This window comes from Pelmatolapia mariae, linkage group LG16_19 (assembly GCF_036321145.2).
Source record: "Pelmatolapia mariae isolate MD_Pm_ZW linkage group LG16_19, Pm_UMD_F_2, whole genome shotgun sequence".
NCBI lineage: Eukaryota > Metazoa > Chordata > Actinopteri > Cichliformes > Cichlidae > Pelmatolapia > Pelmatolapia mariae.
This window is the reverse complement of record NC_086241.1, coordinates 31,665,651-31,775,693: the sequence shown is the minus strand read 5'-3', so window position 1 is coordinate 31,775,693 and position 110,043 is coordinate 31,665,651. Positions and strand designations below refer to the sequence as shown.

Below are 110,043 nucleotides of genomic sequence, written 5' to 3'. Positions count from 1 at the left end.
ACTAAAATCAGAATATATTGTAAAGAGTTATTTGGGCATAACATATTCCAAAAGACAAAAAAATGTTATTTTCAATAAACAATATTTGTAGCCTTCTTTATTAGCCAAAGCCAGTACCAACAACCACGTGCCAAATTAATAACCTAAAATATTACTAAACAAAACTATGTTTTTTTTAACAACAGAATCTTAGTAATATTGCAAAAAATTATCGGAGCGAACGGAACACTTTTCAACTAAAATGGTATTCCCACGGAAGACTTGAGTGTCGGACCATTTGGTCCTTCTGTTATTTTTTTCCGACTCCTAAAAAATGAGCTGACGCTTGTTGTGAAATGGGAATAAGGCCGCGGGTCAGACCGTTTTAAAAGACAGCCTGCTAATTTTTTTTCATTGTTAGGTTTTGTATAATAACGTAGACATTTTGAACATGCACTCCCAGATTTTATGTGGCGGCACAGCTGCGGCTGTTGCTGCGAGAAGGGTGCGGTATATTTTGGGTTGTGTCCTGGGAAGAGACGGCTGGATGTTCAGAACTCATGAGGTCAAACTTCTGAACACAGCCTCAGGTAACCGGCCTTTAAGTTGTAATGCCATTTCATTTGTTTCATTTCATTGTTTCATTTAAGTTGTAATGTCACGTATACAGCCAGTGAACAGGTGTTTTCAGTTTGTTTTCAGCTGGAAATAGGAACACATGTGTCTGGTGACAGCTAACTGGCTAAATAAATAGCTGTTGTCTAATGGGGCAGGAATCACACTGCGGTGGCTCCTTGGTAGCAAAAATACTGTTGAATATATAGTTTGTTCCATGTAGAGGAAAACGGTGTAAGCTCAGCATCTAAAGTGAGAAGTGACTTGGATCTAGTGAGACAGTCGATGCATTTAACTTGCACTAGGTGAAAGGTTGGAACACGGTACTTAGCCACGTATAACACACGTGTTGCTCTTTAAACTGGAGCATGCTGAAATAACGACAATATTTTTGTCACATTTAGTTCCAAACACCATTTAAAATGTATTGTTTTTTCCGGACACCTTTTAAAACCTGATTTACATCAAAATCTTAGATAACGATGTATGCTAATTAAACCTGAAGCTGAAACTTACATCTTAATATCAACCTTTTGTAATAGTTAATACAAATAACTCAATTTTATATTTACAGTGCTGTGCAAAAGTTTTGGGGCCGCCGTTCATTTCTTTAGAAATGTGATAGGAAAATGGGAAAGGAAATTATACAGACAGTATTTAAGGCAAAACCAAAGTGTGTATGATCACCTTTATTCTTTAGCCATAACTCTCTAGGGCAACTTTCATGTAATTTCTTTAAACAGTCTTCAGGAATAGTTCTCCAGGCTTCACGAAGGATACTTGAAAAATATGGCAAAAAAGAGAGAAAAAATAATTATATGCCTAGTTAATTTTCTGTTAGTTGATATCACTGAAAATAGGATATATGAAAACCAAATAAGATTTTGATTTCTATAATCATGTTTTAATTTATTTATTGATTGATTGACTGGAAGTCCCGACCATTGCTTTATTGATTCTCAGCAGAGCTGAGCAGAAGCAGCTTAATTCCATTCTGGGAGAGTAAATCTTAAGTTTAAGAGCAAACTTTAGGAAAGACAAATAATTATTAGATCATGCAAGAGTGTGAACTGTTGCCTGTCTCTATGTTCACCCTGAGATGCACCACAGATCTGTCCAGGGATTTGCACCAGGTTTTCTGCAACCTTACTACATTATTACCAACATAGGACAGTCTTGCCGGGGGGAGGGGGACAACAGTGCACAACACTGATTCATACCCCTGAGTCAGCTGCCTTTTATACACTTGAAACTTATGCAAGTCAAAAGTTAAGTAAGTGAACAGTTTCCAAAAAGATTGTGACACTGTAAAATTTGAATGAAAACAGAATGCAGTGATTTGCAAATCTAATAAAACCATATTGTTAAACCGAAACTGTTTGAGAAGTGTTTTTCGTTTTATATATTTATTTTTTATTGTACCTTTATCAAAGACTAACACTAATGTGAATATAAAATCAACTCTACTGTTGTGATTATGACTTGACTTGTCTGTCAAAAACTGTCTAATGCATTGGTCATCCTGTTCCTTTACAGGTGACACAGTGAAGATTGGTGAGATCACTTACAAACTCAAGCCACCCCAGAATCCAGAGCTTGTTCCTGTGAAACACAGTAGGTAATCTTCTGTGTGTGTATGTCACAACAAAGCCTATAGGTATGTCAGCATTAAACGTTTCCTTTTTGCTTTTTTGTTTTGGCCAGTTTCAGACTCCCTACCGCAGACGGTGGCTCAACACCTCCGATGGATTATGCAGAAAGACCTTTTGGGTCAGGATGTGTTCCTCATTGGCCCCCCAGGACCCCTGAGAAGATCCATTGCTATGCAGTACCTTGTGAGTCCTCATGTTACACACTGAAACACTCAATATAAGAGGAGTATCTTTTTCTTTTTTTTCTTTAAACCACAGTTTTGATCACGTGATTAGGACTGAACCATGAACAAAAATTAAAAACTCCATTATTCTGATGTTTTTCCTGCTCACTTGTTGCTAAACAATCATTAAACATTACCGTGATATGGAAGATGGAACTGCGGTTCAGTATTGTAGATGCCATAGTTTTGGCTTTGGTTGCAAAGCGGCTTGCAGATGTGGAGTAACTAAGCACTTGTGAATTTAAGTGAAATCAGCTGATTTTCAGGGATTGTGGCTGAGCTTGACCGTGTGGCCTGCCTAAAGTAAATTTACTGACCTTTGTGGAAATGTGTACATGGCTCACAGTAACTCCCACACAGGTCTTATTCTAGTGCAGCATCCTTAGAACGATTATTTATCAAAGTGGCAAAATTCAGAAAGTGCAGAAGTTCATACAGTCAAAGTAGTGAAATGTAAATGCAGTTTTAAAACATTGCATAGCTTTAATAAGATAAATATAAAGTTGTATCATTCTAATAGTGCGATGGAAACTTTTATACAAATTCGGCACCAAAGTAAAGAGTAAATTGTCCTCTACCAGGTTAGTTCTAATAAACGGTGGACTAGGAGTGTCTTTGCAGGATACGCATAGTAATTTGATTTATTTTTACAATTCTATCATATTATTTGGCATCAGATAAGCCAGAGAATATGCTTTTAACTTTTAACAAGCCAAACTTGTTCTCTTGCTCTTGACTAGGAGTTGACTAAACGGGAAGTGGAGTATGTCGCTTTGTCCAGGGACACCACAGAGACCGACCTGAAACAGAGGAGAGAGATTCGATCGGGGACGGCCTTCTACATAGACCAGGTAAGCTTATTTAATGGATCGTACACAGTCTAATATGCAGGCTTCGACATAAATCCACTTTACATCAACATTTGAATTATTTTTGATGAAAGCTGTAAAGTGTAATATTGTGTTTTCTGAAATATTGTTTTATTTTAGTTGTGCATTATGCATCACAAAGCCAAAGCAATTGCCACAACAGCTGGATGTATGCTAGGTCCATGGCCTGTATGCTAAATACAACTGAAAGATTTGGGATTGCTTTTTTTGCATTAATTACAATAATAAAAATGTACAATCATGAGTTTCTGGCTATGTGTTTGTGTAATACGACAGAACCATTAAAACCACAGTTGAAGGCAAACACAGCTTGGAGTGTGAGTAGAACATTAACTGAGTGCGCCTTGTCCTCGCATGAAACATAGTAACACATAATGTTGCTTCAACACAGTTTTGCACTCTTCCACATTTTCATTCTCTTGCCTTCCATGCTCCTTTTTGATCGATCGAGTCTTTCGGCAAACATATGCCTCCATTCTGTGTGGACTCTGTAAGTTGAGTAACCATAGAAACCAGCAGTTCCTCATTATCCAGGCCGGTTTCTCTAAGGAGAACTTTGTGTTTTCCATCCATCTCCATTTATTGTCTCACAGCTACAGAAAAACGAATTATGAAATGGGAAGAAAAGCCAAGTCCAGATAAGGCTGATCATTAAACTGTGGCATTGGGCTTCAAAGAGTCACAACTGATAATAAGCTGTGATAATTAACATTTAGTCAGTCATGTCATTATCCACGACTAATTAGCACATGGCTTCATCTGCGTAAAAAATAAATCAGTCGTGTAACAGTTCAGACATCAGCTCCATGGAAACGGGGAAGTTTTTCATGTTTTATTTTCAGCACATTTATCGCTTAAACTTTACTCAGAAAGCTGCTCTCCTGGAACAGGCAGACTTGCAGCTAATTAGGCTTTCTTATAATTAGACTGCAGCTGGAAGGGAGTCCACTTACTGTAGTGCCACTCCACTGTCTTCACTGCTCTTAGTGCTCTGAGAAAGTGGTTTTATGAATGTGTATATGCATTGAGTTCCTTGTTAATGCATCAGGAGTAAACACATCAAAGAAGCAGCATTTCCTACACATGAGCAGTGTACTGAGCAGTTTTATAGTTTGATAAAGCGAGGCAGCTTGTTTGTGTTCCAGCACAAATCAGCCATTAGTGCCTTCACACTGCTGACGTGGTAGTTTTGTTCACCTCCAGCAGATTTTGTTAAGTTTATCATTTTGATGCTTGTGACTCCTTTTACTAAATTGAATGGCAGGGTTCCATCCATGTGACACAATGCAATTTCATTATAAAATGTTTGCCTGTGGCCCTTTCAGACCACTCCACTCATAGAGGGAAAATGTTTTAAGACATTTGATCAACTTACAAGAAAAAATTAATTAGAGAATGGGGCATCCAGTTAAGGCATAGTTACAGAGCAGAAATTTAAAAAGATCTATCTATCTATCTATCCCTGGACCATGGTTTAGACAATGAAAGTCATATTATAATCAGTGACTTGAAACTGGTGACAGAGACCAAACTTATCAGTAAAGGATTTACTCAGGGTGTAGATTGTGGGGAAAAAAAGAGCTGTTATCCCATAACATGACTTCTATAAAACCAGACTTGTTTTTTATTTTTCATAACCAAAGCAATCCAACATTCATGTGTACAATTAGGGATGGGTATCGTTTAGGTTTTATCCGATATCGGTGCCAAACCGGTACTTTTGAAACCGTGCCGGTGCTTAAACGGTGCTCAAACCGGTGCTTAAAGAATGGAGAACACAAAATTGGTCCAAAAACCTCTCATGTTTAGCTGGGTTTTTTTTGTAAAAAGATAACAATGTAAGCCTTTTCTGCAGCTATAGGGCATATATGGTATCACTCTTGGCTGGAAGCAGTGCTTAAACAATGGAAAAAACACAAACTTTGTCCAAAAACCTCTCATGTTTAACTGTTTCCCACTTTTTCTTTGGTCATTTTAGCCTTTTTAGCCAGGGTGAAGGGAGTATCTGCCATCAAACAAGAAGACAGCCGCATGTAACTACGACAGTGTTTGCTAATTCACCTTACATGCATCAATTTAATAATGTGGTTAGCCTACTCAACGTAAATTACACACGAACAACATTAAGCTACTCACGCAGAGAATTAAGCTACTCACTGCCATCATCATCCATCATCATTTCTGCTACACTGGCAGGGCTAGGGGCCAGGACTCTCCTCTTCGAGTTTTTGGGGGATGTTGCTAACTCCAGGTCCGATAACAGGCACCACACCCGCAGTAGATGTGCTCGGTGTGAGGTCTCGCAGCAAGCTATCAAACACGGTGCATTTCTCGGCTTTAAAAAAAAAACGCTATGCGTCGCCAGGTGTTTCATCAGATTCGAGGTGTTACCTCCTTTGCACAGTATCACCTTAAAGCACTTGTTGCAGGCTGCTGAGTTTGCATATTTTGCTGTGAAGTACAGCCAGACTTTTGACCGCTTCGTCTTGGGCGTTTTTAATCTGTAGCTCTGCTCTAAAAGAACGTACGTACCTGGGCCCGCCTACTATCCTCGGAAACGTAAAATGATTGGCTAGAATTGGCTCAGGAAAAAAAAAAAAAAGCACCGAAATAAAGCACCGAAATGTGCGCTGCTTTTCGGTCTGGTTACTACCGTTTATGTCAGAACCGGTGCTATCATGGCACCGGACACCGGTACCCATCCCTATGTACAATGTAGTCCAGATAAGAGGAGTAGACTATTTTTAGATGTCACACACAACTGTAAGCAAATTTAAGAGGGGAAAAGGTGCTTTGGTGTGCCACACTAAACAAACACTAGAAGCAATATTGACTGTTATCAGTAGCATCTTCTGCATGAACTAAGCTTTTATTTGAGTCTGTCAGTAGAGAGATGACAGGAAATTAAGAGATTAAAACAGGTGTGACCTACAATAAAGATGTTTGGCTGGACTCGACACCGGGCCGTTGTGGGCACCTTAATGTAGAAGGTACCAGGTTGACTATGTTATTATTAGCATGACCCCAGGCTAATACAGCTTAACTGTTTATTGGGCAGTTATAGAAATAGTATGCATCAGTGCACTCCTCCATATTTTACCAGTGCAGCTATGATTCCCCTTCCCCAAGCTTTAGCATTAATAGAATCCAGACGCCTTTGAAAAATAACTCATGAATTCGGAGCTTTGTACTCTCTGATGAGAGTAGAATCAGTTTCAAGAGCCGTTGTAAGTCATACAACCTGGGTTTGTTTACCTTGACAAAATGCCTAAATTACATATAACAACTGGGGCAAATGATTGTATTTGAGATACTAGGTACTTTATTAATATGTTCAATTTAAGTTTATTTTTCGTATTTTATAATTGTCAACATAATGTACTGAAATAGGAAGTAGTCCCAACACACACTCTTCATTAGTTGAAATTAACAGCATTTTGTCATGTTGAGGGAATTTTCTTCCAGCATTGGTCCTTTTATATGACTGGATATGGAAGGGATGCTGAAGTCATGCTGAAATTTTTAACTGTCATCCATATGTCTATCCATCTATTTTCCTAGGTTTGCTGTGAAGTAACTAGTACTCACAGCAAGAGGTTTCCTGGTTCAAACCCAGCGGCTGGCTGAGCTTTTCTGTGTGGAGTTTGCACGTTCTCCCTGTGCCTACTTGGGTTTCCTCTGGGTGCTCTAGCTCTCTCCCACAGTCCAAAGACATGAATGTTAGGTTAACTGGTGATTCTGAATCATAGATGTGCATGTAATCTAGATAAATGGTCAAGTTCATAAAGGAAACTGCTATATTTTAGTGGCTACCAATCCGTAGCACAAAAGGCTGTTGGACAGGTCGCCAGTAGGGATGGGTACCGGTGTGTTCTGACATAAACGGTAGTAACCAGACCGAAAAGCAGCGCACATTTCGGTGCTTTATTTCGGTGCTTTTTTTTTTTCCTGAGCCAATTCTAGCCAATCATTTTACGTTTCCGAGGATAGTAGGCGGGCCCAGGTACGTACGTTCTTTTAGAGCAGAGCTACAGATTAAAAACGCCCAAGACGAAGCGGTCAAAAGTCTGGCTGTACTTCACAGCAAAATATGCAAACTCAGCAGCCTGCAACAAGTGCTTTAAGGTGATACTGTGCAAAGGAGGTAACACCTCGAATCTGATGAAACACCTGGCGACGCATAGCGTTTTTTTTTAAAGCCGAGAAATGCACCGTGTTTGATAGCTTGCTGCGAGACCTCACACCGAGCACATCTACTGCGGGTGTGGTGCCTGTTATCGGACCTGGAGTTAGCAACATCCCCCAAAAACTCGAAGAGGAGAGTCCTGGCCCCTAGCCCTGCCAGTGTAGCAGAAATGATGATGGATGATGATGGCAGTGAGTAGCTTAATTCTCTGCGTGAGTAGCTTAATGTTGTTCGTGTGTAATTTACGTTGAGTAGGCTAACCACATTATTAAATTGATGCATGTAAGGTGAATTAGCAAACACTGTCGTAGTTACATGCGGCTGTCTTCTTGTTTGATGGCAGATACTCCCTTCACCCTGGCTAAAAAGGCTAAAATGACCAAAGAAAAAGTGGGAAACAGTTAAACATGAGAGGTTTTTGGACAAAGTTTGTGTTTTTTCCATTGTTTAAGCACTGCTTCCAGCCAAGAGTGATACCATATATGCCCTATAGCTGCAGAAAAGGCTTACATTGTTATCTTTTTACAAAAAAAACCCAGCTAAACATGAGAGGTTTTTGGACCAATTTTGTGTTCTCCATTCTTTAAGCACCGGTTTGAGCACCGTTTAAGCACCGGCACGGTTTCAAAAGTACCGGTTTGGCACCGATATCGGATAAAACCTAAACGATACCCATCCCTAGTCGCCAGTCCATCAAAGCTCCAACAGAGTTGTTGAAAATGCTGTAACTGTTTTATGAATATCTGCATATTCACTTGTATCACTGGTTCAGTGATAAACCAAACATGGACTCAAACCCTGGATTAGGGCTGCAACACTTCCCCGTAACTTAAGTAAGGTAGCATTGTATAGTCGGACCATCTTCTCTGTTAGAACATTAGGAGAAAAAAAAAAGTTTTCATGGAAAATCATTTAACCATAGACACAAACTGAAACTGGGAATAACCATTTGTGAAAAATATACATGATCAAGTTGTTTGATTAAACAGTCTTCATCCCTTAATGACTTTAATAGTTTTGTTTCTATCAGTGCACATCTTTCCCTGGAACAAGAAAAGCTAGCCAACTCATCCAACTCCCTCTGCCTGAGGCTCATCTTCCTCCCACCTCTTTATCTAAATCAAAACATTGTCCATTGTTTCCATAGAAACAGCATTATTGACGTTAATAAATGGGGTGAAAGATTGCTTATTTCTGGGCTTTCCTACATTCAAACGTCCAGTGGAAAAGTTTTATGTTGTTGGGATGTTGTGGATTATGAGTCCTGTGCCATGTGTCTGGTGCAATAACACTGTGTACATATTATATTTTCCAACATTTGTTTTATGGACTGGAGATGTGTGGGTGCAAATTAGAGAGCTTTTCTCTTTGAGAATAGTTTTGTAGGAGGTGTGCGTTTGTGTGTTAACTAGAACATCCAAGTATTCCTCAGGGGTCTGTGCTGATTTGGAGCCCTATATTCAGGCTTAACGTGTCAGTCCCTGAGCTTAAGCTGTCCCTCCCCTCCCCTCCTTCCACTTCATTTTCTATCTCTGGTTCTTGGTCTTTTTTTTTTTTTCTTCACCCTTCCTCCTTCATTCCAAGCATCACCCGACCCCCAAAGTATGCATGAAGGAGTCACATGGATGTAATCGCATGCTTGTTATATTTTTGACATTTCCCAGTCACCCTTCTTCATTTAGCTGGCTCTTATGTAAGGCAGCTTACCTCAAACCCGGTCTACAAATAAGTCTCTATTACAGTAATAAAAAGCCTTCCACCTCCACTAGAGCTGAATCTGAACCCAAACGTACAGCTGTGCTGAAATCATTTGAGAGGATGCACTTTCTACACTTTCTAGGCAGAGTTACATGTTGGAAAAGTCTTTTTTTTTTTTAAAGTACAAAATTTTTTTCAACACAAAAAATTAAACAAAAACAAAAAAACTTGCAATTAAATATCACATGTAATTATAATTAAATATAAATATAATTCAAAGGTATCCACAAGAAAACAGGATTCTCTTATTTCCACTAGTTAAAGTTAAAGGGCCGGCCCCATGGGGGAAACAAAACTCACTTCCGTGGCTGAATTACCACAGAGTAAATAGAGGTTTGTTGTCAAATTAGAAGCCAAAAATCCGGAAATAATGGAAAACATTTTTGTTCAGGACTCAAGCAGGCTAATTGATTTAATTTGAAATGTTCTGGGACAAGAGCAGAGCCAGAGGACATCAGACTCTAAAAATCTGGTTTGTGGGACATTTAAAATTATTTTATTGGATATTATGTGACATTAAAAATATTATCTAGGGTTGATTTTTAAAACTTTTTTTTATATCATGCTAGGCCATTTATTAAAAAAAATACAGAATCTGTAAATCATTCAAATTTATTTTCAGCTTGAGTTGTGTTAAATTTGTTCTTTTTTAGGTTCTCAACCTACCATTAAAGCTTAAAATGGTTTTGGACCCTTGTTAACTGGAGTCTTGACCCGTTTTGGTTTGTGGACTCTTGTTTTGAAAGTCTCAACTTAAGATTTTGTTTTTGCCATCGCCATTCTGGTTTGTTTTTTTGTTTTTTAAACTGATGTGACATGATGGGCATAGGTAGACCTGTCTGAGAAAATGAGCAGACTGCACACTTGTGTAGTAGCGACTTTTCAGTCACACTCTAGCCAAGCTCTGAAGGATTCCCTTCTTTGTAGTCTTTTCTTATTCAAAATACAGCGTACTATAAAAAATTAACATCATATTGTATTCATTAAGACTGGAAACTACTGACAATAAATCTATTAGGAAAATACTTACTGAGGTCATAAATCACTAGAGAAATTGCCACTAGGAAGTTGCCCTTTACTGGTCATTTCAAAGACTGCAGGTTTAAGGAACTTGGACGTACCTGATGCTGCATCTATCGTTTGTATACAGTCTATGTTGTGACCTGCAAACACTTTGGGGAAAACATGCTTCTGTATGCGCATGAAGTAGGTAAATTAGGAACAGAAGCTTTTTGATTCATACACATAGCATTATGAAAAAAAATGAAACATCACATATAACACAAAGAGATGTTATAGGAAGTGATGACTCTGTAGACTTTTAACTCTTTTTTTAAATAGTTCTAGTTACATTAATTTTACACATTCACTGTTCTGTGACATTTCTAACATTTCTAAGTGGCTAAAAGCATTTGGTGGGATGTTTTTCTTTTTTTCTGCATGGCTGGTGTCAGACATAGCACAAGGCCCCTCTGTGCTTCCCCGTCTCTCTCTTTCTCTCTCTCCTACTCTACATCCTGCGTCATTTACATTTCTAACAATTATCTGATTACAGCGTTGGTGCCGAAAATGGATCAAGAGTTAAATATAGAGCATCTGGTCCTCACTATAGTTTTATGGCTCTGCTTCCCACACAACCTGCCACGCATTTACATGTTAACCTAATTACATAGCCGCTCGCTCTGCGGTCCACCCAGACAGCTAAAGTTTCCTGCCTCTTGACGTCAGACGTGCTTTTTGATTTCTTCAGAAATGTGCGCAGACACATGCATTTGCACACACACTGTATAAACTTGAGATGTTTTATCCCACATTTGGTGGGAGAAAATAGAGCTTCTTAAAACAGCAGAGACTGGTTTGAAAGTTTCTGAGTAGCTTGGAGGACAAACACAGATGAGGACAACCTCAGGAAAAGCTTTATCGGAAGCTTATACTGTCTTATATAGAGTATACACAATGAGGACTGGTGGAAGGTCAGATTCCCTGTCTGTACAAAAGCTTTTAGCCCAGAGATCAGAGGTCATCCTGTACAGATTTGACCTGAGGCAAAACTCATCATGTGTTGGAAGAGTTTACAACATCCTTCCCCTTCCTCTCCTATTATTTCTGAAGTATTGATTGACTTCATTGCTTTGTCTTGACTTTTAATGCTTTTTCCTAGTGTGCTGTAAGGGCCGCAATAAGAGGCCGAGTCCTGGTCCTGGAGGGGCTGGAGAAAGCCGAGAGGAACGTCCTGCCTGTTCTTAACAACCTGCTGGAGAATCGAGAGATGCAGCTGGAGGATGGCCGCTTCCTCATGTCAGCGGAGCGTTATGACAAGCTGCTGCAGGTCAGAGCAGCACACTCGCCTGCACAAGTCAAACACTTCCCACGGCTAATTTCTAAACTAGAACTTACACATGGGACTAATCTTTTTAGGTAACAACAGCTGAGGCATTAACTTTTTTTAACCCCTCAGCTGTAAATGTTTGATGGGCTATTGTCGCCACGCTGGACAAATGCCTGGGCAGTGTGGGCACCCAAGTTTGTGAACATGATAATTCAAGATCAAGGCGACATAAGATTTTCAAATTGACACTTAGGTGCATTCACTAAAAATGTCAGACAAGTTCAAATATTGGTCATCTTAACTTCCAGGTCAAGGTGAAAATGCGATAACTCAAGAAGGATATTACCTAGGATTTTCACATTTCTAGCACAGGTTCATCTACTGGGAGCCTCAGGGGTAGCACTGGGGGCGCTGTTATTATTTTTTATAATGCTGGCTGTTGTTTATGGAGTCATGTCTATATGTAAATTCCCACTTAAGCAGTGAATTTTCACACTACTCCTACAGTGCTCTTGTTGTGTTTTGAGGGAAAAAATGCTGTTGCTATAAATCCTGCTGCTGTGTGACATTCAGAGTCTGTACTTGTCACATGGAGCTTTGGACCTGCAGCCTTTTGGATAAAAATAGCATTTAATATCAAATGTGTGAGATGAAAGGAAGTTATAGGCCATTTTTCTTACCTTGATGCATTTCAGGAGCACACCAAAGAGGAGCTGGACAGCTGGAAGATTGTCCGCGTAAGCGAGGACTTTCGGGTCATCGCGCTTGGTCTTCCTGTACCCAAGTACAAAGGCAATCCGCTGGATCCTCCTCTCCGCTCTCGCTTCCAGGCTAGAGACGTCTATTACCTACCATTCAAGGTCAATCCACAAATTTACAGATTACTTAAAAGAAAGTAATCTGCAAGCTGAAAGCTTCAATAAGATCTGAAAGCTTCAATAAGATAAGAAAGGTGTGGCTGTGGGGGAGAAAGAGACGCAGCGATACAAATTTTCCTTTTATGCACTCTGATAATAAACATAACACACTTTGTACAACATACTGAAATGTTATTATACTGAAGAAAATTTGCGATAATACTAGAAGGATATATTAGTTTTGAATTTGTTCTGGAATTTAAATATTGAGCTTTTGTTTTCTTTCTCTCTGGCCTCTCAGCCAACAGTGTTCTGCAGTAAATTTGTGAGACTTTGAGGATATTTAAGTCTTGTTTTCTTCTGTATATTTTCAGGACCAGTTGGAGTTGCTGTACTCAGCAGGACCAAATGTCGCTGCAGAAAGGTACATTTAGGTAGATGCATACTGAAGTGCGAGTATTCTTTGATGGTCTGTGTCTTCATGCAGTATTGTGTTGTTTCCTGTGTGTCAGAGTTTCCCAGCTGCTCTCACTAGCTACTACGCTATGCTCCCAGGAATCATCCAGCCTAGGCCTTCCTGACTTTCCTGTGGACAACCTGCTTCCTGCCCTTCATGTCCTGGTGAGACAGGAGCGAGATAGAGAAATGAAAGCCAAAAATTTAAAGGAGAAATTCTTTTTAAAGTTACTAGTGCCTGCATGACTTTTCTGTCCTTTTCCAGAACTCTTTCCCAATGCTATCCTGCCAGCAACTGCTCCATAGGCTTTATCCATATAACAGTATGTTGGGCAAGGACGGTCGCACTGCTGTTGAGGGTGTACTCAGTGTAAGTCAAGATGTGATGTTAAAGTGTCTTCTGTATATGGTTTTACCTCAGGTGCATGCTTGATATAGCCTGAACATCATATGGTTGATTGAAGGCATCAGTTTTGCTTTATATGGGTTCTTTCACAGCGATTTGAGCTTCTGGATGGTCATCGTCAGCCAGCACCCACCACCATTTTGAGTGTGTCCACGGCAAAAGATGTAGAAGGCCATGCAGACATCACTTTACATGTAGTGGACAAAGACATCACCTTTCAGGTACCAGCAGACTGGGTGTACACCATAGACTACATATAAAAGACAGACATAGCCAGCATGACATCGCCCACTGCTTTGTGAACTTTTATTTTGAAGCCTTGAATTTAGAGGTGTGGTAGTTGCCTTCTTGTTTATTGGACTGTAGGTTATCAGCTAACCAGCTTGGTTTGCAAGTTGGGATCATTGCAAAGACACAGATACCCAATTAGTATCAAGATGTTACAAATCAGTGAAGGATATAATTTAATTCACTAACTAGACATAAACAAATCAAGTTGTATTTCTTCAAATAAGCATTTCAAAGATGCTCCAGAGGGACGAGCAGAACATATAAAGTCAAGCAACCTCTGTGGACAGCGCAATTATTACCCAACCTTTAGACCCCAAAAGGCTGATTCTGTTCATCTGGACGTAGGGTTTTCAGTGGGAGAAACGCTGCGTCATCATCCAAGTGACTTCTTCAGTCTCAGCTGACTGCAGGTTTCCCCAACCTTATAAACAGCACATTTGCACAAATCTAGCCCACTGAATGAACAGTGGGATGTGAGGTCAGTTCCTTGATCTGCAAATTGTCATGACCACTCATCAAAGCCCATTGATCAGTGATCATTGATTGATGGCAATGAGTACCATTATTCACAGAGAGTTGGGGAATGGCTGCAATCACGGCAAAGTAAGATGGGAAAAGATGTACCCTTAGGCCCCCTCCTCGATTCAGAGTATGGAGGACCACAAGAGCCACGCGCATCGAAATAAAAAATTCTGTGCTTAATTTTAATAAACTGATTTTTAAAATGCTTTTCAAGTCTTCATTTCAAAAAACATTTTCGAATTGCACTTTAATAAACTTCATTTCAAAAACCTTTTTTCAATTGCACTTTAATAAACTGCATTTCAAAATCCATTTCCCTTTCCTGTTCGCTCAGGGATTAACATGTGGATTAGTGTGATCTCCAGTCTTGATATAAGGAATGAGAGAACTGACAGCTGTTATTTTAATCAGCCTGTCTCAGTTGTTTTAACTCTAATTATCACAAAGTAATGTGGTAACATCTGGACTGACGAGTTTACTGTCAGCATTTTAATCGTTAGTTTAAAGGCTGTAGGTAGGTTGCAGCCATTGCTCTAACACTGTATAAATGTAACAGGCCTCAGTGCTGGTTCTAACAGTCTGAGCTGCTTCCAGCTTTATTTGTGAAGAGCACAGCAGCTTACAAAACACGTAGCTAGCTCGTACAGCTGCGACGTAAAATTTTCATAAGCTAAGATGACCTTAAAATAACAAGGCTACGTGCAGTGATGCTAGCGTTAGCCATGTTAGCACGTTACCTTCAACAGGTGGTCAGACTGCGAAAACAGGCACTCAATCAGAGGTTGCGCTCTCCGTTTCGCTGCAGGGCCCCTTCATTCTTCACATATCCGTGTCGAGCCGAGTGTAAATCCCGAGGCTGAACGGCCTTTGTACAAGCACACACGCTTCTTAGCAGGGCGAAGCTATGAGCTAGAAAAATCCAGGCTGGCAGACAGCCTGTGTCTGACCAACCAATCAGAGAGCTCCTTACATCCCACGGTGTGGCTAATTTGAATAGCAGCAGGATTTTTAAAATGAAGTTGTTAATCCAACTGCTAATCCACATGTTAATCCCTGAGCGAACAGGAAAGGGAAATGGATTTTGAAATGCAGTTTATTAAAGTGCAATTCAAAAAAGGTTTTTGAAATGAAGTTTATTAAAGTGCAATTCAAAAAAGGTTTTTGAAATGAAGTTTATTAAAGTGCAATTCGAAAATGTTTTTTGAAATGAAGTTTATTAAAGTGCAATTCGAAAAAGGATTTTGAAATGCAGTTTATTAAAGTGCAATTCGAAAATGTTTTTTGAAATGAAGTTTATTAAAGTGGAATTCGAAAATGTTTTTTGAAATGAAGTTTATTAAAAAGCATTTTAAAAATCAGTTTATTAAATTGGAATTCAAAAATGAATTTACAAATGCAGATTTTATTCTACAATTCATTAATTAAGCACAGAATTTTTTATTTCGATGTGCGTGGCTCTTGTGGTCCTCCATACCCTCCGCGATTCAGAGATGGTCTTTCCCGTTTCATGTAAATGACTCCGCCAAAGATCAGTGGTCAAAGATCAATGGTCAGCTGAGACTGAAGAAGTCACTTGGATGAGTGACGAAATGTTTCTCCCACTGAAAACGCTACGGCCAAATTGAGTATGCATCAAGACCAACCTTTAGACCTTAATACAATGAGTGAAGAAAAAATACCCTAATTTCAAGATAGCAATTTTTTCTTCTTTTTTTTAAATACCATTTTTTTAATACCATGACATAGACATACTGTATTTCTGCTGTAAAGTTGAGCATTTTGATATGTGAGTCAGTGGAGATTAGTGTCTTTGGAGCTGACCTCAAGTGGTCATCAAGGGAACAGCAGTTTTAAATACGTCCTTGTTGGTTTTATTTTTTGGTCACTGTTTGCAGTAAACATTTAAGCTAAAGTCTAGTTTGCACGCTGTGCAGATTTAACTGTCTGGCAAGGTTAGCATACATATTACGCGGTTAGCCAGCTAGCTCTGACTAACACAAATCGTACAACATTGATATGGCTTATAATTTGGCCAAATTCATTACAACTATGTGTCAGTCATAAATAAGCCAGCCTTACGTACTTATTTCACTGTTTTTTTTTCTTAAGATACTGTGTAATTTTTCTGTGCTAGCTGGAGTCGTGAGTTGTTTACAATAGTCACAGTTAGTCATTATTGATATTTATGATTAGCGGGCTCATTTCCTAAGCAACTGTTAACTAGCGTTTCTCACGTTTGACAATGTGAGAGTCACTGAAGCGTTGCATTGGCGTCAGACGGGTTAGATTTTGCAGAAAACCCATCCTGCATTTTTCAGATAATGTCACTCTATTAAATTTCCATTAGTCCATTCGAACATTAACAATAAAAAGCATTTAATGTATAAAAAAAATGCATAAAGCAAATCTATAGTGTAATCAATCCTAATGAGTGCAAGCATTAGGCTTCATTATGAATCAAAAAACATGCAGAGTGATTAAGTCATCCTTTTATAGAGATGCCCATTATCACGTCGCAGACCACACACGGACAGACAGGCAGACACTGTATCAGTAGCTTGACCGTCTTATCTCTCACTGACACTCTGTAGCTGAATGTAAATTTTGTTAAGGCAACATCTTTATCAGTCATTAATTCTTCATGTTAGATAAAAAAGCAGCAGTGTATGTGAATGTGTCTCTGCATAGTGTTTGAAAAAACAGACATCCTTTCAGACTACTAAAAATAGTGGTGTGGATCCTGCAGGCAAACAAATGATATCACTCTGGTTAACTCTTTGAGGCTGCATTTTCTTCATGTGTGGCAGGAACTGTGTTGGCTCCTAATATGTAGTGGTTTTTTTTTGCTTGTTTAACGCAGAGTTCTTAAAAAATAATGAATTTTGTTTCCAGCTGTTTGGCAGTGAATCTGTGAATCACGGGTTTGTTTAGGGCAGTGGTTCTTAATCCGTGGGGCACAGAGCCACTCCAGGTGATGTCTGAATGACCGCGGTGGAATGACCCAAGTCTGGGGGCAGCAAAACCAAAATATCGATATAAACTATCACACACATACCACTCTCACCCACTGAGGGAGTGGTATGTGTGTTTTTTCTACTTTTTGTACTAAGTTAATAAGGGGAAACATCCTTAATATGGTCATCTTAGGCACACAGTGCTGGCTGCAAGCACAAAGCTTTGCACACCAGCTGTGCAAACTTGTTTGTGAGGGGCAGCCAGTCATAAGAAAGTAACCATAAAGGGAGCTAAACATATTTTTTACTTTCTTTTTTACTTTTTTTTTCTTCCCACACAGGGTAAAATGTCAGGCTTCACCAATAAGATGCTGCTGCTGTTGTTTGCCTCCTTCATGCTTGTTTCTCCTGTTTATGAAACTTCAGGTTCCAGCAGGCGTTAAGGAGCCACGTCCACCCAAAAGCAGTCCCACCTACATTCATACACCAAGCCACTCCCAGTTGTTGGCCGAGATGATACAGTCGCACATGGTTAAGGACATATGTCTGATAGGACCTAAGGTGGCTAACACATGATATACATATACACATACAATGCACATAGTGAATCTGGTTTTAATAACGAATACCTTCTTTTATTTCTAGGGTTGCGGCAAGTCGGTGATTGCCAGAGAGTTTGCTGAGATGCTGGGTTACAGCATGGAGCCTGTCATGCTCTACCAGGTAAAAACGTCTGGTCTTTAAAATGTTCAAAAATATGATTTTTTCTGAAGTTTTGAGTTGTCTGCAGAGCATGAGGGGAAGTACGAATGTAACCACCAAACATTTGCGTCACAGACCCCGAATAATTAATGCCACAGTCATATCTTTCACCATCTGTCATCCTTTTGACTTACATTGTAAAAGATTTTGCAATATTTCTTTTTTTAAAGATACTTCTGTTCGTCATGTATATATCTGTCTTAGTTTGCAAATTAAAGCAGTATCACTTAGGCAGTAAATATATGCTAATCTAATAAAGTATTTATAATGTCAGGGAAAAATATTATTATCAATGGCTCAGATAACTCAGATATGTCATGAAGAGGGTGTAGCACTGTTCTGTCTACCTTGGGCTCCCAGCACTACATGCGGACACAGCATTTTGTTAACAACAATTTATACTCTGGCACTGATGTCCAGATGGCCATAGAGAACTCCAACCAGTAGGGTGGAGAGGCAAGCAAATGTTGCTATCAGGGTATTTTATTAAAAGTCTTCTTAGATTTAAGTTTATGCTAATTTCCAGCTTCATATTTAAAATTTTGGACTTTACTAGATTAACTTTGCATGATTGACAGGTAAATATAATGCTTATGTATCTTATATTGGAGCTGTTTTGGCCTTCTGAGATGATGGATGGTGCCCACCCAGATCTGGACCAGGGCATCATCCCGATACCTAACCAATCAGATCAAAATCCCAGAATTTTAATGGACTTGATGCTGTTCTCTGATGAAAAAGTGTTCCTGTAAATTTTTTGAGCAGTATGTATATATGAGAGAAAATAGGGAAAAGCATAAGTTGAAGTGCATGCTCAGTTGGTTAATTTATTTTGATTTTTTTATTGCTTTTAGAATTTTGAATGAGTGTACAGTGCATTTGTGCAATATATGTGTGTGTGTGTGGAGTGTAGTCAGCTCGGTGATAATTGTGCAGGAAGCGGGTGTGCTGCAGCTCTGTATGTATGAATGCATCATGTAGCTGCTATTCTTAGCTAGCTGAGGTCAGGGGTGACCTGTGCTGCGGGAATTGTGGAATCCTTCACCACGCAATTCATCTGGTCAACTCTGAAAACCCCATTTTTGGGAAAGCAAAGTGACATGTCAGGCTAGAGAACAGAATATAAATTGTGTCCTTCAACAAGCTGTGTGTGTGTGTGTGTGTGTGGGGGGGGGTTACATGGGGTTAAGTCCATAATTTGTTGGACAGAGACACCATTTTTGGAGCTTTGCCTCTGTACATCACCAGAGTAGACCACAGACCATAATAAATAGAGAGACTGCTAAAACCTCAATAATCTTAAAATGAATGAATGTACTGGCCAGGTCAGTGATTTGATTCATGACCTTCATCAGGATTGTCATAAAACATTTTGCAGAAAATCTTTTAAAGAGCATATGTATAGAATACCATCCTTCGCATGGGCACTGTTGTGTTTGCCCTGCTGTTGATGTTTGTTTGTTTTTTTTATGACATTTAAAAAGAAAATTAACCTGGTTCAATAGCACCAGTCTCTCTGATTTATTATTATAAGGCTTTCAGGCTTTCACTCCAGCCTGGTGATGGGGAGAGATAGTATTGTTATGTCCCATGTTTATCAGTGTGGCCTTACTTGTTGGAGCTCTCACTGAATGCATCACTGTCTGTTCTGTTAGATGAAAATGTCAAAATAATAGACAGGACTTGAGGGGTTTATGATGCATAGAAATGATAAATGTCACCGGATCTAGGACAAATGACACTTCCTCTGAGTCTTTTAATGTTTGAACTTGATATTGTGACAAAATGATGCTCTCTCATACCAGCTGCTGTTACAGCTGTACCTAATTCTCTTTAATTCAAGAAAGCAATGAGTAGTATGTTGCTGTGAAGCAGTTAGGATTGCAGTAATCACTGCCTAGAACAAATTTTGCAACTGCACTTGTCCTCCCTCGTCTACCCCCTGTCTTTACCATGACATGGCAGCGTGATAGTGAATATGACAGTCTTGCTTAACAGACAGCGTTATCTGTAAAGCAGAGATATTGCATTTAGCAGCTGGGCCAAACCATCTGGGAACAGAGTTAAAGGAGGGAAAAATGGAAAGCTGGTGTATTTGTCATCTTGTCTTCACAATTACTAAACGCAATCGCAGACAGAATCACTTCTGACTATTTTTAGATCTTTTTCGCTCTGCCAACCTGCTGTACACATCTGTCCCTGCTGTTCATTTTCCATCTCCCACTTTCTTGCCTTTATCACACACCTCCCTCCATTGTGTTTGATTCCCAGGACATGACAGTCAGGGACCTTCTCCAACAGAGGTACACGCTCCCAAATGGGGACACAGCATGGAGGCCATCTCCACTGGTCACTGCTGCCATGGAGGGCAAGCTGCTGCTTCTCGACGGCATACACAGAGTCAACCTGGGAACCTTGGCTGTACTATCCAGGTGCTTTGGCTCATTTCCTGGATGTAGCTGCTGTGATATTTTCCAAATGCTCTGTTGATATTGGGTTTTTTGTTATCTGTGCCATCTGTACTCTGTGTTCTCCTTTCAGAACGCTCCACATCAGCTAAGGTTCTGCTTTAATGTATTTCTTATTGTTTCAGTTTCTTAATAAAGGAAGCTGTTGCTGTAAAATAACAAACAAACACACACCACTCAGCTCATTTCTCAGATTTTATTTTCTTGCCCCAGGTTACTCTATGACAGGGAGATAGATCTGTATGATGGGACCAGGCTGCTGAGGTGGGACAGATACCAGACTCTAAAGGAACAACTACATTTAAGTGACCAGGAACTGCAAGAGAGGTACACACATGCATGCACACAGGTTATCACACACATTTGGGTTAATTGTACGAAAGGTGATCACACTTGGAAATGTGACAGTGTTTTGGTTTTTTTTTAAAAGACAGTAATAAATATCACAAGTTTGACCGATGTTTGAATTTTTAAAGACAATAAAGCCATGGCAGTGCTTTCACCTCTTCTCTAACTGCACACTCGTGAAATCCCAAATCTCCACTGTCCCTTGTCTATTTCAGCTTCCAGGCTCACGCTTAAAGTGATGGAGGCAGACAATAAAAATAAATAATATATTCAAGTGTGAAAGTAAAGTTGTAGTTCACCTTCTCTTAAATTTTAGATTCAAAAGCCTTCAGAGGAGCATTGTTTGTGTGGCACCAGTCAACAAGGATGAGAAAGAATAAGCTAAAAAATGTAGCTGTAGTTTCAACAAGAGTACAAGAAGTGAGGGTACTGGCACAGGATACTTACTGAAATAACAAAAACTAGCACCTTAGTGACACAGTAACACAAACTTACTAACCTACTGAGGAAGCAGAAGAAGTACAGCTCTAGTGTTTTTTATAAATCAAAAAATTTAGCCGTGTTTTCTAAGAGTGCAGGAGTTTAAGTTCCTTGTTGGAACAACTGTCTGAAACAAATGAATATCATATAAAAAATAGAATTAATAGAAAATATTAGATTTATTATTTTTGGTGGCTGATACCTGTTTTACTGCCAATCCTGTCCCCATCACTAAATGTCCTTAGCTCCTGTGTCTGCTTGATAACATATCTAATGACATCTACTCTTGGCTGACTGTGCATCCCAACTTTGTGTAACCCAACTAAACTCCCAAGTGAGTAAAAACAGTTTACACAGTTTACAGTTTTATTATAACCCAGGTTGTAAACTGAAGGTCCAGATGCATCTCTCAGGTACTGTGTTAGGGCTTGCTGTATTTTTTCCCCCTCTCATGAGTCATATACTCCTCGTCTACTACAGTTGGATTTTTTTTCATGCCTACCACTTCTTATTTTTTGAGGATGCACTGCACACCATGCTGAAACATGCTTTGTTGGTGCAGGAATACTATTTTATGCCTGCCAACCTGTTTTATCTTTGCCCTCAACCAAAGAAATAGGATACATTACACACATGTATTACATACATTGTATGTTTTTTTTAACAGGTTGCTAGTAACAAAGTGACTAAAGATATAATTTAAAATGGGTTCTGTCTTAGGTTGTCTGTTTTGTGTAGACCCAATAGTGATTTATGTCATAAGTTCAGTGCTTTTTTAAAATGCTTGAATGATTCATAGGTCAGTGTTAAGTGGTTTAGGGAAAAACAATAACAAACAAAGACATTTCTCTGTAAATGGTCAGGCACAAAGACTGAACTGAATATGATAGAAAAGGCAGCCAATGTCTTTCTTTTCAGACCACTTGACTACAGATGACTAAAATCAGGCTCATTGTAGGCAAAATATAAAGAAATCAGGGGGAGCTCAAGACTATTGCACAGTAGTGTATGTGACGTTTTCTTTGTTTTAAACATGTGGGGAACAGAGAGTGAAGACAAAACATTATTCCATAAAAATTAAAAGCGCGAGAAGCTGATTTTTGTTGGTTTCATTGGTTTGATACTGAAACTCACTGTAGGACTTGTAATAGGTGTGTATGTTTGAGTTGTATCTCTCTTTTGGATCTTTTCATCTAACATATTCTGAGGATAATATCACAGAGACTGTCTTACAAGGTGTTAGTGTAACCGGTGTGTTTCTGCGTTGTGTCTGACAAAGAAAGGTAAAAGAAAGAAAGCTCCTCTCTCACAGGGGAATTGTAGAAAAGGGGCTGCATTTATTTTTACATTAAACATAAAGTACGAACTTACATGGAACATATTTGACATAAGATAAAAAAAAAACACCAACACAAAATCCGACATACCTGACAAAGAAAGGTAAAAGAAAGAAAGACCTCCAAGTAAATAACTTGCTCGCTCCAGCTCCTACGACCAAATACAAACAGTGGGGGAGAGGGTTAGCTCAACCCATCACAACTTCCAAGCTAGCCAGAATTATATATCATGCTAGCGTTAACGGCACCTAAAACACATTTGTGACACACACATACTATACATTTATAGCATCTCACAAAAACAGGCACAATGATGGCAATAATTGAACTAAAATCACAGTCAGAAGCATCAGGGTGGATAAATATACATTATATGTGTGTTATACAGTGTCTGGAAAGAAATGACACCCACCTCTCCCACAGGGGAATTGTAGAAAAGGAGAGAGGCCAAAGCGGTACACTGTATTTATAGGGTTGCACCAAAGAAGAAGAAGAACAATGAGGAGGGGCTCCAACTAATAATGAATATAACTACAGGCTTGGAGGTCCTAACAGTCAGGTATAAGGAACACATTTTGTGGTCTAGAACACATTTTGTGTAATTATAACAATATGTAATTTGTGGCTGGATTACATTGGTCCTTAAAATAGCCCAAAGTAAAGAAGAATGCTTGGATCTGCAGCATTTGAGAACATTCTCATAAGATCAGACACTTTTTATACACTACACGTCCATTTTCTTCTTATTTACTGACTGCCCGTTGTGCTTCCTAATTAACAAAACTGGTAACAACAAAAAGACAAACTGCGTTAGAGCAGTGGTACTGGGAGTGGGTTGAGTGTGACAATGTGTGTTGACAGTGACTGCTGGAAGTCAAAGGCATGAGATTAAGTTTAACCTTTGATCCTTCAATTTCCAGTTTTCAGGTATACTTATTTTTCTCCCAGTTTTCCCAACTCCACTAAAACCTCATTGGGGGTGGGGTGAGGGAGTGGGGGCAACAATCTTGCATATTTTACATGTGAACAACTGTTGATGGTTTTGACCCTGCATGTAACTCATGAAGTGCCTCTGTGTGTATGTATGAGCACGCACGTTTTAAAAAACCCCACCGAAGCTGGTAGGAAGGATGTTTGTGGTGGGGTGTCTGGGCTTAAATAAACCCACTTCCACTTCTCCCACTCCTGTGGCTCAGATGAAGTGTATCCAGTAGGAAACATAGATTTGACAAAGTCAGAGAAAGAAGAAAGAACCCTCTAGTTTGTGTGTGTGTGTTAGGGTTGGGCGTTTGGACGAATATATCGAGCCTATCGTCGATAGTTTTTACAAGGGCGATTTATTTATTTGCCCATGAGTAAGTTTGCTAATAATGATGGAGCTAATAGAACTAGTCAACAGAAAAAAAAAATAATAGCGCTGTTTTAACAACACCCTCTTTCATCTGCGAGCAAATGCACCCTCCTCAGAGTGCGCCCAAATGCTTGTTGATGGAGCTGCAGAAGCTGGTGATAGCCTAGCATACGCAGCCAGATGGAGGACATGTACATGCTCATGCAAATTAGTCGTGTCAGTACTTTTCTCGCACTATACGTCTGCACAAGTATGGAACGCCAGGACTGACATAATGAATGAATTAAATACACCATTAAATAATTAATTAAATGTGGCAATAATTAATTAAAATTGGAAATAATTAATTCAATAAATATTTACGACACATGTAATTAATTATTGACACATTTAATTAATTATTGACATATTTAATTAATTAATAACACATTTAAATAATTATTGACCATTTTAATTAATTATTTAATGATTTATTTTTTTAATTCATTATGGCACTATTGTCCCCTTCATGTCTCACCTTGAAATAATTTTATCTGTCAGCCTCACCCATCAAACTAAGTGGGCAGGGTTAACGCTGCCACTGCAGCTTCTCTAACATTTGATTGGTTGTCGTACAAAGTAAGTCAAGACAGGTCGATCCTAGATAATCGATTGCTTATGTGGACTTGGGGCAGCCAGGTATCCCAGAATGCATTTCAAATCACAGGCAGCAATGGTGGTGGTGTAAAGTTTTAAAATACCCCGTTTTTCTGTCACAAAGTACACAACTACAGCCGCGAATGTAGTGGCGTAATCTTCACATGTCTGGTCAGGTTGTCAACATAGAACATGTTTACAAAAGTGCTCAGGTGTTTTCAGAGATGTCACTAGCTCTGCTATCAGTCAGCTGACAGAGTGTACCAAGCTCACAGCCCCGGTGTTCCATCTTGACAGTTTTTTTGTTTTGTTTTAGTTTGTTTGTTTTTTGGGGAAAGGGGGGGGGGGGGGGTTACGTTAACCGGTTTGTTTACATATTCCACTCTCCGTGTTCCACATGTTGCATTCGCAGATTCTCATTTGCACCGAACGATCGTCTCTTTCCGCCTGGTCTTGTGTCTCTGTACTTCTGTAACATAAAGAAGGAGCTGACATTTTTCTCACGACACCAGCGATCAGCTCAACAGGCCCTCAGTTTACCTGCATGCATCCTCCTCCTCACTTGTCAGCTGTTTAACACCTGCTGCTAATTCAAGAAACACGCCCACGTTACCTGGTGATAGTCACAGTTTAACTGGGCAGCCGGTGCTCGATATAACGCAATGTCGGCGCATTTTTCTGCACAAGATGAGTAAATATAGTTTTTTCCCGAGTGCAGAGCTGCTGGAGCTTGTTTCCCAACAGAGCACTTTATTGGCGAACCCACTTTATCAGCGGCTTATGTCCAATCACCGGCACACAGCTTTGAAACCTCACCTGAGTTTTAGCGCTCAGTGGTTCAGTGGCCCAGTGTTTAACTGGACTTAATTCACTCAGGTTTTGTTTGTCGGGTCACGTTTACTTCGCTGTTTTATTTACAACTGAGCAAATCGGTTTGGCTTCGACTGAGAAAATTGTCAGGCGGTGGAAGGAATACTTCGACGACCTCCTTAATCCCACTGACACATCTTCCGAGGAGGAAGCAGAGTCTGGGGATGAGGGGAATGACCCCCCAATTTCCGGAGGCGAGGTTACTGAGGCAGTTAAACAACTCCTTGGTGGCAGAGCCCCTGGTGTTGATGAGGTCCGCCCCGAGTTCCTGAAGGCTCTGGATGTTGTAGGGCTGTCCTGGTTGACACGCCTCTACAATGTTGCGTGGAGATCAGGGGCAGTACCCCTGGACTGGCAGACCGGGGTGGTGGTCCCCATCTTCAAGAAGGGGGACCGGAGGGTGTGTTCCAACTACAGGGGGATCACACTCCTCAGCCTCCCTGGGAAAGTCTATCCCAGGGTGCTGGAAAGGAGAGTTCGTCCGCTAGTCGAACCTCGGATACAGGAGGAACAATGCGGTTTTCGTCCTGGTCGCGGAACACCGGACCAGCTCTTTATCCTCTCAAGGATACTTGAGGGTGCATGGGAGTTTGCCCAACCAGTATACATGTGTTTTGTGGACTTGGAGAAGGCATTCGACCGTGCCCCTCGGGGTGTCCTGTGGGAGGTGCTGGCGGAGTATGGGGTGTCTGGCCCATTGCTACGGGCCATTCGATCCCTATACAACCGTTGCAAGAGCTTGGTTCGCATTGCCGGCAATAAGTCGGACTCGTTCCCGGTGGGAGATGGGCTCTGCCAGGGCTGCCCTTTGTCATCGATTCTGTTCATAATTTTTATGGACAGGATTTCTAGGCGCAGCCAAGTGGCGGAGGGCTTTCTCTTTGGTGGCCTAAGAATCTCATCTCTGCTTTTCGCGGATGATGTGGTTCTGTTGGCTTCATCGGGTGATGGCCTCCAGCTCGCACTGGAATGGTTCGCAGCCGAGTGTGAAGCAGCGGGAATGAGGATCAGCACCTCCAAAACTGAGGCCATGGTTCTCAGTCGGAAAAGGGTGGAGTGCCCACTCCGGGTCGGGGATGAGTTCCTGCCCCAAGTGGAGGAGTTCAAGTATCTCGGGGTCTTGTTCGCGAGTGATGGGAGAAGGGAGCCGGAGATTGACAGACGGATTGGTGCTGCGGCTGCAGTGATGCAGACGCTGCACCGGTCCGTCGTGGTGAAGAGGGAGCTGAGTGTAAAAGCGAAGCTCTCAATTTACCGGTCGATCTACGTCCCTACCCTCACCTATGGCCACGAGCTGTGGGTAGTGACCGAAAGAACTAGATCGCGGATACAAGCGGCGGAAATGAGCTTCCTCCGAAGGGTGGCTGGCCTCTCCCTTAGAGATAGGGTGAGAAGTTCAGCCACCCGGGAGGGGCTCAGAGTAGAGCCGCTGCTCCTCCACATCGAAAGGAGCCAGCTGAGGTGGTTCGGGCATCTGACAAGGATGCCTCCTGGGCGCCTCCTGCGTGAGGTGTTCCGGGCATGTCCCACCGGGAGGAGGCCCCGGGGCAGACCCAGGACACGCTGGAGAGATTATATCTCTCGGCTGGCCTGAGAACGCCTTGGTGTTCCCCCGGATAAGCTGGAGGAGGTGGCTGGGGAGAGGGAGGTCTGGGCTTCTCTGCTTAGGCTGCTGCCCCCGCGACCCGGCCCCGGATAAAGCAGATGAAGATGGATGGATGGATGGACAAATCGGTTTGGCTGAGGTTAAAGTTACGTTTCATAACTGCATAGTTTTACTGAACTTTAATGGTTCACTGGCACATGTGTTAGACTGAACCATTCGCTTTTCTTTATCTGGTGTGTTTTGGATTTAACAGTGAATTTTGAGATTAAACTAAAATGTTTTTATACAAAAAGGAAAGAGAAGGCGCATTTCCAGCGAGAGGAGCAGAGTTTGCAACAGCATGTTCATCTTGAAGACTGCAACCTGGACAGAAATATTATATCATCTGTTTTTTAATAGCTATTCAACTGTATTCTAAACACCAGCTATCTGTTATAATTTTTAGAGTTTACTTAACTAAAAATAAATGAGGTTAACATATAATTTGTGTGATTTATTTATTTATTTTTTGTTTTTTTGTTTCGGTCATGTTATGTTCAACTGTCAAAGGCTTGTTACAAACTATGAAACACATCGTGCAGACTTCTGGATGTTAGAAGAAAACTAATACTGCTCATGAATGAGACTAAAGGCAGAAAGGTGTCCTTTAAAACTAAACATGTTAATAGGACCTCCTTATTTATATCATAGTTTATGATATAGCACGCGTATTTCACATTTAAATTACAGCTGCTTATGCAGTAACCATGGTAATCACGGACTCTGGATCGATGGAGGTCAGACAACAATTTTACATTTAAACAGCAGCGAGTCTGCAGCGGAGAGAATACAAATTCAAATTGTCGGAACAGGTTTGATCGTTTCTTGCATGTATTAATTTGGTGATTTATTAAATGTATAAATGTTATTCTAATCTGCTGCTGAGTCTCTTACGCTGATGAAAATGCAGATAACGCAGATCACGAACACCTGTTCAACCAATCACTTTCATTCCACTTTGATCTGTGACAAACTGACGCGTTCATCTCTGTTACAGTTTTGCGTTAAACTGCTATGTTTTTGTGTTCTTTATATTGTAGATTTTCACATCTCTGGAATAGTTGGCAGTAGCTAATATGGATGGTTTTCTGTAAAATCATATAGATATGACCCGTGAATTATTCATAGATGACCGTTAGATTAGTTTGATGCTGCCGACATTTTCATGTGACCGAGCTGTGAAACTCTGGGTTAACTCAGAGAGCTGAAGATATCGTGGATATGCTGACCTCGCTTCGTGGTGTACAGGGCCGTTTACCCTCATGATTGATATTCACAATAAAAATATTAGCCGAACATCATGAAGTCTGTATGTGTTTCATAGTGTCGAATAGGGCTGGGCGATATGGCCTAAAATCCATATCACGGTATAATTTGAAGCATGTACGGTAACGATATATATCGCGATATATTATTTTCTTCTCTATAACGTGTTTTACACACTATAAGGCACACTTAAATTCCTTTAATTTTCTCAAAAATCGAAAATGCGCCTTGTGTGAATTCTGGTTGTGCTTACTGACCTCGAACCGATTTTATGTAGTACATGGGCGCAGAAATCTGTCAAAAATGTTTTAGTACGACTTTGGTAAGCTATGAAGGCGCACGGCTTGATGGATTGCCGGAGCATTACGGACATGATATGCAATGTTCTGACTGAGAGATTTCTGAAAAAATTAAAAAGTACAGCTCTGCTATCACTTCCAACATAAATGAAGACAGAAAACTAAACAGCAGTGACGTTTGTAGGGTTACTGAAGTTGAGCTAGCTGGTATATAATGATGTGCTACGTGACTGCTAGCAAAACAGCTACGTTAGCATAACATTAGCACAGTGAAGCTGAAGGATGACCGCTAACCTTTTTCCACTTGATAAAAGTTAACGTGAGGGTTTCTGGTGGTTAGGGACAAATGCAATTGCATGGCAGGATGCTATAAACGGACCAAACTTCAGTCAGGAGAACAACTGAGATAATCCATCCACAATACGAGGTTAATCATTAATATACTGCAACAACATGGGAATAGAGCAGCTGCGAGAGAATTCAGCATTAATGAATCAATGGTAGGGAAGTGGAGGAAGCACAGTTTTTGGCTTTCCCCATCTTCCAAAAGTGCTTCGTCTCTTTGCTATTACTGTCGCCCAGCATAATTTGCAGATGATGTTGTTTGCAGCTGCTGCAATGTTTTCGACCAAAACAGGCGCAGCTTGATGACACCATCAACATGCGCTATCGCGGTAGAGTCAAAATCTCTACCGTTGGCCAAATTTATATCGTTTCTACCGTATACCGTTTATACCGCCCACCCCTAGTGTCGAACAACCTTTGTACAGTTAAACCTAACAGTTACTACATGACAGAAACACCAACGTTATTTCTTTTATGGGTTTATACGCAGGTCACGCTGATTATTGAACAAAAACCCAAAGATCAGATGTTAATCAGATTTATTTGCTCTCTCTCCTCCTTAAACATGTTTTTAATGTTAGTTATAATTCAGAATTGGCGACTGAAACAGGTATGACACATACGAACATCAGGAAATAAAAACCCGATAAATATAATGGCAGCTGTGTACCGGGACCTGCATTTTGTCGGCGGTAATAACAGCTCAATTGCTTGCGAGGCAAGCGGGTCTATCCCACGCTTTGCCGTGAGACTGGGCTGGGCAGACATCTCCGAAATCATCAAAGCACTTTTGCAAAGAGGCTGTATCTTGACAAACCGACCAGACATCTGAAGATTAAACCACTACATTCTAAAAAATATTAAAACGGTATTTGGTGACACATAAACAGGGTTTTTCAAAGTTCAGTTCTGTTAGTTTCAACATGCCGGTTGCTGTGTGCTAAAAACAATGGCCACCAGGCCAAAGCAATGGTTTTGACTCGATCAGCGTTAACCCCGCCCCCTGAGTTCAATGGGTGAGGTTGACAGATAAAATAAATTCATGGTGAGACCTGAAGGAGTCAACTGTGCCAAAATGAATTAATTAAATACACCATTAAATAATTATTTAAATTTGGCAATGTGAAATAAATAAATAATTAATTACATGTGTCAATAATTAATTAATTAAATGTGTCAAAAATATGTATTTAATTAATTATTTCCCATTTTAATTAATTATTTACAATTTTAATTAATTATTGCCACATTTAATTAATAATTTAATGGTGTATTTAATCAATTCATTACGGAAGTACTGGCGTTCCATACACAAGTGGCACACCGCTTTGATTACATCCTCTTTCATCTGGTTTAAAGCCAAAAAATTCCCAAATTGGCGACTTTATATTTTTTGTAGTGCTGTCAGCGTTAACGCGCCGTCATTACAATGTCTCTGTCAATGCATTTCGGCAGTTTGTCCAAATTTTGTTCATTCTGCGCTCCAGATGGGTTGAGAGCGTTAAAAATTTTAATCGTGATGATCGCGTTTAAGCTGCATTAACGCTGACAGTGGGGTTTTTTTTTTGGGGGGGGGGGGGGGGGGGGGGATTACCTCTTCCATGTTTGGACTTCTTCTGTGTTGTAAACGCACAAATCAGTCTGTGCATGATTACATTGCCCTGCCCATCAAAAAGTCTGCGCATGTGCAAATATATCGCCCATCGGCGGTTGTTGGACTGACAATTGCCGGTTGGAAAATTTTTACATATCGCCCAACCCTAGTGTGTGTGAGTGGCAGCAGTCGGCTAAAAACTGTCCAAAGGTAGATCAGCAGAGCTTAGCTTGTCTCAGTTCAGTTAGTTCCTCCTGCTCTTACCAAATCACTTCCTTTCCAAAAACTGCTGCTGATCTATTGTGGTTCATATCCCAGTGAAGGCATTCAGTGAAAGTTCAGAGGAAATAAAATGACAACTTCTCTCTAAGACTTTCCAGATGTTTACCTGTTATGTCACACAGTGCGGCAGTGTTGACGTCTCCTTGTATGGCAGCCGCACACACCACTCATCGCTGTTCCTCTCAGCAGTCAAAAACAGTTTTTGTTCCTTCTGCAGCTAATATAGACAGGCCCGTACTTTGCCCCTCGACAACTTTCAGACCTCCGTATGGATAATAAAGCTGTTATGCGTCTGCATCCATTTCCTCACATAAAGATGGATGTATGCAGCTTCTCAGAGGTCTTGTCCTGACAAAGTTCATCACATACACAACATCATCTGACAGAGGAGCTAGATCTTGGCAACGAGTGCCTCACCATGCAAAAAACAGTGCGTAACAATAACAAGGCCTTTCAGTTCTTCCACTCTTTGTTGTTCAAGATATTTTCATGTGGATGAAAAAATGTCCTCTCTTGTTTTTATGAAGGTTTTTCTAGTTCACTGTGTTGTGAAATTCTTTATATTATTCAGAAATTGTCACTAGACATTTTTTTGTGTGTCTGTCCTAAATTCACTCCGATGGCAAGAGAGGGCAGTGAAAATTTCAGGCATTTATTTTTTTTTATTTATTTATTTTTTTACACTTTATTTTTATTGACAGTCCTGTATATATACATTTTTTTACAAAACATTCAGACCCCCAACAAGCACAGAGCATCTAGGCTGACAAACAAAAAAAAAGACATATCCCTTTATGGTACAATCAGATCAAATAGATGAACTACAGCAATGAAACATGGTATCAGAAATTAAAATACTTTTCCATTTAAGTAAAGGTCCCATTTTTTCCAGTATTTCCTCAAATTTATCGGCAGCCAGTCTTAGAGAAAAAGTCAGTCTCTCCATTGTGTAAATGTCCTTGATAATGCCTATCCAGTCCAAGAATGATGGTGGATCCACGTTTAGCCATTTGCGAGTTATGGCTTTCTTTGCACCAGCCAATAATATCAATAAAAGATATTTGTCTGAATTCCTCAGTCCTTGTAGCAAATCACATAGATAAAACACAGTGAAATCAGGAGCCAAGTTCAAGCCCATCATGGTGTTGATTACTTTGATCACTACTAGCCAATAGGGGACAATCTTAGCACATTCCCAAAAAATATGAAAATGTCCTGCAGATACACTTCCACAGTTCCTCCAACATTGAGCCTTGTCGGGGTCTTTACTTTGTTTACTCTTAGCATTAGGCGTGACAAAAAAACGCACTGTTTTTCCATGCAAATTCCCTCCATAGACCTGAGCTCGAGGTCATTACCACAGCCTTACATATATTGAACCAGCTGTCGTCATGTATTATTATTTCAGCCTCTTTTTCCCATCTAGTTTTGATATACATTGTGTCATTATTCCTACATGTTTGTAAACATTTGTATAATCTGGATATCTGTTTCTTTGGTGCATTCCCCTTACAAGAGTCAAGGAAGATTTTAACCAAGCCCGTGTCCTCCTCTTCTAGGAATTTTATGTTTCTGTCGTAATGGTGCCTCAGCTGGAGGTATCTAAAGAAATCATGTCTTTCCAAGTACTTCTCTGGAGTTGCTGGTAGTCTTTTAGTACATTTTTTCTGTAATCTTCCAGTAGCCTGTTATACCCTTATTTGACCACTGTATAAATCTCTTATCCATGTTTGCAGGTGCAAAATCTGAAACGTAAGCAGGCCATCGTAAAGTCCGGGCACTTTTTTCAGTTTTCTCATATTTGAGTAACCTATGCCATATCTCTATGGGCACTTTCATTAGTGCCGGGAGCAGGTCTGCATCTGTATGTCTTTTAATGAGTGGTTGATCTCCAAGCAGTGATTGAAGCGGTGTCTCACAGTAGGATTGATCTGTCTCCTTCCATTTAGCCTCACACATTGGATCACACCACCCAATCATCACTCTTAACTGTGCAGCCCTATAATAGTCCTCAAGACACGGCAGAGCGAGTCCACCTTTGTCCATTTGCAGTTGTAACGTCTGAAATTTTATTCTTGGTTTTTGTTTGACCCAAATAAAATTAGAGATCATCCTGTTCCAATCGTTAAATTGCTTGGAGGGTACGTGTATAGGCAGCGCCTGGAACAAATAGAGAAGCTTTGGCAAAAGATTCATTTTTATTATATCTATCCGATTATGCATATTCATTGGCAATAATGACCAGCGCTGTAGGTCTGCCTTAATTTCTGATGTCAGTGGGACATAATTGCATTCATAGAGGTCGGATAGATCTGTGGGTATATGGATTCCTAGATATTTTATAGAGGTGTTACTCCAGTTAAACTTGGCTATCTTTTGAATGTCTTGTGATGGGCGGTAATTATACAAGAGAGTCTGAGTTTTCTGTAAATTTAATTTATATCCGGAATATATGCCAAATGTTTTCAATAATGACAAAAGATTAGGCAGACTGATTTCCGGGTTAGTTAGCGTTATGAGGACATCGTCAGCATACAGACCAACTTTATACATTGTATTGTTAATTAGTACACCTCTAATGTCTTTAGATTCCCTGATAGCTTGCGCCAGGGGCTCAATGAATAGCGCAAAGAGAGTGGGACTGAGAGGGCATCCCTGAAGCCAGCCTCTCTCTAGTTGTAGTGTATCTGTTAAATCACCATTAATTTTAATCCTGGCAGTGGGTGAGTTATATAGGGACTGTAAGCATCTGATGATTTGGCTGTTAAAACCGAATCTCTCTAAGGCCAAATAAAGATAATTCCAGCAGACAGAGTCAAATGCCTTTTCGGCATCAAGACTAACAGCTACTGATTCGATATTTTTCATTTTATTTATTAGATGGAGAGCCCGCCTCACATTATCATGAGTTTGCCTATTTCGAACAAAACCTGTTTGATCTGTATCCGTTAGTTCTGAAGTTATAAATTCCAACCGTTTAGCTAATATTGTTGCAAATATCCTATAGTCGATATTCAAGACTGATACGGGTCTATAGGAACCACATTCTGTTCTATTTTTACCCGGTTTGGGAATTACTGAAATAACTGCTCGTTTCCAGGATGATGGTATCTCACCCCCTGTAAGCACATGGTTAAAGCAATCCCTCAACAGAGGGGTTACTAGATCTCTGAAGTGTTTATACCACTCTGCCGGGTAGCCATCCTCACCGGCCATCTTATTACCTTTCAATTTTGAAATGGCCTTGTTAATCTCCTCCGCAGTTATTGGTTGTGTTAATCTTTTATTTTGTTCTGTTCCTATCGATGGTAAATCAAGAGAGGAAAGAAATACATTAACAGAGGGCACATCTATCCTGTGTGGTTCTGCGTACAGTCGGGTATAATAGGTCACAAAAGATTCTTTTATGCTTTTCATGTCATGACATATCTTATCATTTGCTGGGTTTTTAATTTTCTGAATAAATCTGTCAGCCTGCTGTTTCCGTATCCTCCAAGCAAGGACTCTCTTAGATTTGGGTCCATTTTCATAATAATTCTGCTTAATGAATTTAGCCCTTTTCTCTATTTGGTCATCGTATAACCTATTTAATATCTGTTGTGCTTCTTTAATTTGTGATAAGGTGTCATCATTGTTACTTTTCATATGTTCTGATTCTAGGTGTTTCAGTCTTGTAGTAAGGTCTTTCAGATACTTCTCTTTTTCCTTTTTTTTATATGAGGACCACAGAATTAGCTTCCCTCTAAGAACTGCCTTCGCTGCATCCCATAAAACACTAGGAGAAACATCACCATTGTTATTGTAGTCCATGTATTCCTTAAATTCTTCTTTTACAAACTTTTCAAATTCTACATCATTTAGGAGACTAGTATTAAGCCTCCATAAAGACTCTTTGCGATCTGAATCCAAATGGAGTGTCAAGTACACCCCAGCATGGTCCGAAATATCTCTCACCCCTATATCGCAATTTATAATTCTATGCTTATCAAAGTGTGACATAAAAAAATAATCCAGTCTTGAATACATATGATGGGAATGTGAAAAAAAGGTATATTTCTCTTCCAGTGAGTGTGCATCCCTCCACACGTCAACCAACCCCAATTCCTTAAGCATTCTTTTAACATATACTGCTTCTGGTTGTAACAATTTAGTTTTGCTGGACGTGTCCAGAAACTGATTCAAGTGAATATTCCAATCTCCACCGCATATTAATATGCCTGATGTTTCTGTTGCAATTAATTCAGAAAGGGTCCTGATTAAATGTTTATCAGTCCCTGGTGGTCTGTACACGTTAAACAATGTAACTTCCTTGTGATCTATGTACCCTTTAACCAGTATATAACGCCCCTCCTTATCTCTGATTTGTGAGGAAAGTTGGAAATGTAATTTGTCAGACAATAAGATGGCCACTCCTCTAGAATGGTTTTTTATATACGAGGAATAATACACATTTTTAAACCCCATTTTACACAATTTTTTGTGCTCGATGGCAGAAAGATGTGTTTCTTGCCAGAAAATTATATCTTGTTTTTCTCGTTTCATTTTAGCAAGAGCTTTGTTTCTTTTAATGGGGTTATGTAAACCATTAACATTAAGTGTAATTACCTTATATTGTTGTCTGATCTCCATCAGCAAAAGGAAAATATACAATACCTATAAATCTCTAGGTGCTCTGAAAAGAAAACGGGGGTCTGCAGAACAAAGGACCAACGTACCTGAACAAATAACATATATGACTTCCAATCATGAAGTGTACGTCCAACTTCAAAACAAAGAGGGGAGTCCCTAGAGTCCTAGAGAGCCCCTCGTAGTGCTGCTTGGTGATCTCCGCTCATCATAGCAGCGCTCTTGGAGAAAACTGGTAACATCCCAAACTGCAGTCAAACCTATCACTCTTATTTTACCGAGGAAAACTGCAGTTTTGGGTGCGGAAAATTTTTTTTCTTTAGGTGTTACTATCCATGCACTTGAATCTCTGGAGCTTCTCCTGGATGTATTTCATCCGTTCCTCCCGGATCCGCCGCGGCGCCCCGTTCGCTCTTTCCCAGAAGGGCGTCCTCGGTTTGAGTACGGGGATGCGTGGGATTGGGTCGTCCGCTCCCTTTTCCATCAACTTCCTCTTCTCCAGGTCGTCGGATGCGTCTTGCGCATTGTTATAAATCACGGTCCCGTTTTCATAAAACACCCGCAGTCTCGACGGATACAGTGTTTGGAAGCGGAGCCCCTTCTCTTTTAAAATTCTCCTGATCGTGTTGTATGCTTTGCGTTTCGCTATAATGTCACTAGGATAGTCTTGGTCGAAATACACACGTCTCCCCTTCAGCAGTATTTCTTTTTTGCTCCACGCGGACCGAAGCACCAAGTCCTTGGTCTTGTATTCCAAAAAATGAATCACGATGGACCTGGGGTTGGAGCCCGGAGGTGGCTTGGGGCCGAGAGAGCGGTGGCACCGCTGTATGCCCAGATTGGTGTCGGGGAGGGACAGTTCCTTCTTTATAAAATTCTCCATGAATTCGAGCATGTTGTCCCCTTCTTCACTCTCTGGTATCCCGTGAACACGTATGTTATTCCTGCGAGAGCGGGCTTCCAGGTCGGACAGACGTGTCTGGAGGTCTTCTTGTAACTGGAGAGTATGGCCGAGCACGTCTTTAAGGTCGACTGTGACCTCCTCCACCTCGGTTACTCTCTGTTCGATCTCCTCGATCCTGCTTGTTACCTCTTTCATGTCCGTGACAATTTCGTCGAGCCGTTGCCCCACTTCTTTCCTAAACTCCAACATTTCTGTTTTCACAAGTCCAGTCTTTTCCGCTATTTCACTTTTTAAATTATCCTGGACTTTTTTCAGCTCAGCAAGAATGTTAGCTTCAATTGCCTCCATAGCTCCGGGTAGCTTTAGCTTGCTAGCACCGTCAACTTCTTTCGGTGAAAAAACTCCTTCCTCCGCACTTTCTTGCCGAATTCCTCTTGTCTTTCTCTTGTTACCCCCTGGCATACTACTATGAATGTTCTTAGTTGTGTTATAACATGTCAGTTTTTAAGGGGTAACCAGACCGCCCGGGAGCTGAAAGATTATGCTGCAACCAGCTTCCCCACCATCCGGAAGTCCTCAGGCATTTATTTTTAATCGTTTTTTTGATATTCTTGTTCAAACTGACTTCAGACTGAGGCCTACTTTTTTTTTTTTTGGCCATGGGAATAATATGAGAATTTTTTATTTTTATATCAGTCACATGAAATTAATGTAAGATGTGCTTTAACAAAGCTGTTACATTGTCTAAATATGTAGAAGAGGTGAAAATATGGCATTATAGAAGAAGATGTGTAAAAACTCCTCTTTAAACTAAAAAAAGTTGCATTTCCTGCGAAAATGCAGTGTGAATGTCATGTAGTGGAATCTGAAAACAACAGAAGAAGGAGAACTATGTGCTGAAAACACTGTGTAGGAGCTGAACTCTTTGCTGAAAACTGCTTTATGTGAAAGATTACACTGAAGAGTGTCAAGAAAGCAGGGTGAGTGCGAGGAGGGAAGATGTGCGGCAAAAGCCACAGGTAGGATTTGAACCTGCGCCACCTGGTCTCAAGGCGGTTGCTCATCTCATTGAGCCAATTTGGTTCTCAGGTGACTGAACAGAATTAAGAAACTGAAAATTGTGCTGAAAAGAGGTGAAGAACCTGAAAATTCTGCTGAAAAGAGCAGAAGAGGCTGAGATTTGTGCTGAAAAGAGGTGGAAAAAGCTGAACTGTCTGCTGAAAAGAGTTGAACTTGTTGAACTTTCTGCTAAAAAGAGATGAAGATACTGAAAATTCTGCTGAAAAGAGGTGAAGAAGCAGAAGTTTCTACTGAAAAGGGGTAAAGAAGTAGAACTTTGCGCTGAAAAGAGGTGAATCAGCAGAATTTCTGCTGAAAAGAGGAAGAGAAGCTGAGGTTTCTGCTGAAAAAAGAATCTGGAATTTGTGCTGAAAAGGGGTGAAGAAGCTGAAATTTGTGTTGAAAAGAGTTAAAAAAGTTGAACTGTTAAATGAAAAAATTGTTGCCATAAGCGAGATTTGAACCCGGGCCTCCCGCTCTGAGAACGGCTGCTCATCTCACAGAGCTAAAACATGGCTCAGCCCGCCCGGTAAGCTAAACTGGTGATCAAAAAAGCTTAATATTTCAAAAAGTATAAAAGTTATGAGCACCAAAAGACATAGCAGGAATTAGCAGAAGGAGCCGAACAGTCTAAAATTTGAATGGTGAAAATCGGATAAAAACTGAGGGACTAGTTAACCAGCAAAGGTCGGAGCAACTAGAATAAGGTAGAAGAAAGAAGAAAGAAGAAAGAGAAACAGGATCTCAATAGATCATTCACACATTTAATTGTGTGAATGCCGTGAGGCATTCACACAATTAAATGTTTCATACTCACTACATTATACAACCAAACAGAGGGAGTACAGCAGATAGTGGAGTGTGTTTTTATGCATAAAATATCTTCCCACACATTCATCCAGTGACTTGGATGATGGTTAGCGCCCACTTTGCCCACAGTAGTGTAAATATATCCTGCCGCAGCATGGGTGTCTCCGTGGTTTGATAGAAATGGACATTGCTGTCCTCTTGAATCAGATGATTTCATGGGCAGCTGTCAAAAGTCATGCTCTTAACCCTGAGCTTGATTGACTAGGACACACACACACGCAAACGGATACATCCATGAGCAACACTGTGTGCACCTACGTTCCACATCGACTTGAACAGATGTTCAACTTGTGTGCCAGCGTGATCCAACGTGTGTGTTTATTTTTGTGTCTTTTTAGATCTGTTTTCCCCATTCATCCATCGTTCAGAGTGCTGGCCCTAGCAGAACCCCCTGTCGTGGGGAGTGCAGGCAGCAACAGCAGAGCTCAGCAGTGGTTGGGCCCCGAGGTGCTCACTATGTTCCTTTACCACAATGTCATGCCGCTGGCCAAAGAAGAGGAGATGGGCCTCATACAGGGACTGGTGAGACATACAAATACTGAGACCTACTAAAAATCTTGGATGGGTTTCAATCTCAGTGACCTTGACCTTGGTCAAAGGTCAGTGGTCAAGTTTTGTTAAAATCCTTTGAATTTGATAACTGGAAAACAAGGCGACGTAGGATTTTGAAATTGATCCCATACGTGTGTCTCTAGGAGGCTGAGGGGTAGCACTGGTGTTTGCCAGTATTTTTCTAACTGGAAGACAACGCCTCTGTTTCCACTCTCATCATAAGTCCTTCTTGGCTTCTTTTTCTTGTTTTGTTTTTAGGCTCCTAATGTACCGATGGAAGGAGCAGAGCAGCTACTGCACCTTGCACACAGTCTCCGCAAGACAAATGACCCCACAGTAAGTGTGTGTGCTTCACATATGGCAGCAGTTCCCAAATGGTGGGCGAGACATGAACATTATTACTGCATTATTACAACAGAATTTTGGGTTTACTTCACCAGACCTAGCATGTGACAAACTACAGATACAGGTAAATGGTAGTGGAGTTTTGAGAAACCTCCCAAAATACAGGTGTTATTCTCGTTCCAGGTGGTGTAAATGGATGTCAGAAGTGTACAGTCCAACAGTCACGTGTCAGATTGCAGATATTTTTTCGTGCAGATATAAAGGTAGAGATGTTTGGAGGCTACTCATGTATGGTGTCTGTTGCTAGGCACAGTCTCTGGCCTCGTCTCTCTCCACTAGACAGCTACTAAGGATCTGTCGCCGTCTCTCTCGGCACCCTGAGGAGAGCGTCACTCACGCAGTCAATAAGGCTTGTCTCTCCAGGTACACACTCTCTCTCTCTCTCTCTCACACACCCACACACACACACACACACAAGCTGTCCAGGGTAGACCCCACATCTCACTCTGTGATGGCTGGGTTAGGTTTCAGCAATATGGATAGACAGAAATTAATGTTAATATTTGATTTGTGTGTCATAAAAACAAGGCAACTGTGTGGGTTTTTATTGTGTGTGTGTGTGTGTGTGTGTTTTAGATTCCTGCCCAGCCTGGCCCGTTCCTCTCTTCAAAAAAACCTCATGAACTGCTCCATACAGGATGCAACAGACCCTGCTGATCGCTCTCTTGATTATCCCTGTGAGTTCCAGTCACTTAGATCAATTAGATTTTTCGGGGGTGTTTTTTGGCTCACGTGGAGACAGCGAATCAGTATTAGGCTTATGGTAATAAACCTTACTGCTAGAAATAAAGTGCCTAAAGATACAATTTAAAATGGTATATTATGCGAAATTGTGTGTTATGTGTTGTTGACATAACACAGGCTCATCCCTTTAGTTAGGTGCCTTTTTTGTTCTTGAATAATTCATAGAGGACCGTTAAGATTGTGACTCAAGACTTCTGCACAGCACTGTATACCAGCAGAAGCACAAATCAGTTCGCTTCATTTACATACAGCAATAAAGTCTTTATTGTACCAATATTACGGAACATAGGTTAATAACTGAAGATAGAACTGTAACCCCCCTCCAAAGGAAACCTCAATCATATGCTTATTCTACAGAAATGGAACAATGCACGATAAATGACAAATAACTTGTAAAGCTGGTAGCCGGAAAGTTTTGTCTCTTGGCATTCATTCTGAACTTGTGATCTGTTTCCTTGTAAAGAATAAATGTCGACTTCTGCTGTGTAGACATACAGGCAGCACAGGCACATGTATTATTTAAAAGATGGAAAGCAGGATTCAGCTGGCCTCAAAGAAAACAAACAGCTCAACCCAAAATAATCTCATCTTCTGACTCACAAGCACCTCTCAGCATTGTCAAAAATCAGGTCTGACTCTCTCATTTGACTCATGCATGCAATTATTCTGGTTACAGGTAAAATGGATGTTTTCCAAAGCACTAATAATTTGAACAGTGGATCACTTGAGTGTGTGATTAGTGTTGTATTGTGAGTTTAGAGTTGGCATGTGAGAGCTAGGAGCACCACTCATGTAAACCAGTGAGTGGGATTATTATGAATAAAAAGCTGGTGACAAAATGCTCAGTGACAAAGCAGCTAATGATGCTATTGGTAGGTAAGATCAAAACATAAAATAAAAGGATGCTATGGAACTCCATGGATTATTTTTCTTTGTATTACATGTCACAATCCAGGATATTTACTACTGGGTTACTAATATTGGTACATGATTCTTGATGCTCATTTGATGCCAAAACAAAATGATTCTTCCATGTTTTTAACCCCCTTTGTCAAAAAAGTCGTTTGAATCCACTAACTTGGTGGTGGCATGTTGTTTACTTAAAATGTTGGCACAATGCTTTGTTAGCAGGAAATGTTGGGTTGGTTCCTTAGTAGCTTGCTAATGTCACTATGAGGTATGACATTCATTAGATTATGCTCAGTTAAGCATTTCTATATTAGCTACTGCAAATATTGTAACTGATGGGGCAAAGCTGATTTTAACCTGGCAAAGCCAGCTGTCTCATACAAAGTGCCAATGTGTATTTCAGGATAACATAAGAAGGATAATTCTGTGGATGTTGTTGAATGTTGAATTGAAACTCATCCACCTGGAATTCTTAATGAAACTGTAATTCCATGCTTTTAGCTGCTTCATGAAATTTGAGGTATTTTCTCCCTTGCTTTGAAAGTAGCAACATTAGCATTGTTTGTGTATAGCCCTTTTGCCTTTCTTAAAACATGGGCAGAGATATTGCAGTAGCAGCATTAGTTACCATCTTCTGCCTGTAGTTTCCCCTGTGCTTTTGGGTGTATTGCTCCTTCTTCAGCATTTAAGGACACTAGTATGCTGTCCCTGTCAGTTCTGAGAGAACTGCAGCTTCAGTACACGTGCTGCCTGCAGTACAGGCAAGGTACTTAAACAAAAACAAAAAAGCAATAGAAATGTAACGTTTCCGAATTTTTGCCAACTACACTGATACATCTTCTAGACATGAATGACAGTATCAGATTTCTGATATGCATTATTCATCCACATTATGTTATGAATGTTGATAGTTCTTCTTTTCCACTGGAAGAATATTTCCTGTTAGCTTTGATAGTCGTGCATCAGCACAATCTGACATCACACCAACTTTGTACTCAGCAGCAGCAGGTTAAAGTGTCCAATGTTATGTTTTCACCAAAGACTGTACTTAAAAGATAGACCTAGCCACACCCCCCCCACCCCCCCCCCCCCCCCCCCCACCCCCATGTTGGTAATAATGTAAAAAAAGTTGCAGAAAAATCCAATCCCTGGACAGACCACTGGACAACATCTCCAGGCAACAGTTCACACTCTTGCATGATCTAATACCTATTTGTGTTTCCTGATCAACATTTCTCTTAAAGTTAACTTCATTCTGGGAGAGTGAATCTGAATCTTAAGCTGCTTCGGCTCTGCTCTGATGAGAATCATTAAAGCAATGGTCGGGACTTCTAGTCAATCAATCAATCAATCAATCAATCAAGTAATCAATAAAACAGATTATTATGAATTTCAAAATCTTTCATATGTGCCTATTTTCAGTGATGACAACTTTAAAAGAAGGAAATTAACTAGGCATATCATTCTTTTTTCACTCTCTCTTTTTTGACAACAGCATAATAAAACTGTAAATTCTCTTTTTGGTGTCCCACCCCAATATTTTTAGTGGCTCCCATATGGCCACCCCTATAATTAAAAAATTCTGGAGGCGCCCCTGTCTCACATGCGTTTCTGTCATGTCCAGAAAAGTTTGGGCATGGGCTGCATGTGAGAAAATGCAGTTTTATTGCAGTTTGTACGGTCAAACCACTGCATCTCAAAGTCTGAGTTGGGGTAAAAGGAGCCATTCCCAGCATTAGTCAGTCTAAATGAAGAAGCCCATGTTTATGGCCCACATTGCTGTATTTCTACAGGTATGGTAAAGGACGGTGTGTTGACCATTGGGAGTGTCTCCGCTCCCATCTACAATGCTGACCAGAAAATGAAGGTTCCTGATGTGCTCTTCTATGATAATCCCCAGGTAAGCATGCACTTCACAACCATCAGTATTTTATGTCTCATTCTAAAGCAAATGTGTAGCTGTGAGAGGGCTGGAAAAGACTTTTTTCAGTCTCAGCACATGACCCAGATTTGATCACATAAGAGCTAAGGCAGATTACAGCCAGTAAAGCGTAATCTGAATCTCAATTGCTCTTTTTTTTCTCCCTCAAACTGAGAAAGCTTAGCTCTGCAGATTCACCACCACCCAGTTCAGGCGATCATACACCAATGAAAACACAGCTCTGTCCCTTGTGTCCCTTGTTGTCATCGTTATCATACTTGCCTTTGTCAGATTAAAGGACAGTTTTCATTGTGTAAGGATTTTGCTTTTAGTTCCGGTATTAGCTGATATTTTCTCTGGCCATGCTCTTTCTCATCTGTGTTGGACCCTTATCAGATAGTCTTAGAGATGCTAATCTGGCCTGGCAGTAACATCAGCCCCAATACACTGTTAGCGACCTCTGATTGGTTGGTATTGGGGGGTTTTATGGTATAATAAAATTCTTCACTGTCTGTGTCGTGGTGTGTATGCCAGGCATTATTACTGCTGAATGTTTGGTGTGATACACATTGAATTTTGGTGTTTAAATAGGATTAAAACAAATTAAAAAAGCTTCCTCCTGATGGACTTTGTGTTGTTCAGTTTTTAAAATGTTCAGTTGCCAAAAATACAAAAGTCACACCGGCTTCATGGTACATGCTGTGGGTGTGAAAATGGGCAGAACTCCAAGTGCTTATCTTTCTTTTCAGATTCTTCACAGTCCTACTTTTGTTGCTCTGTGCTGATTGATGCTGAGTGGTAACAAATATCACAACTCAAGCAGCTGAATCTGAATCACATCTTTAAATGCAGCAAGTTCCATAAATTTTGCCTTTGGTATCCTGTTCACAGATCGCTTTCCTCAGAGGATAAATCAATAGGTTTTTGTTTGCTTTAATGCTAGTGTCTTGTGCCTAATCCTTGCCTTATTGGTGACGTTAATTGCAGTATATCCAAAGAACAACCAGCCATGGTAATGATACTGTGACATCCTCTGGCAACACTGATGATTTATCTCTTTCTTCATGTCCCCATTTTGCGCTTTTTCCTCTGCCTGCCTGTGTTTTGGTCCGAAATAAAAAAGGTGGAAGAGGTTGAGATAGGATGGAAGCAACGAGGATGCCCTACTTTATGAATGACCTGTTTTCTGAGCAAACTTTGTTGTTTTTAATACATTTTAAGCTGATTTATTCTCAACTGTAAGCAGTATTGCTCTTTGCAACATCCATCTGGGTTAAATTACAATTTGAGCTACTTGTTCAGCTGAATATGTGTTTGCTTAAATATCTCTGCAGCACATGATGGTGATGGAGGACATGCTGAAAGACTTTCTGTTAGGAGAGCACCTCCTCTTAGTGGGAAACCAGGTGAGTGATGTTTGAAAGTGTATTAATTTCACCATATTGTAATTTCCTCTGCCCACAGAAAAGAACCCTGGGGAACCTTTGGTCCATTTATGGTCAGGATTACAAACCCACTTTTTGTCATGTAAAATAAACAGAGGTCAGATCTGTGTTTGCAGACCATGGTTTTGTCTCATTTCTGCAGTAGTGGATTTTAGTGAAGTAGGCCACCCATGTCAGCTCTGTTCGAGCATGGAGGGAAGAGTTACAAAATAGACTCCCTGCGTCCTCATGTCACCCTCCAACCCTGCGCAGTCACAGTTCACATAAGGCATAAGTAGCATAAGGACACATGTAGCAACTCCTTGGGGGACACTCTGTGCCCCCAGCGTTGTCCAACTGGGCAGGGTTAAAGGGAGGATAGATGAGGATGGATGACTGGACATGGTGTGCTGTGAGCCCAGAGGAGTGTTTCTGTGTGTGTGCAGTTTTGTGTTTGTGTTTATTTGTGCGCTTGCATATGAGAGGGACTGAGTGGCAGAAGGCATTTGCAAATCTGAGTGTGTGACCATGCACGGTCCACGCTGAGGCATTACGAGCTGTCAGAGTGACTTACTGGACGTCTGACAGACTGGCCGAGAGATCCGACAGGCTCTGTGGGATGCCGGTGGGAGTCCCGAAGAACAGCCCCTGTCACAGCAAAGCACCATCAAAATTAGAGGGATGCACTTGGCTCTTCCTCTCAGTCCTGCCTCTTCGGAAGTTGAAATGGATGCTTCTTTCTATCTTTGTGGTCTATGCTACAAACACAGTCCACATATAAAGACTGATGATGATGTCCCTCCACAGGGTGTTGGCAAAAATAAAATTGTGGACCGGTTCCTGCACCTTCTCAACAGGCCCAGAGAATATCTACAGCTCCACAGGTGAGGAGAATCACCATAGCATCATTTTTCTGTTGCTGTCCTAGCCTTTTTGAAACCAAACTTCATGAGCCAACTAAGAAGTCTCACTGAGAAATAAAGGTACTCTGCACCCCCAGTCACAGCGTAGCTCCTCCACTAAGCATACCCTACGGTGTTTTTCTTTTTGACTCTAATTGAAATCATGATTTACTAATGATTTATGTTGCCAGTGATAAGATCTAAAACCAGTTACTGAGACCATAAACTCATCAGTTTGATTAGATCAGAGAGCCTAAATTTTGTTTTCCCACGCATTTCAGTAGCCTTATTTTTGGAAGCAGAGAAGTCATTCTGGAGACTTTTAGTTCCAGAAGCTAAGTTAAAGTTTTATAAGGTTCATGTTTAGAGTAGTGGTTCCCAACCAACAACTTTCTGCTTCAGAGGGTACTTCTGCAGTAACAAGGAGGTATGTGGAAAGATTATGTTATGTAATCTGAAATTCAGTTTATAACTGAATCAAGGAACCGAGTTGACCAGCAGAACAGTTAAGAGACACTTATCTCTTATCATTCACATTTAGTCATTAGTCTCTGACTCTCTTCCATAGTGTGTCTTTTCACCTGGCTCCATCCCTTCACCCCCAACTGGTCAAAAAAGATGGCTGCCCCCTCCCTGAGCCTGCATCTTCCTGGTTTCTTCATGTTAAAAGGAAGTTTTTCCTTCCCACTGTTGCCAAAAGCTTGTTCATAGGGTGACGTTGGATTGTTGGATTTTCTCTGTTATTGTAGGTTACATGAAAATTGTAAACACATATGTAATGGCAAAGAAATGAGTTGAAATGGCCAGCCAACACAGTGGCAGTCTGCAGTTTAAAATTAGTACATTATATAGCTCCAAGTTGCGCCAATTTCCTCAAAGTGCTTTATAGTGTAATGGTAAAGATTCTACGATAATTGAGAGAAAAGTCCAACAATCAGATGGCCCATCCAATGAGCAAGCACTTGGGGACAGGGGGAAGGAAAAGCTCCCTTTTTAACAGGAAGAAACCACCAACAGAACCAGGCTGAGGGAGGGGCAGTGATCTGCCTGGCTGGTTGTGGGTGAAGGAAGACAGACAAACATGAGAGGTGTGAATGAAGAGCTTCTTTATTACAACACAGTTGTTGGAATAAATCAGATGGATAAAGAAGACTTCCCTGCTCAGTGTGTCTGATGCCACTTTTAATTTGATGTTTTAATGTTTTTTAAAGATATGTCACTAAACTTTCCTGTTCCACCAAAAGCTGTAAGGAAAAAGCCAGTATTTTTCTTACTACCTTGGCAGCCTTTACCTTCTCATATAAGAGCATTAAAATCTATTTTTTTCCTCAGTAAATTAGGCCTTTCTTTCCCAGAACGAAGACTTTACATGGACAAACTAAAGAAAAGCCTTTTCAGTCTTTGTTAATTCGGGTCCCCTGGTTCTATAAATACTCACATGGTGACACCATAAGAATTTTAGGTCAGGTTCTTGCATTAATAGATTAATGGGTTGCTGTTGACTGTAGCTCAGATCATGGAGCCAAGAGATGGGCCTCATTTTGATCTCGGCACTTATAAGAAATCAATGACTCTGATGGAAGCCAAGCAATTTACTGGAGAAAAGTTTAATTTTGACGCAGGTCAATTCTAGATCAATAACATATTCAATATCATTCTTAAGGCCAAATTTTTCTACTGCCTGTGCGTGTGTAGTTGTTTAAAGTCATGTGAAAGTCAAAGTGGAGCTGAGCATGGATGTGGCCTGGTTTGCTACTGTAGCAGCAGCTAATATTAGACCAGGGCAGAGGCAGAAATATCTGCCTGTGGCTATTGGGAGCCTGTGTGACTGAAGGCCTACAGAGATGTGGCTCAGAAAAAGCAAGACACATGCAGCCGGCCAGGAAGGAAACTAGGACAGCTCCTGGGTCAGATATTGTGAGATATCGAAGAGCAAGCGAGAGGAGATGTTCAGAGAAAGAGAAAATTTTGGGCGACCCCAGGGAGTTATAGTTGTCGGGGAAATTTTCAGTGTTATGATTGTGTGGCTGGCCTGTGGAAAACAAGTACAGTGTCACTGACACCTTTTTTTTAGCTGGACTGCATCTACACTTATCAAATGATAGTAACAAATGTTCAAGTAAAAAAGCACTACGAGAAACATGTGCAAGATCTGATCACCAGAGTTACCCTTTCAGTTCAACAAGACCAAGTTTAGCCATTTCAGTTAGGAGTTACTTTGAACTTGTGTAGAAGAATTAGTAACCAGAACCTGTTTTGCCCTTTTTGTTCTTAATACAAAGCATTTCTGAGTGTCACTTAAACTTATGGGCGAGCAGGTGAGCACATGCAACCAGGCTGAAATGACGCACCCTGAGTTCATATGCAGCCTGAGTCCTCTTGCTTTCCTCTCCACTCTCCATTCCACTATCTAATGAAGGAAAAGTCCCCAAAAAACTCCTTAAGAAATATAAAGTATTTCTAAGGGTGCACTTTTTTTCTAGCACTATATAATTAAAAGAAAAAGTACAATTTGTTTGTCTAATAAAGATGTGCTGTGCTTCTCCCCTGCCGTGCATGTACGTGTAGCTAAAGTCCTTCTAATGCCAGTCTTGCTTCTCAGCAGCCATCTTTGAAACATGCCTGGGCAGTTATCTTGAAACGCTAAATGAATGAGGAGAGAGGGTAAACATTCATTTGGATGCTAACAAGGGTATAAACCGCGCATTAGAGAGTCCAAAGTCAAGGCAGATTGTCGACTGGTGTGCATTCTGGCTTGTTGCACCAAAGCACTGAACAGGTGTAGAAGTAATTCACATTACAGCAAGGCTTAAAAAGTTTTTTTTTGAAGTACCTTTACCCACATTTTTACTACCATAATTAGTGCTGTGCTTACGTTGTTAGAGCAACAACATGACAGCAGATATGTTTCCCATTACCTAGCCGTCTTTACTGTCCACATGGATTTCTGCTCGGAATTCTTTGAGCCTGTTTCCTCTTATGTAATGGCTCTGTTGTAACCATCTTCTTTTTTCTTTTTTTTGCCTCTGCAGGGATACAACAGTCCAGACTCTGACCTTACAGCCCTCGGTGCGAGATGGCATCATTACATATGAGGACTCCCCTCTGGTCAGTTAGAAACACAGACACTCCCTTTGCAACCACTTTATATAGGTCAAGTCAACCGTATTACTTATATGCATTCGGTGTATCTATATCCATAGATAGATAGATACAAAAACATTGATAAAAGCAATGACAAAACTTCAGTCAAACTATGGAGGATCCAGTTCTCTGCAGACAGCTGCTTTACTCTGCACTGTAATGACAAATCTTTGGCCATATGTGGACACAGGGAAAAGCCCATTAGAGCAGCGGTCCCCAACCCCCGGGCCTCGGACTGGTACCGGTCCGTGAGTCGTTTGGTACCGGGCCGCGAGAGTTGAGGCTCAGGTGTGAAATGTTTGGTTTTCAGGGTTTTTATCGGTTTTCAGCGTTATTTTGTTACTGTTTTTATCGTTAACTCGGTTTTCCTGGGTCTTTTCACATGTGTTATGAATAAATCTTCTTTTTTTCGGTACCAGTACTAGTTTTATTTTGTTGTATTTATCCGCGACACCTTAAAGGCCGGTCCGTGAAAATATTGTCGGGCATAAACCGGTCCGTGGGGCAAAAAAGGTTGGGGACCGCTGCATCAGAGGACTAGAGTTTTTTTTCCCCATGTTCACAGATGTCACAGATGTATATTGTGGTAGACATGATCATCACCACAAATCAGGTTGTGTTGGAATAGTTTTATTCTGTATGGTTTTATTTGTTTTTGCCACATAGAAAGCATGTTTTTATTTACCTGAGAGTTCTGGATGTTTTGTAAGGTACAAGTACATTTGAAATGTAACTCAGTCAGTTTAATTCTTAGTGTGAACTATTAGAAGTGTTCTAAAAGCCATCTTTTGTGATGAAGAAAGCCTGTGCAGAGATTTGAGAATTGGACTAATGTGCTCAACTGTTTTGTGTAATTACAGGAATCTAAATAAGCTGTAGCTGTCTGATGGAGTTTTACTAAGACCCATAAAGACACTGTTACAATAGTCCACTAAAAAGAAATCTGTGCACAGATTTATTTTTTTGTATCAGTTTTAGACAGACATCCTGTGGATTGTGAATGTGTAGGCCAGTTTGATATATGTATTCACCACATGAACTCTTTCTATCTGGGACAGCATCTTCATCGTCAGCTTTTTCACAACTGTAACAACAGACATCCATACATTTTTGCTATAGTTTTAAGATTAAGGTTAATAGGCTGATTTTTTTTAATTGTCTTTATATGACTATCGATATTTAGGTCAGTCAATAATTATTTCAAGATTTCTTGCCTGGTTTGAGAATTTAAGCAACATTCGTCTAGATAGGTTAGAGACTTTAATTCTTTTTTCTTTAGAGGTGAAAAAAAATATACCTCAGTCTTTTCTTCCAATTTCAGGAAGTTTGGGCACATCCACTCATTAATTTCAATACTAGAGTTTTTGAGTAAGTGTAGGGCTCAGTAGTCCTGAGGTGACACTGATGTGTGCGGTGTGAATAAGAATGAAATGTAATATGAATGTAACATCTGAGATAGAGAAAGGGTGTATATGTAAGTATGAAAGGTCCAAGGATGGAGCCTTGAGGAACTCCACATCGAAATCTATTTATATGTGTATATACATGTAAATATATAATATTATGTATAACAGTATGTGAATGCTCAGGGACTGTCATTGGATTCCACTTATGATTACCAGTGGTTTGTCTTATTTTATGGACTTTTTAGTGAAAGATACAAAATCATCAATAGTGTATTGCATTTCTGGGTGCAGTGGTGTAATGGCACAGAGTTGTGTGCGAACATTATTTGCTTTTTTTTAATCTCAGAGAAAGATATCCATCTTGGCCATTTTAGATCAAGATTTTAAAAAAGGATTATTTTGCTTGACAATGGCAGCCCTCTTAATGGTTTACTCCATGAAATACATGAAAATAAAAATAAATAATAGTAGCTTTGTTGTTCTAATAGCCAGCAGAGAAGAAACTGTGGTATTTGTGTCTCCCATATGCCTAAGAACTTTCTCAGCTTATGTGTCGAATAAGCAGCTTTCATAGGAGCATATCTGATGACTTCTCAGAACACAGTGTCCAGAGCTTTTAGTACATTGTGATGCACACCTACACAATCCCAAAATTAGGACTACTTAGTCAAAATAAGTGAAAAAACCTGTGAGGGTGGATTGTGAATGTGTAGGCCAGTTTGATATATGTATTCACCACATGAACTCTTTCTATCTGGGACAGCATCTTCATCATCAGCTTTTTCACAACGGTATCAGCAGTTGTGCTTTTTTGTTAGTCAAATGGCATGTGTGTGTATGTTTGTGTGTGTTGTCTGTGTTCAGGTAAAGGCAGTGAAGTTTGGCCACGTGTTAGTGATAGATGAGGCCGACAAAGCTCCTACAAACGTCACCTGCATTCTCAAAACCCTGGTGGAGAGCGGAGAGATGATCCTGGCTGATGGACGCAAAATCATCTCAGGTGCACTCATACGCACATTCATGCATGCACACACCTTGACAGCAGACATGTCCCAGATACAGAACGAGAACTGTTTTTACGACGAATTAAGGACTGCATGTACTGCAAGGCAAACACGAGTGGAACATCATATGCAGGCCACTGAAGGAGGCTTAGGATAAAAGCCTTTATGGACAGGTACCAGCAGATTTTGGATCACGCTGCTCTGTAAACATTTAGTTTTTCCACGTATTCCCATGTAATCACATGGGCTGCTGACAGCTACTCCATTCCTGAGAGGCTCATCCTCCTAGTGGAATGTAAACGCAATCTTGAGACTTCATAAACACGACCTTCAGGCTGTCAGCGTAGTAGAGGTGTGTGTGAAAATCTGTGACACAAATTAAAACACTGAGAGTAAAAAAGGAGATTCATACAGAAACAGATTGAGATGAAACTGTGCTTGTTTTGGTCATGTGTAGACAACAACTGTCTGTTCCACAGGTCCACGTGACGCCAAGGGGAGGCCTAACACCATAATTATGCACCCAGACTTCAGGATGATCGTCCTCGCTAACAGACCTGGTTTTCCTTTCCTGGGCAATGACTTCTTTGGAGCTCTAGGTACCCAAAAACACATGCACAACTGAAACTGAGGCTTTTCCTACTACATTAATACTCCAACAAATTAAAAATAGATAAACACTTAACTTTTTTTTTTTGCCCTGGATATCGAATATTGTATATGGAGAGAAACACATTAAATTCTGTCTTGTATTTTGTACCAGGCGATATTTTTAGCTGCCATGCTGTGGACAACCCGAAGCCCAAAGCGGAGCTGGCTATGCTAAAACAGTATGGCCCCGATGTTCCCGATGCTATGTTGCAAAAGCTCGTGGCAGCCTTTGGAGAGCTCAGGTCCATGGCCGACCAGGGTACCATCAACTACCCCTATTCTACTAGAGAGGTGGTCAACATTGTCAAACACCTCCAGGTAGGAAGACACACTGAAATACGGTACATACTGACTACCTTTTATTAATGATTCATAACATTTATGCGACCTGAATCCTGAACTGCTAGTGCTTTAATAATGTAAGAGAGTCTCCTCAAAATATAGCTGTCTCTGAGAGGAGAGAGGGTGTCTGTGCTTTGGTCCACTTTCAGAAGCTTACAGCTTAAACATACAGCTAACTGTCAGTTAAAGGGATCAACGGTATCTCCATGTTTTTATCCTCTAGTAAAGTGGCATTATTTGACTGAGAGTTCAAAAAAATCTAATCTATGTTTTAGCTCTGTTCCTTTAAGCCAGGTTTCTTCTGACTGGCTATCAATGATAAAAAAAAAAAAAAAAGAGGTTTGAGTAACAGGTGGGTGGGGCTTCCGCGCCCCCAGCCAGACCTCTATGCCTGAGATGACCATATTAAATATGCCCCCTCTCTACTAGGGATGTCACAATACAGGAAATGTAGTCGTCTGTACCTTTACCAATATAATTAAGATATTGCATGTACTTAAACCTGAACTTTGTTTTGAAGAAAAAAACATCTAAACAAGAAGGATAATACTTTGGATGTTGTTACTATATGTAACAACATATGTTACTAACTCAGTTAGTAACATATAGTAACTATATGTTACTAACTGAAATTTTGTCAACTTGAATTCTTTGAACAGATGGTTTTAGGTCTGTCACTATACTGCAAGTATTTCCTACCTGGGTCTGAGAAGCATGATAGGATTGTTTGCATATTGCCCTTGGTCATCTGCTTCAAATGAAAAGTGCTTCCATACCAAACTCTTATCTTTCTTATAACCACGTCAGAGCAGAGCTGTGACAACAGCTGGACTAGTCACCATCTTCCACTGCAGTTATTGCTGTTCCTTGCACAGTTTTTCTTGAACTTGTGGGTGTCCTTCTTTTTGTTCATTAGCATGACTAGAACATTGACAAGACTATGCTGCCCCAGCTGGTACATGTGCTATCTACTGTACCTGTAGTACTAAAACAAAAAAAAATATTATTATAGAACTTTGGTATCTAGAAATAGTAGTATTGATGTTCGTGGCATCCCCTCTGTTACATCAGACAGAGCTACAGAAGTGTGAAACAAAGCATTTAGAGCAGTCTGACGTGTGAACCTCTGACTCATGTGGATTACTTGTACATAGCTTTTTTTTTTTTAATTTAGAATTTCCCAGAAACAAAGAAAATACATTTTTTAAATAAGGAACGTAATATAAAACAACCTATAAGAACACAAATAAACAAAAATAAACAAGTAATCAGAAATAAACAAACAGGTGTACCATCTAGTTAATATATACATATATTTTTATCTATCTATCTATCTATCTATCTATCTATATATATATATATATATATATATATATATATATATATATATATATATATATATAGATATACATATATATATATACACGAGAAGCTCGAGAAATACCAAGGGCTCAGAGAAGAGCTCGAGAAGATGTGGAGGGTGAAGGTGACGGTGGTCCCAGTGGTAATCGGAGCACTAGGTGCAGTGACTCCCAAGCTAGGCGAGTGGCTCCAGCAGATCCCGGGAACAACATCGGAGATCTCTGTCCAGAAGAGCGCAGTCCTGGGAACAGCTAAGATACTGTGCAGGACCCTCAAGCTCCCAGGCCTCTGGTAGAGGACCCGAGCTTGAAGGATTAACCGCCCACAGGGGCGAGTGGGGAATTTATATTCAGAAAATATATCAAATTTTTAAATTAAGACATTTTACTATTTAATGAAAACAAATGAGGGCATTTTGAATTTGATAACAGCAACACGTCTTTTAAAAGTTATGATTAGGGCAATGCTGGAAAGGTAAGTGGTGCTATTGTAGAAACAGACGGCTGACGGAACATTGTGCAGCTAATTGGGTTCATTGGTCAGTAACATGTTAGGGTGTAAAAAGTGCGTCTTAGGGAGGCAGAGATTCTCAGAAGTGAAGATGGGTACCAGTGGGTACCAGTGTGCAAAAAGCTAATATCTCATCATGCTCAGTACATAATGTCATCAGAAGAGTCAGAGAAACTGGGGAAATCTCTTTGCCCGAGGGACAAGGCTGAAAATCAATAATAAATGAACATGATCTTCAGGCCCTCAGGCAGCACTGCAGTGAAAACAGACGTGATTCTTGGGGTTCAGTAACACAGTTCACTGTGCCATCCACAAATACAGGTTAAAGCTCTATCGTGTGAACAAAATCCTGAAACACCACTGTCGTCTCTGGGCCAAAACTTTTTTAAGTGAAAACTGTTCTGTGGTCAGAGAAATCAAAATTTGAAATTCTTTTTGGAAAACATGGACACTGCATCCTCTGGACTAAAAAGTAGAATCTTATCATGGCTCATTTATCGGCAGCTTGGAAAGGTACCATCCATACTATAAGGTAAATACAGGTTTTACCACAAGATCCAGGTGTCTTTTCAGGAAAAGCCTTGCGTATTTCAGCAAGACAATGATAGAAAGCATACTCCATATATATTATAATGGCATGGCTTCATAATAGAAGAGTCAGAGGGCTTTCATCAAATGAAGCATCGTGACACAAAAAATAGGACCAAGAAGAACCAGGACCGTTGAGCAGCTAGACTCTTATATGAGACAAGAATGGGATAGCGTTCCTCTCCCAAAAGTCCAACAGCTCTCTTCTCAATTCCTAAACTTTTACAGACTGATGTTAAAAGAAGAGGCGATGCTACACTGTGATAAAAATGGCCCAGTCACAACTGTTTTTGAGACCTGTAGCTGCCATCAAATTCAAAATGCTCTTATTTTTTTTTCTTAAAATGATACTTTTTCCCAGTCTAAACATTCAATATATTTTCTGTATTCTCTTGTAAGTAAAATGTGGCTTTGGTAAGATATGCAAATCACTGCATTTTTTTTTAATTTACATTTTTCACATTTTGCCCGATGCAGGACTGTGGTTTCCAACATTAAAATAATTAGTATTATATGTCACATTGGCTGTGCTCTTAAAAGGAATTTTCCACTCCATGCCATAGGAGCTTAAAAGTCCCTCCACCCTCATTTGTCATGTCTTTCTTTCTCCGGCCACCGATTCCTCTCTTTAACCCTCTAATTTCCTAGTATTCAGAGCCCACAGATGTGCACCACAAACCGACTTAGGAGATAGGCGAGATGATCATCAATATGTCATCAAAGCGACATATTTGTATTAGTATAAAATTGCTAGACTTTCTTCAATGAGTAGCTGTTTTGTTTTACATTTAGAATGATATTTTACAAGGTTTTAGAAGTGATTGTCACCATATTTTCAAATCTTTTTTATCCCTTTGATACCATAGTTTTTCGAGCAGCTACTCCGTTTTCCACCTTCAGACGAACAGTATGGAGCCACATTACAGAGCGCATGCTGTTTACATTAACAGTCTCCCACCATCAATAGCTATAAGCTGCTGTTTACCATCATCCTCTCAGCTCAGTCATCTGGAAAAAGAAAAGCAAGTGAATGGCTGCATGCAGAGCTGTCACATTCCCATGCCTCCTTGTGGTTACATTCTTCAGAAATGTACACGCTATAGAGCACAAAAAGGACAGACTCCAAAAGAAGAGAAGGAGAGGGGATTAAGCATTAAAGCTTGCACTATAGATCAATAGTTTAGTGTACAGAGACCAGCTCATATTTGAGTGACCTCCCAGTTCTTTCATCCACCACCACCATTATTGATGTCTGAATGACTGGGTGTGACAGGGAATCATTTCAATTTAGCTGTACTCTAAATAGCTCGTTTTATGCCTTTATTTCTATTTTAACCTTAATTTATACCATCCTGATCGATGCAGCCCAGAGCTCTATAGTCAGCTGTAACCTACTGGGAGAGACTGCTATTGACTGTGCAGCGATTCACTGGACTGTATAAGTACACTGTAATATGGCGGCTTAAAAGTGCAATTATGGTCCTAATAATGGCATGAAGATTACTCACATCAGAATTGAAGATGTATTGCAGTAAAGAGTTGAAAGGGCAGGGGATGCATTCGTATTTGCAGCTATTATGTTAATTTCCACCTTATCAGTTTAGCTAAGATTCTTTGCTGTCAATCACTTCTATGCCTGGAAATCTAGTCTGAAAAATTTCTGAAATATTCAATAACTGTCAAGTACTGAAAGCAGCTATCAAATTAGATTTGTAATGTCTGTCTTTACTTCTCCCTTCATTGCTGATTCATAATACTCTAATCAGACAAACATGGTATATTACACTTATTTTTCACATTACCAAAAAGAGATCTTAAAAATAAGTATGTTGGTAAAGGTGTTAAATATTCAGTGTGCACACAAACAGTTCCAAACCCCTGTGCTGGTTTGGTATTGTAAAAAAAAAAGAAAAAAGAAAGTCTGTCACCAAAATCTTCACTCCAAGGATTTTTTAGGTTGTTGTCTGCTTATATAAAAGAAAGCATCAGAAATCTGTTGTTTTAAAAAAGACCATTTCTTCTTTCCTCTATTGTCTGTCATACTGTAAATATATTCTTCCAGTGGTGGATTCTCATATTAAACTGGCGTGAGTATCAAATATTGAAGTCAGCATGTATACAAGTAATCCAAGGACTGCTCTAAGCTGCCAGGAAACATCACTTGTACGTAGGTAGTATCATTCTCAAATGTGCCACCATGTTTGCTTTGTAATACAGAAAATGCTTTTAGGCATTAGAACTGGAGTCTGTAATTATCATCAAAGACGGAGCAAAGATGCTGTTGTCTGTCAGTGTTCAGAGTTTAGAGATGACTAATCTTCGTTTCTTATGTCTTATCCCAAACTTTCCCTGCATTGACCCCTGTTAAGGAGCTGAAAATCATATTAATTTTCCTTGTCTCTGTCCCCTTTTCCATAACTCCCACCTCCCACCTGTCATTATCATTTTTTTCTCCCCCTCCTACTCTCTGTGTCCTTCCTTCCTTTTCTTTCCCTGGTGACCCTTCCTCTTTTACTTCCTCTTCTCTGGCCTTTCCTTCCTACTCTCCTTTACCTCCCGCTAGAAATTTCCCGATGAGGGTCTGGCCAACGTGGTGAGAAACGTCTTCGACTTTGACTCATACAACAAAGACATGCGGGAGGTTCTAATTGAAGCACTGCACAAGCACGGGATTCCCATTGGAGCCAAGCCCAGCTCTGTCAAGCTGGCTAAGGAGTAAGGCATCGGGGGCACAAGATGTTTGACAAGACGCGCGCGCACACACACACACACACACACACACACACACACACACACACACACACACATTAGAGGCACATCAATTACGTGACACACACAGAGACAGAATCAGATTGTTGCACAGTCAGAACTGTGGTCTCAGAGCCTCACAGGGGGGTAATAATAGCTGGATGGACCAAAATACATGAAGAACACATAGTCAACGATGGAGCAGATCAAGATTTGGGGTTTGTCATACTATAAAAGGTGCTAGCTGACGTGTGGCGCTGCTCAGAATGATCGCAGAGTAGAGCCTTATCTCGAGTCTTTATCAGTTCCACAGAGGAGCCGTTTTTCTTGTTAATCCAAACCTTTATCCCTCATAAAATTAGAAATCTGTCAGAAGCGGTTTTAAATAATGGAACCTAAACTTGTCATTACTTGATTTGTTCAGAGTTTATCTTAGCGTGTCAGCTATTTTAAATATATCAGAAACTATAGATGCTTAACACACAGTGGAAATATAATCTAATATGATGCCCATTCAAATGTGAATAATCAACCCTGCTAGCTTCCTCAGTCTGGTAAAGTGATGGCAGACGTGCACAGTGTACAATATTTGCCGTGCATGCAAGATGCTCTTCTCCATTAGTGCATTCTTCACGGTGCTGCCCCTCCTACACAGGCCCCCGGCACACAAATCTGTCTTCTGGTTTGGAGCTGGCTCTGAACGCTGCAAATGAATCATAGAGAAATGTCTCTCTTATTACATATTACAAAGAGATATAGTGAAATACTTCACTAAATTAATGCAATGCGAGTGGAAGGCATTCTGTAGTGAGCTGAGCAACTCAAAGATGCAGAAGACATGCAGTAGTAATCCTGGCCATGCAATCTTTTAATGTATAGATTTTCAGCATAATTGTTCCCCCGGAGTTTGTCTTAATGCCAGTGGTTTTTGTTGTGTTGGTAGTTTTGTTGTTGCCTTTCAAAGAACCTTTCCAGAAGCTTGCCAGCTGAAAGTGGCTTCTGAGAGGTCAGCGGTTTCAGGGACTGTTCCACGTGAGTGTGTGACTGTCAGGCATCATTTTGTAATTTTAAAATATTGTTGACTGTTGGCATTGAATTCCTGAAAGGCTTGAACTCGGTTGATGCTGCCTTGAACTGTATGAGTGGTTTCTATTAGACCTTTAGGCTTTCATGAAGTCTCCACAATGCTTCCTGAAGTGTTAAATAAACAAAGATCTATTCTTAAACCTATTTATAAGAAAAATCTATTCTGAAATCAACCACATTGCCTCACAATGTACAGCTTTGTCTTTTAAATAAAGGAAAATATTTGTTTCTTCTGTCTCCTGTGGTTTTATTTAAGTATCACATTTATAAATACACGTTCATATCTCATTAACAAGTAAATCCTGAAACAAACAGGGCAGAAACAAGTATTTTCCTGTTATGTCTGTACCGACATCAATCCAAGTCGTTCAATTACTCTTCTGTCATCACCCATCTTTAACACCTTATCAGACTAGTTTCTCTACCCACATCACGGCAAACATTTGTCCCTTAGATTCCAGATTTGGAAATGGAAAACAAAGAGTAGTTTCTCTTTCTGCTTTTCCATTCATAGAAATGCTTATGATTAGAGAACTGTCTATCCTCCAGCCTCTTTGGAATTTTTTTTGTGGTTCTGATGCATCTTTCACTCCACCTGCAGCCAATAAGATCATGGCCCGAGGCCAGCTATGATTCATGGGAAAACCAGTGGACATCTGGTCAGACACAAACACATAGACACTTGTTCTGAATATGTTGACTTTAGCCTTTCTTGAGACAGTGGGATCACATTTCAAAGTCTTTGTTTTAAAAATCTAGCTTGTAACAGGATAAGGCTCACATCTGAAGTCAGTTTGTGGCAGCCACGTTGAGCCCTTAAGTAGGCTGAGTTCATCTTAATTGATGTGGGCAAGCAAAATCGTTTCCCGTTTCCAAAATGAGAAATCACAACATCAATACCCACTCCCAGAAAAAAACAAAAAACTTCCATGCATCTGTGCCAGTACTTTCTTGTTATAAATTACATTTTGCAGGCCTTACAGTGGAGTTATCATGTGACCTTCAATTTTTAGGTTTCCCTTGCCGGAGGTCAAGATGACAGGATATTGGACCATAAACCAAGGTGGCAACGCTCGACGCAAACTACTGTGTCCCACGGACACACGGCCCATAGATGTCAAGGTATACACATGAAGACAGATTATTACAGTGTGATGCCCCACACTTCTCGTGTATTGGACCAGTACTTAAAGTGAGTGTCTGTGGTTATCTTACATTCCTCCCAGCTACAAAAGACTGACAGCAGTGAGTTTTTAACGTAAGAAATGTATCGAGATGTTCATCCACAACCCAGATGGTTCCTCTGGTTACATTGCTTATCGAATGTACTCTTTTAACTCTTTCGCACTTAAGCTGCAAGCAGAACACTAGAGTGTGCCATGTTGTTGCAATAGTATGACTTGTTTTGATATATTGTGAGTACGTGCACACTGCTATAAGTGTCTGACGTGTGTTTACAGGGCCCAGTGTTTCTGCGTGTCCAGAAGCACCCCTGCAACAGGCAGGAAAGCAGGGCTTTGAGTTTCACTGAAGAGAAAGCCCACTGGCAGATTCCCATGAATGAAGTTAACATCATCTGTGACGTCACCACCAAAGATGGTATTATACAAGCAAACACAAACTTGCGCACGTTATTAAGCAGTCCCTCCTCGAGTCTGTGTTATCAGATGTTCTTTTCTTTGCGATGCTTTAGAGATTTCAGAGGGTGAAGCATCATGAAGTAAATAAGGTACTATATACAGGAAGGAATAACAACAATAAAAAACGTTTAGCCTAGGTCTCAGTATGTGTGTGGACAGTACAGGGTGAAGCAAGGAAACTGTTTTAAAGTATGTACTGGAAACTGTGCAGCTGTGTAAGGGAGAGGAAAAGCACAAGATACGCAGTGACAGTGATCACAAACTGGAAGAAGACAGGATACCATTAACATGACATAATGAGCAAAGATGGATTCACGTATTTAAAAAGTAATTAGACCAATAGGAAAATCACTAACGACAGAACAACATTTAAAAAAACACCTGGAAATTTAACAAGGTAATTAAAAATTAGTCAAAGGAGTTGCAAAGAAAAGCGTCTGGACTTCTTTAAGTTGCTTGAAGACGTTTCACCTCTCATCCGAGAAGCTTCTTCAGTTCTAAGGTCAAATGGCCGAGAGTCCCAGATTTAAACCCAGTGGGAGTATCCCCCCAAAGAGGGACAAAGGACCCCCTGGTGATCCTCTAATCACATGAGCCAAGGTGTGAAAGCGGGTGTGGGACCTAATCAGCCAGGGTTTCAGGTGTGCTCATTGTGAAACCTGGCCCCACCTTGTCATGTGAATTCCTGAGGTCAGATGGCCCAAGATGTGAGTGGGCATTAAGGCGTCTGGGGAGGGAACTCAAAACTGGATTATAGATGGCAGACAGTTGGTGTCGTAAACCACCGCCTCTGTTCAAAGATGGTCGCTCACAGTGGACATAGATGGCCTCTTTCACTCCTCTTTCAAACCATCTGTCCTCTCTGTCCAAAATGTGAACATTGGCATCCTCAAAAGAGTGACCTTTATCCTTAAGATGCAGATGGACTGCTGAGTCTTGTCCTGTGGAGGTGGCTCTTCTATGTTGTGCCATGCGCTTGTGAAGTGGCTGTTTGGTCTCTCCAATGTAGAGGTCTGGGCATTCCTCGCTGCACTGTACAGCATACACCACGTTGTTAAGTCTGTGTTTTGGAGTTTTGTCTTTCGGGTGAACCAGTTTCTGTCTGAGTGTGTTGCTGGGTCTGAAGTACACTGGGATGTCGTGCTTGGAGAAGACTCTCCTGAGTTTCTCTGATACACCGGCTACATAGGGGATGACAACGTTGTTGCGTCTGTCTTTCTTATCCTCCCTCGCTGGTGTCTGATCTTCTTTTCTGTGCCTCTTTGCTGACTTTATGAATGCCCAGTCAGGATAACCGCATGTTTTGAGTGCTTCCTTTACGTGTGTGTGTTCCTTCTTTTTTCCCTCAGGCTTAGAGGGAACATGTTCTGCCCGGTGGTGTAGGGTCCTGATTACTCCAAGTTTGTGTTCCAGAGGGTGATGGGAGTCAAAGAGGAGGTACTGGTCCGTGTGTGTGGGCTTCCGGTAAACTTCGATGTTGAGGTTGCCATTCTCTTCAATGTGCACAGCGCAGTCCAGGAAAGGCAAACAGTTATCCTTTGTGTCTTCCCTGGTGAACTTGATGTTTTTATCCACGGCGTTAATGTGCGCAGTGAAGGATTCCACTTCTTGTGTCTTGATTTTGACCCAGGTGTCATCTACATATCTGTACCAGTGGCTGGGTACTCTTCCTTTGAAAGAGCCAAGAGCCTTCCTTTCCACTTCCTCCATGTAAAGGTTGGCTACAATAGGTGACACGGGGGAGCCCATGGCACAGCCATGTTTTTGTCTGTAGAAGCCTTCGTTGTATTTGAAGTATGTTGTGGTGAGGCAGAGGTCTAACAGTGTGCAGATCTGATCGGGTGTGAAGTTGGTCCTGTCTTCCAAGGAGCTGTCTTCTTGTAGTCGTTTTCTGACAGTCTCCACTGCCTCCGTGGTGGGAATGCAAGTGAAGAGAGAGACTACATCAAAGGACACCATGGTTTCATCTGGATCCAGGGTAAGTTTCTCGACCTTGTCGGTGAAGTCGCTGGAGTTCTTGATGTGGTGTGGGCTGTTCCCCACGAGAGGTGCAAGGATGGTAGCAAGGTGTTTCGCAATGTTATAAGTGGCTGAGTTTATGCTACTGACTATGGGTCTGAGTGGGACCCCTTCCTTGTGGATTTTAGGAAGTCCATAAATGCAGGGTATGGCATCCCCTGGATAAAGCCGGTGATATGTAATGCGGTCAATGATTTTGTCCTTTTCAAGGTCTTGAAGGCAAGCTATAACTTTCTTTTTGTAGCTGCTTGTGGGGTCTCACTTTAAAGCTTCGTAGGTGTTGTTGTCACTGAGGAGAGTAGTGATCTTTGTGTGGTAATCTGTTGTGTTTAGGACCACGGTGCACCTTCCCTTATCCGCTGGTAATATAGTGATGTTGTGGTCTTTGCTCAGGGAAGCGACGGCCTTCTTTTCTTGTAATGTAAGGTTAGACGGAGGGACTTTCGCACTGGAGAGGGTGGCTGAGACTTTCATCCTGATTTGCTCTGCTTCTGTCTGTGATAATTTATTAATCCGTATGGCGGTTTCTGTGGCTGTGATGAGGTCCACTATGGGCAACTGTTGCGGCGAAATGGCGAAATTGAGTCCTTTGGCTAAAACCCTCTTTTCAGGTTCAGTGAGATTCCGGTCTGAAAAGTTCTTTACCCATTTCTCCCGACTGTCTTCAGGTGTGTTTTCTTCTCTGAGTTGTGTGGGTTCAGACTGAGCAGTGTGGGTTTTTGAAAGCAAGGTGTGAAATTTCCTGCGTTGTCTTTCTTTTCCTTTAGAGTGTTGGTCCCGCTGGGCCTTGTCAACAAACTTGTATACCTCTTCTAAGATTGGAGAGGGTAGAAGGGTTTCCAGTTCCTGCAGAGTCTGGCTGATCTTGATCTGGAGGGCATCTAGAGTATGAAAGGGAATCTAGGAAACTGGCGGATTATAGGAACCACCTTCGTTTCAACCTAAGATGCAGACAAAGCAGAGTTGTTCCTAGGAGCTTGCGCCTTGGATCCACTGTCAGGGGACACAGAGCAGACTTGATTCTACAGAGAGCACAAAATCACCTTTTAAGTGAAAGGATAAGACAGGTCCATTTCACTATAGATGCCCTCCAGATCAAGATCAGCCAGACTCTGCAGGAACTGGAAACCCTTCTACCCTCTCCAATCTTAGAAGAGGTATACAAGTTTGTTGACAAGGCCCAGCGGGACCAACACTCTAAAGGAAAAGAAAGACAACGCAGGAAATTTCACACCTTGCTTTCAAAAACTCACACTCCTCAGTCTGAACCCACACAACTCAGAGAAGAAAACACACCTGAAGACAGTCGGGAGAAATGGGTAAAGAACTTTTCAGACCGGAATCTCACTGAACCTGAAAAGAGGGTTTTAGCCAAAGGACTCAATTTCGCCATTTCGCCGCAACAGTTGCCCATAGTGGACCTCATCACAGCCACAGAAACCGCCATACGGATTAATAAATTATCACAGACAGAAGCAGAGCAAATCAGGATGAAAGTCTCAGCCACCCTCTCCAGTGCGAAAGTCCCTCCGTCTAACCTTACATTACAAGAAAAGAAGGCCGTCGCTTCCCTGAGCAAAGACCACAACATCACTATATTACCAGCGGATAAGGGAAGGTGCACCGTGGTCCTAAACACAACAGATTACCACACAAAGATCACTACTCTCCTCAGTGACAACAACACCTACGAAGCTTTAAAGCGAGACCCCACAAGCAGCTACAAAAAGAAAGTTATAGCTTGCCTTCAAGACCTTGAAAAGGACAAAATCATTGACCGCATTACATATCACCGGCTTTATCCAGGGGATGCCATACCCTGCATTTATGGACTTCCTAAAATCCACAAGGAAGGTGTCCCTCTCAGACCCATAGTCAGTAGCATAAACTCAGCCACTTATAACATTGCGAAACACCTTGCTACCATCCTTGCACCTCTCGTGGGGAACAGCCCACACCACATCAAGAACTCCAGCAACTTCACCGACAAGGTCGAGAAACTTACCCTGGATCCAGATGAAACCATGGTGTCCTTTGATGTAGTCTCTCTCTTCACTTGCATTCCCACCACGGAGGCAGTGGAGACTGTCAGAAAACGACTACAAGAAGACAGCTCCTTGGAAGACAGGACCAACTTCACACCCGATCAGATCTGCACACTGTTAGACCTCTGCCTCACCACAACATACTTCAAATACAACGAAGGCTTCTACAGACAAAAACATGGCTGTGCCATGGGCTCCCCCATGTCACCTATTGTAGCCAACCTTTACATGGAGGAAGTGGAAAGGAAGGCTCTTGGCTCTTTCAAAGGAAGAGTACCCAGCCACTGGTACAGATATGTAGACGACACCTGGGTCAAAATCAAGACACAAGAAGTGGAATCCTTCACTGCGCACATTAACGCCGTGGATAAAAACATCAAGTTCACCAGGGAAGACACAAAGGACAACTGTTTGCCTTTCCTGGACTGCGCTGTGCACATTGAAGAGAATGGCAACCTCAACATCGAAGTTTACCGGAAGCCCACACACACGGACCAGTACCTCCTCTTTGACTCCCATCACCCTCTGGAACACAAACTTGGAGTAATCAGGACCCTACACCACCGGGCAAAACATGTTCCCTCTAAGCCTGAGGGAAAAAAGAAGGAACACACACACGTAAAGGAAGCACTCAAAACATGCGGTTATCCTAACTGGGCGTTCATAAAGTCAGCAAAGAGGCACAGAAAAGAAGATCAGACACCAGCGAGGGAGGATAAGAAAGACAGACGCAACAACTTGTCATCCCCTATGTAGCCGGTGTATCAGAGAAACTCAGGAGAGTCTTCTCCAAGCACGACATCCCAGTGTACTTCAGACCCAGCAACACACTCAGACAGAAACTGGTTCACCCGAAAGACAAAACTCCAAAACACAGACTTAACAACGTGGTGTATGCTGTACATTGCAGCGAGGAATGCCCAGACCTCTACATTGGAGAGACCAAACAGCCACTTCACAAGCGCATGGCACAACATAGAAGAGCCACCTCCACAGGACAAGACTCAGCAGTCCATCTGCATCTTAAGGATAAAGGTCACTCTTTTGAGGATGCCAATGTTCACATTTTGGACAGAGAGGACAGATGGTTTGAAAGAGGAGTGAAAGAGGCCATCTATGTCCACTGTGAGCGACCATCTTTGAACAGAGGCGGTGGTTTACGACATCAACTGTCTGCCATCTATAATCCAGTTTTGAGATCCCTTCCCAGACGCCTTAACGCCCACTCACATCCTGGGCCATCTGACCTCAGGAATTCACATGACAAGGTGGGGCCAGGTTTCACAATGAGCTCACCCGAAACCCTGGCTGATTAGGTCCCACACCCGCTTTCACACCTTGGCTCATGTGATTAGAGGATCACCAGGGGGTCCTTTGTCCCTCTTTGGGGGGATACTCCCACTTGGTTTAAATCTGGGACTCTCGGCCATTTGACCTTAGAACTGAAGAAGCTTCTCGGATGAGAGGTGAAACGTCTTCAAGCAACTTAAAGAAGTCCAGACGCTTTTCTTTGCAACTCCTTTGACTACGATGACCTGGATGACTGAGAACCTTCACAGACGTAATTAAAAATTCCTAATTATAGAATTTTTACTAAAATTAAAAACAAAAAGATATTAGAAGAGATTGGATTTTTAATACTGTTTTTTTCCCTGAGTTATTGGTTCTTGAGTTATTAAAGATGGAGTTACTGTTACAACTTTTCATTAATTTACAGTTTAAAGTAGTTGGAAACTTACCACGGACACACGGTTAGACTTTGCGCCATGTTTGTTCAGCTGTGGTGCTACTCTGCTACATGTGCTGCAGGCAGTGCTGAGAGGACGCAACTCTGCTTAACAAACTATGTGATGACACAATTTGTAAATCACCCCAGATGTCTTTTTCTGCACCATTCTCTATAAAAGAGACAATCACAAGTGTTACATTGATGCACAAGGGTGGCTGTTGCTCAGGAGGTAGAGCAGGCCATCTACTAATCGGAAAAGTGGTGGTTGGATTCCTGGCTGCTCCAGTCTGCATGCCAAATATCCTCGGGCAAGATACTAATCCCATTAGATACAAAAGAACTTAAACATAGAAGAAAAAAGTGCTGGAGTGAATGGGTGAATGAGGGATCTTATATTAGGTGCTTTGAGTGCTCTAGAAGAATAGAAAGGCGCTGTATAAGAATCAGTCCATACATACTGGACAACATATATCCTCATATCTTTGCAGTAAGTCCATACTGGCCGATGATATCAACTAACCAATATATAAGAAAACATAGAAGTTAGTATGATAGTATTTCAGCTTTATATCAGCTTTAGGTGGCCTAATCAGAAGCATACTGAAAAGCACCTGTCAGACTTTACATTGGAGGTAAAAAGAAAAAAAAACCCTTTAAAGCAAGCCTCACACCATGCGAGCCATCTTAAAACACCTGTATGCACTCAGTTGGGTAGCTATTTTGAAACTTTATCTAAGTGTATTTAGATTTATTTCAGTAGTCATCAGGATTTACAAACTTTACATTTACAGAATTTCCTTAAAAATCAGATTTTAAACTTCAAAGGTTTGCTGAATTCACCCCCAAATAAGTTTTTGGTCCCCTGCAGAATTCTTTCATCAGTTCAACCCAGAATCACTTGAGTGCCAGGTGTCCATTATAACATCGGTTGTGTCAGAAATCACCCCTACAGTGTATTTATTAATCCCTATATATTAGATCAATGATGACCACCCCTAATTTCAGATTGTCACCATTTTGCATCGACACTGACAGCTGCAGAGTAACATTAGTCTATTTAATTAGCACCTTGCATTGTGGGCTTGTTAAGAGAAATGTACTGCCTATTGCAGTAGCTCAATTCACAGAATGCATTCAATATTTGTTTTGACAGATGTGCTGTATGTGGCCACCTGTAACCCAGTGTCCCTGTACTCCATGAAGGAGCGTGGGGAAACTATCGAGTGCATAGAGCTCTACGATGTCTTCCCCAGGACCATCAGTGGTGTCTGGCAGCCCTTTGTTACGGTTGCTCCACTTGGGAGTCCACTGGATGGACAGGTGGTGCTGCACGAGGAACAGGTTGGCAGACAAATATATACACATGTACACAAAGACATGTTTGCATGATTAGATTACATTAGATTGAGTGAATGAAATTAATGTACCCAATGAGATTTTCATTGTTAATGTTACACATTTTCACCATAGCACAATGGCCGTTTATCCAAACTGCTCTAAATGCCTGTTCAAAGGGAAGTGGGGTTTGGGGCTTGCTCTGTGCTGGCATTTCTCACACGCTCCCTAAAAGGCTTGTAGCTTGTAACACTTAACATAGCTTTAAACAAGGTGACATTTTTCAGTTTTTGCCCACTTTGATCAGTTTGTACATTTTGCTATGTTATCATGATTTCAGTTTTCAACCATAGACTGTATACAACAGTATACAAAAGTATTTTGACGACCATCATGAGGTTGAAGTCATTATGTCAAAGTGTCTGGCTTTGTTAGCAGGTTGATTCATATACAGTATGAGTGCATCACACAAATAGATGTGATAGCACAAGGTACTCCATAAAAAGGAAACACTGGATCATCACAGTATAGCACAAAGTCAGTTAACCTTCAGGGATATCTCTCTGTCCAGTTAGGAACCATAAACCATTATGAATCTATTTCACCTGCTTTGGTGCAAATTTAAAGTGACGGCAGGTGCACTGGAGTAGCAACTCCAGGTGGTGGCCACAGACCGTTCTACTTTATTTATCAACAATACCTGGTATGGTGCCAGGCACTTTTATAAATGTGGTCAGGAAACCTAGTGTCCTTGAAGTGATTGGTCTGTCTTAGACAGGTGGTAGTGGAGCTTCCGTGACTGGTCAAATATACGTTTGGGTGTTGCTAACTTTAACAGCATCAAACTTGACTGGCTTTTGCAATTGATATAAACGTCTGAGTTCCATAAGATGATTTGTTCGTCAAAGCTGTACAGCACCCCCAGTGGTCAAAAACCACAACAGTGTGTCTTCAAGGTAGTGGAGGGGAGTCAACACAAAAACAACAAAACCAAAAACACACACACATAAATGAAAAGAATCACCATTAAGTATGTTTTGTAGTTTTAGTGGTATAAAAAGGGTGCACTTGCATCTGTTGGTCTTCACTGAGGAACCCTACTCTAACCATTTTTGTCTAACGTCCTTGTTTACAATCCAGTAACTGGACACTTACACAACACTGGTATTTAAACTTTTTTTTTTATTTCTTGAGGACAACCACAGATTCCTCACAGATTTAAAATAGCTGTGCAGAAGTCCGCTTCTTAAAATGGTTGGAGGTTAGTGGTTGTTGAGTCGGTCGTTGAATCCCTCTTACCCCGTAAGACCCTGTCCTATGACAGCAGAGTGTCAGACAAGAACAATGTGTGTAGGCTGTTTCTCCGACCAGAACACTTTCACAGCTGGTGCATATTAGGCAAGAGGAGGACTTCTAAAAATACTGTGGCGATGGATCATGTTACGTCTGTCTAAAAATGAAGAGGTCCAGACAACATGAAGTTCATTCGCAGGTCATTGGCCTTCCAGGGAGATCAGGGAAACCATCACACACACACACACACACACACACACACACACACACACACACACACACACACACACACACACACACACACACACACACACACGCACACACACACACATTTCACTCGTCCTCATTTTAGGTTTGACAGCATTTTAGTAGGTAAAGGTGAATGCTTGGACATGAAGTGAGCTGCGGTTTGGGGAAGGCCTCGAAGGGGACTGGCAACGGCTCCCGGGCCTGGCAGATCCCCTTGTACTAAATAGGAGTGAAGAAGTTATTAAAGAATTGAGAACAAGGAGGGAGGGAGGGTGGGGCACGTAAACAAGAATGAACAGCTTGCAGAACTGGGGGAACCTATATAGATGACGACCGGAAGGAGCGTGTTTGGAGGTGTGGTCCCGCTCCTGAAATTCCGATACATAATCTCAAATATACAGAGGTTGGCCGATTGTGCTAAGCATACACACATGAATGAATGCATCCACAGTCTTGTGAAAGTATTTAAAGACATCACAATGGTACATTTAAGGGTATGAAAACATAGCAGTTATATTTTTATCCCTCAGATACAAAAAATCTTAGTGCAGATACATCCACATGCAGGATGCACACGTGTGTTCTCAGATGTACATACTTCCTCCAATGGCAGTGTATGTTTAGAATCAGGAAATGGGGTTTGCCCTCTCTGTCTTCAGTATCACTGTGTGAGTGTCAGGAATGGGAGGCCATAAGGAAACCATTAGCGTGAAGCAGGGTAGCCGGGCCCGAGGCCAGCTCCCCTGTGGCTCCTTCTCATAAAACTCAATTGAAGATGAATCCTTGTGCGTCACAAACGAAAGCCTTTTGCACAGTTCATCCAACACACACACACACACACACACACACACACACACACACACACAGAAATATCCTGCATACAAACACAGAAGCCCATACGGGCAATCGGTTTATCTTTGAATTGAATTAGTTGAAAGTGCAGCAGGCACATTTGTTGAATGTAGAGGAACATCAGCACCCAAACCAGAGGGTTCCACTGGGAGAAGAGCACCCTCTGTTGATGGAGGAACTGTACTGGAGGAAATAAACACTAGGATTTATAGTGTTAAACAGAAATGGTCATAAACTGTCTCATAATTAACAAAAACAGGAGACCACACAGGGAATTACAAGTTGAAATCAAGAAATATTTAGTTAATTCAGTGAAACTAATTAAGAAGAAGTCGATCAGCTGTGTGGGTGGTGTAAAAGAGCAGAGATGGAGGTTATTGGAAGTGTTTGCAAGTTTAACCAAAGCAAAAGACAGTCCTAGTCACTGATGAGCTCAGGGACAGTTAAACCCACATTTACCACAAAATATAGAAGAAACCACATGGATAAGAGTGAAGGTCCACAAAGTACGCTTGAAAAAGCAAAAATAATAAAGTTAATTTGAAAAATAAATTATTCTAACATTTTTTAATTCAATATCTTATCAGACTAATAACCAACCTTTTCCATCAATCTTCCAAGTATGCTTGCTGACACTCTCTGTAACCTTGTTGTCTGTAGGAGCATTTTAGGAGACAAGAGGACATATGGCAGAGGGAGAGGGGACAACTGTATTCAGTGTTGACAGTTTTGTGTTATACAAATGTGTTGGATCTCCAAGTGATTAGGCTGTAAAAATGCTGCCCATCTCACTACAGGTTTGCTTTGAACCTTAAAACATGAGAAGACACTCCTAGGTCTTTCAAATAACAAAATATTTCATATAATATGCATTTAGCTTTTTGGACATGTGTTTAGGCACAGAGCTGCCGAGTGATTTGTAGACAAGCAGCTGTATGTTAAAATCAGTGTCCTGAATGACACTACTAGTGCTGGTGTAGTGAGTTTGTATTTCCTTGTCAGCAAGCTCTCTTTGAAAACTGTGTAGATGGGAAAGTCCTGCAGTGGTGCATTGTGGTGTAGTGGTGAATGGCATCCAAATAGACAAATTAACACTCTAATTTTTATGGTTTAATTTTAATGGAGAGAGACAGAATATCATTTAAAAAACACATACCAAAAAACATATTATATAAAAGTTATAATTTGCACCGAGTGAGAAAAGTGTTTGATCCCCTGAAAACCAGCCAGAATTCAGGCTCCTCTCAGTTGTATTCTCCAGTTTTAATTCCTCTTTCTGTCTCTTTAGGGTAACACAGTGCTCCATTTGGACTTGGTGACAGGCGCCTTGCGGAGGCTCATGATTTCCCCCGACAGTGATCAGTCTTCCAGCAGAGCGTCGAACTGGTGGAACAGTAAGGAACAACAGGTCAGAAGACTCTGTGTCTCCAGAGACAAATTTAAATTCACTTGTGGCTCGTAAACTCTTTGCTTTTCATTCAAGGCTTTATTTTTTCCATGTGACTAGATTTAAATCTGACATTGAACTAGACTGCATTATGAAAAGACTTTTCAATTATTCATCTGATCATTCCGTGAAAAGATTTGAACTTAATGTGTTTTTGTTTCTCTGATTGTTGCCTGCAGGCAGGGTATAAAATGTGTCGTGACTTCTCCCACAAAAACTGGCTTCTGTTCTATAAGGAGGACAGGTAAACTACATCCATGACATTGTTACACAGCACCAGCATCCTGAAGTCCTGTGGTATCAGTCGCTGCTTTTGCATGTGCAGCAACCAGCTGGAGGTCCTGGATGTGCTTGAGGGACGAGTTCACTCCATCTCCCTTCCCATCAACCTAAAGTCTGTCTTCCTGGTGGCAGAGGACCGCTGGCTGCTGCTGGAGAGCAACTCTAACAAGTAAGTAATGGATCTCAAATATCTGTCCAGGTCTCTGGATAAAACTTTAAAATAATCGTGCATGTCTGACTGTATAGGAAGTTCCTGCTGACCAAGCCCATGCACATGGCAGCTGAAGGCTCTGGAGTGTGTCAGCTTCACAGCATCAGTGAGGACTCAGTCAACTCAGGCCATGGAACAAGCTCAGGTATATATTTACACACACACACACACACAGTCGAAAAAAAAATATCTTACTTTTCTTGTCTTTATCCTTCAAGCTTGGGACCTCTACCAGAGGTCTGGGAGCTTAATGGTCCTGCGCAGTATCTTAGCTTTAACTAGACTGGTGCTCTTCTGGACACAGATCTCAGATGTCATTCCTGGGATGTTGTGGTCTATTACACCAGGCAAGATCCTTGGTGCTGGCTGTGCAAAGATACCCAGAGACAATCCAGCACATAACAACAGTGTCCAGGATGCTAGCAGGCAGGGCATACATGGAATAGCACAACCAAGTAGCCTGTATAATATACAGGAATATCTGTGCTGAGTATGGCCTGTCCCAAGGTCAAAATGGAAAATGCCCCTTTGAGTTGTTGAGAACAACCAAGTTATGATCCTGTAGGACTTCCAGTTACAGACAGGCAAAGTGGTGGCGGCTAATCAACTGGACATAGTGGTGGTAGACAAGCAGAGGAAGAGGGCTGTAATGATAGATGTAATCTGTATTGACTAGTGGCCTTTAGCTCTGATGGCCACAAGACGTGTCTTCGGGGTTTTCGTGGTCATCATGATCCTGATGAGCCTGACTGATGAAAGCCACAAGCCTAAACACGTCAGTCCAGCAATAAAGATATGTTCTCTACAAGTTTTGACTTCTTGTGGTCATAAATTTTAGAAAGCTGATGTCAGTAACTGGTGGACAAATATGCAAAACAACTTCAAGATGTTGTTCAATACTAGTCTCTGGAGGCCAAATATGCACTTACTTTTTTCATTCAAGAATATCCATTGATATTTTTATCAATAAATAATTGAAAAGCTAATAACTTGTGATGTTGCTCATGTATATCACCTTTAACTTTTAGAGACTGTTTCAAAGTGTTTGCTTGTTTAAATATGTCAAATATCCACTTGTGGGATATACAGTTTTTTTCTCCTACATTATATTCATCACATTTTTAAATGGACTAAAAAAGCCACAAAGAAACTAAAAAGAACAAACAAACAAAGCGTCTCCTACTGCGCTTAAAAGGTTTGCACGTTTTGATCGTAATTAGTGAAATCTCTTTTGAAATAATCTTTGTACCATACCATAATTTATTGATATAGCACTTTAAAACAGCACATGGGCGGCCAAAGTGCTGTACAGCAGAAATATAAAAAGTACAATAAATAAATAACAATAAATTAACAATGTCAGTTACTCACTGAGTCAAAAGCCAGCGGATAAAAATTAGTTTTTAACCTGGATTTAAAGACCAATACTGAAGTAGATTGCCTAATGTGACGAGGAAGAAGAAGAAGAAGAATTTTCAGTCTCCTCCAAGTTTCAGCCGCGATTTAGGGGCTGAGAGCAACAGCTGCTCAGCTGACCGGAGTAAACGAGGGGGGACATAGGGCTTCAGCAGATTGGACAAATATACAGGCGCCAAACTGTTTAAGGATTTACAAACCAGTAAAATGATTTTAAATTGGAAGGCTGTGTAAGAAGGCCAGAACTGGAGTAATATGCTCAAATTTTCTTTTACCAGTTAAAACCATGCTGCAGCATTATGCACCAGTTGCAGGTGTGACAGAGCACCCTGGCCAACCCCTATTAAAAGGGAGTTCCAGTATTCCAAGCGTGAGGTTATAAAAGAATGGATGACAGTTTCCAAGTCACGCCTGGAAAGAAGAGGCTTACCTCTGACAGACGTCTGAGGTAAAAGAATGAAGATTTCACCACCCCATTTACGTGGCCATCAAAACGAAGTGCACTGTCGATTTTTACCCCAAGATTAGTAACCGAGCTTTTCAGGGGTCAGAGCAGCAAAGCCAACATCTGGGGTACCAAAAGAACGATTGGGACCGAATAAAATTCCTTCAGTTTTACGTTTGTTAAAATTTTAGAAATTTTGACTTAACATCGCTAAGACAATCAAGCAGGAGTCCAACCGAGGAGCTGTCAGAGTGATTAAAAGATAGATAAAGCTGGCAATCGTCACCATATAGGTGAAATGAAATTTTGTGTTTTCGGAAAATCGCACCTAATGGCACGGTATACAATGGAAACAGCAATCTCCCTATGTTTATTTAACAGATTTTCATGTTCTGCTGTATTGCTGTGTAGCAGTTCTTAAAGACCCAATTAACATGGAGACTGAAATAGAGAGAATTAAACTAATAACAGCTGTATTTCAGACCTCTAAGTTTATACATTAAATGGCCATAAGTTAAATGCATTTTAAAATGACGACCGTGGCTCAGGGGGTTGGGAAGCGCATCTGTAACTGGAAGGTTGCCGGTTCAATCCCCGGGCTCTCTGTCCTGGTCTTTGTGTCCTTGGGCAAGACACTTTACCCTACCCACCTACTGGTGTTGGCCAGAGGGGCCGATGGCGCGATATGGCAGCCTCGCTTCTGTCAGTCTGCCCCAGGGCAGCTGTGGCTACAACTGTAGCTTGCCTCCACCAGTGTGTGAATGAATAGTGGAATTGTAAAGTGCTTTGGGTGCGTTGAAAAACGCTATATAAATGCAATCCATTATTAAAATGGACAGGTTTCTAAATGATGTCATTTCTGCATTCTTCACATGAAGTACAAAGATTGAGTAGAGTTGAGTTCAGAGGTAGGGCAATTGATTTCCCAAGGAGCGAGGGCTGTACTAATAAGCTTATAAAGAAATAAAAATTAATATTGAGCACGAGTGAGTTCAGCTTATTGATGTGACCCTCGACAACACTCAGTCCCAGTTTCCCCCAATGGACATGTTGCTATTTCTTTCTTTTTCTCACTGCTTTCTTTCATGTTTCTGTTCCACCAAACTCATGCTGGTCCATCACTGCAGCCGAGTTGTCTATACCCCAGATGCTGTCATGTGAGCAGCTACCCAACGAGAACCTGAGTGCCGCTCTGAACCAGAAGATTGTTTCCCCTAACCGTGTGCTGGTTGACACAGATTCCTATGCGCGGCTCATCGTCGGCTTCCCAGATCTCATGGTGAGATTATGAGGGAATTTGGTGAAGAAATTTTGAGTGCATTTGGTGTATTTTTGATGTGTTTCCAAATTTGAACTTACTGTGTGACAATAATAATTCTTTTTCCAGTTTCCTGTCTTCTTTCTTTTTATGTTTCTACCAGAAGTAGAAATATCTAGTTTAACTCTATAGAGCTTGAAGGGAAGCGGGGTCATGTGGTGTTAACATTTTTTTGGAACCTATTTGAAAGTCAAAGCTAAGACAGGGCCTAGCTTTGAGTCTGTATTTTATCTGCCTGATTCATGTATGAAAAAATGAAAGAGTTAGAGAAGATGTTAATTGAAAACAAAGAGCATTGTGAGTGAGTTACTCTAATGCGTATGACCGATGGCTTAAGAGTGACGTTTTCCTTTGGATTTCTTCTCTTGATGAGTCACCTAATGAAGTGTACAGCTTTAAAAGACCCGTCAACCTATCAGCGATAAAGAGTGGTGACAGCGGGGCTCAAGCGTTCTTCAGAGGAGGGCTTCGGAGCGCCACGGCCAAACAGGAGAATTGTGTCAGTCTGATCCCGGTCAATCAGGTGGTTCGAGCTCTTCCACCTAACAAAGTCCCCCTAAAAGAGCTGTACCCCAAAGGTCAGAGTTCACCTTACATAAAGGTTTTCAGGAAACATAAGTTTTGAAAGTTTTCAAAAGTTTAAAGATTAGTTTTCTTTGCCACTCAGACGTCACACCTCCAATGACAGCGGCATACCTGGAGGTGACTGATCTCAACTCCAAGAAGCTCAAATATATTCCTGTTCCAAGGTAAACAGCTGGTTTCTTACTACCTCACTACCTCATTCTGCAATACTTTCAGAACAAGAATGTAACTTTACATCCTTTGGCTCCAGCTAGAGGTCAGTGACAGCATTGCACTATAAAAGAAAAAAAAACCCAAAAGTGCTAATATATCTTCTCTGCATCTTACATGTGCTCAACCTTGGAAACTTGTAATTTTTTAGAGGACATATTACGCTTTTTTTTCCTAATTTTTGTCTCTTAGACAAATGGATACTCATTTTTAACATGGACCAGGTTCCAAAAAAATTAACTCAGCATATGTGAAAATTGTCATTTCAAGTACACCACTCTGCCGGTAAGCGCAGAAGCCCCTCCCATCATCTATTTAAGAGGGGCAGCTTTAAAGGGTGGAAAGAGATAAAACATTTGTTTCAGAGGATGATCTGAAGGCCTGCCCCAAGGCCCAGTATAAGATCTATACGGACCGTGAATAAATATCATTACTATAATTGCATAGGATCTGGAATAGAAAAGAGCGGAATAAAAACTCAATGGTCCCTGCCTATCTAAATCAACTTCTTTTTCTGTGTTCTGTGTTGTGACCTTTTCTTGTATCTGTAATTGGCAGGTCAATGACTGTGTCGCCCTACACCAACTGGGTGTCCAAGGTGTCAGAGTGTGATGTGCTGATAGCTGCTCTTGGTTCTGGAGGTGTCGTCACGGTGGATATGGGCGGGTACATCCGTCTCTGGGAGACAGGATTAGACACCTTGCAGCGCTCACTGATGGAATGGAGGAATATGATTGGCTCAGAGGACGGCAGACCCATACAGGTAATACAACAGAGTGTCTTTGAGCACATTACATGGCTCATTGATAAGTTTCTCTATAGAATTCCACAAAGTGGCAAATACAATGACTAGAAACGCTTGCAGCCTGCAGTTAATCTCCACACCACAGAGGGGCAGCACCAGTTTAAAAATGCTATTTTAAAGCAACTCTCCATTGGAAGTTGCTCTGCATGCTCGCCTCACTCTGGCAGAAGACATTAGATGAAACATCTCTGTTTTTGTGCTAAAGGGAATATTTTCAGCTCCATAATTCATGACCCAGCTGTACCCAGGGTGGGTGGTTATGAATGGCTGGCTGTCGTGCTGATGATGCAATAGCTTTGACCCTTAGTGTAGGTCAGAACATTCAGACCAGAGCACTGAGACAGCATTGTTTAGGTGCCCACATGTGCACATAGACACAAAAATTCTTGGCATATTGGAGTCGTCCACATGCAGAGAGCATTAGCTGCAGATCTGTGTTTGTTGCACCGGGCATGAAGATAGAAGATGCAACATGGCCTGAAAAAATGGTAACAAGGAGACCAATCATGAAGTTGTATAATATCAGTGACTAATTTTTGGAGTCTGAGCTATCTGCATTGGCTGCTGTAAAACATATCACAAGGCTATCCCAAGCGTCTTTGTGTGAGATTATAGACTCGAAAACACCCATAGCTCACCGTTTCTGCCTGTTTCTGGTTTAGATTTGTCAATAGTCATATCTTCTTTGGTGGGTCACCTTGAGTCCACTGTAGGTTAGACTTGGACAGACTCTCCCTGTGCTCAGTCTCAGCAAACAGCATGGGCTCTACTGAGTTTGTTCACAGCCGCCTAAAAGGCTCTCTATATCTGCTTTGCCAAACAGTGTACATACTACGTTAGCTCTATATGGGCGTAGATGTTTGCACAGTATGTGCCAAGTACCTTGTTTTTATGACATGGTTATAGAGCATAACAGAATGGGTTCTGACTAAAGTGTGAAGTGGAAAAAAGAAGGAAATCTGTTCATGCTGGAGGTGGTTAACAGGTTTAATAAACAAAGCTCATGTCATGACGGCTTATTGCCTTCGTAATACTCATTAATACCTCTACTGTATACTTCTGGAAAAGCACACAATGAGCTATGTGTGTGTGTGTGTGTGTGCCCAAGTAAGCGTGGCGTCTCCACACGTCGCTCTGACATTGCTCCATTACAGTATAGCTGACATCATTCCTGCAGACAAAGATACATAGGAGACATCACTCATCATCTATCTGCACGCATGGTGCCAGATTGGTGTCTGCAGCTATCCTGCATATTGCAACCAGTTATAGTCACTCAACCTGACACTTAATTGTGTGATTTGTTGTTTTTACACTTCCCTGTTTTTGGCAGGTTTGGCCAGGTGCCACTTTTTCATCTACCTGGCCTTTCCCCACTGACACAAGCTCTTCAGTTTCACTCATATTCATGCATGCACATGCTTGCTCCCTCAAAGTTTAAAGCATCTGTAGAAGTGTCTACAGATGCTTTGTCCTACCTTAATGTACATATTTGTATGCTGTACCAGTTGTAAAGTATAGGGCCAAGTATGTTAATACAAGTCATATAAATATGGCATGTTTCAATATTAAACTCTGAGACAAAGCTTTCTAACCACATTGCTCACTTCACAATTTAGTCGATCTTAATAATAGTTTCCGAAATCTCTTTATGCCCATCCATTCATGCATCCATCTATATGTTCATCTTACTGAAAAGCCATTGATTATTGGTGCAGTGTTTCCTACATGTAGATGCAGAATGTGTTTTTGATGAGGAAAGAATATGTATGCAGATGTGCACAGACATGGATGTATGCTTTTCTGCTCTTACTGAGTGCTCTTACACTATGAGTTGAGTCTGTCCTTAGAGTTTCCATTTTTTCAAATAAGTAACTTTGTGATTGCCTCCATGTGAGAGTATCTGTGCAAAAACCCCCCCAAAAAGACAAGTGCAGAGTGGTTTCCACACTGGTATTGCTTAATTTCAGGTCATTCAGAACCTGCACGCACACACACAACATAACACAGCTTCATCAATCTGCAGATACACTGAATCACTGAGACCTTTATATAACACACAGAATATTTTTGAACGTTCGTGTACGGGCACGCATTTATGCTGACACCCACACACTAGCGTGCACCCAGCATCACACTGGGACATGTATTTACTCAAGAAAAGGGCTGACCTCATGCACTATGTGTGACTGCATACACACATTCAAAAGTGTGTATTCACACTTACACCATCGCTCCTATATCACTGTCTGTCTGTAGTGGTCTGAAGGGAGAATAAGAAATTTATGAGGCTATTTATCCTAGAAGACAAGGCGTGGACCGCAGATAAGAGACAGACAGAGACATATACTGGTAGAAAGCAAAAGAAAGAAAAAGGGAGGGGTAAAAACGTTGATTCCCACAGTCATTTAAAATGAAGTTTTCTCCACTGACGTTGCCGTCCTTTTTCCCTTAATTCCTTCTTTTGGTTTCTGCCTGTCTCTTAGCACTAAGGTGCCATCATTAGCTTACTGTTTATGAGTGGGACCTGCAGCAACAGCAGCACACCAACACATTTATCCAAGATTTACGCAGTAATTTGACATCAACCATTCAGTTCTGCGGTGCTTCTTTAAACCCCAAATTGTGTTTACGGAGCGTAGTAATCTGTCTTTTGTTTGGAGCAGGAAATTCAAAATTACTTTAGCATGAGACAAGCACCAATCAAGCACGCTGTCCAAACATACCCAGACTCTGTGGAGAAATAAATGAAAATTGGCATCAATGCAGGTATTATAAGGTATTTACAGTTCAGCATGTTCTTCAAAGGTGTTTTCCTGCTCTTACGGAGCTGCTTAAACTGCATCAAAGCTTTGCCTTAAGCGTGATACAATCTTGGAATATTCATTCTAATCTAAGCAAACATCTCTACGCATGAAGCATTCAACTCTTAATTTCATTCATTACAGTGTGTGGTTTTATCAGTTTCGCGTGACTGGTAAGAATAATCCATCCTTAAATCCTTTTATGCTAAAGACGCCAGTATTAAAAAAAACAAAAAAACGAGGGTTTTAATTCAATTGTGTGTCATTGTTTAAATCAGTGGTGTCAAACAGAAGGCCTGGTGGCCAAAATCAGCCCGACAGAGACTCCCAATATCCTAAAATCCCACTGGACGGCTTTGGAAAATGTGAAGAAGGGCATATGTTTGGGACTTTATTTTACAGTTTTTCCTACTGATCTATTTGTCTATACAGAAAAAAAGAAGAAGCAAAAACTGTGTTTTCTTATTACAAGACATTTTGGGAAATTAGGTACTTTTTATGTAATTTTACAGATCTATTAATTACAATTTAGTCCCAAAAAGTCATCCTGACAGATTTCTTTCATTTACTACAGCAGAATTTCTTCATCGTGTTGAAAAACTGAGATGTACTGTGGATATTGTGTTATTTTTTTTCATATGAACATAAGTAAGAGATTCCATATGTGTTTAAGCTTCTGTACTTCTGTACTTCATATCTGGTTATAAACTTTATAAAATCTGTTATTTTAAACATGCTCAAGAGGTCCAGTTCAGTGGCTCAGATATGTGGAGGTGAAGCAATGCCCCAACGACCTTTAAGCCTTAAGGTTCTAATTCATTCAAATGGAGGAATTATAAAAAAGTGAGTGTACAGTTTTATATGAAGTGTGAAATGATGCATAGAGGTTAAAACCATTTTTTCAGTGAATTTTAACATGGAAGTCCATGTTTTTTTCACCTTTCCATGACATCTATTTTTCAGCCTGGGAGGTCATCGGTTGTGTTTTTCAAAGACAATGAGCATTCAGTTGCTGTAGCAAGATCTACTGGAACAGTTATAGTTTAGCCGACATTAGCTGTGTCTGAAATCACTCATTTACTAACCCTGGTATAATAGACAGCCGATAGTTCACTCAAAGCTGAACAGTAACTGACATAATGAACACACGCTTGCACATTGTGTCATTACCATAGGCTGTTCAGACTTTAACAATCATTCTGGAAACTCTAAATTCAGCACATTTGTGAGACTGTAAGTACATTTTTCTTTTCTCTTCTTTTCTGTTCTGTCGTTCCAGTTTTAAGGGCACTACACGGATAAGTTCTCATCCTTAATTAAGACATTCTAATCAGTTGATGCAAATTATATGTAACACACCATGTAGCAAACAGGGAATGATTTTAGACATGACCTTTATTACAGCTAAAGATGATACATATATTTTTGTGTGCATAAATATCTTTTATGGAATTAAAGGAGAACAATTTGTGTTAATACATCAAAATATAGCTTTTATAATGGATTTTATATTAGATTAGAACTCAACACTAGTTGAGTTCTAAGAACTCAACCCTTTTCCTGGTTTGACAGAGTCAGATTAGAGTGCATTAGCAGTGTGGTGATACATTCATAATTATGCTGCGATGCAGAGAGAGTGTTATATCTATATACAGTGTGATGACAAGGGTGAATTACTGAAACAAGCCGACGCTGAGAAAATCCCATAGCTCAACTTCCTCTCTGAATGACAGGCACAAAATGAGCATCGGGGACCAGGTGATGTTAACCTGATGGAGATGGTGCTAGGTCGGTGGCACTAACTTTTATCGAGTGATTGTAATCTCATTCAAAAACACTTGTATAGCAACTGTAAGCCTTAAGTCATATTCCTGTGGTTCAGGTGCACACACCCACTCCTCATTATGACACAGGCATGTGTGCAGCACAGCTCATGTTATGCAGGGGTTTCTGAGAGGCACGTTAGTGCGTAATCAGAGAGCAGTTACAGTGGTGGAGGTGAGCTTTGGTTATTGACCAAGGTCTCACTACTTACTCAGGTTAACACTAGTTTCTTCTTAATTTTTTTTAAAGACATTTTTACTGTTGGCCAGTATAGGCAATCCTCATGTCAGTCTGTTGTGTAAGGCAGTCCACACAGCTGGAGTTCTGCTGTGATTGTGCCTCACTCTTTGAGTCTGTGTCTATTTGTAGGAATGGAGAGTGTTTAAAGTTGTGTTTTGCATGTATGGCTTGATTAGGTCTAACGCTTTGAATTTGTCTACTTTACCCACATGAAATGGCTATTTATCAATGAAAAATCAAAAACATTGGTCCAGTCATGCATGTTGTTGTCCAACTGTAATCAAGCGCATCAAGCTAAGTACCATAACATGGCTTTAAATAGCCAGGCCTCAATTGTTTTCTGCAACCTTTGAGGCTGGTCTTGGCAAGGCTACACATCAGCATCAACATAAAAAAGCATCACTTTTGGCTCCAGTGATTGGTTTGGGGACATCTCCCTTTGGGAAAAGGAAAAAGTGAATAAAATATTTTGATCTTTATGTGTTTTTTTAAAGATATTCTCCCGGGTTTGTTCATTTGTCACTATGTTACTCATAACTTCACAGTATGCTACGTATGAAAATTGGGACTGATGAGTAGACGTGGTAGAGGTGGATGGTTTGAAGCAGCAGGCAGAGAGACATTTCACAGATGGTGATGGGAGCTAAAATAGGCTGCCAAACTTAGAGGGTGTGTTTGTGATGTGATGTGAAGAGAGGGTCAGGTTATGTGTGTGTGACGCAGAGCAACTCCAGTTGTCTGCCCGAACTAGCTCGCAGGATTCCCTCCATCTGTGCTCTCACATTGTAATGGTGACACATGCTCTACATTACCTCCAGTCTCCCTCTGTCTTATTACTTTAAGGCTGACGAGTGACTTTGTCTGCAATAAAATAATATCAGAAATGTCAAATCTACTTTTAGACACACTTTAACAGTTAGTTGTCTTAAATTTAAAATTGGAATTGATTATACATTCTGTATGCATTCTTTCTAATGGCCAGCAGGGGCGACTCATTTGGTTGCATTTGTATAGACTGTGAAAAAATGACTCTCATTTTGTGAATTTAGCAGACACTTTGAAGATGAGTTCATGGTCTTAATCGCTATTTTCAGTTCTTATTGAAAGCAACTTGATGTTCATTTTAAACTATGCTCCCCATTGGTGTCTCAAAGGTTGACAACACAGGATATGATTTAGAAGGACCTTATATTGTGATCAACAAGCTGCTGCTGTGTAAGTAGTGTTTAGAGGTGCAGTTTGATTTAAAATGTTAATGTGAATCTGTTCAAGGATCCAAACATCTGTTGTCTGTCTGGTAAATCCCGTCATCAATAATAGAGCCTCTGTTTAAGCTCAGTACCACAATGGGCATTATCTTGTCCGTATAATCTGACTTGCTGTGTATCAGACTGATGCTCCTAATCTGAACTAAATATAGAGAGCACTGCTGATCCAGCAGCTTCGTGCAGGTGTGGGAACAGAGCCTGAGCTCTGAGCTCCTCTGTGTGTCAGTGTGAAGCGTGGACACTGGGTGAGGACGGGGAGGGGAGGGGTCCTTTTCAACAAACTGCCGCTCCCTTCAGATAAGTCTCTGTTAACCGCTCAGACCACAAGAAACCATTAAAAAAATCAACAGCAGAAAAGATAATAACTTGAACATACACACAGCGCTTTCCACAGTTTACAAGAGACCTTCTTCCCCCCACAGATACCATTTGAATTCCTGCAATATGTAAGAATGCAGCTGAACCACAGGGGATACACTTAGTCTCCCACTGAACTACCAGACTCTGGCCTGCCGCCCTGCCTCAGAGTGAGAGGCAGCATGCTGATTTTGGCTCTGATGGTGCCATTGAGATGGACCTAAAAAAGCAAAGTTTTAACCTCTGTGTCTCCTTCCCTCCGTCTATTATGCCCCCTGCAGAGAAAGACAGAGCTTATTCTGTCCATTCTGCTAAGACCTCACTACTAAATGATAGAGACTCCTTTAATTCTAATAATGCTTTGACTGATAATGCTATGTAAATGACTGTTTGGTTGTGTGTATGGCCCTCACATACTAGTTCAGTGCATCATGACATTGCAGAGAAAGGTTTTAGAGAAATGATCTGGGCTTATCAAGAAATGATGGCTGATCTCAAACCGGATTGCATTAGGTGCTATTTGAACACACATACTTAGATTCTTTTTCATAATATGGATACATTTTTAGCTTGTCAGTTCAATTTACTCTAAAATAATAGAAATACCCAATCATTCTTTTGTGCATGCACATAGCTGTTATTTTGTATCAAAAAATGAGCATGCAAGGCTGCCCTTCTTATGTTTTTGTTGGATGTTTATGGCATTTTTATGACATCACCCACATGGCTTCCCTTCATCCTATCCTTGCAGATCACCATCCAGAGGGACAGTGGCCTGGATGTCAGCGCCCCGAAACATGGCAAGATCGACCCCCACAATGCTCCTCATGTCGGGGGTAACCAGTGGGCGGGAGGCACAGGTAACAGTTGTTTCTGACCACATTGTAACATGCATGAAATAAAAAAATCCATGTGTCCAAATATATCTACAGACCCTTCTATAAACCCATTGCCATAACTTGTAATGTAACCTATTAATATGTCCCTAGTATTGTAACTACATGCATGACACGTACACATTTTTGACTCCTTCTTCTGCTAACATTTTTTTTAAATTGACTGGAAGAGAATGGATCCCCTTGAAGTGAGAAACTCCACCACCAACTAGTGTTTTGGCAGCAAAATTGCTGAACTTGGTTAGTCTGCATCATAGACACAACATAGATTATGTATCGTCATCTCAGGCACAAATCTCTGGCTGTGAAGATAGAAGCCTCACCCACCTGCTGTTCAAACCCTCTTGTTTATGAGGGCAACCAATCCGAACAAAGCTGAAATGGCTTCTTTCAGACAGAGGCCTATTTATCTTATAGATAAATAGGCACAGACAACTCCAAAATAAAAATTTCAAGCTTGTTAGCAGCATTATAGGTCCTTTTGATAGTCAGAAGATGTGGTAAAATTTAGAAGGCAGCAGGCAAAATCTTCATCAGTCGTAGTGGTGAAACAGTTAATGTATCGTCTGTCAACAGAAAATTAACAACTTTTATATAGTCAGTTATAATTATAATGATCTGTTTTACATTTGTGAGGTATGGCAATGCTTTTGTGTCAACGTTTATTAATGACAAAAGCTTTTGTAACACTTGAATCGCTTTCTCTACAGGTGGCAGAGACACAGCAGGGCTGGGTGGCAAGGGAGGCCCCTATCGTCTGGATGCAGGGCATAAGGTCTATCAGGTTTCACAGGTGGAGAAGGATGCGGTTCCTGAAGAGATCCGTAAGGCAGCCCGAGAAATGGCTGAAAAGGCCTTCAAAGAAAGGTATTATGCATGAAATGCATGCTAAAAATAGCTGTGCAGTGTTGGAAAGCACACTTAATCTTTAACCATATCCAAATAGAGTTAACGCCACAGGTGCAACACCATGGAGAGGTGTGCAGACTTTTTTTGTTGGTTTTTTGTTCACTGATTGTTGCAAAAAAACAACTGAAGTGTCTGAGGTGTATAATGTAATGTGATGTGAACCAGGTGTGTGTGAACAATACGCAGGTGTGGGCCATCTGCCACCCCAGGTATGGTGCTCCAAACAACTCCAAGGTGCTCTGTCCCAGCTGGATGGTAAAGCACAGCGGTAGATCCCACTGGGCGACCTCTGTGTGTGTGTGTGTGTGTGTGTGTGTGTGTGTGTGTGTGTGTGTGTGTGTGTGTGTGTGTGTGTGTGTGTGTGTGTGTGTGTGTGTGCGCGTGCGTGTTGAGCCTATATTCACTTCAGAGGAGGTTAGGTTGCGAGGGCATCCCTTTCACCGGCTCATCCATGAAGGGCGTCTCTGTTCACTTTAGCTTCAAACAGTCCCCCCTTCCCCCTCCCTCTTTCCTGCATTGCCCTTCTCATACACTGCCTGCTTTCACCCCAAGAGGACAACCTCTCAGATTCTCCTCTCGAGAGAGGAGAATCTCTGTCTTTACCCATTTTAATAGCCTTGTTTTTTCAGATTTTTTCCTCTGCCTTGTCTTCAGCCTGTCTATCACTAAGCTCAGATAATATCTAGTAGCTACATGCTGACGCTCTGCTATTCACTCACATGTCACTCTAACAGGTAAGCACAGACATAGAAATAAAGGGCTGCTTGATTTTTCTTTTCCATGCCACAAGCCAACACTGTCAGCCTTTTTCCTATTCCTTCCCAATGTGTGTCCACAGTCATATGTTTACTTAGCTTTAAGTTAAGCATCAGTAAAACTAAGATCTTTGCAGAAACCTTTGAGTAAGTGACACACAAACACACACACACACACACGCACACACACACACACACAAAGATCTTCTGCTTGTTTTCAGTGGTGGTGAAAGACACCAGAAATAGTAAAACTCCCATTTCGATCCTGTGTTTTGTGGCCTTATTTTTTCCTCTTTGCAATCATCCCCTTCTTTACAGTTTCACTCTTGCTGCGTCCTTGCTTTTTATTTGAATTCCATAGTGGGTTTATGGACGTTCACTTAGGATCTGCCTTCTCAAATGCAAGAAAAGCAAAAGCTATATATAAACAAGAAGAAATGCTGGTTTGCAATGCAGGTTTATTTAAGATGGTCCAACCAATCAAAATCTGAATTTCCCTTTGTTATCATGGAAAAAGCATCCTTTGGTCTAAATAGGTGCAGGAGTATCCAGCTTGCTGTCTAAAGCCAGCATCCATAATGGTATTGGTGGATTTGAGTGCACCTGGTATAACTAACACTTATATTTGAAAATGCACCACAAATGAACAACAGATCCAGACGCCTTTTTGGAGACCTCTTGTTTTATTTCCGCAAAACAGAGCCACATCACATTCTGCATGTATTACATCAGCGCTGATATCAGACCTCAACATGTCATGTCTGGCCTGCAGACAGTTTTTCCTGTGCTGCAGGAAACACTGAAAACATTTGATGGATTATGAACAAAAACTGCAGGAAAGGAAGCTGTCTGAAAATCCTAAGTCAAGGAAAAACTGGAAAACATTTGAGTTGCAGTTGTCCCTCTCAGTTCCCGAAGTCTTCCAGTGTGGTTTCAATGAGATTCATTTACAAATAATCACATTGTTGTTAAATTTACACTTCACCCACTGGTTCAGCTTGGAAACACAATTGTAGTTATGTTTAAGGAAATCCAAAGCAAATACACAAGAATGAGGTTTCCTAAATACCAGAGTAACACATCCAAATCCAAAAAATGGATGTCCCGCTTCAAGATTTAATGGGTGTTAACAAAGCTGTTATTGTTTAGTGAGGACTGTATTTCAAAGTTTCATTGCAATGACTGTAAAGAAATGCTCACATAATGCGACAGTTAATAGTCAGGCGACCACAAAGGCCTATTTAACCGCTCGGTTCCTCTAATTAAATGCATGACAATAAAGTAGTGAAAAAACACTATGAAAAATATGAAAATAAAACTGTCTCTGTCCTTGGAAAAGGAGGTGTTTTGAGTGGAGGACAGCTTGTTTAGTAGCAGGGAGTGTCAACCTTAAGTCTTTGTTTTTGTGGTTGTTGTGTGTGAGTTTTCAGTGTGCTGGCTCCACCTTATTTAGTAAAAACCCTCTGTTGCTCTCTCCCGTATAAGTCAAGGTTCAGGAATTTGCAGGAAATAGCTCCGGCCGCTGGCCAGAGTGTCTGCTCGCCACATCCATTGCATGCATCCTCACACTGATGCACGTATACACACACATAGGAATGTGTGGAGGAAGGCGCTGCTCTTGTTTTGTGGGCTGACGCGACGCAGTAAGAATACACAGAAACAAACAAAATGGCTGTGTGTGTAGATCCGATATTACTTAATGCAGTAAGTTTGTTTATTGTACATTTACCTTTATTTAATTTCCTTTTAGATTCATTTGACATAGATTCTACTCCAAGAGTCCAAGAGGACACTAATATGATATGATGAGTGGTACACCTAACAGCTGAGTAGTAAAAACTTTGAAGTATCATTTATTTATATAAGTTGTAGGAAGGTCATTCACAAACAGTGAGGATGTGCACAAGGGATACTCTGCAAACAAATTTAGACTGGTCTCAGATCAGATGTGCACAAGTGATAAAGGCCTTTAATTCAATCCAATTTAGTTTTAAAGAAATAAATAATCATAATATTAATTCTGTTGTTATTTACTGTTTTCCAGAAGAATACAAACCAAAAAAGGCTCATGGAATTAATTCAAAGAAATTAAATTATATATTAAAGTTAGTCATAAGGTTTAGGCTTTAGCAAACCCGTTTATTAAAATATATTCCAATAAGCAACCCTTTCACTACAAGGCCCCAGTCGTCATATTAGTGATCATAGATCAATTATAAATGCTTTGCATCATGAAACTTCATTCATTAAACAAATATCATTATTGACACTTATATACTGTTTTTGAAGCCTCCATTAATGAAGCCTGAGATGCAGTTTCTTTTTTTCTAATAGGAAGTAACAAATTGAGTGGATGCAAATTAAAAATATTAGCTTTTCAAACTACAAATTCTTGTCTTTATACTGCATGACTTACCTGAATTAACATTTTTTAAAACTGCCATCCAAGTGTTGGTGATTATGAGTTTGTGTGTGTGTGTGCGTGCTTGCATGTGTGAATGCATGATCTGTTTTGATTGCACAGCCGATGCCTGTGCAGTCTGTGTCAGTATTTTGTCTGAATCTGCTCACACACAACCGATCCACACAGATTTGTTGCAGCCTGTGATAGATAAGGCTTACTATCATCCCTGCATTGGTTTTTTAAGTCACTGCTCTGAATGTCTGCGGTGTTGACGGTCTAGTTGTCACCAAAAGTTTCAAACGCGTGTCAGAGGATTTCACCCACTTTGCACACACATACACACACCAGCATGCAGGACCCTTACCACGCTTAAGGAAGATTCTGTGTCTTTGTGTATAAGTAATACTAAAGTACCTGCACGTTGGCGTTACACCGATAAGCATGACTTGGGGAGAAAGGAGCACCTGTGTCTTGATGCCCGCAGGTGTGTTCTGGAGAGCACATGGGTTCATATTTAGAAACACTGACCCTTTGTCAGTTTGTTCTCAGGTGTCCTGGGCTAATGAAAAAAAGGGCTCTATTTGTACTCTTTCTGTATCTCACTGCCTCAAGATGCTCACGGTGTTAATTTGGACAATAAAGGTTTAGTCATAGCTAATGCCATGCATCTCCCCCTCCCCTCTGTTTTTGTCTGACTTTTTGTCTCAGGTTGAAGGAGATTGATATGAGTGAATACGATGCTGCTACATACGAGCGCTTCTCCAGTGCCGTGAGGAGACAAGTTCAGTCACTCCGCATCATCCTGGACAGTTTACAGGTTGGCGTCACACCACACACTGTTTGTGTTTAACACAAGTTTCCTTGTTTAAAGGTATCAGTGTTTTTGCAACATCCAGGTTCATCTGCAGTAGCTTTTTTTATTTATTGCTCAGTCCCAATATTATAAAATGAGTAAAATATTGAAAGCCAAGATTTCCAATTTGCTGGTTTAAGTGGTTGCTTGTAATGACAGGCTCGTCTTTGTCAGATCAGTTTATTTAAACACCATCAACTCAGGCTGCAGTAGCTTCTATTGTACAGCTTGACATTGAAAAAAGTCATGGGGTCATAAAGTCAGCAGATGACAATTGGTTGACCTTATACATCCTCGCACGTGGTGCTGGACACGGAAAGAGGGGGCGCTGTCCCCCAGGAGCACTCTGATTTGTTAAAGAGAATGCGGACTAAGATCACAGGGAGTGGTGGTATTGTCTACGTTTCATTATTTTGGTTTCCACTTTCCGCCCTTTGTTTGGGCGTCTTAGTGCGAGCGTCTCTGGTGTGCTTGTTTGTGTGTGTTCATGGGCATCTGACAAGAGCGCAATCATGCAGCCACGATTACAGAGCAGTGACACTGAACTGCACTCTATTATTCTTCTATCCAGGTGTGAAGCTGTTTTTTTGCATGTGTTGTGCTGTGGAGGGTGTGTGATTTTGTTTTCCATCCAGGTGGGCTTTGAACATGAGTTTGGTTGTAATTTGCGTTTGTCCTTATTGCCTTGGGCGGCTTCTTCACTGGAAAGATGATGGAGATCCCACTAAAACCCAGCAGGCAAGACGCTATGAAGTCATGTCAATTTTTTTGCCATTCCTACAGAGGGACTGAAAGGAGTCATACACACGCACACAAACACATAACTATAAATGGCAAGCTTTCAATAAACTGATAGTGTATTGTTTCCATCTGCTGGGGTTTTCCTCAGGGAAAACCCTCTCTATTTACCTTTCAACAATAGACTGGCTTGGAACATACAAACGCCTCAGCCCGCATTGTGAAGTTCTAAAAGTAAGATATCAGTCCGAGCTGACCGCAAAGTGAATCAAGTGTTTTTATTTTAGGTTATTGATGAGGAAGAGTATCCTGGCTTTTGCGTCAAGACATTTCATTAATATGACATTTAGGTGCCGCACTAACACAACACCTCTTTCAGTTACAGTTCAACATAGTTAAAAAAACAGCGCCTTGAGCCAACTGTTGTTGTGATTTAGCACCATATGAACAAAATTGAACTGAATAGTTAAATTGAAGCTGACACCTTGTATTTTAAATGAGATGCACTTAAGCACCAGAAGTAATAACTTCAGTCTGTTGTATTTCTGGATAGGTAATTTTTGTGCCTGCTTTGAGAAATGTTGTTGCGTCATGAATGAAGAGAATGTGCATCCATTTATGTCAGAATGTGCAATCTCAATCGTTTGTCATAGTGAGGAAAAAAGGGATCTGGTTCCGTTATCTTTGTTTGTGCTGTTCTACTGTGCACTGCATTCACGAATGCACAACTGATTATCTACAGAAAGGTGAAACTAGTTGTTAGATCTGTTACTACTTATCAATGATGTGAAGTCATACAACCTTGTTATTGCTGGCTATTCTTTGTTTCTTTGTGTGCTCACACGTCATTTGCCATGTAAAGAAAATCTCAAGACACGAAACCAAATATCCTGACTCACCAGTAACTGCAGGAGTGACCTAAAGAGAATGGGGAGAGGCACATCGGGTTTCCTCTTTTGTTTGACGTCTTCTCCCTAAAGATCTCCTTCCGTTGAGGGAAAGATGAGGGCAGGACAGGGAGTGATGGCGCTCTTCCTTTCAGGTTTTCTCCTTGTAACATCACAAGAAATGGGGCCACAGATTCAATGTAGCCTTTTCAATGTAGCCTTAGCCTCTTTTTGTTCGCTGGGTGTGAGTGCTAGTTGTTGGTATTGGTGAACTTTGAGCTCCTCTGTCATCTTTAAAAACCTCCATCAAAACAAGATCATCTCTCCCAGGCATATTTGGCTTACTTATTCTAATTTGGTGGATGTGTGCTTTCAGGCTAAAGGGAAGGAGCGGCAGTGGTTAAAGAACCAGGCTCTGGGAGAGCTGGATGACACCAAGATCATCGATGGACTGACTGGAGAGAAGGCTATATATAAACGCAGGGGAGAGCTGGAACCAGAGGTGTTTGTTTTTTCTTGAAACTTTCTTATTTTTGAATCTGCCACACCTCCAAAGACTGCTACACTCACTCCCACAGTCACACATAATTTTGACCATTATCTGTCAGGCGGTACATTCCAGCGGTGTGTGTGTGTGCGAGATTATTATTACACCCTGCTGTTTCTGCTCCAGCTCACTCAGTTTCTAGTTACGTCTTGTGCTGTCATCTGTGCGCGCATACACACAGCACAAAAGTAGTTCCCACACTAATCATGCCAACACACACTAGCCCATAATATAAATACTGTGTTTTTCTAACATATTTAGCTCCAAGTCTTACATAGTTTTGGTCTAAGCTGAGCTACATTGAAATAATTGCACCCAGTTTTGAAATCCCGACCTTGTGTAAAATATTATTTTTATGTAACTACACCATCTAAAGTAGGGATTTTAGCTTGATTTAATCAGTAGTTGCTGATGTATTTATTTATTTAGTAACTTATGTGTGCTTACAGCTGGGCAGCCCTCAGCAGAAGCCCAAGCGGTTACGGGTGTTGGCCGACGTGTCGGGCAGCATGTACCGCTTCAACGGTGTGGATGGCAGGCTGGAGCGCTCCATGGAAGCTGTGTGTATGGTCATGGAAGCTCTTGAGAACTATGAGCACAAATTCAAGGTGAAAACGCCACATCGCGCATCACAGTACAGAAGATTCTATGTGACTCTTCCTAAGTCAGGTGATAGATAACAGCTGCATGTCCAGTATATGGAGTTTACTTCACTTGAACAATTACTGTGCTTCCTTTGTGTTAGTACACTTTTATATAGTACAGTTCATACCCTATGTACTTAGTTGTGTAGTGCATGAATCAGTGTTGTCTCATATTATCGTGGAGGGGAAGAGAATTTCAAAGCATTTACATGCGCCTTGACAGCTAAGATAAACAAAGGACTGACAGCCTAAAAAAACAGGTCTAGAGTCATTTTTCAGGTATATCCTGACCATTAATTGGCCACATCAGTTTTTTGGTGTAGTATTCCATGAGTCCTAGCTGTAGTGAATTTAAATGGCTCAGTATGCTATTGCAATATCGTCCAATATATTATGTTTTTCCTGCATTAGTGTAAATCTTTATTTTAACTTAAGTATCAAGTAGTCATACATGAAATAATAATAACTATTCAAGCTTTTGTTTCTGGTGTGAAATTCATTATTGCCATAATTCCTGAACTGCACCCAGGTAACCTCGTAAATCAAAACATGCAGTGTGTCTTTTAAAGCCTTTCTCATGCCACACTGTGATCTAATTTGTCAGTGCTTTATTGGGTAGGAGTTGGTAATACAGTTGACGCTTTTCATGGAAAATCAGGAGTCCGTTGTAGCCACGAGAAGTGGAATCGGTCCAGAGATGGAGCATGAAAAGAGACAGGGGGAGACAGGAGTGCATACAAAAAAAGTTTTGGAGAGAGACAGACTTCTTGGCCCCTTAGTGACACTCAAGCCAACCTAATACTGATCACATATCACACAAACTCGCATACACATTTTTCAGTGTTCCACATGGCATTTCAGTCTCACTGCTGTCTTTGAATAACACTCCTTACATAAAAGAGCATCTGGTAACGCATAAGATATATACATTGTCACCATGTGCCCGTGCTGCCCGCAATTTCACATTATATGTGTGTTTGCATCTTACAGTCATCCACCATCGATAGTCAAACGTGTCACTTTATAGTTTGATGCCTTTTTTTAGTACACTCTTTAGGCACCCATTCACAATCCTGAAGTGGATGAAGCCCCCTGTGGATTGACATGGCCTTAATTTTGGTGACATTGAACCTGCTTAGATTTAGAGCTATGTGTTAGACTTTATGAGTCATGTAGCATAAAAACAACTGAAAAACAATACAAAATTGACAGCACCAAAAGGTCTTCTTACCCAGCAACAGTGATATGGATGGATGAGACACACAGTCGCATACCTTTGACCACCACAGTCATAACTGCCCATATTAGATGTGGCTCATATACATAATACCTGGGTCTTCAAATAGCTGCCTGGGGGCTCACAGTGTCAGGCTGAGTGTGAGCTGCCTTATGTAAGTCAGTTATGATGGATGGTCTAGTGGAGACATGTAAACCTCTGACACTGTTAACATCTTGCAATGTTCGCATTTACAATGTGACCTTTCTGCACCTTCACACCTCTGTCGGGGAGACTGTTACATTACAAGTTAAGTAACAAGTCAAATCACTACAGTCTTTACTTAAATGTTGTAACAATGTATCTTTTGTGTCTTTTAACTCTTTTCTCTACACAGTATGACATAGTGGGCCACTCGGGTGATGGCTACGACATTGAACTGGTCACGGCAGACAAAATCCCCAAGAATAACAAGCAGAGACTTAAAGTCCTGAGGGTATACTCATGCTTTGTTTTGCTCACCCAATTGGACTGAAAAAAGTGTTTTGCATGCATTTCTTTCTCTTTAACATCTGTGTTCACATGAAGTTGTACATTAAGTCAAAGTAGCCACACAAACTGATGAACATCTCCAAACTATGTCATTTGGGGCTGCGAGTATGAAGATAAATAAAATCTGTGGCTTGCTCTTTATTAATCAGCCTTTTCCTTGCACTTCAGGTCATGCATGCCCACGCTCAGTTCTGCATGAGTGGTGACTACACTCTGGAGGGGACGGAGGCCAGCATCAAGGAGCTGGCGAGAGAAGAAGCAGATGAGCACTTTGTGGTGGTGCTGAGCGACGCTAATCTGGAGCGCTACGGCATTCGGCCCGAGCGCTTTGCCCAAGTCTTGACCTCTGACCCACAGGTCAATGCCTTTGCCATTTTCATTGGCTCCCTTGGGGATCAGGCTGAAAGGTAAGGAGGTGAAGATGATGATAACTTGGGTGGAGTTAACTAAGAGCGAGCAAAGTGCAAAAGAGATGGAAAGAAAAGAGGAGTAGATGAAGGAACATGAAGATGCAAAGAACTCATCATGAGACAATTCTTAAGTTCTGGGGCTCCAAACAGTTGCATTTAGTTAGTTTGCTCTTCAAGGTCATCTTCTCATGCACCTCTGTATTGCTTCCAACACTGCTTTTATTTTTCTGATTGCTTATGTCTGCTTGCACCTGTGTCATTGCAATTTAAAAATGGACCTCAAATTTGCACAGTGAGTGAAAACATCAACTTCTGAATCAGACTGACCTGCTTTCAAATCAGGAACTATTGTTAATAATGATCTCATTGGCTCCACTTTGAGAGGTACGAGTGGAACTGATAAGCAAGCAGACTAACAAATAGAAATACTAGGAATAGAACTGCTAGAAACGGTTCTCAATTCCCATCCCTAGTTTCCCAGAGATTCATGTTGCTGAAAATTTGTCCACTCCCTCAGATTGAAAGCAAAGTGCAGGGTTACTGTTTTGACACACCAGAGGGAATCTAGTGGCATATCAGAGACAGAAGGGCCAGGAGACAGAATGAGACCTCCAGTGCTTTCAGTGCTGCGGTTAGCAATATCACTGAAAGCAGTCCCAGAGATGAATGAGGAGATAACCCTGAAGAAGAGATTGACCAATTTTTATTTAGTTAAGGTTATAAATCTTCAATTTCAGTTCCAGAATGTTAAAGTAGCTCCTTTTGGGCTGTATTAAAACATCAGCATCCCCATCTGCTGCCTGTCCTTACTGTCCTGTCTCAGATCAAGTTTCCAGGCCAGATGAAAGAGCAACAAGTGTACTCATTAACCTGCTCCTCCTCATCCTCGTTGCCATTCTACTGCAGGCTTCTACTGTAGCTCCTTACCAGACATACATCCTTTCTGTTGAGGCTCGCAGGCCTTGAAGCTTTAAACTCGTTGAAGAACTGCCTAGCTTAATGCAGTCTTTAGCTCCAGGAGCTTCAGAAGATAATAAACCTGTTCTATACTTTGCTCATGAAGAGCAGAAAAAAAAGCAAAGATAGAAAGAGACAAGAAGTCAACTACTCTTTAAGGGCATGACAAGATAAAATAATATCTTGTCATGCCCTGGAAGCCCTGGAATTGGTTATGGATGCCCTTAGAGTTATATAATTTTCCTTCTTGAGCAACACTTTGGGAATGCTAATTTTATATCCCTGTTGACTGCCCATGTGTGTGTATGTCCTGAGAGGAGAAATGCATAGGGACACGGTTGAATGAAAGAACAAAGGCAGAGGCTCATTAGAGTAAATGGGTTTATACAAATGATTCAAAGGCATTGGAGGTGGCTCTGTTGTCTTGTTGCTGAGCTCCACCGAGTGAAAGGCATCTCTTTCATTCACACACACTCATACACTGTATTCTTTTAATGGGAATATGTAGTGCCAGCTCACACAGCAAATACAAGTAGTCTCTTTTAATTTCAGGAAACAATTCCAGTGCTAAAGTTCAGTTCCTTTCTTTGACCTCTGTCTTCATTCTCTCTTCGTGTTCTTTTGTTTCAGACTCCAAAAGACCCTTCCAGCAGGGAGGTCCTTTGTCGCCATGGACACCAAGCAGATCCCCCAAATCCTGCAGCAGATCTTCACCTCCACAATGTTATCCAGTGCCTGATGCAAACACATAGTACATACCGTACACTCACTTGTTATCTCACACACCCAAAACTTCAAAAAGTTTGTTATGAAAGCGCTGAAAATCTTCGCACTCTGTGTCAGATCAAATGACTGTATCACGGCTGCAGCAGGTCGGGAGGGGTCGCATTAGCACGAGCCGGGGGTTGGACAGTTTATTATTGTTAAGAAGCCTGTTAGCATGACAGAGTAACTAATGTTTAGACATTTTGCTGTGTCCCTCTGGGAACAGCTACAGTACACAAAGTGTGTGATCTCTTTTAGTGTGACTGTAATCTGCTGTGTAATCGGTGACGCGAATGCCTGGAGCCTGTCTCAGATCCCATGTAGGGATCAAACACACAGCCTAACCAGCTGTTCTTTTTAATTGTGTTTTTGCCCCTACACACACACGCACACACACACACACCTTTGTCCTCTATCGGGCTGTGAGAAACTCAAAGGGAAGGGCCATGGAGTCGTGACAGCATCCATTTATGTCAGAGCTCCTCACTTCTTGTCTGTCACGCAGAAAAATGCACAGACACACGCAAGAAAGCTGACAGTAAAGCCCCACCTGACCGACACTTGGATGCGCCGAGCAGCAATAACTTGGCGCCTTTGGTATGTTGGGACTGCCACCAGGGAATTTCCCACCTGGCTGCACGCGGACTTTAAAGCCTGCCGCTGTTGTACACCCCCATGCTGTGTGAGTGTGCGTGTATGTGTGTGTGTATTTTCCTAGAGCATCTATGTCAACATGTGCAGACCCTTTCCTTCCTGTCTGGTGGAACGTGTGTTGCCTCGTGTGCGCTCAGAGCTGCCTTTCATTGCATGAGCTCCCAAACACAAAATACTTTCACTGCGAGACAGATGAAGAGAAAAATCCAGGACTAGTGGGTCAGTGTGGGCACACAGATCTTTGCCACGTGTATCAAACATCATATCAGTGTCTTCCCTGGTTGTCATAGTTATTGTTCATGCCTGACTATGTTGAATCAATAGAAGCCTGTCCAGCTGTCAGCCTCTATTGATTTCTGTGAGTGAGGCATATGCCATTTTTTTATTAACCTACTTTAATTTGCCTCTGGCTCTTAGGCTGCTGATTAGTTGGAAATGTAAGACATTTGCTGGGTGGAACCTCATGTTGGGAAGGCATTAAAAAGTGTATATTAAAATTCATACAAGTATCTAGTTTTTACATTGTTAATTTCTGGTGAAATAAACTGTAAAAGTAATGTAGAGCATTTTAATAAATGTTAACATTGCTATTTGATTCAATTTCTGCCCCATCACTTCCCTTCTGAAGACTATTTCTGCTGCTGCTCGATTATCCGATTAATCACATTTGTGACGAGCGTTCCTGTCCTTCCTGGTGTTGCAAAAGAAAACCGTTTATCTGCAGATGTGGTCATTTTTTTAAAACAAGTGGAGATAATGGATGAAGATTAAGTATTTCTTAACAAGAAGCAGTCAGAGAGTGCAAACCTCCGTCAAAGCAGCTCACTCTCTGAGCAGGTTTTACTTTCAGGGAAATCATTTCATATTTTGTAAATTTTTGTTTGGTTTTCTTTGTTCTTTTTAAATGTACTTTGAAAACTTTGTAGTCCAGTTAAAATCAGATAAGGGAAGCATGAAGATGTTTACTTTGATTACAGAAACCTTCTGAAGGAGTAGCCGATGGATAATAGGTATGATTTGTAAATAACTGGACGAATAACTTTATTTTATAATGTAATATTATACTGCAGTGTATTTTTAACTAGCCAACTCATTCTCTTTCTTTAAAGATAGAAGACATTGTGGGGTCAACCTGAAAGAAAGGCAGATTTGAAATGTAAAAGTGAGGTCAGAGGTCAAATGTGATATGATATTTAGATGCAAACTATAATGTGATGTTTAGAGTCCCCATATACCAGAATCGTTCAATAAATGCTTTTAAGTGTATAGCTTGAAAGATGAGACATTTTATGAAAGTTTGATATTATTTGACCTTGAAGAAGAGGTCAAAGGTCCAAAGTAAGTGATATTTAGAATCCCCATATATCATCCCCTATATGCCCATATGGTGTCAGTATAAACAATGGCAGTAATGGCAACAGGTCTATATAGTTTTATTATCGCTTTGACATTCAGTTCAATCGATTGACCTTGAAGGAGAGGTCACAGGCCAAATGTGACATGATATTAAAGGACCTTGAAGACTTCAGTGGATAGAAGCCAGATTTTAATAGATTGTTAACATGAGTCCACTTTACACGCCTAAAAGGGTTTTTTTTTTATTATCAGAATTCAATAAAAACTTTCTGACCTATCATGTTTACAGACTGAAATAATGGCAGCGATACACACAAGCGTTTGCTGGTGGTAATAAGTGGAGACTAGTCTCTAAATTGTAATTTTACAGAAGAAATGAAGTAAAACTTCCAGTTGGAGAATGGCCACTGCTTGCTATTAACACAAAAACTGACTTCTTTAGTTCATAATTCCTAAAAGTACTCCGGGCTGCCCCTTTCTTGCAGTGGGTTGTCACGGCTGATGGATCCGCATGTTTTGATTTGGCACAGATTTTGCACTAGATGCTCTTTTTGTTCCCAATGCAATCATCTTCCAACATTTATAATACATTAAGAAAAAAAACTTTTGCTTTTGCTTGACACAAGCCGTAATTGTGAGCAGATTAAAGGACATTTTGCAAGTGTTGGTTAGAGTCAACATTTATAATTTCATATTCAGTGTCAGCAACATATTTAGGATGTTTAGTAAAACCACGAATGATATGTGGGCAATAATGCGTTACTGTGTTGTGTATAATTCTATAACAGAACACAAGAACTCCATTCTTAGAAACCGAGGCAGTTCTTTGCATCCCAGACCGCTCGGCTTTCCTCTCATTTCCTGCTGGTCACTTTTTCCGTGTGCTGCAATGATCCATTCATTGGACCACAATCACCAGGCCCACCCTCCCACTGTTTTGACTGTAGCCAAAACAACTGGCTGCATACTATGTGCTGTTGTTCACATATACGCACAGCATGCTGATAGCTCTGGTGCTACATTGATTGTGTTCTTTGGGTTTCCGTGCTTTACCACCAGAAATAATTTGCCACACTGTTCTCGCTGCTTTGAAGTCTTTCCTCCTCCGGTGCTCGGGTAATGACATTTTAGCAGATTATTTATATTCTCAGTCAATGGCTGTCACGACTTTCTCTGACTATGCTCCTTCCTCTGTTTACTCTTAGCGGGCCTGTGAGGAAAAATAAGCGCCCTTTCTATAACATAGAGGATCTTATTTCAAGAAATATATGAGGTTTATGTGAAGTTTACAACATGAAAAAACTCGCACATGCAAAATAAGATTCATTTACATAAGAATGTTGCTGGTATACAGTGAGTATGTCTACACTAACCTCTGCTTGGGACTGTCTGCCCAGTGTGCTGGTAATTACATACTGCTGCTTGCTTCCTGTGCTATACTGCTTTATTGACTCATTGTTTATCACCCTGAATTTGCAATGACAAATGGTTTTAGGATAACTTTAGGTGCCGACACACACTTAACCTGTTACACTTATCCTAAGTCCCTCTACAAACGCAAAATAAGACGTGGTATAGTGGGGCGTTACATTCATTAGTCACAGTTAGATGTGTATTTATCTTGTGTTTCCCCCTTCTTACACGCTGGCATACCCTGTGAGTCACATTGTATTTTTTTGCAGTTGGCAAAATTTAAAAATAGAGGTTGTAATGCAAAATGTGCAATCTATTTTCAGCTACTTCTTGCTGATGTTGTTACATTTCATGCCTGGGCACACAAATACATGTTCGCTACGTACTGTAATAAGTGTGAGCAACTCGCATGGCTGGCTTTGGGTTAAACTACAGTGGGACTGATCACAGGGGGAACACCACAGGGGGAGATTGACTGTGACTGTGATTGATTGCTGATCTTGTGGCAGCCCAGCAGGAGACATGAGGCGGGGTGATTGCTTTAGTGTTTCCCTATAAACATTAAAAGCAGGGGCATATGTGCTCGTTGTAGCTGCTGGGTGATTGATGCCAGTCTTCTAGTTTGCTTGCAGCCCTGTATGTTAGGAATGTACCCACAGGAATGTTACCTGCTCAGTAGATGGAAAAATTTCTCAAAAGCACAGACTCTGTTTTTTGTTTCAATAAACACATTGCTGTAAATGTACATCTTTGTGTGAACGATATGTGCAATGGCAGCTTTAGTTTGCCTTACTGGGGCACTCTTAAGCAGAATCCTTATGCCAGATAGCTATCTCATCCAGCTCTTCTGGGGGCACACCAAGGCATTCCCAAGGCAGCTGAGAGGCATAATCTCTTCAGCGTGTCCTGGGTCTGCCCTGATGCATCTTCCCAGTTAGACATGCCTTCACCTCCAAGGTGTCCTGGCCTAATCGTGTCCCTGAACCACCTGAGCTGGCTCCTTTTTGTTGTGGATAACTACTCTACCCTCCTGCATGAGTTCCTCACCCTATCTCCAAGGAAGATCCCGGACACCCTGTGGAGAAAGTTATTTTCTACTGCTTGTATCCATGATCTAAGTCTTTTGGTCTCTGCCCAAAGCTTATGGACATAGATGAGGGTAAAGACACTGGTGAATCCACAGCTTTGCTTTCATGCTCCACTCTTTCTTAACCATGACAGACCCTTCCCTCCCCATCTCCAGCTGCCTCCCTCTTCCCACTCCACCACAATCACCCACACATGCAGGGCCTAGTCGGGGCAGTCTGCTTCTCTCCACCCCAGGGAAAAGGGTAACACTACCTGGGTCTGGGTGCAGTTTCTCCCTCCAGGGGCAAGGGTACCTAGACCTGGGGCTTAGAGTACGCTTGGGGGAGTGTGATTGTGTGTACAGTGTCTATTTATGTCTGTCTCCACGTTGGGTGAGTGTTGAGTAATTGCATATGAGAGCATGAGGGTGGGAATGGATGTTTGTATCTGTGTGTGCCTGTTTGTCTGTGTCTATATGTCAGGTCGGGTATCAGACGCCACCTCTCTAGGGACATCTCAGGCCCTCCAAGGTATGGAGGCCTATCTCCCCCCACCACTACCCCTGCCGGTGGCAGACGCCCTCAGACATCGGTGCATTGGTGGTTCTTTGTGTCCGGGGATGGGCGTCCAGGTACACACTGGCTCACTCCTGGTGGGGCTCGCTCGGGCCACTTCGGGGGTGGGGTGCCCTCGGCCTCTCGGCCTGGGGCTCGGTCACTCAGGCACAGCTGGCTGCCGGCGGAGCTCACGGGCACGTCACTGCAACCCCCCCTGGCTTCTGCTCCGTGGCTGCTGAGTGACCCCTCATCTGGGGCTCTCCTCAGCTCTTTCTGGGATAGTGGCGCGGCTGCCCCTCTGTTGGTCTTCCTTGGTCTCTTGTGTTCTGAGGGCCCCTGGATGTCTGGAGTCTTGATCTCCTCCACACTTGCTTCATGCCCTGGAGGATGGGACTGTGGCCCCCCACACCCTCTAGCAGATCGTTACATGAAGGAACCTTTTAAATACAAGCGCGCTCATGCTCACAGGTGTACACACAGGTGCTCACACACACAAACTACACCCTTTTTGGCTCCTACCTCAAAGCACACTGTGCGCTGTTGATCTTACGTGCTGCACAATAATGTTTAATATTTAGTATTTACTGTTATATTCCCATAGATCATCGTGATGATGTTGTTTATTATATTGCTCTTTCTTTTTCTGCTTGTTTTCTCTTTTTTCTTTCTCAACAGGTGATCCAGGTGATTGATATATGTATTTTTTGTCTGCTTATTTTGTTGGTCTTTGTTTTTTGCCCTCTATCACCGTTCCTCTTCCCCGCTGTTTTTCTTTCCCTCTTTCTTTCTCCCCTTTCTTTTCCCCAGTCAAGTCTGTCCCGTATTTAGCAAGTGAAAATAAAATAAAATAAACAATAAAAGGTGAATCAAATAGACCATTACGGCAAGGCTGGGATGGTCCATTTGGTAAAGTAAATCCGTTGGGCATCTTTCTTCGCCTTTAAACAATAATTCTGATGGCAAAAGAACCAAACGGGACAGGCCAAAAAAACCAAAAACATGACAGACCGGGATGTCATTACAACAGTTTGCATTACTGCCAATACTACACCTCTCAATCTCTTGCTTTCTTCACTTATGATGACGACCCAGAGATGCCCACTTACCCACTTTGGGGCAGCAGCTCTTTCCCAATGTGGAGTGAACACTCTACACTTTTCCGACTGGGAACTATGGCCTCAGACTAATGCTAATTAATACTGAATCTCATCCCAGCTACTCCACACTGAAATACAAACCAGCCTATTCCAAACTGGAGATTGAAGACAACAGAATTACATCATCTGCAAAAAAGCATACCTGTAGATAGGAGCCAACCAAACCTGGTACCCTCTGTTTTTTGGCTGCACCCAACAACGGACTCCTTCTTTTCAAGCTCTTAAGACTACCATGACGCGGATGACTGAGAACCTATAGAGACATTGTACAGGGGCTGAAGAGCCATCAACAGTGAGACAGATAGCATTCTGTTTGGTCTGTTACTTTGCAGGCGAGTCTTATGCTTCAGTGCAGCCACATTTCTTATTGTTTATGGTAGCAGGGTGCGTTCCTCATTTGAATTAGGTGAAGTTGTAGCACATTTTCTGGTACTCATTAGCTGGTAGTATCAGTGTCTCCGCCTGAGTCTGCGGAGACAAGAATGTCTGTGTTGTAAAGGGAAGGGAGAAAAACAGCAAGAGAGAGGCCTCATGTGCCTAAAAGAGGTCTCTCCTGGGTTGGGCACACACCCACACACACCCACACCTTACACACACAGACACACATCCTGACAAATAGCCACCTGACATCCACCCCTGTCAAGCCCTAATTGAGTTGGACATGAAATCTCGGGAGGTGCTTTATGAGCTGTGCTGCTGACAGACCCAAAGACAGAGTGGCGGAGCACCTGACACAGAAATGCTGATACGGAGACACATGGGCCGCCAGTCAGACTGTTGGAGCAGTGATGAAAAACAAACTGCAATACAGAGAGGATTACACGTCTTTATTTCATCACATCATTCAAGTTCTCCTGACACAGTTTTTTGTTCCAAACATGAGTGTATGTTGATGAAATGATTAAAGGCAAACCTATTAATGATATAACCCGGGCAATGTGTTTTTAGCATGTCAGTATGTCAGTGTTATATGCAGATATAAATACTATTAATGCTAACTAGTTTTAATGTACTTTTTGTGGGAATCAAATTAGTTTTAAGTGCAGTTTTTCAGCATTAATGTGTTCTTTTTACTGTGTAGTTGGGACATCCCACCCCTATCAGTACCACATTGTTGTAGTGATTGCTGGTCAAAGGTAAGGTTTTAAGGAATCTCACTTTCAGCAGGCTGTTAGTCAAAGGAGTTGCTCTGTGCTGAAGTGTGGCTCCAGAAATGAAATGCTTGGTCAGTATAGACTCCTGTCTCTAGTGGTTAGGGAAGGAAACTCAACATTTTAAAACTAAGGATAGTCTCTGTTTTTCCAGAGTGCCCCAGTCACTTCCAGTCACTGGTTTAGTGCCAGTATATTACGGAGAGAGGAATTTTTCCCAGACAATGAGAACGAATAACTACATGACAGGCACAGGAAGAGACAGCTTCTTGTTTGTTTCAACGTCCTGAACAGCTGGTTTGGTTCCTTAGTATCACTGCTTGGGTCTGTGCTTTTGAACAGCAGTTTATTTTCTGTTACCTGATCATAAATAAAAAAAAAATGCTTAAACTCAGAATTTTGTGATCGATCACCATTACAGGTGCCACGTTGTCAAATGCAGGACTTTGTAGTTGTAGCTAATCCTCAAACATCTTTGATTTTTGATCATCTGATCTATGGCCACATGGCCTGGTGAACATCAAACAGACCCAATACACCCAAAAGTGTTTTAAGGGTCAAATAGAGATATCTGGCTAAGACCCAAGAAAGTACTGGAAAGCCAAAAGGACTGGAGTGTTTTTAGGTATATTATTACATTTTTGGTTTGCCTCGTGTGTTTTGGAAAATCAGCTGGGTCCTCCAGCTCTTATCATGCTGTTAAAAACATTTGGGGGTTTGGATATGATAGGAGCCAGATGACTTCTAAGTTCTGGCATCTGACTGGGTAGCCTCATCGACTGCCTGAGGGGAAATTAAACACAGGAACCTAAAAACAGCATTCTGCAGTGGAGAAGCCTGCACTGTCCAAACCTGAAGATCATCAGGTCAAGGCTACTAGGAGCTAGTTTGTTCTCCCTGCCCCAGTGTTGCAATGTCATCTCCTACTTTTTTTTAAAAGTTAAATGAAATTAACTTACTGTTTGGCCTGCTGTTAGCTGTTTTTAAATGTATAAATACAGCATGAAAAAAATATATATTTCCAAGAGGAAACCAAGTTAGTGATATTCATCCACTTATGTCCACTGATTAAGATTTACATTGCTGAATACAGTTCAGTGCGTTCCCATTAGTATCTATGCTATGCTTCCCCAGGGAAAAAGAGCTGTGTGTAGATCAGTTCATTTGTGACTCGGCTGTTTTGTGTGTGCCACACAATTAATGATTAGTTTGATAGTTAGGAGATATCACCACACTGACTGAGTTCAAAATGAAATTTTATGGATTATTTCAATGAGGAAATTTACGGTAGTGTCCTCTGATCTCCAAGGAAAATGACCTGAACTGTGTCACAAACTTTGAATCAGAGTGCATTTAAAGGGCAGAGGTATTTCGGCCACATCGCTCTTATTTGATACAGTGGACAAAATGCAGGGTGCAACATAATTGTGGTCTGTAATGAACTCACAGAGAGCTGTGTAAAATCACAGCTTGATATGTAAGTAAATGAGCTATGCTGAAGAGCTGTACAACATGCACTCAGACAGTGCCCCTGTTTTCTCTGACTTTGTCAGGTAGTTAAAGTTTGAACAGATTACTCCATAGTCTCTCTGGAAAAGCCATTTGTTTCTGCTGAAACCATGTGCTTAGTTGTTGAATAACTCAGGTAAGTCTCGCCAGACCAAAGTGGAACATTTGTAATGATAACAGCCGATTCAGACACAAGCAAGGTTCTGTGCATGGGTGTGTAAGGAATATCAGGCCAGTGAAACACAAAGAGAGCAAGCTTGGAAAACTGGCATTGTTCGATTTCTAGTTTTCTTGCTACCACAGACTGCTATTTGAAATCTCCCTACATCTGTATCCACACATCCTACATTCACATCACTTCCATACAGTACATGTGGCTACTGATATCATATGGTCTGAAATAAATGAAGGCATCAGTAAAATCAGACATCAGAGTCAGTGAATCCCCCATTACTAATGCATCCAATTTCATATGGTCCTATGAAGCATCTTACGTCATGCAGAGGATGTGGTTTTGGCACAGTGTTAGTGTGGTCAGCACTCCAAACAGATCTGATAAGGCTGTCATCCATGACTACCGGTAAACAGTGTTTGTCTGTATGCTGCCATGTGTTGACTTGTTGTTGTGCTAGATACTTGAAATACAAACACATATGCTAAGTTTAGCAAATTTTCAGATGAAGTTTTCTACCAGAACTGGATTTCTCGAGCATTTTAATTGAGTGGTTTGTTTAAATGTGAGGAATATTATTTATTTACAAATGTGCTCATACTTGAAGGACTTCTGTTCACTCAGAAACTCTAAAAAATGTGTCTAACTTACAGGATTATATGTGCGTTTTCACACATGTTGATTTATGGGGCATGCAGAGGGACTTCCCCTCTGTCTGTGGGGAAAACAACACCACTCCAACACTGTGAGCTCTGCTCAGTGCGGACTTTGTGCTATCTCTTTCCTTTCGCTCAGCCTGCATTTGGTGTTGAAAGTTAAATCTAGTCAGAACAGTTTTATTCAAATAGGCCACACTGCACATCCCAAATCTGACTTGACAAATGTCCAGCCTGTGCTCTATGATATTAAATGCCTTCTGTCCTTTTTTAATGTCAGGAACATATCATTCTCTATATGACTTTATCAGTCTCTCACATTGGTGTGGAGGAATTTTTGAGTTTTTTACAACGTTGTTTCAGTACATTAAGATTTACAGGCAGTCCTGTGTGATCTAGTGTGGACAAAGAGTTAGCTGTCAGAAAAGTGGCCTCATCGCCTTGATGCTACTTGCCCTGTTAATTGCAATGGAAACTGTAAGGGTGTTTTTTTTTTCAGAGGACTGCATAGAGCCCTGTGGAAAAAAAAACTTTCTGAGCACAAAAAGAAGTCTTTGCCAATCAACTATTCTGGAAATGCAGAATCCTGACATTTATTCCAGTTTAGTTGTATTGATTAGTATAATTCTCTCCATGTGTCTCCTCCTTGCTTTCTGAAAGTTTATTTTGTGGCTAAATCAGCCCACTGTGGAGTTAGCTGTGGGCCATGATTCATTTATCAGAGGCTCAAAATATTGAGCCAGGAGAGTCATCCACAGGCCAGCTCATAGTCATATGAGAATTGCATACTTGCTGACTTTGCACATGGTGGTGGATGCACATCTGGCTGGGGACTTGTTGCCTTGGCTACAGGCTGGAACTGACTTTTTTGGTTGTTGCTGTTTATTGTTTGTTGCCTGTTCCACTTCCTGCATGGTGATTTAAGTGTGCTTGTGTGTGTGTGTGTCTATATACCCTGATTTGTTTTGCAGATTGCTCCTTTCTCTCTGCCCCCATTCCACTCTCTCATTCTTTCCCTTCTGCTTCTCTCTTGCATCACGTTGTCTAACTCAAGTTGCTCTGGCAAGACCTTCAACCACCCCCACCATTCTCTCTCCTGTTCTCTCTTTCTCTCTTTTGTCTCTGTCACTTTCTCCTCCAGCTACATTCCACTGTGTGCCACAGATCTGATGTGATAACTCAGCTGGTTCAGACCCGTTGAAGTGGACGTCCCCGCCTGTGTTATGCTCTTAATGAATGACAAAGAAAGGACTGATGTCACTAGAGGCAACTGAGGTTCCTCACTCTGCCTCTCTTGTGTCTTTACCTGTTGTGTTCATGCTTCATCCATGTCTCTCCGATCTTGATTCCCAGAAACAAAAAACAAGGGTGGAGGTGTCACAGCTGACCTCAGAGCCTCAGTGTCTCGCAGACAGTGTCTGAGCCGGCTTTTTTGCCAGCAAGAGCCCTGAGGGAAAACGCAGTAATGGCCATAATGATGATGAATGAAGCTCTGAAACTGTGACAGGTAGGAGCAGATTTGTGGAGGCCCTATCACCCATCTTCTGTATCATAAAAAACCCCTACAGTTTACCCCACGCATGCATTCCTTTCAAGAATCTGCCTCTCCAAGACAGTGCAGACATAGTGGTGGATTGTGTGCGTGCGTGCGTTTCCTGACCCTTACTCCACTGAGGACAGGAAGTTCATTAAAGACCAGCATTCAGACCTGTTTTGGAATAACAGGGGAAGATATTTTTCACCTCTCAGCTTCCCTGCTTAAATGTCGTTACCCACGTAATTCCTGCTGAAAAGTTCTTTCTCATCTAATAATAGTCAGCAATATTATTCTGCTGCTTAATGGGCTGGGAAAAGAAAAAAAATTGGAGTAGCAGTTATAGGGTGTTCCTGTTCTCTCACTTGCAGTTCTTCAAAGTGAGAGGGAGAGAACAGTCATTAGTGTATCCACAGTTAGAGTCTGTTGTTCTTGCATGCTGGAGCCTTGATGGGGGTAATTAGCTTTGACAACTGAGTCAAAGCTTGTTTTGGACTACAGGTTTTTCACTCCACTACCACTCGCCACTTTATCGTGATCACACTGCAAATTTATGCGCTGATGCTTTTGGGATTTTTTTTTTTTAGAAAGTTGTATGGGGAATGCAATGATATGCAGAATTTGTTTTTTTACTGAGAGAAGATTGCCAGACTGCAATATTCAAGCCTCTAGAAATAGTGTAACAGCAGCTGTTAACTGTGTATTGCATGTTCATGTGTTTCAAGGGCTGCTGCAGAAGCATGTTGACAAAATAACAAATTTTTATTATTTTATTAATAACAAATTAGTGATGCTACCAGGAAAAAAAAGAAAAATCCAGTCAGGTTTAAATCAAGGAGAAATTATTGCCTAAAATTTTGCTGGCAAACATATTGGTAATATGAGCTCTCTATATAGACAACCAGGAGACGGAGTATTGTTATCATTTGTTTGGAGTCACTTTTGTAAGCTTTAGAAACCAACTCCCAGAGCTTGCATGTGACGCTTTAGAAACTAAATGTTCCACTGTCCTTTGTTTTTGTTCTTTGTTATGCTGTGAGTAAGCAGTGGATTTATCTGAATGCAAAAACCGCCTGCTGTTGGATATGACACCAATGAGAACAATCATAGTCAACCAAATCAGTCAATTTGCTTTCAAATGAAACAGACTAGAGTTGGAGATTTTGGTGATTATTGATGCACATAACAAAGTAGCTTACGGCGACTTCCCCTCTGTGCCAGTGGCTTATGTAATGGAAGTAATGACCCCCTGTTGGTTTCCAACTGGCTGCCCTACATGGAGCCTAATATTCTGATTCTAATTTGTTTAAAAGGCATAATTTCACATTTCAGTTCACAGCTCTGAACCTCCTGGCTGCAGTCTTCTCCGTTTTAATGCAGTGCTAAATGTGTAGATTCTTAAAAACAAGTTTCCACAAAACTTGATCAAAGTAGCAGAAAAAAAAAACATTAAATGATGAATATGAATCTCTGTAAAACAGTTAAAAAGAAATAACATTTCGTGTCAAGGGGTATTAAAAAAAGTAAAATATTCCTGCAAAAATACCTTTATAAGGTTTATAGTGTGTAGATACACTATGTATACGGAAAATGGATGAAATACTACTTTGGAGTAGTTTCCTTTGCCAACATATTAGAACTGGAAGGGATCATATTTGGATGAGAAGATAAAATGCTACATTATAAGCTTATGTTAGCAAGCTATGCTAGCTGCAACACATACCTGCTAGCTAGTGCTAAATGACATAATAATAAAACACTACAATTAGAGTCTTGTAAAGTAGAATACAAAGTATATTGAATGAGCTGCTCCACACAAAAGGATACATTATCAGACAGTTCAATCCAAAATGTTCCAAATCGTCCCAGCAGGACAAACACAGACAAAGGGTCCAGTGACTAGCCTAGCAGATGACTAGCAGCTACAGCTGCCTCTGTCAACACACCTATCAATCAAAGCAGCCTAATTTTTATGAATAGGGGTGCAATCCACAGAGTCCAAAGCTAATTTTTGTACCAGTTTGGAAACATGCTTTTTTACTTCAAGTTCAAGTGGCCACTTGAGGAACTGCAGTTTTTGGCAGCTCCGCATTAGCTTCATTTTTCAGCCCCATTGATAGTTGCTTGGTTTTATGGTGCTGTCCAATGAATCTCTGAGTTTCACTTTAAAAGCATCTGCTTTGACTTGAGCAATATTTTATATCAGAGATCTGTAAGTCCCTTCAGCTATTGACTTACAGCTTTTCTCAGTTAAACTCGACATGATTTACTGCTCATGAAAAAATGTTCCGTACAGTTCAAAGACATGCAGTGTCTTGTTGAGGTATCTTCTGTTTATTTGTGCTGGGAGTGAGGAGCGGGTGATAGAAGCTAGTAATTAAATGTTTTGATTTGACAGTCATTTAGTATCCTTCCAGCCAAGATCCATTTAATAAAAAGTGAATTTGAGAAAGGAAGTCTAGGGGATTGGAGACATATCCTGGCTACCACCTCTCTCATTTGATTTATGAATGATAACAAGCACTGGGATGTGCACCTACACACAGAGAGAAAGCTAGATTTAAACACAAGTTCATGCACATTTTAAAATCCTGTTTAACTCCGCCTTACTGCCTGAGAAAATGGATACAATACTTCATCAAGAATGAGGAGAACATGAATCACACAGCAAAGAAAGAAAGCATAAAACAAACACAACAGGTTAAGGTTGAAAGCAAAGGGCTTTGAAGGCATCTGCCTTTTGTGAAAGACAAGACAGCATTCTCCTTGTGTAGAGCAATGATTGTGTGAGGTGATTCCCCCTGAGCTCTCCTGAAGATGAAAGTCACTTGTTCAGCTACAGTCTAGGAAAATAAAAAAGTCCTGAGGTAGCAGGTGAAGAAGGAGCTTTAGGTAAGTGCAAAGTGCTGATATGAGTACTTTGGGGAAATTGCTCGCCTTTCTGATGTAAAACAATAGTTATTATGTAGTATTTTGGGGAGGGATGTTCAAGCGGCTCACTTGAATTACAAGGAGTATTTCCAGTAGCCTTCCTGCTTAATCCAAGAAAGGATAATCTCAAAAAGTTGATTCTGCTCACCTGGGCGTAATGTTTTCAGTGGGAGAAATGTGTTGTCACTCATCCAAGTGACTCCTTCAGTCTCAGCTGACTGCAGGTTTCCCCAACCTTTTAAACAGTGCATCTGCATAATGACTGAAACTAGCACCACTGACGAACAATGGGCTGTGAGGTCAGTTTTATATTAGTGATCAGGAAAGTGCAGTTTCACGTAAACTAACCCTTACTGAAGGAGTCCTGGTGAAGGCCCAAAGCTAAACACTAACCCACATTTCTAACCTGGCTAAGGGGCAGGTTGTATAAAGGAACAGAGACAGAGATACTGACGGGCGTAACGAGGTCTGAGATGGAGGAACAGAAGCAGAGTCAACTCTTCTAAGAAATCCCAGAGGACAAGAAGTGTGGGTAAAGGCAAGCGTGACAAGAAGACAATAGACAGAGACATGTTTGCAGGAGCTGTGAAAAGGAGCAGGTGGAGGATACACAGACAGAACAGAAAGATGGGAGAAGAAGTGAAAGCAGGAGGAGGGATTAGAGGAGTTAGCATCTGTTTGACGCTTAATTATTAACAGCAGCCTTTGTCTATGTAATAGTGTTTACTTGCATCAGATTAATATGATTATTCACAGTGTTTGCTGATGAATATTTAGTGTAAGGAAATTAGAGCTCTGCTCAAAGAAACATGTTTCAGTGCATCACATTTGCACAGTTTAAATATAGCATATAAAAGAGCCTGTATTTAAGCATTTTTCCCTGCTTGACACTAGATTATTGCATTACGGGTAGTTTTTTTCAGTTCCGTTGCTGTAACTAATTATAGTGTGTTAATCTGAAGTATGCATTTAGTCTTCGAGTCACAGCACATGCTGATTTCCAATTAATGAACAGGATG

The 110,043-nt window shown here is 41.0% G+C and overlaps 1 protein-coding gene across 1 annotated transcript; it reads left to right on the top strand.

The window, feature by feature from the left end:
- Positions 1 to 312: 312 nt before the first annotated feature.
- On the top strand, positions 313 to 102,062 carry vwa8 (von Willebrand factor A domain containing 8). Its single transcript, XM_063498727.1, has 45 exons — positions 313 to 569; positions 2,131 to 2,208; positions 2,299 to 2,429; positions 3,211 to 3,321; positions 11,466 to 11,633; positions 12,329 to 12,493; positions 12,865 to 12,914; positions 13,003 to 13,111; positions 13,212 to 13,316; positions 13,445 to 13,573; positions 17,546 to 17,680; positions 17,765 to 17,842; positions 20,153 to 20,313; positions 20,563 to 20,676; positions 38,600 to 38,783; positions 39,072 to 39,149; positions 39,466 to 39,581; positions 39,795 to 39,895; positions 42,665 to 42,771; positions 44,127 to 44,198; positions 45,024 to 45,100; positions 48,151 to 48,226; positions 50,533 to 50,668; positions 51,152 to 51,271; positions 51,436 to 51,641; positions 56,689 to 56,840; positions 58,973 to 59,081; positions 59,420 to 59,558; positions 66,546 to 66,733; positions 70,410 to 70,529; positions 70,748 to 70,812; positions 70,894 to 71,019; positions 71,097 to 71,206; positions 74,050 to 74,201; positions 74,614 to 74,818; positions 74,908 to 74,989; positions 75,594 to 75,798; positions 83,085 to 83,193; positions 83,940 to 84,096; positions 88,006 to 88,114; positions 90,152 to 90,277; positions 90,772 to 90,930; positions 92,580 to 92,678; positions 92,903 to 93,141; positions 94,732 to 102,062. Exons 1-45 carry the CDS (start codon positions 431 to 433, stop codon positions 94,838 to 94,840), a joined length of 5,706 nt encoding a protein of 1,901 aa, XP_063354797.1. The 5' UTR covers positions 313 to 430; the 3' UTR covers positions 94,841 to 102,062.
- Positions 102,063 to 110,043: the final 7,981 nt, after the last annotated feature.

Excerpts from the sequence above, each read along its gene's own strand:
- vwa8 (XM_063498727.1), top strand. The coding sequence starts at position 431 with ATGCACTCCCAGATTTTATGTGGCGGCACAGCTGCGGCTGTTGCTGCG. Across the intron at positions 51,272-51,435 it reads TGACTTCTTTGGAGCTCTAG|GCGATATTTTTAGCTGCCAT; the intron begins GTACCCAAAAAC and ends ATTTTGTACCAG. Across the intron at positions 70,813-70,893 it reads CTGTTCTATAAGGAGGACAG|CAACCAGCTGGAGGTCCTGG; the intron begins GTAAACTACATC and ends TTGCATGTGCAG.